Genomic DNA, 138,366 nt, shown 5'->3' with positions numbered 1-138,366 from the left:
AAGAGGCTGCACAGCCTGAAAGACTCACAAGCCACCCTCAAGTCCTTGGGTCTGCACACTCCCGTCACGCAGTGGAGACACTTCAGGCCGCAATCTCCTCCGAGATTCCATCAACAGAACCGACAGGATGGTTCTTGGAGGAGGAACAGGAATGGCAGGAGAAGACAACACCCGTCTTCAGGCCAGGGCTCTGGGCAACCCAAACTGCTGTCTGGCCCCAAAGTGGCCTAGATTCATAGATATTTAGGTCAGAAGGGACCATTATGATCATCTAGTCTGACCTCCTGCACAATGCAGGCCACAGAATTTCACCCACCACTCCTAAAAAAGACCTCACACCTATATCTGTGCTATTGAAGTCCTCAAATTGTAGTTTGAAGACCTCAAGGAGCAGAGAATCCTCCAGCAAGTGACCCGTGCCCCATGCTACAGAGGAAGGCGAAAAACCTCCAGGGCCTTCCAATCTGCCCTGGAGGAAAATTCCTTCCCGACCCCAAATATGGCGATCAGCTAAACCCTGAGCATATGGGCAAGATTCATCAGCCAGATACTACAGAAAATTCTTTCCCGGCCTTTTGAAGGTGCAGTCGAGGACACCGCACCAGATCAGAGACTGGATCTAGCCCCCCCTTACCTTTTCCTCCTGACTGTCCCCTTTCTACCGTGCATGGTCCCATATCACTTCAGACCGCTGGGTGCTCCTCACAGTAGAGGGGATACTCCAACCAATTCTGTGCCCTCCCGCCCTTCTACCACCTTTCCCTGTCACTCTTCAGGGACCCTTCTCTCAAGCATCTACTCATCCAGGAGGTGCAGTTGCTCCTATTGCTAAGGGCAGTGGAGGAGGTTCCTCAAGCACAGGGGTGAGGGCTTCTATGCCTGGCATTTCCTAATAGTGAAAGCCAAAGGCAGCCTCAGGCCTATCCTGGACCTGTGAGAACTCAACAAGTTTGTACCTCCCTGGGGTACAGAACAAGCTGGCGGACCACCTCCGCAGGTCATTTCACAGCCACAAGTGGTCCCTTTGCCTGGTCGTTGCGATTTCAATCTTCCAGAGGTGGGTTTCCCGCAGATAGATCTCTTCGCCATGCGACGCAACAGGAAGTGCCAGCAGTCCTGCTCCTTCCAGAATCACAGACCAGGCTCCAGCCTCCACTGGGGAGGTTCTCTCCTGTACACCTTTCCACCCATACCGCTCGTTCACAAGGTGCTGCTCAAGAGCCACAGAGAACTAGCTCAAGTCATATTGATAGCACCAGCCTTGCCCCATCAGCACTGGTACACATCCCTCCTAGACATGTCCGTGGAAGCCCCGATTACCTGCCGCTCTTCCCGGACCTTCTGATGCAAGATCATGGATGTCTCCAGCACCCGAACCTCGAGTCACTTCATCTCATGGGGTGGAAGCTCCATGGTTAAATCCGTTGGAGCTTTCCTGTTCAGACCCGGTTAGACAGGTCATCCCTCTATGAGAGCCACATACCTTGCCAAGTGGAAGAGATTTGCAATCTGGTCGGCGCCGCGCCATTCGTCCCCGATTCGGCGCCGCGCCATTCGTCCCCGATTCGGCGCCGCGCCATTCGTCCCCGATTCGGCGCTGCTCATTCTGGACTACCTCCTCCATCTAAAGCAGGAGGGACTTTCGTTGTCTTCAATAAGGATGCACTTAGCTGCCATCTCAGCCTTCCACCCTGGGCTGGAGGGCCACTCTGTGTTTGCTATCTCCATGGTTAACTGATTCTTAAAAGGGCTCGACAGGCTGTACCCTAATGTCTGTCAGCCTGTCCCTGCCTGGGACGTCAACTTGGTCCTTTCTAGGCTCATGGGACCCCCCTTTGAACCATTAGCAACATGCTCCCTGCTCTACCTCTCCTACAAGGTGGCATTCCTGGTAGCGACAACCTCAGCCAGGAGGGGGTCTGAGCTCAGGGCCTTGACATCAGACCCTCGCTACACCGTGTTCTGAGCACAAGCTGCAGCTCAGGCCTCCTCCTGCTTTCCTCCAGAAGGTTGTGTCGTAGTTCCACATCAACCAGGACTCATTTCTCCCGGTATTCTACCTAAGCCACATTCCAGCAGCAGGGAGCAGAGACTCCACTCTCCGGATGTCCAAAGGGCGCTGGCCTTATACATCGAGAGAACCAAACCGTTCAGAAAGTTGGTCCCATTGCTCGTGACAGTGGCGGAGAGAATGAAAGGTCAGCTTGTGTCATCCCAACGCATCTCGTCATGGATCGTGTCCTGTATCTGTGAATGCTACGACCTGGCTGGTGTTCCTGCACCTCCAATCACTGCGCACTCCACCAGGGGGCAGGCTTCCCACTCAGGAAATCTGCAGAGCAGTGACATGGTCCTCCATCCACACTTTCACCGCGCACTATGCGACTACCCAGCAGGCCAGAGACGACGTGACCTTCGGATGAGCAGTGCTCCAACTCCGACCCCACCTCCTGAACTTGGGCTTGTGAGTCACCTGATTGGAATGGGCATGAACAAGCACTCGAAGAAGAAAAAATGGTTACTCACATCTCGTAACTGTTGTTCTTCGAGATGTGGTGTTCATGTCCATTCCAATACCCACCCTCCTTCCCCTCTGTCGGAGTAGCGGGCAAGAAGGAACTGAGGGGGTGGCAGGTCAGCAGGGCTCTATATTGGGCGCCATGAAGGCGCAACTCCAGGGGGTGCCCAGGCCCACCCAACGGATGCTGCTATGGGAAAAATCTTCCGGCCACCATGCACATGCGCACGCACACACCTGATTGGAATGGACATGAACAAACATCTCGAAGAACAACAGTTAGAGAAGGTGAGTAACCGTTTTTTCCTTAAGTACCCTAGAATTAATTTCATCAGGCTCTGCTGACTTGAATATATCTAATTTATCTAATTATTCTTTAACCTGTTCTTTCCCTATTTTGGTTTATGTTCCTTTCCCCTTGTTGTTTACATCACATATCTAGTTACAATTAACCTTTTTACAGAAGACAAACAGGCATTCAACACCTCAGTCTCCTGATGTCATCCATTATTCACTCTCCTTCTCCACTAAGTAGAGGACTATGCTTTCCTTCCTCTTTCTCTTCCTCCTAATCGATTTAAAGAACCTCTTCTTATTGCCTTTTATGTCCCTTGCTAGGTGTAACTCATTTTGTTCCTTCGCCTTTCTGATTTTGTCCCTACATCCTTGTTCTATTCTTTTGTACTCCTCCTTAGCAGTTCGTCCATGTTCCCACTTTTCATAGGATTTGTTTTGATTTTCAGGTCATTAAAGAGCTCCTGATGGAGTCATATTGACTTCTTACTATTCTTCCTATAATTCCATTGCATCAGGATAGTTTGCAGTTGTGCTTTTAATATTGTCTCCTTGAGAAACTGCCAGCTCTCCTGAACTCCTTTCGCCCTTAGATTTTCTTCCCATGGGATCTTACCTATCAGTCCTCGGGGTGTGTTAAAGCATGCTTTTTTAGAAGTCCATTCTTCTTATTCCACTGCTTTCACTTCTTTCTTTCCTTAGAAACATGAAATCTGTCCTTTCATGATCACTTTCACCCAAAGAACCTTCCACCTTCAGATTCGCAACCAATTCCTCCCTGTTGGTCAGAATCAAGTCCAAAATGACTGCCCCCCTGGTTCTATCTTCACTTTCTGAAACAAATACTGTCTTTAATATATTCCAAGAACTTACTGGAAATTTTGTGTTTTGCCGTATCACTTTTCCAGCAGATGTCTGGGTAGTGACAGTCCCCCGTTCCTACTAGGTCTTGGCTTTGGATATTTCTCTTATTTGTTCTAGAAATGCCTCATCCACCTCCTGGTTTCCTGGTCTACAGAAGACTCCTACTAGGACATCCCCCCAGTTTTTCCCCACTCATTTATATTTACCCAGAGACTTTCATCTGGTTTGTCTCTTGCCTCCTTCTGGACCTCAGAACAAGTTTATATATTCTTGATGTACAATGCAACATCACCTCCTCTGTTATGCACATGGAATCATGCTGCTGTCGAATAAGTGTGCTTGAGGCCTGGCTTCACCAGGAGTTGTGGGTGTGCACGCTGTTCCAGATGGCAGGGTCCCTTTCACACATGGGTGGGTGGATTCCAATTAAGTGTCTCCATGTATCCACAGGCCTGGACATCTTTGGAGGAGGGTGGATTTTACAGGGATTCTCTTTGAGTCCTTCCTGTAGGGGTCATGGGAGCAAAGGGGGTTAGCTCTAGGCTTGCTCTCCGGAAATCATGCCTGACGGTGAGATATGGGGAAATGAGAAGCGTCCCAATTGTTCAGGATGTCTGCACTAGACTGGAGAAAGCCCTGACTGTCATAAACAATCTTGCCGTGGACGATTGGGATTGATGAACCTACCCTATAGGTCCATTCCATGTACAGTTTCTGTGATTTTCGGAAAGGACAATAATGTTCATAATGAACTAGACTTCGCAATGCACATCTGTGAAATGCTAGAGCCCTTGCTGGGGAGGAGAGCTAGGCTGACAAGCAATTTCTGGACTCGCTCCCTGGGAGGCTGCAGAGATGGGGTGGATGCCAGACAGACGCCGCAGAAGGGGCTGCTGTCTCTGCTGGCTGCTGACCATTGTTCTCTGTAATTTTTTACGTCCATGTGCAGAATGAATTTTGTTATGTGTGTAAGCAGAGTCAGGATGAGCTCCACCCTGACATCTGGTGGTGAGGTGTGGCAAGTTGTGGAAAAGAACTTCAGGGGCTGATCTCATTTGCATAGGCACACCCACCCCGCCTAGAATGAGGCCATAGCTGCCCAAATGGTCACTTTGGCTGCTGTGGGATCCCCAGTGTCTCTGTTATTGGGGCAGGAAGAATAAATTGTTATTACCCTGATTATGGGAATCAAGGACAGTGGAACTGTGCTTGGCCTTTTGTTATGATGGAGGGAATCATAGAATCATAGAATATCAGGGTTGGAAGGGACCCCAGAAGGTCATCTAGTCCAACCCCCTGCTCGAAGCAGGACCAATTCCCAGTTAAATCATCCCAGCCAGGGCTTTGTCAAGCCTGACCTTAAAAACCTCTAAGGAAGGAGATTCTACCACCTCCCTAGGTAATGCATTCCAGTGTTTCACCACCCTCTTAGTGAAAAAGTTTTTCCTAATATCCAATCTAAACCTCCTGCACTGCAACTTGAGACCATTACTCCTCGTTCTGTCATCTGCTACCGTTGAGAACAGTCTAGAGCCATCCTCTTTGGAACCCCCTTTCAGGTAGTTGAAAGCAGCTATCAAATCCCCCCTCATTCTTCTCTTCTGCAGGCTAAACAATCCCAGCTCCCTCAGCCTCTCCTCATAAGTCATGTGTTCCAGACCCCTAATCATTTTTGTTGCCCTTCGCTGGACTCTCTCCAATTTATCCATATCCTTCTTGTAGTGTGGGGCCCAAAACTGGACACAGTACTCCAGATGAGGCCTCACCAATGTCGAATAGAGGGGAACGATCACGTCCCTCGATCTGCTCGCTATGCCCCTACTTATACATCCCAAAATGCCATTGGCCTTCTTGGCAACAAGGGCACACTGCTGACTCATATCCAGCTTCTCGTCCACTGTCACCCCTAGGTCCTTTTCCGCAGAACTGCTGCCTAGCCATTCGGTCCCTAGTCTGTAGCTGTGCATTGGGTTCTTCCGTCCTAAGTGCAGGACCCTGCACTTATCCTTATTGAACCTATTCAGATTTCTTTTGGCCCAATCCTCCAATTTGTCTAGGTCCTTCTGTATCCTATCCCTCCCCTCCAGCGTATCTACCACTCCTCCCAGTTTAGTATCATCCGCAAATTTGCTGAGAGTGCAATCCACACCATCCTCCAGATCATTTATGAAGATATTGAACAAAACCGGCCCCAGGACCGACCCTTGGGGCACTCCACTTGATACCGGCTGCCAACTAGACATGGAGCCATTGATCACTACCCGTTGAGCCCGACAATCTAGCCAGCTTTCTACCCACCTTATAGTGCATTCATCCAGCCCATACTTCCTTAACTTGCTGACAAGAATACCGTGGGAGACCGTGTCAAAAGTTTTGCTAAAGTCAAGAAACAGACTCGCCATCAACTAAGTAAAAAGAAAAGGAGTACTTGTGGCACCTTAGAGACTAACCAATTTATTAGAGCATGAGCTTTCGTGAGCTACAGCTCACTTCCTCAGATGCATATCGTGGAAACTGCAGCAGACTTTATATATACACAGAGAGAATATGAACCAATACCTCCTCCCACCCCACTGTCCTGCTGGTAATAGCTTATCTAAAGTGATCATCAAGTTGGGCCATTTCCAGCACAAATCCAGGTTTTCTCACCCTCCACCCCCCCACACAAATTCACTCTCCTGCTGGTGATAGCCCATCCAAAGTGACAACTCCTGATGATCACTTTAGATAAGCTATTACCAGCAGGACAGTGGGGTGGGAGGAGGTATTGGTTCATATTCTCTCTGTATATATAAAGTCTGCTGCAGTTTCCACGATATGCATCTGATGAAGTGAGCTGTAGCTCACGAAAGCTTAGGCTCTAATAAATTGGTTAGTCTCTAAGGTGCCACGAGTACTCCTTTTCTTTTTGCGAATACAGACTGACACGGCTGTTACTCTGAAACCCATCAACTAAGTAGCACTCACTAGGCAAGGGACATGGGTTCCAAAAGTCCGTGAATGGAGAGAGGTAGGGGATATGTATTAATACTTGGTGACATGGGCCTCTGGTGAGGGCCTTACATGCTAATTGCACTTTCTCCTCTCCACTGTGGAATATCAGAGCTAATTCTGATTCCATTAAGAGTCTAGTTACAGGCTGCTGAACTGAATTCACTCTGGATTAATGGTGCACCAGCACTGAGGCTCCTCTACTACAAGCTGAAACCACAAAAGAGCTAAACGTACTAAGAGCTGAAATCACTGAGTGCTGTGTTATGTATTGGGGGAGCCTGAAGATATATGGTAGAGCAGTCTGCGGGAGGGCGAGCAGAGCGGCTTGTGGAGCAGAGCAGTTTGCGGGAGGGCGAGCAGAGCGGCTTGTGGAGCAGAGCTGTCTGCGGGAGGGCGAGCAGAGCGGCTTGTGGAGCAGAGCTGTCTGCGGGAGGGCGAGCAGAGCGGCTTGTGGAGCAGAGCAGTTTGCGGGAGGGCGAGCAGAGCGGCTTGTGAAGCAGAGGAGTTTGCGGGAGGGCGAGCAGAGCGGCTTGTGAAGCAGAGCAGTTTGCGGGAGGGCGAGCAGAGCGGCTTGTGAAGCAGAGGAGTTTGCGGGAGGGCGAGCAGAGCGGCTTGTGGAGCAGAGCTGTCTGCGGGAGGGCGAGCAGAGCGGCTTGTGGAGCAGAGGAGTTTGCGGGAGAGCGAGCAGAGCGGCTTGTGGAGCAGAGGAGTTTGCGGGAGGGCGAGCAGAGCGGCTTGTGGAGCAGAGCTGTGTGCGGGAGGGCGAGCAGAGCGGCTTGTGGAGCAGAGCTGTTTGCGGGAGGGCGAGCAGAGCGGCTTGTGGAGCAGAGCTGTTTGCGGGAGGGCGAGCAGAGCGGCTTGTGGAGCAGAGCAGTTTGCGGGAGGGCGAGCAGAGCGGCTTGTGGAGCAGAGCAGTTTGCGGGAGGGCGAGCAGAGCGGCTTGTGGAGCAGAGCAGTTTGCGGGAGGGCGAGCAGAGCGGCTTGTGGAGCAGAGCTGTGTGCGGGAGGGCGAGCAGAGCGGCTTGTGGAGCAGAGGAGTTTGCGGGAGGGCGAGCAGAGCGGCTTGTGGAGCAGAGCAGTTTGCGGGAGGGCGAGCAGAGCGGCTTGTGGAGCAGAGCTGTGTGCGGGAGGGCGAGCAGAGCGGCTTGTGGAGCAGAGGAGTTTGCGGGAGGGCGAGCAGAGCGGCTTGTGGAGCAGAGGAGTTTGCGGGAGGGCGAGCAGAGCGGTTTGTGGAGCAGAGCTGTTTGCGGGAGGGCGAGCAGAGCGGCTTGTGGAGCAGAGCAGTTTGCGGGAGGGCGAGCAGAGCGGCTTGTGAAGCAGAGCAGTTTGCGGGAGGGCGAGCAGAGCGGCTTGTGGAGCAGAGGAGTTTGCGGGAGGGCGAGCAGAGCGGTTTGTGGAGCAGAGCAGTTTGCGGGAGGGCGAGCAGAGCGGCTTGTGGAGCAGAGCAGTTTGCGGGAGGGCGAGCAGAGCGGCTTGTGAAGCAGAGCAGTTTGCGGGAGGGCGAGCAGAGCGGCTTGTGCAGCAGAGCAGTTTGCGGGAGGGCGAGCAGAGCGGCTTGTGGAGCAGAGCAGTTTGCGGGAGGGCGAGCAGAGCGGCTTGTGGAGCAGAGTAGTTTGCGGGAGGGCGAGCAGAGCGGTTTGTGAAGCAGAGCAGTTTGCGGGAGGGCGAGCAGAGCGGCTTGTGGAGCAGAGCAGTTTGCGGGAGGGCAAGCAGAGCGGTTTGTGAAGCAGAGCAGTTTGCGGGAGGGCGAGCAGAGCGGCTTGTGGAGCAGAGCAGTTTGCGGGAGGGCGAGCAGAGCGGCTTGTGGAGCAGAGCTGTCTGCGGGAGGGCGAGCAGAGCGGCTTGTGGAGCAGAGCTGTCTGCGGGAGGGCGAGCAGAGCGGCTTGTGGAGCAGAGCAGTTTGCGGGAGGGCGAGCAGAGCGGCTTGTGGAGCAGAGCTGTCTGCGGGAGGGCGAGCAGAGCGGCTTGTGGAGCAGAGCAGTTTGCGGGAGGGCGAGCAGAACGGCTTGTGGAGCAGAGCAGTTTGCGGGAGGGCGAGCAGAGCGGCTTGTGGAGCAGAGTAGTTTGCGGGAGGGCGAGCAGAGCGGTTTGTGAAGCAGAGCAGTTTGCGGGAGGGCGAGCAGAGCGGCTTGTGGAGCAGAGCAGTTTGCGGGAGGGCAAGCAGAGCGGTTTGTGAAGCAGAGCAGTTTGCGGGAGGGCGAGCAGAGCGGCTTGTGGAGCAGAGCAGTTTGCGGGAGGGCGAGCAGAGCGGCTTGTGGAGCAGAGCTGTCTGCGGGAGGGCGAGCAGAGCGGCTTGTGGAGCAGAGCTGTCTGCGGGAGGGCGAGCAGAGCGGCTTGTGGAGCAGAGCAGTTTGCGGGAGGGCGAGCAGAGCGGCTTGTGGAGCAGAGCTGTCTGCGGGAGGGCGAGCAGAGCGGCTTGTGGAGCAGAGCTGTTTGCGGGAGGGCGAGCAGAGCGGCTTGTGGAGCAGAGCTGTTTGCGGGAGGGCGAGCAGAGCGGCTTGTGGAGCAGAGCAGTTTGCGGGAGGGCGAGCAGAGCGGCTTGTGGAGCAGAGCTGTCTGCGGGAGGGCGAGCAGAGCGGCTTGTGGAGCAGAGCAGTTTGCGGGAGGGCGAGCAGAGCGGCTTGTGGAGCAGAGCAGTTTGCGGGAGGGCGAGCAGAGCCGCTTGTGAAGCAGAGCAGTTTGCGGGAGGGCGAGCAGAGCGGCTTGTGGAGCAGAGGAGTCTGCGGGAGGGCGAGCAGAGCGGCTTGTGGAGCAGAGCTGTCTGCGGGAGGGCGAGCAGAGCGGCTTGTGGAGCAGAGCAGTTTGCGGGAGGGCGAGCAGAGCGGCTTGTGGAGCAGAGCAGTTTGCGGGAGGGCGAGCAGAGCGGCTTGTGGAGCAGAGCAGTTTGCGGGAGGGCGAGCAGAGCGGCTTGTGGAGCAGAGCTGTGTGCGGGAGGGCGAGCAGAGCGGCTTGTGGAGCAGAGTAGTTTGCGGGAGGGCGAGCAGAGCGGCTTGTGGAGCAGAGTAGTTTGCGGGAGGGCGAGCAGAGCGGCTTGTGGAGCAGAGTAGTTTGCGGGAGAGCGAGCAGAGCGGCTTGTGGAGCAGAGGAGTTTGCGGGAGGGCGAGCAGAGCGGCTTGTGGAGCAGAGGAGTCTGCGGGAGGGCGAGCAGAGCGGCTTGTGGAGCAGAGTAGTTTGCGGGAGGGCGAGCAGAGCGGCTTGTGGAGCAGAGCTGTTTGCGGGAGGGCGAGCAGAGCGGCTTGTGGAGCAGAGTAGTTTGCGGGAGGGCGAGCAGAACGGCTTGTGAAGCAGAGCAGTTTGCGGGAGGGCGAGCAGAGCGGCTTGTGAAGCAGAGGAGTTTGCGGGAGGGCGAGCAGAACGGCTTGTGGAGCAGAGCAGTTTGCGGGAGGGCGAGCAGAGCGGCTTGTGGAGCAGAGCAGTTTGCGGGAGGGCGAGCAGAGCGGCTTGTGGAGCAGAGCTGTTTGCGGGAGGGCGAGCAGAGCGGCTTGTGGAGCAGAGCAGTTTGCGGGAGGGCGAGCAGAGCGGCTTGTGAAGCAGAGCTGTTTGCGGGAGGGCGAGCAGAGCGGCTTGTGGAGCAGAGCAGTTTGCGGGAGGGCGAGCAGAGCGGCTTGTGGAGCAGAGCAGTTTGCGGGAGGGCGAGCAGAGCGGCTTGTGAAGCAGAGCTGTTTGCGGGAGGGCGAGCAGAGCGGCTTGTGGAGCAGAGCTGTGTGCGGGAGGGCGAGCAGAGCGGCTTGTGGAGCAGAGCAGTTTGCGGGAGGGCGAGCAGAGCCGCTTGTGAAGCAGAGCAGTTTGCGGGAGGGCGAGCAGAGCGGCTTGTGGAGCAGAGGAGTTTGCGGGAGGGCGAGCAGAACGGCTTGTGGAGCAGAGCAGTTTGCGGGAGGGCGAGCAGAGCGGCTTGTGGAGCAGAGCAGTTTGCGGGAGGGCGAGCAGAGCGGCTTGTGAAGCAGAGCTGTTTGCGGGAGGGCGAGCAGAGCGGTTTGTGGAGCAGAGCTGTTTGCGGGAGGGCGAGCAGAGCGGCTTGTGGAGCAGAGCAGTTTGCGGGAGGGCGAGCAGAGCGGCTTGTGGAGCAGAGCAGTTTGCGGGAGGGCGAGCAGAGCGGCTTGTGGAGCAGAGCAGTTTGCGGGAGGGCGAGCAGAGCGGCTTGTGGAGCAGAGCAGTTTGCGGGAGGGCGAGCAGAGCGGCTTGTGAAGCAGAGCTGTTTGCGGGAGGGCGAGCAGAGCGGTTTGTGAAGCAGAGCAGTTTGCGGGAGGGCGAGCAGAGCGGCTTGTGGAGCAGAGCTGTTTGCGGGAGGGCGAGCAGAGCGGCTTGTGAAGCAGAGGAGTTTGCGGGAGGGCGAGCAGAGCGGCTTGTGAAGCAGAGGAGTTTGCGGGAGGGCGAGCAGAGCGGCTTGTGGAGCAGAGTAGTTTGCGGGAGGGCGAGCAGAGCGGCTTGTGAAGCAGAGGAGTTTGCGGGAGGGCGAGCAGAACGGCTTGTGGAGCAGAGCAGTTTGCGGGAGGGCGAGCAGAGCGGCTTGTGGAGCAGAGCAGTTTGCGGGAGGGCGAGCAGAGCGGCTTGTGGAGCAGAGCTGTTTGCGGGAGGGCGAGCAGAGCGGCTTGTGGAGCAGAGTAGTTTGCGGGAGGGCGAGCAGAGCGGCTTGTGGAGCAGAGCTGTTTGCGGGAGGGCGAGCAGAGCGGCTTGTGGAGCAGAGGAGTTTGCGGGAGGGCGAGCAGAACGGCTTGTGGAGCAGAGCAGTTTGCGGGAGGGCGAGCAGAGCGGCTTGTGGAGCAGAGCAGTTTGCGGGAGGGCGAGCAGAGCGGCTTGTGGAGCAGAGCTGTGTGCGGGAGGGCGAGCAGAGCGGCTTGTGGAGCAGAGCAGTTTGCGGGAGGGCGAGCAGAGCGGCTTGTGGAGCAGAGCAGTTTGCGGGAGGGCGAGCAGAGCGGCTTGTGGAGCAGAGCTGTTTGCGGGAGGGCGAGCAGAGTGGCTTGTGGAGCAGAGTAGTTTGCGGGAGGGCGAGCAGAGCGGCTTGTGGAGCAGAGCTGTTTGCGGGAGGGCGAGCAGAGCGGCTTGTGCAGCAGAGCAGTTTGCGGGAGGGCGAGCAGAGCGGCTTGTGGAGCAGAGCAGTTTGTTGGATGTCTAGAGCAGCTCATGGGGCGGCTGGCAGAGCGGAGCCCTATGGAGAGGTGGGGCCATCAGCTTTGGACCATGTAAGGTGCCCCTTAACCCCCACTGCCCCCCCCAATCTCTACTCAGGTTGGGAGGTATAACTCTGCAGATAAACTTTCAAACTCTGGAGCTACCCTGACCAGGGACAGAGACTTTTGGGTCATTGGGACTTTGGGTGATTTTGGGTTGCTGGACTCAAGAACCAAAGGGAAAGGACACGCCCCAATTTGCTTGGGGTGGGTTTTTTTTGCTCATGGGTTGTGTTATGAATCCTGTTGGTGGTGTTTCCCCAGCATAATGCCACATGGTTTCTCTCTGTTATGAAAAGGCTTTTTGCTACACTCAGACTCTGTGCTTGCGAGAGGGAAGTATTGCCTCTTGGAGGCGCCCAGCGGGGGTGGTATATATTTGTCTCAGGTCACTGGGTGGGGGCTCGAGCCGGTTTTGCACTGTGTTATTGGAATGGAACCCCTAGATACTGAACCCGGCCCTTGTTGCTGCCAACTTTGACAGGCAGAAGGGTTACATGTGCACCAATATGGAGGTGATGTGTGGCAGGGGTGGGGCCAAGGGATTTGGAGTGTGTGAGGGGGCTCAGGGCTGGGGCAGAGGATTGGGGTGCAGGGCTTCGGCTGGGGGTACAGGCTCTGGGGTGGGGCCAGGGATGAGAGGTTTGGCGTGCGGGAGGGGGCTCAGGACTGGGGCACAGGATTGGGGTGTGGGGGGTGAGGGCTCTGGTCAGGGGTGCAGGCTCTGGGGTGGGGCTGGGAATGAGGGGTTTGGGGTGGGGGAGTGGGCTCAGAGCTGGGGCACAGGATTGGGGTGCTGGGGTGAGGGATCCGAGTGGGGTTGTAGGCTCTGGGGTGGGGCCGGGGATGAGGGGTTTGGGTGCAGGAGGGGGCGCTGGGCTGGGATAGAGGATTGGGGTGCAGGGCTCCGGCTGGGGGTGCAGGCTCTGGAGTGGGGCCAGAGATGAGGGGTTTGGGGTGCAGGCTGCCCCAGGGAGAGAGGACTCCCCCCAGCCCTCTCTTGCTGCAGCAACTCGGGACCAGGCAGGAGGAAGGGCACCTCTCCCGGCTGTGGCAGCCTGTCCATGTCTGCAGCAGCTCTGGCAGGGCCGGGCCGGGCTGGGGGAGGGGTGCCTCTCCCCACCTGTGCGGCCCTTGATGGCCTGCTGCGCGGCCACGCGGCTTCCAGGGAATTCAGCTGGTCGCCAGTGCAGCGCTGCTGCACAGTCACAGGAGCAGACTATGGCATCACTTGGATCCCGGGGCACCTACTCGCCCACAGACCCCAAAATATGCAACCGGAAACGCCTCTAGGAATGACCTGAAGTCCAGTTTCCACACCTCAGAGCTGAGCTCGCTAACCCATACAGGACACCATTTTTCTGGGCAAAGGTTTCTGCTCCACTTTGGATGGGGCAGGGGAATAAATACTAAGGCTGGACACAGGGCTGGTGTCTGCTGGAGGAAAAGTCACGGGGGCAGCCTGGGTGTGAGCAATTGTCTGGCCTCTGCAGAGCTCAGCAGGAAGCCTGATTGCACTAGACATGCCCTAGACGGTCGGTCCTTCCAAGGTTAGTTTGTCTTGCTTCTGGTGGGGAGCTCAGTGCACAAGACATGGAGGTTGGTAGAGCACTGAGACCTCGCTGGATAGGTCTGTTTTCCTTCTCTCACCCCGGCTAGCTCCTAGCCAACCAGGCATGGGACAGGCACTTGCTTCATTTGCCAAACTGTCCAAACAGAGCGGCTCCATTCTACCTCCCTGGCATTGTGAGGCTCCCTGTTTACACACCAGGATGCTCCAAGCTTTTGAATCATCACAGCCCCAGAGATTTGGCTCTGCCTGGGGTCTCGGGCATGTCATGCACCCTGGGATATGGCCTTAGCAAGGGCAGCGAGAGCGAACATAGCTGCAGCAGCAGGATAACAGGCCCTGCAGCCTTCTTGCAGAAGTGACGACTGTTTCTTTTTCTGGGGAGACTCTGGGCCCTCTGCTATGGAAGGGGGGATTGGGGAGGAGGCATGTTCAAGGAATACCGAAGTAAAGTAGCATCTTATCAAATGGATCACTTGATGATTGCCTGTTCTGTTCATTCCCTCTGGGGCAACTGGCATTGGCCACTGCCCCCTATAAGTAGGGGCATAGCGAGCAGATCGAGGGACGTGATCGTTCCCCTCTATTCGACATTGGTGAGGCCTCATCTGGAGTACTGTGTCCAGTTTTGGGCCCCACACTTCAAGAAGGATGTGGATAAATTGGAGAGAGTCCAGCGAAGGGCAACAAAAATGATTAGGGGAATGGAACACATGAGTTATGAGGAGAGGCTGAGGGAGCTGGGATTGTTTAGTCTGCAGAAGAGAAGAATGAGGGGGGATTTGATAGCTGCTTTCAACTACCTGAAAGGGGGTTCCACAGAGGATGGCTCTAGACTGTTCTCAATGGTAGCAGATGACAGAACGAGGAGTAATGGTCTCAAGTTGCAGTGGGGGAGGTTTAGATTGGATATTAGGAAAAACTTTTTCACTAAGAGGGTGGTGAAACACTGGAATGCGTTACCTAGGGAGGTGGTAGAATCTCCTTCCTTAGAGGTTTTTAAGGTCAGGCTTGACAAAGCCCTGGCTGGGATGATTTAACTGGGAATTGGTCCTGCTTTGAGCAGGGGGTTGGACTAGATGACCTTCTGGGGTCCCTTCCAACCCTGATATTCTATGATTCTATGATTCTAAGACAGGACAGTGGGCTGGATGGACCCTTGGTCTGACCCAGTATGGCCGTTCTTATGTTCTTAAATGTTGACCCTAGATATCACCCATCTCTCTAGCAACCCCCATTTAGTGCAGGACAGACTCATGCAGTCCGGTAACTCACATACTACGCACCTTTTGACTTGTGACTTGATCTTGGTATTTTTGTACCCCAGGGAGAAGTCTTGTAATAGCAGCGGGTTCTGACCCTTGCAGACAAAGACAAAATGGGACCCAAATGCTGGAATTTGAACAGTAACTCACACCCAAGAGTTATACAAGAGTTGTCTCAGGAGCCCGATGGCCCGTCAATGTCAATTTTTTTCAATCAGTCTTGGAACACTGGGGAAGTTTCAGAAGACTGGAAAAAAGCTAATGCTGTGTCAATATTTAAAAAGGGCACATGGGATGACCTGGCTAATTATAGGCCTGTCATTCAGACACTGATCCCAGGCAAGATAATGTAGCAGCTGATACGGAACTTGATTAATAAAGAATTAACAGATGGTAATATAATTATTGCCTATGAACATGGTGTATGGGAAATAGATCCTATCAAACTAACAATTTATTTTTTTATGAGATTACAAGCTTGTTGGATAAATGTCATAGTGTTAATGTAGCAGACTTCTCTAAGGCGTTTAACTTGGTTACCACATGACATTTTGATGAAATAACTAGAATGATATAAAATTAACCTGGCCCACAGTAAGTGGATTAAAGGCTGGCTAAATGATAGGTCTTAAAATGTAATTGTAAACAGGGAATAATCATTGAGTAGGTGGGTTTCTAGTGGGGGGTGCTGTAGGGATTGGTTGTAGGCCCTATGCTAGTTAACCATTTTTTCAATGACCTGGTAGAAAACACAAAATCACAACTGACAAAGTTTGCAGATGACCCACAAATTGGGGGAGTGGCAAATGATTAAGAGGAGCAATCATTGATATAGTGATCTGGATTGTTTTAACATTGCTAAATGTAAATGCACACATCTAGGACCAAAGAATGTAGGCCGTACTTACAGAACAGGCAGGGGCAGCGAGTTGTATGGACCCATGGTGCCCAGGATCCAGCAAATTTTGGGTATCTGGCTGGTGAATCTTGCCCATATGCTCAGGATGCAGCTGATCGCCATATTTGGGGTCGGGAAGGAATTTTCCCGCTCCCAAATATGGAAGAGGCCCTGGGGGGTTTTCGCCTTCCTCTGTAGCATGGGGCACGGGTCACTTGCTGGAGGATTCTCTGCACCTTGAAGTCTTTCAACCATGATTTGAGGACTTCAATAGCTCAGACATAGGTGAGAGGTTTATCGCAGGAGTGGGTGGGTGAGATTCTGTGGCCTGCACTGTGCAGCAGGTCAGACTAGATGATCATAATGGTCCCTTCTGACCTTAATATCTATGAATTCAGGGCCTGGGGCCCCGGTTCCACCAATGTTTGGGGTCGGGTCTCTCCCCCGGCCCCGCCTTCTGTCCTGGGCAGCAGGCGGCTGCTCCCTGCAGCTCCACACTGTGCTCCCTCACCAGCTGCTGCCAGCTACAAGGGATCGGCGCCGGGGGCAGGCTGAGTCGGCTGCTGTGCCTGCAGAGGAAGGAGGGGAGGAGGTGCATGGCAGCCCCCCCGCCCCTCGGCAGGTGACTCTGAGTCAACTCGGGTGTGGGGGGAGCTTATCCTGGCTGGACCTCCTGAGCAGCAGCCGGGGGGCTTGGGTGAGTGTCGTACCAGGGAGGGCCTCCCCTTCCACTCCCCCCGGAGCTCGCTGCTGCCAGCAGGGAGAGGCCTGGGGGGAGTCCTCCTCTCTGGTCCCCCACCCTAGCCCCAGGGTAGCCTTCCTGCTCACCCCAAACTCCTCATCCCTGCCCCAGCCCCATGTCCCCTGCCACACCCCAACCCCCTGACCCAGCCCAGAGCCTGCACCCAGTACCCAAACTCCCTCCCAGAGCCTGCACCCCTCCTGCACCCAAGCTTCCTCCCAGAGCCTGCACCCCAAACTCTCTCCCGCACCCAAACTCCCTCCCGCACCCAAACTCCCTCCCAGAGACGTAGGCAGGTGAGGGGAGGGGTGGGACTTGGACCCATTCTGGGCACCAACAAAAATTATACAAACCTGCTGTGACGAAGTGGGACTGTTCTTAATGTCCTCTCTGAATACTGTGTGGGTGCCTCAGTTTTCCCTATGCAGTTCTTAAGTATCTAGGTGGGGGGATAAGGGGGTGTGATTGTTGCAGAGCCCTAGAGGGCCAGTGTGATGGTGTCTGCACAGAGAATGGCAACTCACCCTGTCTCCTGGCAACTGATGGCCTGGGGCCCTCCTCTGCAAGGTGTCAACTGAAGGGGTTGGAGAACAAAGAGATCAGGTGGCCTCCTGGCCCGGGAAAGAGACAAAGGCCAGAGGAGGGGCAGGAGAGTTGAAGTTTGGAGCTGGCTGGGGAAATGGTGGGAGGCCCGGATGGGGGTCTGGGCTTCCTGGCCCCCAAGATGGACCTGACTGAAGGGTCCTGTTCTCTGCACCTACAAGCTCTGTGTTAGACCATGTTCCTGTCATCTAATAAATCTTTTGTTTTACTCGCTGGCTGAGAGTCACGTCTGACTGCAGAATTCGGGTGCAGGACCCCCTGGCTTCCCCAGGAGCCCACCTGTGCAGACTCGCTGTGGGAAGCGCATGGAGGGGCAGAGGATGCTGAATGCTCCAAGGTCAGACCTAGGAAGGTTGAAGCCGTGTGAGCTTCTTGCCCTGGAGACAGTCTGCTCCCAGAGAGGAGGCTCCCCCAGAGTCCTGACTGGCTTCATATGAGTAGTTCCAGAGCATCGCCCCTCAGGACAGGGGACTATATCCTGGGCATCTTGAGACTGAAAAGGATTTGAGGTTTGTGGTGGATAATCAGCTGAAGATGAGCTCCCAGGGCAACGCTGTGGCCAAAAGGGCTAATGTAATCCTGGGATGCATAAAACAGGGCAATCTTGAGCAGAAGTGGAGTGGTTATTTTACCTCCGGATTTAGTTCTGGTGCAACCACTGCTGGAATTCTGTGTCAAGGTTTAGTGTCCACAATTCAAGATGGATGTTGATAAATTGGAGGGAATTCAGAGAAGAGCCAAGAGAATGGTTAAAGGATTAGAAAACCTGCCTTATAATGATAGATTTAGGGAGGCACTCAATCTATGTAGTTTAACAAAGAGAAGGTTGATCAGTAATATCTAGATGGGAAGAAATATTTGATAATGGGCTTTTCAATCTAGCCGAGAAAGGTCTAACAAGATCCAAGGGCTGGAAGGTGAAGCTAGACAAATTCAGACCAGACATAGGGTGAAAATGTTTAGCAGGGAGGATAATTAGCCATGGGAACAATTTCCCAAGGGTCATGGTAGATCCTCCGTCACTGACGATGTTTCAATCAGGATTGGCTGTTTTTCAGACAGATCTGCTCTAGGAATTATTGGGGGGGCAGCTCTCTGGCTGGTGCTCGGCAGGAGGTCAGACTACGATCACAGTGGTCCCTTCTGGCCTTGCAATCTCTGAACCTGAACACATTCGTACTTGGAAACAAGGTGCAGATTTTTAACAGCACGGGGAATTAATCATTGGAAAAACGTACCTAGGAAGGGCGGTGGATTCTCCATCTCCTGAAGTCTTTAAATCAAGACTGGATCTAGATGCCAGCTCTCAGAGAGGTGATGGACTGGATGCAGGAGGTCAGACTACAGGATTAACAGTCCCTTCTGGTCTTGAAATGTCTGACTCGTGGGAAGATGCTGCAAACCATGGGGGCAGTCAGCGAGAGCAGTAGATAACCTTGTTCCATCCTGGAGGGTTCAGCAGCACGTTACAGTCTGCGTGTACCAGACAGCTCCTGCCAGAACAGAAATGCAGCCACCTCTGGGGTGGAATGTAGCAGCCGTATAACTGTGCACAGCAGAGCTGCATGGCCATGCTGGAGAGGGAGTGCAAACAAAGCTGGTATTAAATGGAAGCTGTGAGGGAGATTCAGAAAGACTGGCCAGACTCTGGCCGGCTCCTTGCTCTTGTGCCAAATACCACAGGCTAGTTGGTGAGCGTAGGCATTCAGGCTCTCACTTCCCCCAGCAGGGGCGCAGCCCCTCCTGAGCCAGCAGTGCCCCCATGGGCAAGGGGAGAGGTGAGGTGGGGAAGGGCCACGGGGGGTGGAAGGGGAGGAGATGAGGGGTGTCCATGCAGAAGGATTAGAGCTGGGTGGTCAATGAGGGGGAGCAGGTGGGGGATGGGACACAGGGGATCATTGAGGGGGAGGGTCAGGGTTGAAACTTGAGGGGGGAAAGGGTGGGTATGTGAGGGGTACTGGGGGGAGAAGCAAGATGAAGGAGAGGGCGGGTTGCTGGGTGTGTGTGGGTAGGGGGGTCAATGGGGGGTGGGGGGAAGTGAGGGGAGCTAGGTGGCGGGACTGGTAGCGTGAGGGTGGGTTGGCGGTAAGGGGGTCAGTGCGCGAGAGTGGCTCTGAAGGGAGGGGGGACTGGGAATGTGGGGGTGGCCTAGAGTGAGGGGAAGGGGCTCTGGGGTGGGTGGGAGTGAGGGGGAGTTCCTGGGGGAGGGGCTCTGAGCTGTTGGAGGTGGGGGGAGGGGGCTCTGGGGGAGGAGCTCTGAGCTGCCTGGAGTGGGGGAGGGTCTCTGAGCTGTCTGAGGGGGGGGAGTGGGGGCTCTGGGGAGGGGCTCTGAGGTGGGGGGAGGGGCTTTGAACTGTCTGAGGTGGGGGAGTGAGGGGAAGGGGCTCTGGGGTGGGTGGGAGTGAGGGGGAGTTCCTGGGGGAGGGGCTCTGAGCTGTTGGAGGTGGGGGGAGGGGGCTCTGGGGGAGGAGCTCTGAGCTGCCTGGAGTGGGGGAGGGTCTCTGAGCTGTCTGAGGGGGGGGAGTGGGGGCTCTGGGGAGGGGCTCTGAGGTGGGGGGAGGGGCTTTGAACTGTCTGAGGTGGGGGAGTGAGGGGAAGGGGCTCTGGGGTGGGTGGGAGTGAGGGGGAGTTCCTGGGGGAGGGGCTCTGAGCTGTTGGAGGTGGGGGGAGGGGGCTCTGGGGGAGGAGCTCTGAGCTGCCTGGAGTGGGGGAGGGTCTCTGAGCTGTCTGAGGGGGGGGAGTGGGGGCTCTGGGGAGGGGCTCTGAGGTGGGGGGAGGGGCTCTGAACTGTCTGAGGTGGGGGAGTGGGGGGAAGGGGCTCTGGGGGAGAGGCTCTGAGCTGTCTGTAGTGGGGGGAAGGGGCTCTGGGGGCGGGGCTCTGGGGTGGGGGGGAGAATGGCCCCTCCCAAGCGGAGACAGCCACTGCTCGGCCCCGATTGGTCCACGTGAGCGAGGCCGGGGGGGCGGGGCAGAGACGTGGCAGGGCGAGCGCGGGGCCCGGGGGCGCGTCCCCGCGCCGGCGGCCAATCAGCTCGGGCCGTGGCGCGCGCCCCCACCCCTCCCCTAGCTGCCGCGGGGCGCGCGCCCCCACCCCTCCCCTAGCTGCCGCGGGCGCGCGCCCTGGCTGCGCGCTGACTCGGCGGGCGCGGCGCGCGGTGACGGGCGGCCCCATGGCCTCGGCGGGCCCGGCCGGCGCGGGGCGCTGGGAGCTGGTGCGCAGGGGCCGGGGTCGGCGGCCCGCGGGGGGCGCTGGCGGGCGCAGGGCGCTGCAGGAGGCCAACAGCGGCCGCCTGCTGCCTTCGGCCTGTGAGTGGGGGCGGGGCGGAGACCCCCGGGGGGGGAGCGGGGCTCAGCCCCCTCCAGGGGGGGTGCGGGCGGGGCGGAGACCCCCGGGGGGGGGGAGCGGGGCTCAGCCCCCTCCAGGGGGGGTGCGGGCGGGGCGGGGCGGAGACCCCCGGGGGGGGGAGCGGGGCTCAGCCCCCTCCAGGGGGGGGTGCGGGCGGGGCGGAGACCCCCGGGGGGGGGAGCGGGGCTCAGCCCCCTCCAGGGGGGGTGCGGGCGGGGCGGAGACCCCCGGGGGGGAGCGGGGCTCAGCCCCCTCCAGGGGGGGAGCGGGCGGGGCGGGGCGGAGACCCCCGGGGGGGGGAGCGGGGCTCAGCCCCCTCCAGGGGGGGTGCGGGCGGGGCGGGGCGGAGACCCCCGGGGGGGGGGAGCGGGGCTCAGCCCCCTCCAGGGGGGGGAGCGGGCGGGGCGGGGCGGAGACCCCCGGGGGGGGGAGCGGGGCTCAGCCCCCTCCAGGGGGGGTGCGGGCGGGGCGGAGACCCCCGGGGGGGAGCGGGGCTCAGCCCCCTCCAGGGGGGGAGCGGGCGGGGCGGGGCGGAGACCCCCGGGGGGGGGGAGCGGGGCTCAGCCCCCTCCAGGGGGGGTGCGGGCGGGGCGGGGCGGAGACCCCCGGGGGGGGGAGCGGGGCTCAGCCCCCTCCAGGGGGGGTGCGGGCGGGGCGGGGCGGAGACCCCCGGGGGGGGGGAGCGGGGCTCAGCCCCCTCCAGGGGGGGCGCGGGCGGGGCGGAGACCCCCGGGGGGGAGCGGGGCTCAGCCCCCTCCAGGGGGGGTGCGGGCGGGGCGGAGACCCCCGGGGGGGGGGAGCGGGGCTCAGCCCCCTCCAGGGGGGGGTGCGGGGCTCAGGCCCCTCTCGGGGGGGTAGAGCGGGAGCGGGTCTCAGCCCCCTCCAGGGGGGGGTGCGGGCGGGGCGGAGACCCCCGGGGGGAGGAGCGGGTCTCAGCCCCCTCCGGGGGGGGGTGTGTGGGCGCGGGCGGGCTGGGGGGAGGAGGGGGGCTCAGGTCCCCCTGGGGGGCAGAGCCAAATTTGTGCTGGAAATGGCCCACCTTGATTATCATACACATTGTAAGGAGAGTGATCACTTTAGATAAGCCATTACCAGCAGGACAGTGGGGTGGGAGGAGGTATTGGTTCATGGTCTCTGTGTGTATATAATGTCTTCCGCAGTTTCCACGGTATGCATCTGATGAAGTGAGCTGTAGCTCACGAAAGCTTATGCTCTAATAAATTGGTTAGTCTCTAAGGTGCCACGAGTACTCCTTTTCTTTTTCCATATTAAATGGTGACTTGCCGTGCAGCCTCTCCCACTGCCCAGAGCTCAGCCCGGGGGGAAGGAGATGGACTGCAGGGCCAAGACTCTGTACAAGGGAGATAGTGGTTTGTTAAGGAGCTGTAGTCCCTGGCTTGTAAAAGTTTTATTCACTTAATACTGGATTTGCTTTTTTACGGGGTCTTTTTTAGCTGATGTGCTTCATCCCAATACATCCGCTTGTACTTGAGCGGCCTCTACGGTCTCAGCCGAATGGATCACTTCCCTCTGTTTTTCTTATTTCTAGTGCCCATCACTACATCAGACACCATCTTTGAGCTGGGGTTTGAGAAAACCGTGAAGAAGCAGAACAAAGAGCAAGTGCCTCCAGCCCCTGCCCCTGAGCAGCATCACAAAAAACAGAACATGGGGAAAAATGCTAAAAAGTCAACTGCAGTTGATGCAGGACTCAAGCAAGGCAAATTCCGAACACTGGAGGATGCACTGAAAGCTGTGAGTTTTATCTCCTACTATTGAAGCAGAAGGGTGTAAAGAGCAGTGCATCAGCAGTCAGGAGTTTATAGATGGGCCTGCTCATTTTAACTCATCCTGGTGATGTCACAAGAAGCCAGGTCCAGAGCTGCCGCAGAGCTTAGGGCGCCCGTAGTCTCCAACCTCAATGTTTGTTTCAGAATCTGAAGAACGGCATTTCATTTGTGTAAATTAGAGCTGTCAGAGATGTATGCATTAATGTAATTAAATGCCAGCTATTTGCTCAGTGCTGTCTGACACACAAATATAGTCCTTTGCTTGGGCTTCTTAGCTTCCAAAATTCAAACCCTGATGAGGAAAGATGTACTGGACAATCCGTAGGAAAGTGTTCTCTTCGTTTCCCCCCCTTTCCATCTTACTTCTACTACCCACTGTTAAGGTTGGGGTGGGGAAGGCATTTGACTAATGTGTGCCACAGGGGCAGGTTGCATGGAAGAAGTGAGCCCTGAAGCGGTTTTTGAGGGGTATGTGTTGGGTATGGGGGCAAGATGGCGTATTGGGACTGAGGTTTTGTTCCGTGTATAGGAGAAAATAGGGTGGTGGCACTGACCGTTCTCAGCAAGCAGTTCACCACCCTGGAATACTGTGTGCTGGGACCTGTTATCTCCAGGGTTTGCACCTTCATGTTAAAGACCAGGGTGGGCATGGGCCATGTTGTAGAAATCTGTGAAGCTCATGTTAAGAAAAGCAAGAAGGTGAAATGTGGGAGTGGGCTGAAAAGGGGTCCGGAAGAATGCAGGGGGGCCAAAAGCATCATGTAAGGGAAAACGACAAGTGGCGAAACGTGTCTCTAAAGAGAAGTTCTGTGATCTCACAGTAATAAGAAAGGTCAGAGGATGTAAAGGGAAAACAGCTTTTGGGAAAAGCTTGCGGGTAATTTAACTGGATGGGAGAAGCAGAATGTAAAAACCGAGTACACAAGAATGTGAAGGTTTCTGAGCTCCCGCCTCCTGTGCTGTTCTCTCTGTTGCTCTTTTATCGTGGGGATTCGGATGCTGCCCCTGGTGCTTTCAGAGCTGTAAGAGATTGCTTGTCCAGACTAGTGGGGCAAATTGTGATGCCCAGACTACCCGTGTGCCTTGAGGAGCAGCATTCCGTTCTGTGCCAGTTCTGGAAAGTGCCCATCTTACCGCTTCCTAGAATTCAGATTTCAGAGGCTGCTGCCTTTGATGTGTCCTAGTCCTCACTGAGCCAAACTAGTATTTTGCTATTCACCGTTGCACTGTCTGAATAAACGTCTCTGCAGAGCAGTAGGGACTCTTTGGAGTTTTAATATACTATATGTATTGTATGACTTTTAGATCAACCTTTGGACTTTTGGATAATTTAAGCACTATGCCCGGATGTACAGACACTCTTAACCTGTGTATTATATAATTTTAACATTAGCTTTAATAACCTTTTTAAATCTTGATAGGAAAATGGTATAGGGAGTGTACTGCCTCTGTCCCAGTATCATCATTCTAGTGCCCCCAGTGCAGATGAGGTGAGATGGGGGCACTCCCGGCTACTGTCTTGGTGTGTCTAGTGCCATTCTTGGAGGTCACGTTGATTATTTGAAGTGAACATTGACTTCCTTTTTAAAAAAACCAAACATCTTGTTGCTATGCCTGGCCAAAGCCCAAGCTGGGACTTTCTTTTTGTTCTGTGTTCGTACAGCACCTAGCCCAATGGGGCCTGGCCCATGACTGGGGCTTCTGGGTGCTACTATAATCCCAAAAAGAATGAGGAGGACTTGTGGCACCTTAGAGACTAACAAATTTATTTGAGCATAAGCTTTCGTGGTCTAATGCCCACTTCATCAGATGCATGCAGTGGAAAATACAGTAGGAAGCTAGATATATACATAGAACATGAAAAAATGGGGGTTGTCATAACTCTAACAAGACGAATCGATTAAGGTGGGCTATTATCAGCAGGAGAAAAAAATGTTTGTAGTGATAATCAGGATGGCTCATTCGAACAGTTGACAAGAAGGTGTGAGTAAGAGTAGGGGGAAATTACTGCTAGAATGTTTGTCTGCCTAGGTGCTTATACAGCGCCCATTGGCGTGGTACCTGAGTGTAGACTGACTCTTAGAAAAGCCAGACAAGGATTACATTGAAGCTTGTCATGGGATAATGAAGACTTGGTGCACCAGCTGTCTGCTGGGCTCCTGTATTCAGTTCCTTCTCTTTAATCTAGGTTCTTATTCCATGCTCATCATAGGGGTGTCTGTTACATTTCTGTTGGAGAAGGACGTTACCATTTACATTCGATTTCTGGTTTAAGCCAAATTCACGTTGTGCGTCAGTGTTAATTGTTGGTTTCAGAGTAACAGCCGTGTTAGTCTGTATTCGCAAAAAGAAAAGGAGGACTTGTGGCACCTTCGAGACTAACCAATTTATTTGAGCATAAGCTTTCGTGAGCTATAGTGAGCTGTAGCTCACGAAAGCTTATGCTCAGATAAATTGGTTAGTCTCTAAGGTGCCACAAGTACTCCTTTTCTTTTAGTGTTAGTTGTGTTTGTGTTTTACAAGAAGGATAGACGTTAGGCGTTAAAAAGAGCAATCCAAACCAAATGAGTGTGTAACGGGATAAATAGCCTGGCTTTTAGAATGGAATTCCTAATAGAAGTTAGGAAGCTTACATGACTGGTCCCTGGGGGTGGAGTGAACTAGTGCACAATGATCCAGTAATGTTTCCGGGCAAACAGGCCCTCTTGGCTTTGGGTGTGTTTACAAATGTAGCAAGAGATGGTCCCTGCCTTGAAGAGCTTCAAATCTAATTTTAAAACAAGATGTGCCAAATAGGTAGAGGGTGACAATGATAAGAACGTATCTTGAAGTAGACTAGTTATTGGCCCAGTGTGCTGGTTCTGGGTCGTTCAGACAAGCAAGGAATCTTGCTATCCAGTCACTTCCTACCTCCAGGTCTCTGTGCAGGTTGATGCCCCAAAGTGCACTGATTCTGATACAAATGCAGTTGTGCGTAGTGGTAAGTGTGGACAACTCAACATGGTTGACTCTCAGACTGCTTGGAAAAATGCAGCTACGTACTATCTCGTTATCTTCGGATTATGCCTTTGGTAACACCTGGTTTTCCCTTTGCCAGTTGGTGGGGATGCACACAGTGAACCAACTGGCTTTGTAATTGAAACTTAGCACATAGTTCTGTTGCTGCAAAAAATAGTTGAGTCCAGCTGTGACTCCCTTTCAGCTGTTGGCTTGCCAGTGCTAACAGGTGCATACGGTGGAGAAAACACATTTTAGTCACCAGCTCTGACTTTCATATTCATGGGGAGCAAGAAGGGGCAAGTTCTGCACAGTCTCTTTTCGGTTTAGAGCAGCGTTCTATTTTTATTTGCTTTACTGAATTTCAGTCTTGCTATAAAAATCTGTTCAGTTCTGGACAAGTGTTCAGGTCCCTGCATATTTTTTTATTCTTCTCTTTGGGCTCAGCATCGGCCTTTACCGGTTTTAATAGTTTCTATGTAAAGAAACAAAACCAGATCTTGTGGATCAGTATCACTGCTGCTGTTCCTGTAAGGATGCAAAGGGTCGGTGAGTGGGGGAGCAGTGAAGGTCGCGGCCCTAGGAAGCCTGTATGTCCTATATTGGAAATGCAGGGCTCTTCTTGAACCAGTACAGATGGAAATGTAGTTCAACTGTCTTTTTACACAATCTTCCTGAACTAACTTATATTTCAGATCTCACTCTTCCATACTGAGGGTACTTAGGATTCAGATCCATTCTCTGAATCTCAGATTGAGATTTTATACCATGTTCTTTGTGTGTCTTTTACAGCTTGATTTGACAGAACTTCAGAAGGAGCTGGATAAAAGTCAGAACGTGTTTCCTGAGAACCCATCTGTGTGGGTTAAAGACCTGGCTGGATATCTAAACTACAAGCTGCAGACCCCTCGGAGCGACCCCACTCTCAGCCAGCATACTCCTGGTCAGTGACTCTTTAAAGAACAAACTGTCCAGTGTGAAATGCTTGAGCGGCACGAGGGCAGTAAAACCTCATTCTGGTCGCCGTGCTCTGCTCTTGCATGTTGCTTTACAAACACTGATGCCAGCCTGATAATACAGACATCTTGGTCAGTTCTGATGTGCCCTTGAGCTAGGTGCTTTGAAGACACACACACTGAATCTATGCTGGCAAAAATGGGCCCATAACTCAACACCCATGGGTGCACTCAGAAGAGGAGTTGGAGTGGTGGCACCTGCGGTGTAAACAGAACTTAGGCATTTTTACCGCTCTGCTGTCTAACCCTGCTCCGAGCAGGTCTGCGTGACATGGTGCTTGAAATTAGCCCACCTACTTAATAGCTAGTGGTCTAATCATCACCATAAGGAAACTTGCTAACTGTAACGTTAAGATACAGGTCTCGTTTTAAACCCAAATTGATCCCTTCCTTATAAACCTGCTCCCATTTTTATCCCTGCATATTTATGTCTCAGAGGAAAAATTTTGAACCTGAGGTTGAGTTAATGCACAATATGCTAAAGAAAACCAGTGCTCATCAGGGCTGTAGTTCTGTTGTCCCTCACAGGCACAGATCGTGGTCCTGGCGGGTGAGAGCACAAGATGGTGTATTAGTTGGTGTCTGCAACAGACCATCAAATCACAGCAGGGAACCAGATGACCACTTCCTTATGCACCTGTATATAATGTGTAGGGGGAAAAGGTGCATAATCACTTGGGACTTTAGTTTGAGTGACACCTGCGGGAGGCCTCAAGCTACCAGTAGCCTAACATCCTTGGAATGTCTCAACAGTACAGATGACAATTTCCTAACCCAGAAAGTGTTGCAGCCAACCTGGGGAAAGAAATTCTGTATTAGACCATGTCCTAACAGATAGAGAGGAACTGATCACCGAACTAAAAATTAATGGTAGCTTAGGTACAAGTGGTCATAACTTGATCACATTTAGAATGCACAACCAGCATAAAGTCCAGACCAGTAATATACATACTTGGTGCTTTAATAGGGCCAGTTTCGCAAAGCTGAAAGCAATTACGAGCCAGATCAGTTGGGAGGAAGAGTTTAATCAGAAAAATGTGAACGATAATTGGGAATCATTTAAGGACACTTTACTAGATGCCTCCAAAGGCACAATCTCACAATCGAGGAAGAAGGCTGTGCTGTTTCAAAAATTGATCTGGTTTAGAGGGGAAGTGAAGGCAGCTATAAAAAAAACAAATAGAAGAAAGGGGAAGTTGACAGTAATGAATATAAATCAGAAGTTAAAAATCGTAGAAAATTGATCAGGGAAGCCAAGGGACACAAGGAGAAATCTATGGCTGCAAAGTTCAGGACAATAAGGCGCTTTTTAAATATATTAGGAACAAAAAGAATCCTGACAATGGTATTGGTCCACTACTAAATGGAAATAGTAGAATTATCAATAATCATGCAGAAGAGACAAAACTGTTCAATATATATTTCTGTTCTGTATTTGGGGGAAAGACACATGATATAGTCTCATCATATGGTGATGATAGCACTCTTTCCACTCCACTGGTATCTCTGGAGGATGTTAAACAGAAGCTACTAAAGTCAGACTTTTTAAAATCAGTGGGTCTCGATGATTTGCGTCCAAGAGTTTTGAAAGAACTGGCAACTAATGTTGATTTTTCAGTAAGTCTTGGAGAACTGGGGAAGTTCCAGAAGATTGAAGAAAGGCTGATGATGTGCCAGTTTTTAAAAGGGTAAATGGATGACCCAGGTAACTATGGGCCTGTCAGGCTGACATTGATCCCTGGCAACATAATGGAGCAGCTGATATAAGACTATTAATAATAGGGTAATATAATTAATGCAAAACAACAAGGGTGTATGGAGATCAACCCTGTCAAACTAACTTAACATCTTTTTTTGATGAGATTACAAGTTTATTTGATCAATATAATAGTGTTGAGATAATATACTTAGACTTCTCTCTAGGCATTTGACGGCACCCCATAACATTTTGATTAAAAAACTAGATTGATATAAAATTAACACTGCACACATTAAATGGATTCAAAACTGGCTCACAGATAGGTCTCAAACTGTAATTGTAAATGAGGTGTGTGTAGTGGGGTCCTGCCGGGATCAGTTCTAGGCCATACGCTCTTCATCCTTTGAGTGACCAAGAAGAAAAGCATAAAATCATCACAGACAAAGACTGCAGATGACCCAAAACCTGTGGGTGTGTGGTAAATATTTAAGGAAACAGGTCCCTGGTTCAGAGCTATCTGGGTCTCTGCTTCCTCCCAGTTTACGAAAACAACGTGTGTTTTAATATGGCTAAAAGCATATATCTAGTAACAAGAAATGCAGGCCATTTTTACATATTACATATAATCAGCTGAACATGATCTCCCAGTGTGAAGCTGTGGCCAAAAGAGCTAATGTGATCCTGCATAAACGTAAATCTCCAGTAGGAGCAGAGAGGTTATTTGATCTCTGTATTTATCATTAGCGTGACTGCTGCTGGAATACTGTGCCCAGTTTTGGTGCCCACAGTTCAAGAAGGATGCTGATAATTTGGAGAGTGGTCAGAGAAGAGCCATGAATATGATTAAAGGACTAGAAAACCTGCCTTATAATGATAGACTCAAGGAGCTCAATCTATTTAGCTTAGCAAAGAGAAGGATAAGGGGTGACTTGATCACAGTCTAAGTATTTACATGGGGAACAAATAGTTGATGGGCTCTTCAGTCTAGCAGAGAAAGATCCAGTGGATAGAAGTAGAAGCTAGACAAGTTCAGACTGGCAATAAGGTAAATATTTAACAGGGAGAGTAATTAACCAGTGGAACAATTTCCCAAGGGCTGTGGTTGATTTTCCATCACTGACCATTTTTAAATTAAGATAAGCTGTTTTACTAAAAGATTGGCTTTAGGAATTATTTTTGAAGTTCTCAGGAGGTCAGACTAGATCAATGGTCCCCAAACTATGGGGCACGCCCCACTAGGGGGGCGTGGAGGAATGTTTAAGGGGGCGCGGGGGAACGTTGGGGGGGGTGGCGGAGTCCAGGCCAACTCTCATGCGGGGAGGGAGCGCCCCTGGCCCCCTCGTCCCCCTCTGGCCATCGGCCCCAGCCGTGGTCCTAGCCCTGGCTCCCAACCAAGGCTCCTGGGGTGTGTGTGGAGCATGGACATGGACAGGAGGGGCACAACGTAAAAAGTGTGGGGACCACTGGACAAGATGGTCCCAGTGGTCCCTTCTGGCCTTGGATGTAGGAATCTGAGGACTAAAGGAGCGGAGGGCTGAGTATGTTGACTTTGGCCTTATCTATGCTAGGCTTGCATGACATTTTTGGTAGTGGCTACTGCTAGCTCAGCAGCACCAGAGGAAACCTAGAGACTTGGTTCCAAGCAGCCACTGGATTTTAATCTTTAGATTTTAAAGCTCACTCTGCATATGAGCCGTGTGCTGGTGCCCATCTGTTTCAGATCCTTTGCATGTGCGCACATTATACAAAGCGAAATGTTTTTCATTTAAAAAGTAGCTTTTCCTCAGTCAGCAGGCTTTTGTGTACCTTGAGGGTGGAACAGAATCATAACCCTTATCTGTGACTGTGCAGATAAAGCATGGGCCACTGCTTAATTTTGTGTACTTCTGTAATCTGACATCTGCATACGCCAGTTAAAAAGTCACAGTTTTCACACATGGCAGAGAACTGACAAATTAGTGACTTTCCTTAATCCTACCTGCTCCCCAAGAGCCTACATTTTCTCACCTGGTCTTCTAAAATTGGGCAACAAAGTTCCTGTGTGGCCGTGGCTCTCAAACGTTTTGTTTTGGCAGCCCCTCTCAAACAGCAAGCCTCTGAGCGCGACTCCTCTTATAAATTAAAAACACCTTTTTCTGTTGAACACTATTTTAAATGCTAAATTTATAATCCTGTTCAAAATGAATTTACGTTTTCTCACCGCTTTTAAATTGAGACTAAAACACATTTTTATTGAATGATTGTTATAAGCATAAAACTTACCTTGTTAACTAGTTACTTTTTAATACTGGGGAGGGCTCAAAGAAACTTGGTCGATATCACTTTTCGCAGCAGACTTAGCACCCTGTTACTATCTTTACCTCTGCGCGGCTGCTGACGGAGGCTCATCCTACAGAACTGGGCAGCCCGGAAAGCAGCAGCCGCGCAGAAGGAAGGGTGGGAATGGGGCACTAAGTCTGCTGTGAAAAGTGATATTTGTATGTTTGTTAGTCACTTTTCACAGCCTCCCAGCTGCCTTCGGAGATAGATGGCTGGAGAGCGGGGGCTGCTGGCTGGGTGCAGGAGTGCAGAAGTAAGACTGGCAATGCCACACCATGCCACCCTTACTTCTGTGCAACATTTGATATTTGTGCTGTGGAGTTTGGCTCGGGGGGGTGGGGGGGAAGGCAAATTTGGAGTGGCTATTGCCCCTGCAAGGGCTGCCCCCCAGCACCGCCCCTGCCTGTGTGGCTGACCGTTAAATTATAAATTACTTTTTTTTGCTGATCTCAGTGTTCTGATTGCTCTGCGTTTAATGCAGCTCGTCAGCTGCTGAACAGTCAAGCCCTCTCATGTTGTCTCAGTCCCACTTCTTTAGTCTCAAAACAACAAACCTGCGCGCACGATGCTCCAATCCCCAGAGTCCAGTTTCCTTAAGGTGGTGATATTACAAACGTATATTTTGTTCAGGAACAATGATCGCTGCATCTTATGGTTGCAATACTTTCTGAAGTAAATGCGCTACATGGCGATGGAAAGGTGTGTGTAACTTTCTAAAACGCTAGATTTAAATGATATATTTTATAGCAGTTGCTCTCTTTTGTGCATATACTTGTGACCCCCTTCTTAATAATCGAGCGACTCCCACCTGCAGTTTGAGATCCCCTACGGTCCTTGCTAACTCACTTCTGGAGCACTGCTGATGCCTGGGAAACTGCGATTTAATCATAGGACAGCATGACTTGCTCCGGTGGTGGTTCACTGTCTACCTGGAAGCAAGAATCTGAATACAAAGGTCTCTGTTCATCCATCGTGAAAGGGACAATTGTAAAGACAGATTATTTGCAGGAATCTCTTCTGCTTTATGCATTGCCAAACCACCGAGTTTCGTTCCTGTAGATTAGAAGACAGAGACAGCACCGTGATGTTTTGTCCCCCAAATCCCACGTGACTCCGGTGAAACCAGCAGTTAAAAAATAATCTTTTTATTCCTAAACTCTGCACGCTTCCTCTGGCGTAACTGAGAATAGGAGTCGCTTATTGACCCTGCATTGCACATGTTCCCTTGAAGCCACTTGCAAGCTTTTATAGTAGCATTTATTAATGTGGGCCCATGAAATTCCCTCACACTTGTGTGATCTTCTGACTCCAGATTACCCCTACAGTCTTGTGAACAAGGAGCTGAGAAGCATCATCAAGTCCCTGCTAGTGAAAGCCTCCAGCGTGCTGGAGCTCTTCTTCGATCACTGTATTTATACGATGTTGCAAGAGCTGGACAAAACTCCTGGTAAGAGCCACCTGGACCAGGGCCCGGTCAGTTCAGTATCTCTAGGCTATGGGTACTGCCTATGTTCAGTCGTTCCAAGAACGACTAGAACAGGAGGCTCATTCTCAGGCCCAGCCTAGAGGTAGTAGGTTTGAGACATTCTGGGGCTGAGGAAGGTTTTGAAGCGGCAGGAATCTCTCGCTGTGTATTTCTGTTTATCACTAGCCACTACCCTAACAGCTTGTAGGCACTTGTATGGTAAAGCATGCAGACTGCTGGGGGGAAACCCATTCTGATTGATTTGCATTTCTGATAGTTGCAGCTCAGATTTGGGCTCGGTAGGACCGTAGCAGGGAGGGAATTCCTGAGCTGAGAATGCCTCATGGAAAATACCCTCCTCCCAGCCCCTTTTTTCCCTTGTATTTTTGGCACACGCTTTCAACAGCAAGCCTAGAGTGATCATTATACGATGCTTGCTTGTTTAAGTAAGAAAACCACGAACACGTGACCAGTGTGTGAACTGATGCTGTCCATTTGTGACTCTGTGGGCTGCCTAAAACAACAGCTCTGAGAGGTGTGAATTGCCCCATTTGTCTCAATGAGTGTTAACTCTGAAACCTAAAGATACCATAAATACCAACATTAACTATTTCACTGCTGATCATTTTAGCAGAGCCATTCCGCTAATGTGCTGACCTCATAATCGGAAAGAGCTTCCTGTGCTTCTTCCACCTTCACTTTTTAATTCACAGGGAGTTGCCACTGGTTCAGTGCTGCAGCGTGGCTGCAGTGTGCACAACTTGTGATCATAGTGAAGCACTAAGGAATGAATGAGCTGCTTCTCATAACCATCACCAGCCACTGTCTTCCTGCCTCCCCCACCCCCCGTGTCCCTTTTTAATTTAAACCAGGATGGGGTTAGCCCCAGGCTGCTCCACTGAGTTACCCCGTGGCAGTATCTGTCTGGGAGCCAGCAGAAGCCACCTCTGCATTCCTTGGAAGCCTGGGCTAGGCAGGAGGTTTTTCTGCCTGGAGAAGCCTGTTTTCTTGGAAACTTGGGTGACTCAGTTGTGGAGTGGTTGGGGCAGGGGCTGCTGGGGATCACCACAGTGGGGGTGATTATCTCTCAGGGGTGGGACTGTGCTTCCGTTCTAACAGAGGCAGTTGTGTGCTACCAGCACAGCTGAGAGAGGAGGGAGGGACCCAGAGTGGGAATGGAAAGCAAGGAGGGTGGATAAGAAAGAAGTGGACCCGAAAGCATCATGCTGGGCCCCACCTCTGTTATGAAAGGGTTAGTGAGCAAAAGGGAGTGCCGCTGGATGCGGGAACGGGTTGTGTGAACCCAGCTGGGTGTGCCGTTTGGGGGTGTGTGTGGGGGTAACCCTTCAGTTTTTGGACATTGTAGGGAGAAGAGAGATGTGTTTAAAAGCAACATAACCTTCAAATGCTGGGACTCCAGCTTAGTCTGAGCCTGGTGTGGCGTGTTTTGCAGGGGAGTCGCTGCATGGATACCGGATCTGCATACAGGCAGTGGTGCTGGACAAGCCTAAAATTGCAACCGTGAATCTGGGCAAGGTGAGCTGAATGTGTGTCTCCAGCTACTAGGCTGGCCTGTTCGTAAAACCAAACAGCGGTTCCCCTCCTAACAAGTGGGTCCTGCTGGTCCTTCAGAAAGATCTCTTGCTTCATGAGCCACAAGGGATCTGCTTAGCTTAGTGGAGAAAGCCATGAGCCTTCTGAGCACCCCCATATGCTGACCAGCATGCATAGAACATACTGATGGATCATTCAGATAGAGCAGTGGGTCTCAACCAGGGGTATGCAGAGGTCTTCCAGGGGATAGATCAACTCATCTAGATATTTGCCTAGTTTTTCAACAGGCTACATAAAAAGCACTAGCGAAGTCAGTACAAACTACAATTTCCTACAGACACTGACTTGTTTCTACTGCTCTATATACACTATATGCTGAAATGTAAGAACAATATTTATATTTCAGTTGATTTATTTTATAGTTATATGGTAACAACAAGAAAGTAAGGTTTCAGAGTAGCAGCCGTGTTAGTCTGTATCCGCAAAAAAGAATAGGAGGACTTGTGGCACCTTAGAGACTAACCAATTTATTTGAGAATAAGCTTTCGTGAGCTACAGCTCACTTCATCGGATGCATCCAGTGAAGTGAGCTGTAGCTCACAAAAGCTTATGCTCAAATAAATTTGTTAGTCTCTAAGGTGCCACAGATACTCCTTTTCAGTACTGGTGGGCTGTGATACTTTTTTATTTTTATGTCTGATTTTGTAAGCAAGTAGTTTTTAAGTGAGGTGAAACTTGGGGGTACGAAAGACAAACCCTGAAAAGGGTACAGTTGTCTGGAAAGGTTGAGAGCCACTGAGTTAGAGTATTCCTGACAGCTGCCTTCCCAAGAGGGATATGGTCGGAAAATTTCCTGAGGGTGGAAATAGCCCACAATAAACAGGTGGATGTTAGTGCCTCCTGCCCAGATGCTAGAGTCACAGTAAATAACAGGTACCACGTTTTGCCACTCCCTTGAAGAATCTCATTCCTGTCTAGTAACCTGTTTCCCTGTTAGAGGTCACTGCACTCTTTTATCATAGAATCATAGACAATCAGGGTAGGAAGGGACCTCAAGAGGTCATCTAGTCCCACCCCCTGCTCAAAGCAGGACCAATCCCCAATTTTTGCCCCAGAGCCCTAAATGGCCCCCTCAAGGACTGAACTCACAACGCTGGGTTTAGCAGGCCAATACTCAAACCACTGAGCTTTTCTCTGGGCTGGAGAGAGTGGAGAAGGAAGTTTACCTGTTAGCTTTGCTTATTGGTATTAATTAGTGATGAGATCCACTTTTTTAATATCACACTTGTTCAAAGCAAACGAACGCCACTGACTTTGGCATGTGGGCCATGCAGTCACTACGGTTGTGCCCTGGGCTGTGGCTCTGCCTTGTGCCATCCCATTGTGCTGCTGACTCTGCTTTTCTGGCCCATTATAGTTTGAACCCTGTGTTCCTGTGGCCCAGAACAAACCACAATTTCACTTTTATGTGACCTCTTGTGGTTTGTTTTAATTAATTTCTGGCCAGAAGAAGAGAAGGCAGGAGTGGATGGGGCCCCACCTGTGAGAATTGGATGGCATGGCTGAGTTCTGGAAGGCCACACTCTGGAAAACCTGGAGTTAGCTGGATGCTGTGAGCTTTCCCTCTTTTTGTCCCCCCATAAAACTGCTCTTTGGCCCGGCTCTGAAGGTTTCTGTGAGCCGCTATGGAACAGGCAGTTTCTTTAATGAATGTTAAAAAATCCAACCCCCAGGCCTCCACACTGACTCGCTCGGTTTCACTTTGGGACACAGCTGCCTGAGCTGTCTGCCCCAGCTCCCCATGCTGCGCAGCGGCCGGGGGAGGTCACTAAGGCTCCGTATCGGCAACAACCGGGCTGACAGGTGTTTGAGACGGACCTTTTTTCTGACTGTAAGTGTGCTCAGAAAAGTGAGGGGCCAATGGCACTAACCGCGGAATCAGGCGTATTGCATCCTGGGGCTGTGTGAGCTTCTCTCATACGCTGTGCACCTGCTTGCAAGAACTAGGATACTGGGAAGAAACAGTGGCCTCTTGCCGCTGCTCCTGGAAGGGTAGGATTGCTCTGCACCCATCTTTGCCTGCTCTGTTCTCTTTGTCTCTGTCCCAGCAGACCCCCTTAAGAGATGTCTGTCCACACCTGACTCCCTCTTTGGTTTCCAGCTTAGGTCTTTTCTTCTCTGCTGCTCTTCTCTCTTGGCTGCTGGTTGCAAGGTGTTAACGTCCCTTGGGGTTTCCATTGAGTCTTCCAGATTCTCCATTCACATGAGTGTATTGGAGCGAGTCCTTGTGAAAAGTCTGCTTCCAGCTAGGTGATGCCTACGCTACGGGCGTGACGGTGGCACGGCTGCAGCACTGTAGCCATGCTGCTGTGGCTGCAGAACGGGTTATTCAGTTGATGTGTCTGTCTCCCCGCGCAGCAGTAGCTCAGTTGACGGACGCATCCTTCTGTCGCCCTAGTCACGTCTATACCAAGGGTTAGGTCAGCTTATCTGACGTCGCCCTGACACCCCTGAGCAGCATCGTTTTGTTGAGGAAGCGTAGACCAGGCCTCAGTGTATATCACTACCAAGTGCACAGGGCTTCCGAAGCTGGCATATGGATCATAAAAACATTACAGAAAATTCCCACATTCGTTGCATAGGCATCACCCAAGAAGCATCAGTTATTCTGCCTGTAGTAAGATGAGGCCCTGAAACATAAACCCTTGGTATTAGAGACCTGGTATGAGGCCTGAACTAAAGTAATGGTCAAGACTTTGCTAACATAAAGCAAAGTTAAGTTGTGAGCCAGAGGCAGGCCCTGCTCATAAAAGCTGGCAAGAAGGCGGCTGCTAATTGCACATATACACATCTTATCTTCAGGGATGCATCTTATATACAAGTACAGACCAGTTACACATCACTCCTGAGGCATCGAGGTACAACCCCTCTGCGTGTTGGGGTGCTGCCTCTCTCCTGGTACGTGTTGGTTTGAACAAACAAGTCTGTCCATCATATTATCCTTTTGACCCTGTCTTTAGGATGGGTCAGCCTGTTCCTCATTATCTCTGTGGAATGTGTTCGTACCGGACCGTTCTGGTGCCATCCTGGCCCATGTTTATCCTATTAGTGCTTGATCCCCTATAGATATGTGTATACATCCAATTAGCAGCCTTCTTCTTGCCAACTTTTGTGAGCAGGGCCTACCTCTGGCTCACAACTTAACTTTGCTTTGTTAGCAAAGTCTTGACCATTACTTTAGTTCAGGCCTCAGATCTCATACCAGGCCTCTGATACCAAAGGTTTATGGTTCAGGGCCTCCACTTACTACACTGTCTTTCTGGGGCCGTAAGTATTGTTCAGCTGATGAAACTGAGAGTCAGGAAATGAAGAACGAGGCTGCTTTCCAAGCCTCTGAGTCAGGGTTCATTAATGTGATTTGTTCAGCCTGCCTCCTGTCCTGCACAGAGCTCACAGCTAGAATAAATCATCTGGCTGGTGACAGCTGTACTGGGGATGGGGGCAGCTTCTCATTTGTTTGTTTAAAAAAACCCCAAATCCTTCTAAACGACCAAGCAGGATCCTGCTGTGGTCCTAGCCAGCCTGTCCCTGCTTGAGCTTACGGCAGTACCCTGGGTCTCTCCAGTCCTTCCTCTTGACTTTTGCATCCATTTGTTATAGCTTATCTTGAAGCATAATCTGGTCAGGGCAGGGACTGCATCTCCCTGTGTGTGTGGGCAGGGCCTAGCATGATGGGCCCACACAGTAAGTGTAGGTATGGGGAGAATGCTGACCTGTCTCTCAGTATGTCTGAGTATTTGTGGGCAGTTGAAGTCCAGAGTCTGTGGGGACCAGTAACAGATGTGAAGAGAACAGAAAAGACAGCAGTGGCATCTCACCCGGTTTTTACTTTTTCCCCACCGCCTGTCTCCGCTTCTGGGGCTAATAGTATTAGTGGCAGTTCACTTATATCTTAAATGCACTGGCAGGTAGAATGGATTTATTCAGTGTGTGTGTATCTTGTGGCCTTTAACCCTGTGCAGAGGTCATTTGCAGCCTAATTTTGATAGATCTTTTGCTGCTGGACCACATATTTGTTCCCCTCCTGTGCTTTGAAGCAATATATCTGCTTTGATACAGCTGCGTTTAGTTGCATCTGGGGGAATGTCTGACACTAAATATAAAATACACCGTCTGTTTTAGTCTCGTGTTATCACGCTTTTGCTCTGAATCTTGTATAGTTCTCTCTCTTCCTGCAAACACTTCAGTTTCAGATTTGTTTCAGCTATTCTTGTCGTATTGTTTCCTGTCCTCAAATTCCATGTCAAAGTCATGGCACAAAGTGGCTTAGCTGGGGATCAGATTCACAGACTGTTGCTCTGAGCCTTTCACTGCCTTTTCTTGGTAGAATGTTATGGGGGGAGGGAGGCTGTGGAATTTGTTTTAAAATTAATTTGTGTTTGATTTTCCCTTCAGTATTTAGAGCTGTTACGGTCCCATCAGAACAAGCCAATGAAATGCCTCTCAATCATGTGGGCTCTGGGACAAGCTGGATTCACAGACCTCACTGAAGGACTGAAAGGTAAGAGCTGCCTGAATCCAGAAGGTGCAGTCTGGGGAGATCCAGGGAGTGAACTTAATTTCCACTCATGCACTTGCTCCGCTCTACTTGAAAACAGGACACGTACCTGAGATAGCAAAGGCATGCCGCTGTGGGGCACAGTGGGTGAAGGACCCCAAATAATTCATGCAAGACTTGTAAATGTGTGGTGAGGCTCCTCTCTCTAATGGGATTTAGCTTTCTCTTACCTCACTTTCATGACTTCATTGCTGGGGTAAATCATTTTCAACAGTAAAAGCAGGGGGTCACCTAATTTATTTGGAAACTTGTTTGCAAATGAAATAACTGATGTCCCTCTGGGAGGTATCCATCAGTGCAGCAGAGATGTAACAGGTGTTACATTCACTGCTTCTCCTTAGGAACTAGTGCTTGTTGGCTTTGCAAGTTCCTTTGTTCCTTAACTTTGATGCAAACAAAGATTGGGTTTAACCAGGGAATGACGGCTGGAAATGACGCGCATGCTCTGGACCTCCGTGTGTTTTCTGATCCATAAAGTGCAACATTTAATACTACAAAATGTGCAGCTCTAGGAAGTGCTAGATTATTTTCAAACTACTGTTGGCATGGAGAGAGAGAAGCTAATTTTCAGAACTAATAGTCGTGCTGGGCAGTGCTCTAAGCAACTATTTCACTTCCCCTTTGGAGAGCGGCCATGATTGTGGTGTCTAGACTCTGGAAAGTACCTCTATAGTACTGAAAGTTAAACAGTCTCGCTACAGGATGGGTGTTTTCCAGCCTGATCAGACACTAGCCTCCACTGCAACATTGCTATAAAGCACCTAAGACTGCTCAGTCAGTCACAGGGCTCAGCTGGGTAGTCTGACCTATTTGAGAGAGCTCTTGTGGACTGGAACCAGGCTGCTCCATGGTCTGCTGGGCGTTTTAGGGGAGAAGGGAGAGAGGAAGGCGAGACGTATTGAGTAAAAGGTGTAGCCAATTGTTCGACTGCGCTCGCAGAGCTTTCTTCAACACGTTCCAGAGACCAAAGACCAAACTTAGGCCACGTCGATAGGGACAGCGCTGCGGCAATGCGGCTGCACCCGTACGGCTCTGCCGCTGCAGCGTGTGTGGTGAAGATGCTCTACGCCTATGGGAGAGAGCTCTCCTATCAGCATAGAAATCCCCCCTCTGCGAGCGGCAGAAGCTCTTCTGCCGGCATAGCGCTGTGCACACGAGCGTTTTTGCCGGCGTGACTTGTGTCGTTGAGGGGTTGGTTTATTCACACCCCGAGTGACAAGTTATGCCGGCATGCGCTGTAGTGTAGACATAGCCTTAGCCAAATTGATTGTCAAAGTGGCACAGTACAAAAAAGGAGACATACATACCCTCCTTCTGGAAAGCAGTTCTTTTCTCCCAGTATATGCACCTTACGCAGAAGGGGAGCTTCAAAGATACACATTTTACCTGGTAGTATTTGTAGTCTGATGGGTACAAAGCTCTCTGCCATTATCAAGCCCACCAGTCTGTAACAGTTCCTTAACCTGTTGTTTTATTTGGTACTTTTCTTATCTCTTTTTGGATACTGCGTTCCCAACCAGCTGGTGCAGAGCTCCATCCCAGCCTGTGCTAGGACACCCCATTCCTGTATCCTGGCTTTGACAGGCTGCCAATTTCCTAATGCCAAAGCTGACTTCAGCTTTGCAGCGTGTTGTGGGATACTGGACGTGAGTAAACAGAATAATGGAGAGAGCACAATACCTTCAGCGCACACACACACTGTATACATCCTCCTAGTACCGTGTGCCTAATGCCCATTAACAAGGTGTGTACTACACCTGACAGACAGGAGTTTTGGTTTAGGGTTACATATAAAAACATTTAAAACATTAATCTCCCTGCCTGTCTCTTTCAAGAGCTGTTTGGGTAGAACCAAGAGCTGCTCACACTTTTGGACCCAGATAGCTTCAGGCAGGGGAGTGGCTCCTATAAATACCTACCTTTTACACTGATCGTGTTGCCGGACAGTCGTTAGGAAACACTTCAGAGACTCCTCCCTGTACTGTTCTAATAGCTTTCTCCTTTTATGCAGTGTGGCTTGGCATTATGCTTCCAGTGCTGGGGATCAAGTCCCTCTCCCCCTATGCGATTGCCTACCTGGACCGGCTACTGATGTGAGTTATAGCTGAATTTGATCAGTCTCTCTCCGTTAAGGATAAAGCCTGCCCCAGTTGTCATGTACAGCGCTTCCTGGGCCACGGGTAGCCCCGGCCTACTGACATTAAGAGCCTGGAGTGTGCGTATTCAAGTCTGACCAGCCGGATGGGAACTCCTGCCCTCAGCAGGGGTTGACGGTGTGTCACGCTGGCATAGCGTTGCAAATGTGATGCTGCCTGACTTGCAGTGAGGTTTGACCCATGACCTCAGCCTCAGTGGGGCGACAGTGTCTAAACGAAGTATCAGTAATAACTGTATCTTGTTATCTTGGCCTTTAGAGTGTCCGTTTTCTGTAACTCAGTGCTGCCTGCTCTCTGCCTAACGCCAGAATCCTGACAGCACTGGTTAGCTGAGGAGCAGGATTGCGTCTAAGTCTCCCATGGTCTCCTGGAGAATCAAGGGCTGTGTAAACTGGGTTTCTGGCCTGGCTGTGTTCTGCTCCTCCTTCAGTAGCCAGGCGTGCAAGAAGGGAACGCTGTCATTCAGCATCAAGCAACCATGGCTGTGCCCTGTGTCAAAGATCGGGACAGCTGCGTTGTTGTATGCTGATTAGGTCCAGCCCTCACGTTCCTGGCCAGCTGCTAATGCAGCAACCCAGATCTAAAGCAAATGACACAAGTGAGAACCCAGCTTTGGCCAGTTTTCATAGTGAGTCAGTAAGCTCACTGGTCTGTGTCTATTGTGGACTGCTCACGGGTTGGGGGAGGTGCTGGAAGCCGACAGATTGACTTGTGCAGATGGAGTGCTGTGAAGGAAGCCGGTGTCCATCCCACTGCTGCTGCTGGCAGTGCCTAGTTACGGCATTCTGTCTCTCCAGAACGACTGAAAATTCCCCAACCGCAGTGTGAGAGAGGAGTGACACTTCTGTTATGCAGCTCTGCTACTTTGTGTTTGACAAGCCTGGGGAGAGAATGGAGCAGGCTCCCCCCAGCTGCGCTTGGGCTGGGTGTTGGATGGACATTCCTGTGCAGGAGAGAATATTGAATGGTGCTAACAATACTGAGTGTTGCATGAATCCATAAACTAGGATTACAGGTTTATGACCTCATTTTGGTGTAATAGGTCCTGTAATTAACAGCCCAACAAAACTGTCACTGACATCTTGAACACTGGCACCAGAAACAGAGAGCCCGGGACTAGACATCTCCGCAGTAGAAGATGAATGCTATATACCAGTGCTAGAAGTCTAAATAATAAGATGGGTGAACTAGAGTGCCTAGTATTCAATGAGGATATTGATATAATAGGCATCACAGAAACCTGGTGGAATGAGGATAATCAATGGGACACTGTAATACCAGGGTACAAAATATATCGGAAGGACAGAACAGATCGTGCCGGTGGGGGAGTGGCACTATATGTGAAAGAAAGTATAGAATCAAATGAAGTAAAAATCTTAAATGAACTAAATTGTACTACAGAATCTCTATTGATGGTAACTCCATGCTTGAAAAATAAGAATATAGCAGTAGGGCTATATTACAGACCACCAGACCAGGATGGTGTTAGTGACTCTGAAATGCTCAGGGAGATTAGAGAGGCTATTAAAATAAAAAACTCTAATAGTAGTAATAATAATAATAATGGGGGATTTCAGTTATCCCCATATTGACTGGGTCCATGTCACCTCAGGACGGGATGCTGAGATAAAGTTTCATGACACCTTAAATGACCGCTTCTTGGAGCAGCTAGTCCTGGAACCCACCAGAGGATTTAGTCCTAAGTGGAGCACAGGATCAGGTCCAAGAGGTGACTATAGCTGGACCGCTTGGTAATAGTGACCATAATATAATTAAATTTAACATCCCTGTGGCGGGGAAAACTCCACAGCAGCCCAACACTGTGGCATTTAATTTCAGAAAGGGGAACTACACAGAAATGAGGTGGTTAGTTAAACAGAAATTAAAAGGTACAGCACCAAAAGTAAAATCCCTGCAATCTACATGGAAACTTTCTAAAGACACCATAAGAGAGGCTCAACTTAAATGTATACCCCAATTTAAAAAACATAGTAAAAGAACCAAAAAAGAGCCACCGTGGTTAAACAACAAAGGAAAAGAAGCAATGAGAGGCAAAAAGGCATCCTTCAAAAAGTGGAAGATAAATCATAATGAGGAAAATAGAAAAGAGCGTAAACTCTGACAAATGAAGTGTAAAAATATAATTAGAAAGGCCTAAAAAGAATGTGAAGACCAGCTGGCCAACGACTCCAAAAGTAATAGCAACATGTTTTTAAATACACCAGAAGCAGGAAGCCTGGTAAGCCACCCTTGGGGCCACTGGACAATCGAGAGGCTAAGGGAGCACTCAAAGACAATAAGGCCATTGCGGAGAAGCTACATGAGTTCTTTGCATCAGTCATCACGGCTGAGGATGTGAGGGAGATTCTCAAACCGGAGCCATTCTTTTTAGGTGACAGATCTGAGGAACTGTCCCAAATTGAGGTGTCCTTAGAGTAGGTTTTGGAACAAATGGATAAACTAAACAGTAATAAGTCTCCAGGACCTGATGGGATTCACCCAAGAGTTCTGAAGGAACTCAAATGTGAAATTGCAGGACTACTAACTGTCAGCTGTGACCTATCATTTAAATCAGCTTCTGTACCAAATGACTGGAGGATAGCTAACGTGATGCCAATTTTTAAAAAGGGCTCCAGAGGTGACCCTGGCAACTACAGGCCAGTAAGCCTCACTTCAGTACCAGGCAAATTTGTTGAAACTATCGTAAAGAACAAAATTGTCAGACACATAGATGAACATAATTTGTTGGGAAATAATCAACATGGTTTTTGTAAAGGGAAATCATGCCTCACCAATCTACTAGAATTCTTTGAGGGGGTCAACAAGCATGCGGACAAAGGAGATCCAGTGGATATAGCGTATTTAGATTTTCAGAAAGCCTTTGACAAGGTCCCTCAACAAAGGCTCTTAAGCAAAGTAAGCAGTCATGGGATAAGAGGGAAGGTCTTCTCATGGATTGGAAAGTGGTTAAAAGATAGAAAACAAAGGGTAGGAATAAATGGTCAGTTTTCAGACTGGAGAGAGGTAAATAGTGGGGTCCCCCAGGGGTCTGTACTGAGCCCAGTCCTATTCAACATTTTCATAAATGATCTGGAAAAAGGGGTAAACAGTGAGGTGGCAAAATTTGCAGATGATACAAAACTACTCAAGATAGTTAAGTCCAAAGCAGACTGCGAAGAGCTACAAAAGGATCTCACAAAAGTGGGTGACTGGGCAGCAAAATAGCAGATGAAATTCAGTATTTTTAAATGCAAAGTAACGCACATTGAAAAACATAATCCCAACTCTACATATAAAATGATGGGGTCTAAATTAGCTGTTACCACTCAAGAAAGAGATCTTGGAGTCATTGTGGATAGTTCTCTGAAAACATTCACTCAATGTGCAGCGGCAGCCAAAAAAGCGAACAGAATGCTGGGAATAATTAAGAAAGGGATATATAATAAGTCAGAAAATATCATGTTGCCTCTATATAAATCCATGGTACGTCCACATCTTGAATACTGCACGCAGATGTGGTCGCCCCATCTCAAAAAAGAGATATTGGAATTGGAAAAGGTTCAGAAAAGGGCAACAAAAATCATTAAGGGTCTGGAACAGCTTCCGTATGAGGAGAGATTAATAAGACTGGGACTTTTCAGCGTGGAAAAGAGGCGACTAAGGGGACAGATGATAGAGGTCTATAAAATCATGAGTGGTGTGGAGAAAGTAAATAAGGAAGTGTGATTTACTCCTCATAATACAAGAACAAGGATCCACCAAATGAAATAAATAGGTAGCAGGTTTAAAGCAAACACAAGAAAGTATTTTTTCACATAAAGCGCTGTCAGCCTCTGGAACTCCTTGCCAGAGGGTGTTGTGAAGGCCAGTACTATAATGGGGTTCAAAAGGGAGCTAGATAGATTCATGGAGGATAGGTCCATCAATGGCTATTAGCCAGGATGGGCAGGGATGGTGTCCCTAGCCTCTGTTTGCCAGGAGCTGGGAATGAGCGACAGGGGATGGATCACTTGGTGATTCCCTGTTCTGTTCATTCCCTCAGGGGCACCTGGCACTGGCCACCGTCAGAGGACAGGATACTGGGCTAGATGGGCCTTTGGTCTGACCCAGTGTGGCCGTTCTTATGAATTGGGTTCAAATTTGTCTAATTTTCCTTGCCAGAAAGGTGCAGGGCATGTCCGGCTGAAGGGCCTGGGAAGAGAGGCTGCAGCGTGGCCTGGGGTGGCAGGCTGTGCCGGGACAGACCTCAGATCCTCTCCGAGATAGCCAGGCTGTGCAGCTGCGCATTCGTGGAACGTGGCGGGGTCATTAGTCAGAGACCATGCACTGTCCATTCCTGAGAGAAGGTGGGGGTCTAACTGGTGGGCACAGGAGGAGAAGAGGGAAGTGCACTCAGCAGGCTGGAAAGCTCCTTTGCTTTATGAAGGGGGCAAACAGACTTTCTCCCCGGGGTGGGCTCCACAATGAATAGGCTGAATCTAGACTGCAGCTGGGGGAGGGCTGCTCTCGCTCACTAATGCCTCTGGCTGCCTACAGCCTCTAGCTCTTCAATTATCCTTTCCCCTCCTTCAGACACTGGTTTTCTGGTCTCTTCTCCTGTCTCTTTTCCCGCAGACTGGTGGAAATGAGGGTTGTGAGCATGGGCTCATTGCTGCACAGACAGCCACACAAGAGACGTTTTCAGTAGCAGTTTGGAGGGCAGGCAGCATGCGGTCCCCAAGATGTCCTTTCTCCATTCCCTGCATTAGGGCATGGGCTCTAGAGAAGCCATTTGAAGGTGATCTGTGAAGGATAAAGGGGACTGGTTCTTTAGCCACCATAAAGCAACAGAAGAGAATTCCTGAAAAGTTTTTACTTTAAATAAGGGTTTTTTCCCCCTTTGTCTTTTCTCTCGGGAATGTCACATCTGTCATGTGTGAGCCAGATCTTGGGCAGTGTTCCTCCAAACTCTTCAGCCTTCGGTAGCCTGAGTAAATGGTCTGGCTCTTCGGTCAGGGTTTACTGTATGCTATTTCCATTGCCACTCTCCTGCCAGGTATCTAGTTGTCCATAGTCTCCCAGAAAGAGTAGATAAGGCCTATGTCCCTAATGTTAGAAACAAGCACAAACACCTTTCTTGCCTCCCCAATCCAGCCCTACATTATAAAGGAGCAAACAAGTGCGCAAGCCCCTTGTTTCCTTTGCGTGTTGTCTGAAAAGAAGAAAGGGGGTAAGTGAGTGTGTGTGTGTGTGTGAGAGAGAGAGAGAGCCTTTCGTCAGAGGCTGTTCTGGTATACTGCTGAGTGTGCAGAAACAAAAGGCGGTGTGTACTGCACAAGAAAACAAGCTGGGCAGTGCTGGGAGAGTGGGAGTGAAAAGTACAGAATCAGCGCAACCCTGACAGAATTCCTGGGGGCTGATTACTACCGGCTCTGTTCTCCGTGGCTCATGGCCTCAGGGTTGTAGTCTCCAGATGCACAGGGCGCTGTAAGGTGCAGCCTTGAATGCTGCTTCCGAGTTGGGCCTGTAGAGTAGCTGGAGAGGAGCTTGGCTCTTTGCTTAGGACAAAGTGCTGCAGAATACGCAGGGCCACTCACCACCGGTTCCGCAGCCAGTGATGTGTCACGGCAAAACTGGGCCTGAAATAGACGCAGCGGGATTGTGAAACCCACCTGCTGCACTCCCACCACAGCTGTGTTCTCATAATGAACTGGCATCTTCCCTGCGTTTGAGGCCTGAAACGTGGTGAATGTTCAGGCCAGCTGCTGCTGTTTTGGAAGCAATCCCTTGTAAGAGTATTAGCAAGCAGGGAAAATTCTGCTAACAGCAAAGCAGCCTCCTACTGCCAAGGGTCCAGAAGGAGATTCTTTATGGGCTGATTTGTTTGATGTTCCCACTTTGAAATTAGGCAGCTTGGATTTAATCTAGGGTATAATCCTGGAGCTTTAGGGCTAGTGATGGGAGGGTGGGGGGATCAGCATGCACAGGCCTTGGAAACAGCTCACCAAGGGATTCCCATCTGTCTGCCTGCCTGCAGTGACATGTCAGGACAGAAGTTACAGGAGTCATTCTTTCGTTGCAGGACGCACGCAAACCTGACCAAAGGGTTTGGCATGATTGGACCGAAGGACTTTTTCCCACTCTTGGACTTTGCCTTTATGCCCAACAACTCCTTATCACCCAGGTATGGCTGACTTGCCCATGGTCTTGATACAGGAAAGGTGACTTGCAATCCTTGGGGCTTTATTTCAAGCAAGTGAAGAAATGGGTAGTGAGAAAAGCAGCTTGGCTGGGCAGGTGCCCGCAGCGTGAGAGATGTCATACCAGGCGGGAGGCGCTAGCTGGGGACCTGGCGTGGGCTTAGGAGAGTGACTGCTGGTATCTTCGTTTTCTTGACTTTTGTTGGTTCAATTGAAACTAGACTGAGTTATTTTCTGTAACTAATGAGGCTCGCATGTATGTATCGTAGACACGCTCTGAATGAATGAAAGGGAGCTTCACTGTTGGTTTGAAGACCAGATCATTCCTCAGACAGTGAGCTGGGGAGCGTGTGTTGTTCTGGAAGCAGTTGTTCATAGCTCCCATTGCACCTGTCGTCGGGAAAGCTGCGTCACAGTGGCTGGTTGCACAATTGCCATTCCTCAGTCTCTGGGGCGGGGCGGGAGTGTCTGAGGGCCTGAGTCTAGCGAGCCTTGGGAGGAAGGGCATGGCCAGGACCATGAGGGCTGAGCCGATTGAGGAGGCTGGAACTGAAAAACAAGAGAATGACGGGGGAAGGGCAGATACACTGGCAAAGGGGAGCCCATCCTAATGATATGTTCCTGAAACTGCAGCTGCTCGCCACCCCTCCATTCCCGCCCCATGGTGCTGAGCAGGGCATGCGCTCCCACATTCACACCAACTGGGATCGCCCAGTGCAACACTCGGTGCATCCTGGGTGCTGTCTGAATGGGAGGAGAGAACAATCGTGCTTCGCCAGCAGCCCCACTGGAGAGCCGTCTCCTAGCACCTACTCTGGCTCTCAGGAGTGCATGCTGCCTTGCCACCCGTTCAGTGTTCCCCGAAGCAGCTGTCCCCGCCTCAGTGAAGCCGAGTGCATAGGGCTGGAACGAATGCAGAGTGTTCATGTGATCTGTTCTTCAGCCTGCAGGAGCAGTTACGCCAGTCGTACCCCAGACTGAAAGTGCTGGCGTTTGGCGCTAAACCTGAGACCACGCTGCACACCTACTTCCCCTCCTTCCTGTCCAGAGCCACTCCAAACTGTCCTGCCGACATGAGGAACGAGGTGAGCGCCTGGAGAGTCGGCAGGGCGGTGGGGTTCGTCTCTGTTCTTGGCACAGTGAGCTGGGCCAGCGAGGGGGGCCTTGACTGAGCGTGAGGTTTCTGTGCGGAGTTAGCACTGTTCCACCATCCCCAGGGAGGGGCGGATGGGAACCAAGTGAGGCAAGGTCAGCACACCTCGGGCCGGGATGACCCGTGGGTGAGTTGTTCAAGCCCAGTTCCAGCCAATCCAGAGAGCTGCCTTAACAAAGAGTGGGGGGCTGGGACTTGTGCGCCTCTTGCTGCCTTAGGGTGGATAAAGAAAGTCTGACAGCTGGCCTTCTGCTTAGCTCTTATGTTAAACGTTCAAGTCTTGTCCACTGTGTCGCTCCTGGAAGACTTGTCGGGATGACTGGAGAACCGCTAGGACTGACAGCAGAGACCTAGCAAAGGAAACCTGATTGAGATGGGAATTCTCCAGGTGCTCTAAGCTGGTTTTTAACACCTGTTAATTCCCAGCAGCTGGGTGAAAAGCTCTTGGTGCAGAGACCCATCACCCTCACCCATCAGATAAGGGCTGAGAAAGCTCCCGCTCACACTGCAGGCCCCCAGTGAAGTGAGGAGGACTTGTTTGTGCAGATATCTCTAAGGAAAGACTGGGCAGAAAAAGGGATTTTTTAATAAAACACCTTTCAGGGTTTCTTTATCCATTACAACAAAGCAAAAAAAGGCCGAGCCCCAGATTTTGTGCGTTGAGGGAAGTGCAGGTGTGAGGGGTCCAGTGCCTGGATACCATGGTGATTAGTACGCTGTAAGTAGGTAGCTAGAGAGATGGGAGAACTAGACTAGAGAAAAGAGTTGAGAAATAACCTGAACTGCATAGTGGTGCTGGGTGGTCCAAGATGGCGTGCTGAACCAGGGCTGGTTCTATCAAATGGGGAAGCCAAATACTGCCACAGGATCAGAAACGCTGTCTCGTTCGCAGGGGGCGAGTGGGCCTGGTTTTCGGAGCTGCTGTGAGCTTCAGGGAGAGCTGGGGCTGCTCAGCCCTTCTGGAAATCAGGTCCCTTGCATGTAGGTCCCAAACTCTGTCAACAAGCTTTTGGCCTGGCAAGCTGCGGGTGTAGTGTGGTGGTAGCAGAACTTATAGCCTCCCCGAGGGAGGACTGGAGACACGCTGAAGTTGTAGCAAGCAGCCATCCAGCCCTTCTGCTTTCCTCCTGCATAGCTCCTGATCTGCCTGAATGAGTGCCTGAGCATGGATGCCCTGAGCTTCAGCGTCTGGCGACAGCTGTACACTAAACACCTCTCCCAGTCCAGGTAGGTGTGTGCACATGGCCGGCTGGGCTTTGGGCCGATGCACATGAGCAGAAACAGTCAGCAGGAGGCAGATGATCCACTTCCTCTTGCCTGGGCTTGGCTCAGGGTCTGTTCTGGAGGACTCGGGCTACACAGGGGGCACAGCTGATGTTCTAACGGGGGGAGAGGAAGGTACCCACCCTGTGATGGCAGCGAGCCCAGGAGGAGCTGACAACAAGCCTGATGAGTTTAACAAGAAATGATTCCTCCGGAGAGCGGCAGTTCAACTGATAGCCCAGCATGTCTGCTTGCGTACAAGCCTAGGGCTGGAGCGTTGGGGTAACTGTCGGATTCCCCCAGAACCACACTGGGCTGACTGTTGGGAAGTTGAGCCATTCTGATGAAATTCCGGAAATCGAGAGCAACTGTCTGAGCAGAGCTATGGGCTTGGTGCACAGCCAGCCTGGCTAACGTGCTTTCCCTGCATGGCTGCGTCCTGCACAGCTGCAGCAAAGGCCAGAGCTGTGCTTCACAGAGTTATCTGGGGAGATTCCCTTATCTCCAGGCAGGGGCCCCTGGTGTTAGTGGGGCCAGTTGTTAATGTTCCTTTGAGTCCCAGGAACGTGCCCCTCACTCCTTACTGCAGCGTGAACTCTGTGAGGCTGGGGCAGTGGCTCGGAGCTGACTATTGCTGCCTTCAGGGTGGTCCAGGCCTTCTCTTCCCCGTGACTGGTGACCCTTTGCAGTATTGGGCCTCCATAAGCACATCCAGGCAGCATGGAAACTCCATGGAGCCCTCTAGGACATACTCTCTGGCCTGCCTGGCAGGCTGGGATATACAGCACAGCCCTGACATCTTCTGCGTGAGGGCTGGGGAGGGACCATGCGAGGAAGAACAGCTGGAGCAAAAGCAGCCTGTGGGAAGAGAGGGGCGAGATGTCCATAATCACTAAATTCTGTGGTTGGACATCTTCCTGCTCCAGCCAGCTTTCAAAACACTAGTCTGCTGGCAACACCCTTCCACAGAGAGACTGAGACGTGTTTCCTTTGGCTCCACAGCTTGCTCCTGAACCATCTGTTGGAGTCTTGGGACAGCACCACCAAAAAGGTAGGTGATCTGCGGGGGGTGGGCTGGAGGGCAGGGACAGTGGGGCAGCAGTCCCTTTCCATGGGGCGGTATGTGCTGGAGGGAGGAAGGCGGCACTGAACTGGCACTTAGGAGATCAGGGTTCAAACCCAGCTCTGCCGTCCACTCCCTGTGTGATCTGGCCAGTTGCTTAATCTTGCCTGTGTTTCAGTTCTGCCTTGCAGCGAGCTGGGCAGAATTGCTGCGGTTTTATCATTTTGACACAGTAGCGATATTTGTTTTAAGCATTGTTTTTATTGTTAAATGCTCACAGGTGTGGGAGATGCTGGGGGTCAGACAATAATTCTTTAATGGTAGTTAATGTCGAGATTCAAAGAGTTAAATCTTAATAACCATTAAAACCCATTGTCAGCATTGCATGTCAAAATATACCTAGAAATACCTTTAAATGAAACTCTGAGATCTCAGCCCCTGTTTTTCTTACTTTGCTTATCTATAAATGTCACTTGTCGATGGAAATGTGTTCCTGGCAGTTTGTGTACGTTGAAATCAATGGTTACTGGTAAAAATTGAATCCTGCCATGCCTACTTCGAGGGCACTTTCCAAGTGGGGCTAACGCAATCTCACTGCCTCTCGGGGGCTGTTGTGCTTGGTCACTGTTGGGAGGGAGCCTTCTAACATACTGGTATAGACTGAGATGGTTCATATCTTCTCCTCTCCTTCAAAGTGCTGTATAACTCTGCGTTCCCTGCCTACGTCTCTGACCTTGTCTCGTACTGTGTCCTTCGCAGTGCCGATGCTGCGGGTCTCAGTGCCTGGTTTCCTTTCCCTCCCTCCGCTGTCCCATGCTGCTCTCCAGTGCGTGGAGCCCAGCCCAGGCCAATGTGCATCTGTAGTCAAGTCCCATGTTCTTTCCAAGGCCTCCCAGAAGGGAGTTTATAATTATGTGGCCAGAGTGAATGCCTTTGTGGGCTTTCCAGTGCATCCCATCTTCCATGTCTGCCATTTGGATTGCAGCTCTTGGACTTTAAACTAGATTGAATTTCTACATGTACCACTAGACTGGAGAACAGACGAGAGACTGCTCCCCCCGGTTTCCTGGGAGGAAGGGAATGGACTACATGGGATCTAGCTGGCCTCCCCCCTTGCTGGTATCCGTGGGGTTTGTGCAAGTTGGGCTGCCCGAACTTTGCCCAGTATGGGTGCTGCACTGGCAGCAGTGAGTCTGTCTGCACTGACTGTGGGACAGAACCTAGAGCAGCTGCGGTCACCACCCCCGGCTGACAGAACACAACCAGTGTACGGACCCCCTCGCACAGTGTCAGGCCTTGCGGGGTGGAAGTGTGATAGAGAGTGAGGCTTGAGTAACTGGACTGGGGGCAGCATGGGAGCAGGCTCTGGGTGGGCTGCCACTCTGCACCGGACAGGGCAGTGTGGCTGCCCGGTAGGCCATGCTTTGGGCCCTCAGAGGTTCTGCCCGAGCGGGGTGTTCTGTTGCATCTCTGTGTTGTGGAACTCAGTGTCTTTCTTTCTTCAAGGTGCGAAAATCTCTCCAGGAAACTGTTTGTTCGTTCAAAGTGACTAACGAAGAACTTGCTGTGAAAGGACCAAACAGCCTCCAGGATCTAGCAGCCTGCCATGCCGCCTGCAAGGTGCCTGGCTTTCACATGCAGGGCGGTTTGGGCCAGGGAGGCCAGAAGAGGCTTGCGAACTAACCCCACACACCTAGCGCCTGTTTGGCATTGATAGGAGTGGGACTTCCGCACGCTGCCCTGGGAGTCCTCAGGCTGTTTGTTTTCCTGCTTTTCTCTTCTGGCGTCTGTAGGAGTTGCTCGGTTTCAGATGCAGCTTGGGAGTGGTGCTCAGAGGGACTGGCAGGGCACTGCTGGCTCTTTCTCCTTGCTTCCAGCTGCAAAGAAGAGCTTGGCAGCTTGTGTAAAACAACTGGAAACACAGCAGCCGCATGCTGAGAAGAGGACTGTATGGCTAACCGCAAGCTCGGCGAGTGGGGAACCATCTGCACAGGGCGCAGAGAAGTCCAGGCACTGTGCGCAGGGCAGCAGGAAAAGTGAAAGGAACACAACGGATGGGAGGGGGAAGTAAAAAAGAACAACAAAATTGGGGACCCAAAGTTTCAGTTGTAGGAGCCTATGGTTAAGCAGTTCGGACATGGCTGCATTTAGCATCATCAGGTACTTTTTGTTCTCTTTCCAAGAACCTGCTGCATAAGATGAAAGGCCGTGGCTTCCCCTGGGTTCGACTGCTGCTTGTGGTTCTGGTGTTCGCTGCTGGCTTCCTGGTGCATGACATCAGGACACAGGGGTCTTTTCAAGGTAAGCCCTTCCCCCACTGAAACCGTATCAGCTCCACGGAGGAGAGTGTGATTTGTAAATGTCCATTGTTTGTGATTCCCCAGCAGGTTCTCCTTCTTGTGCATCCCAGAGTCCATGCTAGTGGCTACCTTTTTTCCTCCAGGGCCGTGTGGCTCCCTGCTGGGAATCGGTGGGCTTTGTTACCTGTGTTGCGTGGATGCTTTCATCCCTTCTGCAGCCAGCAACGGGAGCATGTCCCACGCAGGCCACACTGCCCCTCACGAGGGGCATGTCTCTGTTCACCCTTCACGCATCAATAAGGCCACGCTTTAGTCACGGGGATTTTTAGTAAAAGTCATGGACAGGTCATGGGCAATAAATAAAAATTCAGGGCCTGTGACCTGTCCATGATTTTTACTATAAATCCCCCTGACTGAATCTCTGCTCCTGGGCTCCGCTACTCTAGGGGGGCCCTGCCCCAGTGGTGGGGGCTGAATGCCCCCAGTGGCTCATTGCTCCGAGGCCCCAGGAGACGGCTCTCCCGACAGCCTCCAGGGCCGTTGTTCCGGCCACCCCTGGGATCGCTGCAGCTCAGGCAGTCCCCAGGGCTGTCCCCGGGACCGATGCTCAGTTGCTCCAGGCTGCTGCTCCGGCCACTGCAGCTGCGGAAGTCAGGGAGGTTGCGGGAAGTCATGGAATCCGTGACCTCTGTGACACAGTCACAGCCTTACTCGTCAGACAGCAGCGTTCCCCGTCCACCTCCCAACCTGAGCAGCAAGATCTTCGTGTTGCCTCCGCGCAGTCCCATGGCTGTGGCTTTGTGAGCCTTCTGCAGAATAATGCCTGCTCAGAGCCCAGGTCATCGAGCAACGCCAGCAGCCTCCGTTCCTTCCCCTGTGTGGCTGGGTCCACGCGGCCCTTGTGGAACCGTGCTAACCACGGGGGCTGTCGTCTCTCCCAGGACCACCTCTACCCGCTCAGTAGCTATTTCTCTCTGCGGCTGCTCTCCACGCTGGGTTCCCTGTGTGTCTAGGACTTCCTGCCGATGACAGTTGCCCCTGCCCTGCCCCTAACCCTACTGTAACAAACTTTCTCTGAAAGCCTTTGCTTCCCGCTAGCTGCACAAACTGCAGCCACAGGAGGGAGAGCTTGCAGAGCATGCTGTGTTTGAGCGCTGCCAGGTGCTGTGGCTTAGGAAATCAGGCCAACCCTTGTCTAAATTCCTCTCCCAAAGTCCTCTGTTCTTTTCCAGCTTCTTCTGCTCACATCCTTCGCTCCTCAGGCATCTTGTCGGTCTCCCAGCAAGCCTGGAATAAAGTGTCTCATTACTCCCTGGAAGGATACAGGTCAGTGACAGTTTTTAATTAAGCAAAGGGGCCAAATGAGCATGAATGCATGTGGGGTTACTAATGCACTGAAGACCACAGACATTAGGAAATCCCCTTGTCTTGGAAAGCCACTCGCGAATGGTCCCCAAGGTTCCTAATACAACCTTACAGCCCCCCCTCCGTTTGCCTGGTCTCGAAAGGCAGGTTTCACTGTGGTTCCGTTTCCCCAATTGCCTTTGCTGTTCAGATACTGATGCTAGCTGCCTTCTGTCTTCCAGCTGGTTGGAGAGGAACGTCCCTGTTTATTATTCCCAAGTGCTGACGGTGTTGGGACCAAACCTGAAACTGGTTTGGACAAAGACCAACGAGACTGCAGTTTATGTCTCTGGGAAATGTTCCTCTCAGATCTCATGGGTCAAAGACAACCTGCCCTGGTTCATTGAGTGGGTAAGGAAGAACTTGCATTAGCTGCCTGCTCACCAGCTCGGGAGGCAGAAACCTGCTGCAGAGAACTGCCTGTTCTGGTTAGTGACACCAGGTCACACGCATCTCAGAGCACGTGTGACAGGAGCATACGACAGTTAAGGCTGTTGAACAAGCTGTCTCTGGCAATAGTGCTGAGGGTAGGCACCTGTCTTTCGGGGGTGTGTGAAGGATACCCTGTTGTGCTAGGATATGGGGATCTGAACTAGCCCCAGGAGGCTGGGCCTGTCACAGTGTGAGTACCAGTGCGGGCGGGGCTCTGCCTACTGCAGCTAGGCCTCCGGCTGGGAAGATTTAGCGGGGTGGGGTTTAGTGAAGAGCTTTGTCTTCCCAGACAAGAGAGAGCCCTGCAGCCCACGGTTTGTTCTAACTGACCGGGTGTTAATGGCTGCAGCCCTCCTGGAATTGGTCTGACGCGAGCCAGGTGGATAGATTGACGGAGCACGTTGCTAAGCAAACCGCTTTTTGCCCCTTCGCTCTCAGCTCCAGGCCTGGCTTCCGGACTTCGTGCTGCACTTTGCTGAATGCATCAAGGAGCTGTTACTCTTCCTCCTGCAGAGCTGCCTGCTGCCAGCGCTGGAATCCATAGGGGCAGCCCTCGAGCGGGGATGGGAGCTCTGTGTGGACGCTTGCAAGTGAGCAGCGCTGGCCGCTTGATTGGCTTTTGTTCTTGTTCCTTTCGTCTTGTTTGTGAGCTTTGGGGTCAAAAAGTGGGGAGGCTCCACTGTCCCAGGGGTCAGGCCCATCTGCCCTTGGTTAGAAGGAACAGAAGCAGTTTGTGAGTAATTCCCTGGGTCCACGTACGAGTCTGTAAAAGGGGAATGTTTGAACTAGAGCCAGGGGAGTGATAAGTGGGCACTGAGGTAGTGCCTGGAGCCCCCTTGTGCGGGGGGCACGTGGTAAGACATGGTCCTGGCCCCAACGAGTCAGAACAGAGCAGAGGAAGGGGCAGTGTTAGTGATCGCTGTTCCCAGGGGTGGAGCCAGACTTGGATTAAGGCACATGCCTGAGCTCACACGTGGAGTCAGTGACAGAACTGAGGCTTGATCCAAGATCTCCCAGTCCAGGGCCTTGGCCACAAGCCTGTCCGTCCTTCCTCCAGAATCCCCTGGCTTTTTGCCCTCTGGCTAAAATACTGCCCAGCCCAGAAACTTCTCTTTGTCATGGACTCTGCTGCTGGGCACTGGGAGTGCACACCCTCAGGTACATGAACTCAGGTGTGATGTGAAATGCCCCAGAAGTTGCAGCTGTCCAGAGCAAGGCAGGTGATTCTGTGTGTTTGATTCTTTAGGGCTTTGTGCTGGAGCTCATCTCCACAGGAGCCGAGCTATTTATTTTCTTATTGCCCTTGGTTAGTGGCAGGCACAGACTAGCAAGCAGAGGTGTTGGCGTTTGCCTGGTGGGGTCAAGGGAATGCCGGAGAAGTCCTGTTTACTTTGTGCATGGGCGTCTGTACATGAACTGGGGAGTGGACTTTCCCTGCAGTAGATTTCGGTTGTCCCCTTTAGTGGCTTGCGTGGGTGTGAGACAGCTGCATTTGCTGCGGCTGGTCTGCTTAGCAGCTGTCTGTAAGCTGTTAGCCTATAACCTGGTATCCTTACTCTTCTAGTGGAGAAGTATCATGGGATTGCATGAGAAAACATCTGACAAGCTTTACCTATTCCTCCTGGATATACCTGCAAAACACAACGCTAGCCGTCAAGAACTGGGCCTTGGCCATGATTTCTGGACACTAGAGCCTGGCTCTCTGGAGCAGTGGGGACGACGTTCGCGTCACTAATCTCCTCTTGTATAGTGACAAAGGACAGTGTGTTTTCAGTGTAGCCTGCATTGAGGGGTTGGAGCAGGTGTCTGCGCTGGCTGAGAGGTGGGGGTAGCTGGGGTGGTTTTCCCTGGGGTGACATGTCCAAGCTTTATGCACCCTGTGATTTAGTTTTGGTTATTCATGTCCAGCTCTCCCACCCCTGGCCCATAACTCTGGCAAGTGAGCGGCTGACTGTGCCTCTCCACCTGGGCCCGGCCCTGTAACAGGCCCTGTGCTTTGCTGTCTTAGCAGTGACGTTATCGGGAAGAGCAGCCCCTCACAGGGTGGGGGCTCAGGTGTGCACCTGGCAGCACATAGACATCTCTGCCTGCCTGCCCAGGCTAGCCTCGCGCCTCTCCCCTCCCATGTGGACTCAGCCCTCCCCGCTCAGCTCATGTGGCTTTGGACCAGCCACTGGGATGTTACTGTCCCAGATGAGTTGTCAGACAGATGCATTCCGTTTAATTTAGTGCATGGACCGTCTGTTCCTCTTCGAAGGCGTTGGTGTCTGGCGTGGAGGTGCAGTGGTAGCAGCCCACGAGCTCGCTTCCCGATTGACTCCCCCGGCCCCAACCGCTGTCACTTAGTTTGCTGAATCTCGCCATGCAGCCTTAGGTCACCTACTTTGCTCTGATCCATTGCCCTGCCCAGGGGGCAGCCGCTCAGAGCCCATCTCGGGCAGGGCAAACCTGCATTGACAACGTGTCGGTTGTTCCTAGCAGCCCCCCAGATTCTAACAGCTATCGGGATGTGCTGGCAGCTTTCCAAGGAGCTGCAATGTGGAACAGAGCAACTCTACCCTCCGCTGAAGGTGGCAGCGTGGGCCTTGGGGACTCCAGTCCCCAGCAGGCATCGCTCTGCTTTGGCCATTGGGATCAGGAGGGAGTGCTACGTGCTGGGCCCTGACTCCCCAAGCCACACCCACTGCCAGAGGACCTCTCCAGTGCCCCAAAGGGGGAGAGGAGAGAAGGGCCAAACCCAGCTCCCGTGGGATGCCTTACCGAGGGTGCTCCAGTCCTCGGCTGGCGGCTGAGCCCGTGCTGGAGCTGGCTGCGGGGCAGGCTGAGTAACATCTGGCTTTGGCAGCCAGGCCCTGAAGCCCTGGGGAAGGTATTTTCCATGGGAGCAGAACAGATTCAGGCTCCAGTTCAGGAGGGAGGCGAGAGGGGGTGTTTCGTTCATTTCACGTATTCCTTGCCCCTGTGCCTGTAGGGCAGCCTGTCTCTCCGTATCAGACTGGACCTTCCCCTCTTGGCGGCGTCTTAACCCCCCCCCAGGAGGGGCCGGAGGCGTGGCGGTCGCTGGCGCAGCTGTCCTGGCACTGGAGGGGGAGAGGAGGCCCAGAGCCTGTGGCAGGAGGAGGAGCTGTTCTCTCCCCAGCCAGCTGGACAGGCCTCTGCGGGAAGGCTGCTCTCCTGCCCAGGATAAGATCTAACCAGAGCCAGACTCTACCCCAGCTTGCACAGGCAGGAGCCGAGTGTGAATAGTGTCACCTGGCCACTGGGTGGAGAGGTCTGGAGCGGGTCTCATTCCGCTGGCAGAGCGAGGTGCTTCCGCGCTCCCCACACCCATCTCCTGCCCCCAGCCCTGCGTGGGGCTGGGGGATTCTCAGTCCTAGACTGCAGCAGTGACCATCCTCCTCTCGACTAGTTCCAGCTTCAAGGGAACAGCCTGCTCTTTAGCCTCCTGTTCTCTGTGCCCAGCGACGGGCCCTCTGTGAAATGAGCTGCTTGGGTCTCAGCCAGCCTGTCCTCCGGGGCCAGTCTCTGTCACCACCCTTCCCCCCCCCCCACCAGAAGCAGCAGCTAGCCCCCTGGCTGGCAGTCTCAGCAGCCGAGGCCCTGGCTGCTCCCTTAGACACTGGGAATGGGGCGAGGCTGTTGCTGCAGGGTAGATAGCTGCGAGGCTCTTGGCGATCAGCCTAGATGAGAGAAGAGTCAGAGCAGGGTGACTAATGGGCGGGGAGATGTTCAGGCACATCTGTAAAAGCCATATTAACCGAGCTGAGCCCTGGTGGGGAGCAGTGGAGGCTGCTTGGTGAACCCACTGCCTCATCTGAGCCATATTGTCCCCCAAAGGATCAGCTAGCTCAGTGCAGTCCTGCTGCTCTGGTAGTCTAGGAAAGCCTGTCTCCTTCCCTGCCTCCTTGCCCTCTGCAGCCTGCTAGGGAGTTTTCCCAACACCCCAAACCCTCCATCGCTGGAGACACAGGGTGTGCTGGGTGCCAGTGTGAGGACTCGGGGGGGGAGACGGGCGTGGCAGGGGCCTCACTTCTCCATGCTTGTATGTCTTGTTGAGGTGTGCTCTCCTTGGGAGCACTGGGCATCGTCGTCTGCCCACGGCTGGGGTGTGCCTTGCCATGCATGAGTCTCCCCTGTGTCCAAGATCCCCTCTTGCCACCTGTGACGGGACCAGAAGGAGAATCACACAGCTGCCTGTGTTCCTGTCTGTTAACAGAATTCCAAAGGTTGCAGGACCCAAATAATTTAAATTGTATATGACTCTTCTCAAATGAAATAAAGGAAACTCTATTTGATCTATGCCCCTGCACTGTCCTTCATTTAGAAAACTGCCCTTGGCAGTGGTGGAGGGGGAACAGCTCTGGGACCTGGTCAGTGGGGACTGTAATCACTGGGGCAGGCCTATCCCTCCCCTGGCCATACAGGAGTGTTTGTAAAGAGGGCTCCTTCCCATTGTCCTGTGGATCAAAGACCTGTGGCCAGAGCTCCCTGTGGTGCCAAGTGGGGAGAAGCCAAAGCTCAAAGGAAGAGTTTAATTGGCCTCAGCTTTCTTGCTGCTCTTGACTCATGGTTTCCCTCTGGCAACCCCAGCTTTACTCTCCTCTGCATTTGCCACCCACCCTGCTCAGCAGAGCCCCTCAGAGACAGTCAGCACTATGCTGCTTTGCTCCACTCAGCACTCACTTCTCCAGTGAACCGCTTTACTTCTCTCTCAGCCCCATCCCTCCTCCAGCCTTCCAGGGCTAGGATCTTGCAAACAAAAGCAGTTGGCCTTGTCCTGGGACCAGTTCTGCACTTTTACCCTTTGCACAGCCTGACCCTGAGCCCGTCTGCCCACCTGCTTCCAATCTAGGGCCAAAAGCAATAATCAGATCTCCTTCTTCAGCTGGTCTGTGCAGGGGTTGGGCTGGATCCACTCCCCCAAATGTCCAATTAGCCAGATGGATTGTTTTTTCACTTTCCTTGGAAGCATCAGGGATTGGCCACAGTGGGAGCTGGGACACCTGGCAGGATGGTACAAAGAACCCTCTGAGGTGCTGGGCTGGTGTGTTTTGCTCACATGCTCAGGGTCTGAGGGCCAGATTTGGGGTTGGGAAGGAATTCCCCTTCAAGGCAGGTTGGCAGGGACCTGGGTGGGGGATTGTCTGCCTTGGCAGTGGGGGGCACAGGTTACCTGCTGGGATCATTGGGGTACATCCCACCTAATCAAGACCCTGCCACTGCAGGGGCCCGGGTACTGATGGCCCCTTGGTCTCTCCTGGACTCTGCCTGTGGCTCACGGTGCTGAGGACTTTAGTCTAGCCCAAGTTCTCGGCTCCACATGGTCACTGGGTGGGGTTTAATGGCCTCTGATCTACAGGAGGTCAGGGGAGATGATCAGACGGTCCCTTCTGGCTGTAACTGATACAAAATCTGTGGAACCTCTTGGCCTCTGTCCCCTTGGCCCTCCCCTGGCATACATGGCCCTGTGCTCAGAGGACGACTGAGCTGTTACCAACCCTGACTCAGCAGCCCTGACTGTCCATGGCTCTTGACCATCTCCTGGCCCTGAAGCTACACTCCTGCATCCCCCACCCCACCCTGGAAAAGCCATCCCTTGATTTCCTTCCACCCACCCACCCCATCTCTACTATCCCCCTTTCTCTCCAGCACCCTCATTGGCCATCTTAACACTGCACAGAGTCGCCTGCTGCCCCCTCTAGACCAGAAGCCCTGTCCACCCATTACAGGCAGGGTGGCCTCCTGCTGTGAGCGCTGCTTTCCTGGTTCCCTCCCACCTTGCAGACCCCTGCTTCAGTGTCTCCCTGATGGCCCCCCTCACTCTCCCTTCCCCATTCCCTGCCTGAGCTTGTCCTCTCCCAAGGTTCCCACTGCCCCTGGGCATGAGGAGTTTTAACCTGTCCAGTCTCACTGTCCTACTGCTGTACTGCCAAGGGGGCTGGTCTTCAACTCCATTGGCACCCCCCATGACTACTTGTCCCATGGCAGTGCCCAGAGGTGCCATTCATGGTCTGTTGGGCTGGGTGCTGCATGGCCCCATGGGGTGATGCCACCCTAACCTCACAGAGCTTGCAGCCTCCTTGTGGGAAGGGCACCGGTGAGTGAGTAAAACCAGAGGGAAGGGAAGGCAGAAGTCAGTGCTCTCTGTGTCTTGCTTTTGTCATACCCTGGGTTAAAATGCCACAGTGGCCACTGGCCTCATTAGGACTCTAGGGGGAAGAGGCTGTGCCCCCATAGCCCCTGCTGGGTCATACCTGGCCAGAGCCATTTCCCTGTCCTGAGGAGCATATCCACAGGGAGCAGGGCTGGTTTCTAGGAGCGAGGACAGGCTCATGTTCTCCTGCCTAGGCTGTGAGCCGCTGGCCCAGCACTGGTGAGTCCCAGGGCCTGGCTGGCAGCCCGTGGGCTGGGGATGAAGCCAAGGGAGAGCAAAGGCCTAGGACAGCATAGAAATGTGCAGCAGGTTCCATGCAGCCCTCGGCACAGCCTCTGGTGGGGCCCACGCTGAGCTCTCCACACATGATCCCTGCATGGCGGTGTCAGGGATCTCCTGTATAGGCCCTGTTTGGACAGAAGGCCGGTTGAACCACCGAGGCCAGGCCAGGGGCGCGGTGCTGGCCATCACAAACAGGACCTGGCCCCTGCCTCGAGGGAAAGGACGGCTTGGAAGCGCAGCTGATGGGAGCCAATGCTGGAGCAGGGCAGGAAGAGAATCGATGACTCCTGCCTTGGTGGGTTTGTGGGGAAAGGGAAGAGGTAATAGGGGGGATACAGAAAGGGGCAGGTTATTCACATGCCTCTGGGGCTGCCAGCCCCTGGGCTAGCTGGCTGGAGACAGGAGAGAAGAAAACGAAGGGCCAAGGGCGCATAGGTCAGAGCTGCCAGGAGAGCACCGAGGGGTTGGGTGGCCGCAGCTCACCAGTTGGAGCCAGCGTCTCCCCTGCTGGGGCAAGCCCTACACACTGCACCGCTGCCAGTAGCCAGAGGGGTAGGGGCTAAGGGCAGCAGCACTGGCAGGAAGGTCATGGGGGTGGTTTGCAAGGGTGCATTTCAGGAGGGCTCTGGCCAGGGTGCTGGGGGGCTTGGAGTGGTTCCATCAGACATGGGGTGCACAGTCTGGTTCAGAGTAGCAGCTGTGTTAGTCTGTATTCGCAAAAAGAAAAGGAGGACTTGTGGCACCTTAGAGACTAACCAATTTATCTGGGCATGAGCTTTCGTGAGCTACAGCTCACTTCATCGGATGCATTCAGTGGAAAATATGAGGAGATTTATAGACATAGAGAACATGAAACAATGGGTGTTACCATACACACTGTAAGGAGAGTGATCAGGTAAGGTGAGCTATTGCCAGCAGGAGAGTGGGGGGGGGGGGGGGAGGGAAAACCTTTTGTAGTGATAATCAAGGTGGGCCATTTCCAGTGTTGGGGGCTTATTTCTTTACCAGCTTACTTCCCTGGTCCTTCTCGCATGAACAGAGAGCAACAATACCCAAAGTCCAAAGGTGCAAACAATTCAATGTTGTTTGGAGTGAACTTCCAGCAAGCATGATTCCAGTTTTCTTCCTTAGTGTCCCCCTTCCCAGCTCTGACACCACAGAGCCTTACACCTGTGTCCCTGTTCCCATTCCCCCCTTAGCAAAACAGGATTCCAATTCCCCACCCCTCATTGACTGCAGACTATATCGTAAAACTTGAATTCTGCTTACCTATACCTTAGCCAATCATTTTCCTGAAATTTAACTAACCAGTCCTAACATATTGTAACATGATTAGCTAACCCATTATATCCCACCACCTTAATTAGTTTACACCCAGCAAAATTAATTATACAGCAGACAGAAACAATCACAGAACCAGACAGAGATTATACAGACAAACAACAGCAAAGTGGGAACTACAATGACAAAACAATACAGAAGTGAGGATTTCACATCCCAGCTATTGATAAGTGATACAATATTGATATATTGATACATCTTCTAGGCACTTCCCTTTCTCTGGAGGCGATAGGACACAATCCTGTCCTGATAGTGCCTAACAGCCCCATAGCACTTTCTGTCAGTGTGACTAGGGTGGAATGTGAGGATGTGACCCGTCGCTTCCCAGCTTATGGCTGCCTCTGCTGCTTAGCCTAAGGCCTGAGCCTAAGCACAGGGCCCCAGACTGTCACGGGGAGAGAAGGCCCTTACACTGGCAGACAGTGGTTTTGATTCTTTCTTTTATACCTCTATCACTAGCCAAGTGATAAGAATACACCTACATTCTTAGAGTCTAGGCCTAACATCCAGCAGTTGATAAGAACGTGTGAAGAACAGTTGGGGGCGGGGGGGGGAGGAGGATAAACATGGGGAAACAGTTTTACTTTGTGTAATGATCCACCTGCGGAAGTGAAGAAACAGACTGACAGAGCCAGGAGAGTCCCCAGAAGTCACCTACTACAGGACAGGCCCAACAAAGAAAATAACAGAACGCCACTAGCCGTCACCTTCAGCCCCAACTAAAACCCCTCCAGCGCATCGTCAAGGATCTACAACCTATCCTGAAGGACGACCCATCACTCTCACGGATCCTGGGAGACAGGCCAGTCCTCACATGCAGGCAGCCCCCCAGCCTGAAGCGAATACTCACCAGCAACCACATACCACACAACAGACCCACTAACCCAGGAACCAAACCCTGCAACAAAGCCCGTTGCCAGCTGTGCCCACAGATCTATTCAGGGGACACCCTCCCAGGGCCCAGTGACATCAGCCGCACGATCAGAGGCTCCTTCCCCTGCACATCCACCAATGTGATCGATGCCATCACGGCCCGCAATGCCCCTCTGCCATGCCCCCCGCTGGACATGCCCCCCCGGCCCAGCTGCCCCCGGGCCCCCCCGACCGCTGGGGCTGCCGCGGGGGGGGGCGGCGGGGGAGTCGCGGGGGGGCCCCGGTCTCGGGCACAGAGGCCCCCGCGCTGCACTCGCCCCCGGGCGCACCCGAGGCGGGGGCTCTACGGCGCCACAAGCCTCCGGCGCCCCCGGGCTCCGCCCCCGGCGGCCCCACCTGAGCGAGACCCGCCTCCAATCGATCCCGCACCTCCTCCCGCGTGGACGAGCGGGGGCACCCGAGACTGGCGGGGGCGGGAGCCGGGTCCCGGTCCCGGTCCGGCTCCTCCGGCGCTGCGGGGCTCGAACCTGCGGACCCCTCCTTCCCCTCGCAGCCGAACCTTAAACCAGCGCCCCCCGGAGCCCCGCCCCTTTGCGGCTCGCTCCTCCCCTTCGTGCAGCCAGCCCGTGGGCGGGCGCGTTGCGCTAAGGGGAAGGGCCGGCCAATGGGCGGGCGCGTTGCTCTGACGTGCAGGGGACCGGCCAATGGGCGGGCGTGTTGTTCCGCGGGGCGGGGCCGACCAATGGGCGGGCGCGTTGTTGTTGTCGGGCCGGCCGTTGTTTGGGTCCCGAGCGGGGCCGGGCTCCGGGGAGCAGAGAGGGGCGGACGGCGGGGCCCGGCAGGTGGAGGTGAGAGACTCCGCCGGTGGCTCCTCTGCCGGGGCCTGGTAGCGCGCTCGGCGCCTCTGCCCCGCGGGCCCCGCCCCCCCCGCTCGGCGCCTCCGCCCCGCGCGCCCCCGCGCCCCCGCCCCCCCGCCGCGCGCTCGGCGCCTCTGCCCCGCGGGCCCCGCCCCCCCCCCGCTCGGCGCCTCCGCCCCGCGCGCCCCCGCGCCCCCGCCCCCCCGCCGCGCGCCCGGCACCCCCGCCCCCCCCCCGCCGCGCGCTCGGCGCCTCTGCCCCGCGGGCCCCGGGCCCCGCCCCCCCCGCCGCGCGCTCGGCGCCTCTGCCCCGCGGGCCCCGCCCCCCCCGCCGCGCGCTCGGCGCCTCTGCCCCGCGGGCCCCGCCCCCCCGGCACGTCTGTGACAATGGGACTCGCGCTCTGGGCTCCTCCCAGCCGCTGCCTCCCCCCCCCCCCGACTCCGGTCCCCGCGGCTCCGGCGCTGCGCGCGTGTGACAGGCCGCGGGACCCCGGCGCCAGGCCCGCGCCCTGCTGTGTCCGGCCCGGAGCAGGGCCATGGAGCCCCCGGGCCCGAGGGTCTCGGGATCAATCCCGCCCCGGAGAGGGGGCTCCCCTGCAGCGCCCCCGCCGTGTCCTTCGCCTGGCTGCGCTGCTGAACCCCGGCCCCTGGGAGCGGCGCCGGAGCTGGGCTGGGCTTGGAGTCAGCGCGGCGTCCTCGGGAGATCTGTACGGCATCGATCTCCAGCTCTCCCCAGGTGTGAGGGAGTGGCCTGCACGTCGTCTGGCAAACGGGGGTGGGGTGTCTTCCCCGTGCGGGCTGCAGGGACGCTTCGGTGGACCAGGACGCCTTCCACCTACTGTTCTGCACCGCAGGGAGACGTCTGTGTCCCCTGCTGTCAGTAGGTATCCCCCTTCCCAAAGAGCCAGTGTGAAGAGTGCTCCCTTTTCCATCGGTATCGGGTTGCTGCCTTTTGATCTCGGTTATTAGGTAAGATCGAGCACCATAATATCTAAGTGCCTTTGAATCGTGTTGTGTTTCACCCTGTAGGTTGGCCAGCTTCAACAATGATTTGTACTTAGAAGCGTAAAAAGCAGGAGGGAGGAGGATCCACTGGCAAAACATCTGTATTTGGAAGCCTGTTTCATCCAGCAGGTAACAAATGGGATACCTTGAGCTGACCTCTAACTGGCCTGGCCCATTTGCTGCAGCACAGCTGATTGGTTCATAGGGAGGTAAACCATGTAGCTTCAACTTTGATTTCATCCTGAAGTTTTTGAGCTTAGTGCTGTCTCTTGCAAATGTGTGAATGATCTGCTCATTTGTGGAAATACGATGGCCAGAAACCTTCTTAGATTCTTACTCTCCTCCCCTGTCCCACCTCTGCACACACAAAAAAAGGTCATTTTTATATACGATGTCTTCAGCGTATAAAGCCTTTAGACTAAATCCATTCCTGGTGATTTCAGCGGTGGATTGATTTCTTGTGTTCATTTCAGAAGTCTGTCAATGGTTTCCTCTCAGATTGCTGTCAGGAGAAAAGAGAGGACCTCTCTATCTTTGAGGGTGTCCCTCTCTGTAAGAGCTGTAATTAAGCTCTTTGTCTTTCCTAGGCTTGGAAACCTTGTTAACTGTTTTCTTTCTTTCTACCTTCTCTTCACACCCTCTCAAGGGGGGTTATTGTTATTCTTTGGTTAAGATTTTCAAAAGTAGGTGCCTAAAGTTCAGCTCCTAAATCCATATTTAAGCACCTAAATAAGTGGACTGAGATTCCAAAGCAGTGAGTTCTCAGCAGCTCCTGCTGCTATGTGTCAATTTAAGTTTGCTAAATGCTGTGGGACCCTTCAGGATAAAAGGTGCTGTGGAAGCGTACCGACTGCTTTTACAGTGCTGAATAGTGGGCTGCATGTGTATAGGACAAATAGAAAAACAGTCCTTGCTCCAGACAGCCTCCAGTCTCACGTCAGGCCCCATGTGGAGCCTGAGCTGAACAAACTGGAGGCAAGCGAAGGTGTGTGGGTGGCCACATATTCTGACAAGAAGTGGTGTGCTACGCAATTTGTGTAGGGGTATAACTTGATAGTTCAATTCATGTTTTTGTAGCAAATCCTTGTGGGTCTCCGTGAGGGCATAGAACGAGGCCCTGGAACCCGGAAGGTACGATACAATGATCACAAGTTAGCGGTGGCGAGAGAGGGGCTTCTAATTGTTGGGTTGTTTTCTGCACTCCTCAGCTCAGGGACAGCCCCGCAGCAGCCTTGGTGCAGACAAGAGGATGAAATCGCACTCTCAGGGGCGGGCTAAACATGGAGATACGCTGTGGCGGCCTCTTGTTCAGTTCCAAGTTTGACTCAGGGAACCTGGCTCACGTGGAGAAGGTGGAACACCAGGAAGGAGAAGGGGACATAGCTGGGAACAGCAGCAGCAGCAGCAGCACCACGGTGTCGGCTGTGTTTGGCAGCTCCCTGCCCACGGCTGACTATGAATTCAATGTGTGGACCAAGCCCGACTGTGCCGAAACGGAGTATGAAAACGGGAACAGGTAAAGGGGCTTGGGAGGATGGTGGAGCATCTCCTGATGAGCCTTCCTTTCATTGTCCCTGTGCCAGGAGACAAGGCCAACATGAGCTAACAGCTGGAGCCATGCCAATCCTGGCAGGTTTTTAGCATGTGGCTCTGTTCCTTGGCCATTCCTTGCCTTCTACCCATGTGCGGTGCTGGGGACAGCATGAACCTTTCTACTGCAAAGTGCATAAAGAGCACGGAGAAACCAAAGAGAGCCTCCTGTTCTGGCACTCTGAGAATCCCTCTGGGGCCTCACTGCCTCTTGCATCCAGGTTAATAGTAAAGCTTCTCGCAGGAGGATGCTTAGCAGGCAATTCTGGGGATGATACCTATGGCAGGCTAGTATTCGGGTTCTCCTGTAGCACAGTCAGCTTCTGCAGGGCTAATGGGGAAAGAATCTGTCCCTCAAGTCCCTAGAGACCCATGTGGTTGAGCTGCTATGGGTAGCTTTGTAGAAAAGGGAGACACTTTTACATGCCCACTTCTCTGATTATGCTGCACTCTTACTCCAGGAGGCCTGAGGTTGCTGAGGTGACTTAATGCTGGAGACCCATTCGGATTCTGACCTTACTGCCAGTGCTCGTGCCCCAGCACCAGAGTTGTTGTGGGGTGGCAGACAGAGTCTGTCTGTGGGAGAGAATGTCAGCTCAGTTACTCAGCTGACAGACTGACCTGGTCCCTCTGTGTGTCCTTTTCAGATCCTGGTTTTATTTCAGTGTGAAGGGAGGAGCTCCAGGCAAGCTGATCAAAATCAACATTGTGAACATGAACAAGCAGAGCAAACTCTATTCCCAAGGCATGTCTCCTTTCGTTAGGACCCTGCCTGTCAGGCCCCGCTGGGAGCGGATCCGGGAGCGGCCCACCTTCGAGGTATCCGTGCAGTGAGCGCGTCGGGGGATGATGCTGCTTGGAGTTGACGGTGGATTGGTGCGTTGGGGTCAGGTCCTGTCTGCAGCTTTGTGACTCTTTAGCATTCTCTTTGGCTCAGTGAGCAGCATGTAAGAGAGGGTGTAACTTCATAAAGGTAAATGTGAACTCCTGGGTCTCTGTAACAGTCTCACCATGGAGTCACAGACAGTCCCCGTGGGCACTCCAGTCTATCTTGCTACCCACCTAAGATGGATTTAGTGATAAATGATCACTTATACCAAAAATCACAAAATAGTCAGGTTGCTTACCCCAGATCAATTTGTATTTCAGATCTCACACCAAAGAAAACACTGGTAGCCAATCCTATAGTAAACTAACTAAGGATTTATTAACTAGGAAAAAAGTTATTTACAGATTAAAGCAGGCAACATAGATACACAAATGAGTTCATTCTGTGGTTCCACAAGGTGACAGAGATGTAGTAATCTGTCAGAACTGAAATGTCTTTTTAAGGCTAACCCAGGGCAACCCTGGGGATCTCTGCTTTTTGTTTCTTAGCTTCAGCCCTTGTAAGAGTTCAAATAGCAAAGAGATGAAAAATTTTCTTGTCAGCTATCTCTAGTTCCCTCTTCCAGAACTCAAGCTGATGGGACGCATGTAGACCCTCATGGTTGCAAGAAAGCCATTACATGAGTCTTTGTGTTGTGATGTTCCACAGTGGCCCATTTAGTCTTGATAGTTCTGGATGGTGTGGGGGTCACTTTTCCTGTCTAGGTTCACTAGTTCAGAGCAGGCATTTTTATACCTGTAAAGCAAAACTTACTTATTCCCTTATAGCAGAGGAGACAGGCGAATGCAGGCAGCAACTCACAAGCATTTCATAGAGACTAAACACATTCTTACATGTTCAGCACCCATCTTGAACAATATTAATATACAGGTGAGCTGGTCTGGTTTCCAGCTATGAATTTTGTCAGTGCTCAGCCGATGCCTACAGTCTTGGCAAGAGCTGGCACCTGGTTTACCAGTGTCACGCCCAGGAAACTCCTTCTGCAACTGAAGATATTTTTTCTCTCAATTCTTCAGTTGTAACAATAGCTGGGAAACAGCCTTCCGAACTGAAATGCGATTAAGATAGTTCCATATTTAAGAAAAAAACATGAATTGAAAACTGCTAGATTGAGAGTCCCTGGAGGATTGGTGGAGATACAGCCTGGGTAGCAGCAGGACAGCAGTCACACTGACATACGCACTGCTTCATTAGCATGCCGTGCCCCTGCCGTGAAATGCACCCCTTTGCAGGGAGTTTGGTCTTTTGGCTCATCCAGCGCTTGGCCTTTGGAGAGGCTTGTCTTTGTTATGTGTACAGTTGTTGCTGGAGATGGATTGAAAACCAGTAACCCTTGGATTGTGACTCTTGGTGACTGTTACTCTGGGCTTGGTTTGTTTTAGCAACCAACCAAGAGTTGAAAGGCTATTAATTCCATTGCAGATTTCCCGAGGTGGCCTGTCCCATTTCTATGCCTTTCCTTCCACCCAAAAACCAACCCCAAATGCTTGGGCATTTAACCTTGTCAGAAAATATTTGATGGAAGGGGTGGGATGTTGCAGCTGAATTAAGACTGGAACTGGATAATTAGAGGACATCAACATTTGCAGCTGAACAGGTTCAGATGGCGTCATGGGGTCTGAGTCTCGGTGCTCTGAATGCAGAATGTCTCCTCTCTAGGCACGTTCTCATTAGGGCAAACCGCCTTGGCTTTAGTGCCTCCTGGGTCTGACCTTGGAGCGTTCAGCCCCCTGTTCACACTGTGAGCTCCCTGCAGTGAGTCCACCTGGATGGGACACCTGGGGAAGCCTTACACACCCCCAAAGGGGCCCTGCACCCCAACTCTGCAGCCAGCAGTGACTCTCAGCCAGTGTGGAAAACAGAAGGATTATTAGTTGTTGGGAACACAGCGTAGAACAGAACTTGTTAGCACAGAAATTAGAAACATTCATCAAAGTCCATCCTGGGAGGGCGCAACCCTGAACTCTGGTCTGTCCCCTCTTCAGTCCCTCAACTGCCGACTGACCAGCCTCTGTCATGCCCAGTTTGCCCATCCTCTGGCCTTTGTCTCTTTCCCGGGCAAACAGGGCACCTGGCCTCCAGCTCTCACTTTGTTCTCCAGCTGGCTCTTGCAGAGGATGGGCCCTGGCTATCAGTTGCCAGGATTCAGATTGTTGGCCTTTGTCTGTGCCCAGGCAGTCACACCTGCCCTCTAAGGGTCTCTGCAATGATCTCACACACTTGTCCCACCATCTAGATGTTTGAGTAACATATGGGGGAAACTGAGGCACATATGCAGTATTCAGACAAAACATTAAGAATACTCAGTATTTCAGACTTCGGGTCTCAGCAGATCACCAAGGGGACAGGAAGGAGTCCCCTGTACTTTCCTGGACAGTTTTGCACAAATGGCCTGGTGCGTTTTGGGGCTTTTCACTTTCCTTTGAAGTCTCAGGTCTTGGCCGTTGCTGTCGGGAGGCAGCAAAGTTAGATGGACCAAATGTCTGATCCGGTAAGGCAGAGCCTGTTTTCCTAGGTGGTGGTGTCTGGGCTCCTCAGGGATTCAGAGCAGACATAGACTGGAAGCTGCTTTGATTGTGGGTTTGACTGCAAAGCTGCAGCCACTGTTTAGTGGTGCTTATAGTACTAGTTATAATGGTAGAGCCGGGGGTAAAATGGGCATGTTTTTAGGTGCAATGAGATGACTTGTAGGATGCCAGCCAGTAGCCATATATTCCATGCCGTGTGCCCCCAGGGGGATGACTGTGCAGACTCGTGGTTCTCTGCTCCTGGGAGCTATGCTAGCCGCTCAGCATCTGCTTTGTGTGTGTCTGTCCCAGATGATGGAGACCCAGTTTGTGCTGTCCTTTGTGCATCGCTTCCTGGAGTACCGTGGCACCACCACCTACTTTGCCTTCTGTTACCCCTTCTCATACACGGAGTGCCAGGAGATGCTGGCACAGCTGGACAGCCGCTTTGAGGAGTGTAAATACATGTCACCCAGCAGGTGCGGACCCCCCTTGTTACCCCCTCTTTCTCTGCCTGTCTTCCCCCAGCCTTGATATTTTGTCTCTGTTCAAATGTACGGTGTCCTCCACCCCTTTTGCAGTGGTTCTTGCCTGGGTGGGGAGTTGGGGTAATTGTGCCAGCTGCCCTCTTGTTAGCTGCCGTGGGCTCATGTCTCTCCTCTCCAGCTCAGAAATGAGCAGCCACAAGCGTTTTCTCTGCACCGCTTGGTTCCCAAATGAGTGGTTCTTGGTGAGGGGGCAAGTGAGCAGAGGGTGCCCTTTTGGCTTTATTTTGGGTCTCCTCCTGGAACAGCATTCTCTATTATCCCAAGATCAGACCAGCTTCCATGCATTCCTGTGGGTGGGTCCTAAGTGGATCACTAATTTCCATAGCTCTCAGCCGTCTGGGACCCAAGTGTAGGGGACAGGCGGGGGGGGGTTCTGTAGCATCCCTGGTTTCGTAGCCACGGTGTCGTTTCAGACTGAGGAGAAGAGGTGACTGATGCTGCCTTTTGAGAGGTGCTCTAGGAGACCTGGCTAGGCAAAGGCTTCATTCCTTTTTAGCTTCCTGGCTGCAGAACATCATCTCACACGGACCTTTTCCCTTCCCTCAGCAGCCCGATCACAGGGGAGGTCCGTACCTCCTGGGTCTGATCGTCAGCCCCAGGTATTCTGGCTGCATGGTGCTCGCACCAAAGACTCTCCCCTGTTTCTGGGAATTGCTTTGCTCCCTTTCTCAGAAGCTAATTCTGATCTCTGCTGAGCTGTTCTGTGTTGCAGTCCCTCCCACCACCATTGCTTCCTGGCCCGGAGGCTCTTCCATACTCTGCTGTTACAATCCTAAATCATTTTCCTTAGGCAAGCAGAAAGTAATTCTTTATCTCAAGGCAAATCAAAGGCATTCACTCTGTGTACTTGTGGATTTCATTCCTCTGCTGATGGCTTCCCAGGGAGGTTTCAGGGAATAGAAGAGATCAGCTGGCTATGAAAAGGCAGTTGATGTTGGCACATGAAGCCTTTGGTCTCTGAGCACAAAGAGCTGCAGTTCCATGACAGCCCCTGGCCTGCCTTAGGCCCTGGTTTGACAGAGTGTGCAGGAGCTGGATCAGCAGGCGCAGAGAGCTCTCTTGTCGCTTTAGGAAGAGAGAGGAAACTGGACTGTGAATCCAGCCACTTGCTCCATGTTTACATACCCAGCCTGAGAGTTACGCTCACTGGGGCAAATTCATTCCATGCTGCTGAAGTCCATGGCGTTGCACTAGGGATGAATTTGGCCTCATAACACCAGTGTTCCCCGCTCTGCCAGGCCGATGAGTGGGAAATCCCGGTGTGATACTTGGTTGTGCTTCCTGCTGTTTCTTTTTCCCTCCCTGGGGCTGTGGGGGGTCTCCTTGGGAATCTGGAGCAGCCTTTTCCTTTTGGCTGAGCAAGTTTTCTCTCTCCTGATCCCAGACCAGACTTCTCTGCTGCTTTGGAAGAGTGACTGTCCTCTTGAAAGCTCAGGTCTTGGGGCGGTGCCCATGGCAGGACACCTGACTAGAAGGGCCAACAGCAACCTGTCTGCTCCTATCGCACTGGAGGGAACCAGTCTCAGCCTGCCCTGGGTGCTTTCAGAGAATGGTGAGCATTCCCTGAAGAGCCAGTGGTGGGCAGGCTTGTCGAATTCAGACATTCTGCGTATTTTCCTTGGATTCCTGACTTCATCTGTGTGTTGGGAATCTCTTGAATGGATGTGCTGGGGGTTGGGGGGGAGAACTCTGCACTCTCGGAGCAGTGTTTGTTGACCCTCTCTCCCTGTGCTCATGTCATATCTCCAGCCTCTGAAGCTGACATCCAGCCCTCCTGAGAGAGCCTGTCTGCAACTTTCAACACGTCTCCTCTTGGAGCGCGGCTTGCAAAGGGCCCTTTCAGGCAGTGTCAGCCAGCATCCACAGGGCAGAATGCTCCTGTGTCCTATGCTGATCCTTTGGCCTGGATTCCTTGAAGAACCTTGGGCTGAATTTAAGCCCTCTGATTGGACCCTTTTGCTGTTAAGGATTTGTTTTCTTCCATATGTGATCTATTGTCCTTGGCAACACGTGATCTGTCAGGCTGTTCACGGCATTGTCACGGTGACTGCCTTCATTTCTTTCCTGTCCTCACCCCCCTTCTGTTTTGAAGCAAGTGGGCTGGGTATCAGATGCCTGATGCCCCCTGCCTGAAGGATCCTGGGGACATTAGATCACCATTCACATACATCTCCTCCCCCCCCCGGTCTTATTATACAATGGATAGTGGCAAACCAGTAGCAGGGGGAAAACACCACTTTGATGCTTAGGTACCAGCTCTCCCTCCACATCCCTTGTGTTCTATTGCCTGGGATTTTTCATGTCATGGCTCTGTTTCAGATTGAGTCCTGCTGGAGGCCAGCAGTCAGAGCTGGCCCTAGGCATGTACACTGCTTGTATGCATGACTGCATGGTGGGCTTCCTGCCTTCTGCATGTGTTCTGGACTGATGGCTCCCTCCCCAGGGCTCTGCACTGCCCATCCGGATTTCCCTCTCCACACCTTCCTTTGAATTCAGTAGCTCAGTCTGTTTTGAATCATGCTTCCAGTTGTGTTCCACACTCACCTAGATCATCTAGACATCCAAACGAGAGGCACCAGAGGATTGGCCCGGGGCAGCTTGATCCAGCTGCTGCCCTTCCCTTTGACTTGGTCTTTGGCCTCTCGGTGCATCCCTGCATTGGGGCAACAGCCAAGCAGAGACTTCACCTGACCTTTCCACTTCACTGCTCTCAGGCATTAGCAGAAGTTACAGCCTCCCCAGCAGAGGCCTCAAAATGAGCGCGACCGATGGAGGAGCACTGGGGCTAGGCCATCCATAGGGGCTGGCTAGGTGATGGGAGGGTCTCTGGGCTGCTCTCTCTAGAGTTCGGAGGGAAGAATCATAGAATATCAGGGTTGGAAGGGACCTCAGGAGGTCATCTAGTCCAACCCCCTGCTCAAAAGCAGGACCAAACCCCAATTAAATCATCCCAGCCAGGGCTTTGTCAAGCCTGACCTTAAAAACTTCTAAGGAAGGAGATTCCACCACCTCCCTAGGCAACGCATTCCAGTGTTTCACCAGCCTCCTAGTGAAAAAGTTTTTCCTAATATCCAACCTAAACCTCCCCCACTGCAGCTTGAGACCATTACTCCTTGTCCTGTCCTCTTCTACCACTGAGAATAGTCTAGAACCATCCTCTCTGGAACCACCTCTCAGGTAGTTGAAAGCAGCTATCAAATCCCCCCTCATTCTTCTCTTCTGCATACTAAACAATCCCAGTTCCCTCAGCCTCTTCTCATAAGTCATGTGTTCCAGACCCCTAATCATTTTTGTTGCCCTTCGCTGGACTCTTTCCAATTTATCCACATCCTTCTTGTAGTGTGGGGCCCAAAACTGGACACAGTACTCCAGATGAGGCCTCACCAATGTCGAATAGAGGGGAACGATCACGTCCCTCGATCTGCTCGCTATGCCCTTACTTATACATCCCAAAATGCCATTGGCCTTCTTGGCAACAAGGGCACACTGCTGACTCATATCCAGCTTCTCGTCCACTGTCACCCCTAGGTCCTTTTCCGCAGAACTGCTGCCTAGCCATTCGGTCCCTAGTCTGTAGCTGTGCATTGGGTTCTTCCGTCCTAAGTGCAGGACCCTGCACTTATCCTTATTGAACCTCATCAGATTTCTTTTGGCCCAATCCTCCAATTTGTCTAGGTCCCTCTGTATCCTATCCCTGCCCTCCAGCATATCTACCACTCCTCCCAGTTTAGTATCATCCGCAAATTTGCTGAGAGTGCAATCCACACCATCCTCCAGATCATTTATGAAGATATTAAACAAAACCGGCCCCAGGACCGACCCCTGGGGCACTCCACTTGACACCGGCTGCCAACTAGACATGGAGTCATTGATCACTACCCGTTGAGCCCGACAATCTAGCCAACTTTCTACCCACCTTATAGTGCATTCATCCAGCCCATACTTCTTTAACTTGCTGACAAGAATACTGTGGAAGACGGTGTCAAAAGCTTTGCTAAAGTCAAGAAAGAATACATCCACTGCTTTCCCTTCATCCACAGTAATCTCATCATAGAAGGCGATTAGATTAGTCAGGCATGACCTTCCCTTGGTGAATCCATGCTGACTGTTCCTGATCACTTTCCTCTCATGTAAGTGCTTCAGGATTGATTCTTTGAGGACCTGCTCCATGATTTTTCCGGGGACTGAGGTGAGGCTGACTGGCCTGTAGTTCCCAGGATCCTCCTCCTTCCCTTTTTTAAAGATTGGCACTACATTAGCCTTTTTCTTAGAATCCTTCAGGTCAGCTGGTGCCTCGATACTCCTTGGGGGAGGAGAGGGTCACGGAGGATGGGAGTATTGCTGAGATCAAAAAGCTCAGGGAAAGAATAAGTCTATGCTGTGAAATGGAATTGGGGGTGGGGAAGGACAGGGGGATGATAGACCAGATGAGGAAGAGAGTGTTGGGGAGACGGAAGGCTAAACCAGAGACATAAACTGATGTTTACAGAAGTGTTAAACATTCTAGAGCAGTTAGCGGGCAGGGGCTGAGGGAGAGATATGGCCAGGCACACAGAGTGAGAAAGGGCTCAACAGAAAGAGCCTGAAGCCAGGGAGATGTCGTAACATTGTCAGTGATGGAGAACCTAACATGACCCTTGGAAAGACGTTCCAGTGGTGAATGACTCTCCCTGTTAATAATTTACACATTATTTCCAGTCTGAGTTTGTCTAGAGTTTCCAGTCTGAGTTTGTTTTAATGTCCAGCCCTTGGATGGTGTTAGACCTTTCTCTGGTAAATTTCAGAGCCCTCATTCTCAAAGATTTGTACCCCCTGTAGGTACTTACAGACTGGGATCAAGTCACCCCTTCACCTTCTCTATGTTAGACTCAATAAACTCAGTCTATTGAGTCTATGGCTATAAGGCGGGTTTTCTAATGATAGAATCATTCTTGTGGCTCTTCTCTGCACACTCCACAATTCAAGAAGGATGTCGTTAAATTGGAGACACCGGAATTGGACACAGGCTTCCAGCAGAGGTTGCACCAGAGCCAAGTACTGAGGTAAAATAACCTCTCGACTCCTACTCAAGTCCCTTCTTTATGTATCTCAGGATGGCATTCGCTCTTTTAGCGACAGCTTTGCACTGAGAGCTCGTCTTCAGCTGATTATCCATCACAACCCCCATAATCCTTTTCAGAGTCTCTGCTGCCAGGATAAAGTCCCCCAGCCTGTAAGAATGCCTGACGTTCCTTGTTTCTAGATGTACACATGCATTTTAATACAGCCAAATGTAAATATTGTTTGCTTGCACACTGCTTCCCACGTGATGCAGATTGCTCTGATTCAGTGACCTCTCCTCTTCACTATTTACCATTCCCCCAATTTTTGTGTCATCGGCAAACTTTATAAATGATTATTTTGTTTTTTTTCTAGGTCATTGATAAAAATGTTAAATAGCATAGGGCCAAGAACTGATCCCTCTGGGAACCCATTGGAAACTCCTGCTCAATGATGATTCTCTGCTTACAGATACATTTTGAGACTTACCAGTTAACCAATTTTTAATCCATTTACTGTGGGCCAGGTTAATTTTATATTGTTCTAGTTTTTTAATGTCACGTGGTACCAAGTCAAACGCCTTAGAGAAGTCTGCGAGTTCATCACTATGACCTTTATCAGCCAAACCTGTGATCTCGTCGGAGAAAGAGAGCAGGTTCTTTGGTAAGGATCTGTTTTTCATAAACCCATGAATTATATTCTCCTCCTTTAATTCTTTATTAATGAGCCCCATACCAGCCGCTCCATGATGTTGCCCAGGATCTATGTCCAATGACAGGCCTATAGTTACCAGGGTCATCCCATTCTCACAAGTTGACTGCTCAGCTCTGCCCGCAGCTCTCACTGTCAGCTGAATTGTAACAGGTTCGTGATCTTCCCTCCGCTCTCCCCACTCTTGTAACTGCATCCTTTACTCTCTCAGGGAAAGAGTTTAAGGTAAGAAGAGACCATTGGATATTTATTCTGACCTGCTGTGTATCACAAGCTGTTAAACATCACCAGTTACCCTTAAAATGAGCCCAACAGCTTGTGTTTGGCTCAGGCATTTTCCAGAAAGCCATCAGGAGACTTCCCTCAGCAGCTTGTTCCCAGGGTTAATCACCAGGGATCAAGGCTTGGCGATCGATGCATTGGCCATTGATTTAGCAGGTCTAGTGCAGACCCGCTAAATTGACCGCAGATCACTTTCCTTTCAACTTCTGTACTCCATCTGAATAAGAAGCGCGGTGAGTCGATCCAAGTACGTCGACTTCAGCTACGTTATTCACAGAGCTGCAGTTATGTAACTTAGATCGATTCTCCCCCGTCCCCAAGTGTAGACAAGGCTTCAGTGTTAAAAATGTGTTTTACTTCTAATTTGAATTTGTCTTCCAGCTGGTGGTTCGTGTTTATGCCTTTCCCCACTAAATTCCAGAGCCCTTTGGTACGTAGGATTTTCTTCCCAGGAAGGTACTTACATGCTGTAATCAAGGCACCTCTCAGTTGTTGTTTTGATAATGTTAGCAGATGGAGCTCGTCAGGTCTCTCACTGTACGGCATTTTCTTTGGCTCTTGAATCATTTTTCTATACCCTCTGCAATTTTTCAATATTTTCTTAAAATGTGGACTCCAGATCTGGACACCATGTTCCACTGTCTGTCTCCCCAGTGCCATATAAGGAGGGAAGATTACCTCCCTGCTCCTACTCACTAATCAGCCAGAACCACCATCCTCTGTGATGTGGGCATCATCTGTGATTCCTCTGTCTCTGAACCTGCACATCCAGGCCAGGTCTTGTTGGTGCTTTCTGTACAGCGTTCCAAGGTGCAGCCTTTCATCACCCCCTGATTCCCTCATACAGGTGTCAGGGAGCTACAGGGTCCGTGCTACACCCCAACTTTGGCATGGTCTCTGGGAGGAATCCCTACAGTATGCCAGACCCCCAGGGGTCCCACTCTTCCTCCAGGGTGAGCCACAAGGCTTCCCCCCATCCTGAGACTGGGTCTCTGAGTCTGCAGACCCCCTGCTTCACATTGTGAGCCCAGTTTAGGGAGTCCCACTGAGCCAGACCCTGGGGGAGACGTGTCCTCTCTTCAGGAATTAACGCCCCTCACCCAGTGTCTGCGGGGACACTCACCCAGCGCTGTGAAACCAGGCGGGTTTATTAGTCACCTGGCACATGGCCCAGGCAGTCCCTTGGATGGTCCAGAGAACTGACGGTTACAGCCCAGCCTGGGCAGTCAGCACCCAGCCCAGCTGTGGCGACCCCCTTGAGTCAAGCTTTGTCTATCTCGGTGTCTGATCTCCTTGGTCAGACTCCAGGTGAGAGCCCTGCCCCAGTCTCCTTCTAGCCCCCAGTTCTTATCCTCACACCTCCTCAGTCCATTGCTCTCGAGCTGGGAACAGTTGCTGAACCTCGCTGCAGAGAGATGAGGAAATCCATTTGCCTCTGGGGCAAGGGTTGCCAGATGTAAATGTCCTGGGGACTGGATCTGCTGTTGTCTTCTCGGATTCTCCGTGGATAGGGGTCTGCCTCAGCCAGTCCTTTTCCAGTGTCCCATCCTGGCTCAGACCACTGGGCGCCATTCACACTTATGTCTCTTAGCCTCCCTGAGAGCAAACAGTCCCTTTCCCCTCACTGGGTAACATTGCTACTTGTAGGGGAAACTGAGGCACTCACAGGCTTCATAAAAATATTTCAAAAATATCCACTTTGTCCCCATAGGCCATTCCTCGTCTGCCCTGTTTGGTTATTGCTGCCTCTTCTCTGGCCTCCTGGGTGCCTCTTGGAACTGTCCATGTTGCTGTGAGCTCATCTTCCTGGCCATCGCTCTGGCCATGTCAGCCCCTGGGGAGCCCTGCACTGCCGCCTCTGAATCTGGTGCAAACTGCTTGTTGCTCCTTGCACAACTCTGCTCCTTCCTTGTGCCTGCTCTTGTCTCACTAGGGCACCCCTCCTCCTGCAAGCAGCGCCAGCCATTATTACCCATCCACCTGCCCCTCCCATAGGCAATGCCCTCCTTGAACTGATCTGTAAAGAGGCAACTGGGTCCTGCCTTAATACCCTCCCCAAGATGCACCTGTGGCAATCTGTGAGCTGAACTGGTAGGGGGCTGGCAGGGACCAGTGAGTCCAGTGCTTCCTGTTGACACAACCCACTACTCTCAAACCTGCAACACATGCCCATGGCCCCATCATCCTGAGTGCCTGCCTCCCTCGCCCACTCCCTCCACCTGCAAGTTACACCAGCTGGGGTGTCTGCTCTGCCGTGGGGTGAGGGCAGTGTCTCCGTACCTGTTTGTGCTTCACCCATGGTGGTCTTGAGTGGGCCTGTGAGTGTTGCTGGAGTGGAAATAATAAAGAAGTGGTACATAGGACTAGGCTCCAGATTCCAGGCAAGACTTGGAACTAGATGAGAGCAGGGTGGCTTAGGGCTTCCTGCACTTAGACTGGATAGCCAAGCCAGCTGGAGACCTCACCCAAAGGCCCCAGAACCGTTCTGGGGGATGGGAGCAGAGCAGGCACTGAGGGAAGCCAGGAGAAGGTAACTGTTGTGTGGGACTTCCTCCTAATGCAGAATGGAGCCTGCAGAGGGGAGGCTATTGGCAGGAGACCCGCTGCTTGGATTGGTGGCCACCTTCCAAACTCAGGTGGGACTCTGATAGTCCTCGTTGGTGGGGCCTGTCCCCTGGCTGGAAAGGTGGGCACCCCTCCCTAGTGCTGAGGCCTGGGATTCGCTTTTCCAGGAGTGCCCAGCTGGTATGTGGGGGGAGCTGCCTTTCCTTCCTCAACTGTCACAACTGCTCTTCAGGGCCTTTCTGCATCTCCCCCCCCGCAGTCCCCTCGACGCCATCTATTACCATCGAGAGCTGCTGTGCCGCTCCCTGGACAATCTGCGGGTGGACTTGATTACTGTCACCTCGTGCCACGGTATGAGGGAGGAACACGAGCCTAGGCTGGACAACCTGTTCCCTGACGAAGCCACTCCTCGGCCGCATTGCTTTGCAGGGAAGAGGGTGAGTCACTGGCTGCCTCTGGGTGGGGATGGGGACTGGACTGCCTGGGACCAACAGCCTGCCAGCAGACTGGCTGTTCTGCTTGCTGGCATGTCTGCCCCTGGCAGTTCCTTGAATCCAAGCACAGAGGATGCAGGGGACAGCCTTGTCCTCATGGTGGGAGGCATCCCTGAGGGGAGGACCTATTAATGGGGATACCCTATAACCCAGTAAAGAGGAGAAGATAGAAGTTGATAAAGTACAGGTAGGATCTGAAGAGAAACCATCAAATGAAAGAGAGTCCCATTAATGACATCAAATGAGGGCAGACAACTAAATAGTGACAAATGTTGTAAGTGCTTGTATACAAATGCTAGAAGTCTAAATACCAAGATGCGTGACCTCGAGTGCCAGATATTCAATGCTGATAGGCATCTCAGAAATGTGGTGGAACGCTAATCAACGAGACACAGTAATACCAGGGTACGAACTGTACAGGAATGGCAGAGTAGGTCGCGCTGGTACGGGAGTGGCACTATATGGGAAAGAAAGCGTAGAGTCACATATAGTGAAAATTTTAAATGAATCTCCATGAATAGAAATTCCAAGTTTAAATAACAGGAATATAGCAGTAGGGGTTTATTACCGACCACCTGACCAGGATGGTGATAGTGACTGTGAAAGTCTCAGGGAGACTAGAGAGGCTATAAAATTGGAAAACTCCATAATAAAGGGGGATTTCAACTATCCCCATACTGATTCACCTCAGGATGGGATGCAGAGAGAACCTTTCTAGACACCATTAATAGCTGCTTCATGGTGCAGCTAGTCCGGGAACCCACAAGGGGAGAGGAAATTCTTGATTTAGTCCTAAGTGGCTCACAGGGTCTGGTCCAAGAGGTGAATACAGCTGAATCGCTCAGTAATAGTGACCATAATGTAATTAAATTTAATACTCTTGCAGGGGAGGGGTAATACTAAGCAATCCATCACAGTCACATTTAACTTCAAAAAGAGGAACTACACAGAAAGGAGGACATGAGTTAAACGGAAATTGAAAGGAATAGTCACAAGAGTGAAATGCCTGCAAGCTGCATGGAAATGCTTTAAAAAGACCGTAAGAAAGTACACACTTAATTTGAGCCTCCAAATAAAAAAAACTGAGAACCAAAAAAACAATGAGGTGGCAAAATTTGCAGATGATACAAAACTACTCAAGATAGTTAAGTCCAAAGCAGACTGCGAAGAGCTACAAAAGGATCTCACAAAAGTGGGTGACTGGGCAACAAAATGGTTGATGAAATTCAATGTTGATCAATGCAAAGTAATGCACATTGGAAAACATAATCCCAACTATACATATAGAACGATGGGGTCTAAATTTGCTGTTACCACTCAAGAAAGAGATCTTGGAGTCACTGCGGATAGTTCTCTGAAAACATCCACTCAATGTGCAGCGGCAGTCAAAAAGCAAACAGAATGCTGGGAATAATTAAGAAAGGGATAGATAATAGGACAGAAAAGATCATGTTGCCCCTATATAAATCCCTGATATGCCCACATCTTGAATACTGCTTGCAGATGTCGTTGCCCCGTCTCAAAAAAAGATATATTGGACTTGGAAAAGGTTCAGAAAAGGGCAACAAAAATGATTAGGGGTATGGAATGGCTGCTGTATGAGGAGAGATTAATAAGACTGGGACTTTTCAGCTTGGAAAAGAGATGAGTAAGGGGGGATATGATAAAGGTCTATAAAATCATGTCTGGTGTACAGAAAGTAAACAAGAACTAGGGGTCACCAAATGAAATTAATAGGCAGCAGGTTTAAAACAAGTATTTTTTCATACAGTGCGCAGTCAGTCTGCGGAACTCTTTGCTAGGGGACGTTGTGAAGGCCAAGACTATAACAGGGTTCAAAAAAAGAACTAGATAAGTTCATGGAGGATAGGTCGATCAATGGCTATTAGCTAGGATGGGCAGGGATGGTGTCCCTAGCCTCTGTTTGCCAGAAGCTGGGAATGGGCGATGGGATGAATCACTTGATGATTCCCTGTTCTGTTCATTCCCTCTGGGGCACCTGGCACTGGGTACTGTTGTGCTAGATGGATCTTTGGTCTGACCCAGCATGGTCTTGTATGTTAAAATGCCACTATGTCTAAACAACAGAGTAAGAGAGGTGGTTAGAAACAAAAAGGCATCCGTTAAGAACTGGAAGTCAGATCATACTGAGAAAATAGAAAGGAGCATAAACTCTGAGTCAAGTGTAAAAGAATAATCAGGCAGGCCCAAAAAGAATTTGAAGAGTAACTAGCAAAAGACACACAAACTAACAGCAAAACCAGTCAGTCAGTGCGGCCAGTGGACGATCATAGAATCATAGAAGATATGGGTTGGAAGGGACCTCAGGAGGTCATCTTGTCCAACCCCCTGCTCACAGCAGGACCAACCCCAACTAAATCATCCCAGCCAGGGCTTTGTCAAGCCAGGCCTTAAAAACTGCTAAGGAAGGAGATTCCACCACCTCCCTAGGGAACCCAGGAGCACTCAAGGAAGACAAGGCCGTTGCAGAGAAGCTAAACAAATTCTTTGCATTGACCTTCACTGCAGAGGGAGATTGCCCCACCTGAGCCATTTTCTTTTTAGGTGACAAATCTGAGGAATTGAGGAGTCCCAGACTGAGGTGGTGGAGGAGGTGGTTTTGGATTTAGGTAGTGGCTGGATGATATTTCCTAGTCGTTCCTGACACTCTGTTAGCTTTTCTGACTGCTAACATCCGTTGAAATGGAACCTGCTTGGAGTGTTCAGAGGCGGTGAGCTTGGGCTCGCACCCTGCACTGGTGGGCCAGGTTCCTGGGGTGGGATGTGGGGCGGAGCCCTGGGAAATGTGCAGTCCCTGGAGCTCCAGAGGGGCTAGGAGGTGTCACGCAAGGCTGGGAAGGAACAGTCGGTAGCTCTGAGTATCTCTCCCCTAGGTCTTCTTCCTGAGCAGCAGAGTTCACCCAGGGGAAACCCCCTCCAGCTTTGTCTTCAATGGCTTCCTGGAGTTCATCCTGCGGGAGGACGATCCCCGAGCCCAGATGCTGCGGCGCATGTTCGTCTTCAAGCTCATCCCCATGCTGAACCCAGATGGCGTGGTGCGAGGCCATTACCGGTGAGAGCTGCGCTGGCTGCAGATGCTGCCCCGGCCCTGCTGGGGTGGGTTTCTCTCTTGAATACCTCCCTGGAGGCAGAGGCTAGGCTCGCGTGGTGGCAGGAGCGTTGGCGGGCTGGCGGTAACGAACAGAGCTAGACGCCAGCTCTGGGGCAGCTGCTAACCAGCCTGGGTTGAGCTGTTGACAGGTTCTGTTTGCATCAGAACCTCCCAGTCAGGCAGAAGTTGAGTTGGGCTCTAAACTCTGCCAGTGACCTGCAGGTCAGGGCCAGCTCTAGTTTGGAGCCTGCTACGAATCTCCAGAGGGACAAAAATAGGTTTAAAGTCCATGATCCCACCCAGGTGTTTGGGAGCCTCGGTCACTTGCCAAACCATGTGCAGAGTTTAGAGTGAAGGGGCAAGAATCACGGGCCCGGTGTGGAGCTCTGGGTTTTCCTGCGCGAGTGGCTGACCTCCCTAGTGCCTGCCACTGCGTTAGGGGCAGACGTGGTGCTTGTGAACAGGGCTCCAGTCGGCGCCAGACGCTGCTGTTTGACCCCAAGGTGCAGGCTGTTCAGACCCTGTCGGTGGGAGGGCTGCAGCTCGCCGCCTTGTTGGCCTTGCAAGAGAGCAGGGCTGTGTCCGATGCACACATGGCGCTTGAGTTAGTTGGTAGCTGGGCTCTGAGCTGTGGTGTCACAACAGCAGCTCCTGCTGGCCACTGAAGGAGTTGCAGCCCCACTGTCTGTGAGCACAACCAGCCACTCATGAAGGGGAGACGCTCCAGAGTCTGGTAGCAGTGGGTTGTCTCTTGGCCAGGGGCCCCCTCGAGCCGGTACAGGTGAGTGGGGACGGGTGAATAGGCCAGGGTGTCTGTATCTGAGTATTGGGCCCCGCAGCATGGTCTGAACCCCTGCAGCTTCTCCTTGCAGTGACTTAAGCTGAAGGAGTGAGTCCTGCGGGGGGAGGGCCCGAAGGCCTTCTCCTTCAGTAACTCCCCCATCTCCCTGGATGGGGCAGCGCTGTCCCCTCTGCGTTGCCTCCGTGCCTGTGAAGGCCTGATGATGGCTCCGTCTGCCTCAGTGGAGCCTCCAGCGGCTTGCTGCATGCTGTGTCGGGGGGCAGAGGGTAGCCTTTGCTGGCCAACAGCAGGGTGGGGAGGGGGATCCATGGGAAGGCCGCTGGGCCCAGCCCCTGCCTTCGGCAGCATGCCCTGAGGCCAGCAGTGGCCAGCAGAGAGCATCCAGCTGGGGACAGGCAGGTTTCATGTCTCCCCTTTCCCTTCTGCAGAACCGACGCCCGGGGGGTGAACCTGAACCGCCAGTACCTGAGCCCTGATGCAGAGCTGCACCCTGCTGTGTACGGAGCCAAAGCTGTGCTCCTTTACCATCACGCCCACAGCCGGGGCGCACCCGGTGCTCCCGACTGGAGGGCACACGCCTCCCCACTCACCTCCAGCTCGCTAAACACAAAATCTTCCTACCATTCCATCCGCAACTGCACCCTGGCCCCGGAGGCTCCTCTGTCGGAGCTGGAGAAAGCCAACAACCTCCTCAACCACCCCAGCAGCCAGGACGCCAGCACCCATCTCACGCTTTCTCAGGACCCCCAGCCGCTGGAAGCACCCGCCGCCGAGCTGGGGAACAAGGACCAAGATATGTGGATCCTGCCTTCGGAGCCCACCGGGGAGCACTGTGAGAGGGAAGCCGAGAGACCCCCGTCAGTGGCCCCCCTGGAAGCCGTCCTGCCCCAGGAGAGCGGGTTGGCATACTACGTGGATCTGCATGGGCACGCCTCCAAGCGCGGCTGCTTCATGTATGGCAACAGCTTCAACGAGGAGAACGCCCAGGTGAGGGCACGAGAAGTTCAGCAGAGCAGTGGGGGGATTCTGCCACCCTGGCGCCTGTTGCCTCCCCCTGGGCTGGAAAAAGGGGGAGTCCTAGTCTTTAAACCCAGACACAAACTGAGTTCAGCATGGGGGTGAGGCAGGAGGGGGAGGATTTTGGGGCTTGGCACAAAGCTGGCATAGATGCATGGGGGTTCCTGGGCTGCAGCAGGTTCAGGCTCAGGGGGCGGCCTGGCATGTGGGAGGCGTGTGTGCAGGCTGGGAGGGGGGGCTTGGTGTGTGGTGGCGTGTGCATGCTGGAGGGGGGCAGCTGCATGTGTGCAGGCTGGGCGGAAGCAGGAGAAGTGCATTCTGGCTGGGGTGGGGGGCTGGGCTGGCTGATGGAGAGGAGAAACGGGCAGTACAACTCAGGGCCTGAGAGCCTTGTAGTGAGCTGGAGTTCGTGGTGCTCCGGTCACTTGTCGCTTGCCTCAGGAGCCAGCAGTGTGCCCGCACTGCGTGGCACTGCCTGACCTCTGTCAACTGCCTCTCTCAACCCGTAGGTGGAAAATATGCTGTTCCCCAAACTCATCTCCTTGAACTCAGCTCACTTTGACTTCATGGGATGTAACTTCTCGGAGAAGAACATGTATGCCAGAGACAAGCGGGACGGGCAGTCGAAAGAGGGCAGTGGGCGAGTGGCTATCTACAAGGCCTCAGGCATCATTCACAGGTCTGCGGGCCCCTCGCAGGAGCCCCTTCAGCTTGCTTGTGTAGTGTCAACACTCCTGGTTTAGTGCAGCGGCTCCCCCCCACACCCATCACCACGCGGCAGCTGCATGGACACTGGGCAGGAAGCCGAGTTGAAGCCAGTGCTGTGGCTGTAGAGGAAATGCTCCGTGGCCAACATATGGGGCCAGCCTGGGATCTGTACAGGCTCCGCCAGAAAGGCATAAACTCCGTTGGATGCCCGGCGTAGGCGAGAGCAAGGATTGGTGCCCTGCCATGGCCCCGCCCCTTGCCTGCCTGTGCATGCTGAGAGACCCACTTGGCCTCTGCAGCGACTCCGTGTGGGCTGGCCAGCAGTGGGGCCCAGCACAGAGGCTCAGTGTTAGTAGGAGCCAGCCAGGGGAATCCCAGCACTAGGGCTCCCCACCATATGGCTTCAGTGGCCATAGTGATGGCCAGGAGCTGAGATCTGGCTACTTGCTGTGATGAGCTCAGTCACCCCCACTGTAAGCCCAGGTGGGAGCGGGTGCTGTGTTGGGTGCTCTGCCCCCACCCTGTGGGCTGGCTGAGCTTCCCCTCTCCCTGTGGGTTGCTGGCATTGAAGTTCGCCTGTCTGTTTAGTTTGCTTCTGCAGGCCCTGAGCATTCGGAGCCGTTTGCTGCTAGACCTGCTGCTTTCGGGGAGGCTCGGGAGCCCCAAAAAAGGCTCTGGCTTTTCCTGCTGCAACTAGAGTGCAGTGATGGAGCGTGCAGTGAGTTTCCCCCATCCTGGCTCCCTGTGTGCGCTTCCTGCGGGGAGCGTTCAGCAGAGCTGGAATGCTTGGAAACCAGTCCTGGTCTCGGCTTGGCTCCTCCTAGCGGGAACCACCTCCATTCTTTAGAGGAGGCTGTCTGGTTGCAGGAGGGAGTAGAGAGCTGGTCTGCACTGGGAAGCTGTGTGGACAGGATATCTGCTTTGTCACTGCCCAGCTGTGAACTTGGGCAAGTCCCGTTGCCTCCCTGAGCGTCTCTGTCTTGTGTAATTAGTCCAGAGGGGCTGTGTGTTTGTGCAGCAGCCAGGGCAATGGGGCTCTCGGAACGTCTGCTGCCTTCTCCTCACCCCCTCCCCACTCCTCCCCGAGAGAAGGCCCCAGCCCCAGCGGTGCTGATGCAGGGGGTGGTGGCTCCCTCTCCGAAGATTGATGAGCTCAGTGCAGGGATTTGTAGCAAGAAGTGTTGGGAAAGGACTGCTCACCTCTGCAATGAGGATGGGGGTCCTGGCTGTCCTGCTGCCAGCTCAAGGGGATGCAGATGTGGGGTGCCCCTGCCTGGAGATGCTGAGAGGGGTGTCGTGTCGTTTGCTCTGGGGGCATGTTTCTGGAGCCTGGGAATAGGCATGGGGACAGTGCTGGTCCTCGTGGTGTGGATGAAGTGACATGGGCTTCCCTTGTGTTTCCTAGCTACACACTGGAGTGCAACTACAACACCGGGCGCTCGGTGAACAGCATCCCTCTGGCCTGCCATGACAATGGGCGGGCAAGCCCTCCGCCCCCTCAGACCTTCCCCACAAAGTACACCGTGGAGCTGTATGAGCAGGTAACACCACGGGCGTGGTCGCTCGCGGAGCTGTGCGAGCGGGAACCCGGCGGGCGCGGTGCTGAGCACCAAGTCTGTGAGCTGTAAACTCGTCCCAGGCTTGGGAGCAGCCCTGTGGAATCGCCATTGGGGGCCCAACTAGGCCAGTGTTTCTGCACCCTTCACCTTACTGTGAGTCAGAGTTTCGCAATTTCCTGCTGTTTGCTGTAAAGTCTTTGTAAAAGGCGTCGGCGCTGACAGTGCAGAGCCAGTAAAGGGGTGGGGGTGCCAGGGAGCTGCCAGGGTGCTTGACCTGGAAGGGTTAGTACGCGGGCCTGGCCTCGCTGCGGGCGCATTCTTGGCTGCCTTTGGGATGGCTGAGATTCAATCAGCAGCACTGTGAGCTGTGGACCAGGAGCCCCTGGGTGTGATTAGCCTGTCTGCCCTGTCTGCATGCTGCCCACTGAGAATGCAGGCCCGCGGGATTGGGACTCTGACCTCTCCCATGTGCTGCGTCGTGCCGTTGCCCAGCTGGGCTCTCCCTGCTGAGCGGCTCTTGCCTCCGCAGGTTGGGAGGGCGGTGGCCATCGCAGCGCTGGACATGGCGGAGTGTAACCCCTGGTCCCGGCTCGTCCTGTCTGAGCACAGCAGCCTCAGCAACCTGCGAGCCTGGATGCTGAAGCACGTGCGCAACCTGAAGGGCATAGCTGCGTTCTCCCGCAAGAAAGTCTCCAAGTAAGGCCCTGCCTGCCTCGCCCCTGGGCAGAGCGGGGAGGGGACCCGGGATCGGGCTTGCGGTTCTGCTGAGCGTATCTGCACAGCTCTCCAGGGCCTGTGGAAGGCAGGTTCGTGATGCCGCATGGTTGGGACCCTGCTCCTCCTTTGTGCTAATTCCAGCCTTGTGTCCATGGGGCAGCCAGACATGGCCAGCGCTAGAGACTGCTCAGGACTGGGCACCCCTCTGAGTTAGTGCTGACCTGGCAGAGAGAGGTGGGGCAACTCGAAGGAGTTAGTGCTGCCCCCGAGCAGTGTGGAGAGGGGCTGTGCTACTGGAGGTCCCATCTTTCAGACCCGAGCAGCCTTCTCCTGGGGCCTGAAGGTCCCAGGACCCTTCCCTCAGCATCCGAGCCAGGCTCTGGGGGAGTGACGACATTCGTTCCCTGCACCTTTCTTCACTGCCTTCCCAAACCGTGGTGGCCAGATCCCAGCAGCACTACACCTCTGGATTCCACCCCTGTAAAACTCAGGCAGCAGCTGGGCTGGGATGTAGCACGCTGCCCCAGAGGGAGAGCGGCTTCCTGGCGGTCATGCAACCCTACCCGCCCAGATCACGGGGTGCCCTGCCCAGCTCATAGCACTAGAAATGTGCAGTGTTTCAGAAACAGGAAAGAAGAAGGGGCCACTGCCCCGAGGAGCTGGCAGGACCCTCAGATGTGCACAGCACCAATGGGATGGGTACTTGGAGCTCTGCGCTGCAGTAGGCTCGGGGCTTCAGAGGGGCCAGTGCTTGCTGTCCCTCCTGAAAACCCCTTTTTTAAAGAACCTCTGGAAAGGGAGCTGGCGTTTGCCGAGAAGTACTCACAGGCCATATGGAGAAGAGGCCTGAAATCAGGCCGCCAGGAGACCATAGCGTTTCAGCAGGCAGCAGCCAGGCCGCGTGGCCCTTCTCATGCTGCCAGTCGTGGGAGACCATATTGAGCGTATGCTGCACCAAGCTAGTGCAACCTAGGGGATGTGGGTGAGGGCTCAGGAGCCAACTAGGAGGAAATGCTGGTCAGAGCCAAACTCTCACTGCTGTTTTTCCCCGTCCCTTCCAGCGGGCTGCCCGCCTTGAGCTCCGAGAACGCTCTCTCCCGGGCCAGGAGCTACAGCCATGGCACAAGTGGGAGCAGCGGCAGCCAGCAGAACTCGCCCCAGATCAAAGCCGCACCCAGCTTCACCTTCAGCTGTAACAGGGCTGGTGGCCCCGCAGGCGGGAGTCAGAGCCCTCAGAAAGGCAGCCCGAGGGTCCTGGCACCAGTGAGAGGTAAGCTGGGCGGGGAGCCCCTCCTAGCTTTCATTCAGTACCTGTGGAGCTGCTGTGTCAGGCGGCGCCCCTGAAGGAAGGCCCTGCGCCCGCCTGTGCTTTGCGCGAAGTTAATAGAAGTGGTTTGCCGTGGAGCAGTAACTTCTCGTGAGGTGCTGCCTGCTGTGTCTTCAGCAGTGCTCTGGGCAGCCAAGCGCGGTACGGAGCCACGAGACTACGGAGTCCAGCTGCAATGCTCCCCGCCGGTTGAGCCCTGCAGCTTCCCCAGGCCACACCTCCACCTTCCATCAGCTCCCGTTCGTTCGGGAGCGTGGGCTGCCCTCTGGCTCCTGCCCTCCTCCCCTGCAGCTGGTGGCTGGACACAGCTAGGTCAGCAGCTGCTCCTGAAGACCTAGGGATCTGTGGCTGCTGCAGTGGTGGGCTAGCTACCCAGCTACGTGGAGCTTTTCTGGGGCAGTTTGATATTGTCCAAATCCCACAGCCTGGCAAATCCTAGATCAGGACCCAAAGCCACGCAAAGGAGGCCACATTTTCACTGAATTGCTGTGATGGGAAACAGCTCGAGACTGCAGCTTCTGGAGAAGCTGGCAGGGGGAGTTCCAGCTCCGTTCCCTAGCCATTGGTGCGCTCACAAGCATTCCCAGGCCCAGGGGGTGCTCGGGCCATAACACAAGTGCCTTCTTCGCTCCCAGGCTAAGTGCTGAGAAGCAGTAGGAGTTGCAGTGTTCCCAGTGGTGCAGGCTGGATGGCAGAGTCCCGATATGTAACCAGCGCCTGAGCCCCAGCGATAGCCCACGCAGCTGCTCAGACTGGTTTACTGACCCCACGCTAACCTCAGACCTGCCTGGCTTGGGGGATTCTGGCCACCGAGTACCTCGCTGGACCACATCTCGGTCCTATGGTGCCCTGACATGGAAACAAAGCACTCCCGGTGGTGACTACCCCCCTAGCCAAAGCCCTAGCCGTGCACAGCACTTACTTCTCTGTCTTTGTCTCACCTGCTACACACACTTGAGATGGGTTTAGAGTCTCTGGCAGGCTGCTTGCCTGGCTACGGACTGGAGACCACTAGGAAACCCCAGTGGGGTGCAGCTGGCTGGCCGAGGACATTCAGGACACGATCAGCCCATATGCTGTAATTCCCCAGCCAGCTCCACTAGGCAGGCCTGCTGCTCTGGGCTGGTCCCAGTGGCTAGCAGCCAAGTGTGGAATCTCTGCCCTGAAGCGTGTCCCAAAGCCTCAGGGTGTCTATGCTTGCCATGTACTGCTGGGGCTGCAGTGCTCTCAGGGGCCAGGCACTGTCTGTGGGATTCTACGGCTCGGGTAAAGGCTCGTGGTACCAGATGCTGTTCTCCCGGAAGAGATTGTTGAATTCCCGACTGGCTTGGCTTCCTGCACACTGCCTTCGTTTCTCATGTAGCTTCGCCTTGTGCATCTGCTTTCCAGCTTTCCTTGGCAGCCTCCATGGGAACCAATAAAAGGCTTGTGTCTCCATGGGCATGTTGTAAGGTCTGTTTCTTCTGCTTTGCTGGTTTTGTCTGCCTCTGTTGGCAAAGCAGCCTGCTGGCCTGAGGTCGCATGGCTAGAGTGAAACCAGGTCTGGTGAGGGCTGGGAGCTGTCCTGGGACATCCCCGAGGCCAGATGAGAGAGAGAGGCTGGGGTTCGGGGGAGCCCGCTTTAGCGGTGAAGCTTAGGTAATATCCCAAGAATCCTTTCCCTGCTTATGCTGTGTGCACACCCTGGGCTTCAGCGTAGTGTGGGGCGGCTGGGTCGCTTCCTGAGTGGCTCTCTCTGGCCATGGCAGTGCTGGCAGCTCACGGGAAGTGTGCTGGGAATGGGAGAGCAGACAGGGCTTGGTGCAGGTGTCGTCCCCCCAGGAGTGTGGACGCTGGAGGCTGTCCTCAGAGGGCTGGAGCAAGAGTGTGCGCTTCCCCGGAGCTTGCTGTGGAGATGAGTGGGGCGATGAGACTCCTGACTTGCTAGTCTCTGCTCTAGAGCTGGGGCCTGAAGGGTCGACACGTCCCAGCCTGCAACCGTGGGGATGAGCGGAGCACCCAGTCTCCTTTGCAGGTTGGGACCTGAAAAATATAGGCCCCGTCTTTCCTACTCACCTTTCAAGTAAACCAGTCGTCCTCTCACTTCCGTAGTGCTCGTCCCCGCCTGGCGTCCGGAAGCAGGGTCAGTTTTGTGGTGGGCTGGTGAGAAGGGAAACGCTCCAGGAGAAACTGGGAAAGGAGGGTGCTCCTGCTGGCTCGGTAACAATCGCCCCCCCCCATGCTGTCGTGTTTCCGGGGCTCTGTGACCCTAGGCTCCCCTGGCTGTGCCCTGGAGACAGCAAACCCTGTCTGAAGGCTGGCTGCACTGAGCATACTGCTCTGAGCCCAGGAATTGGGGCGTCCTGTGCTGGCTTGCGACTCTCCGCCTGCGTGTATTGGCCTCTTGGGGAGGTAACGTTCTGCTTTTGTGTTTGCCTGGCAGTAACATCTCTGCCTCCGGCGCTTACAGAGCCACCTGCAATGAGTGAGACGGGCAGGGGAGGGGGCCAGAGCAAGTAAAATGTGAGCGCTGCTTGGCGCAGGAGTTGGCCCGAGGCTTGATCCTCGAGTGCAGAGGAGCAGACTACGCTGACTGCAGTTCCGGCTCTCGACTTGACTTCAGCACCTTCTGCTCCTCGTGCTTCCCAGCCGTTGATGTGAAGGGAGGGAGGCTTAGCCCGGGGTAGAGACTGGGGAGCCGTGCCTAGCAGTGCTGGCTGCTCTGGTTCCTCAGGGTGTAGTGTTAGACAAGGCAGTGCTGGCAATGCCAGGGCCCGCCTCTGCTGCCTCACTGGCACTGAGCCACAGGGACTTGCCCCTACCAAGGCTGCCAGAGCCAAGGAGGGACTTGCTCTGGGGACTTGGGCTAGTGGTTAGTGAGGAAGAGCCTGTTCCATGCTGTGAGCACACAGCTATTCCTCCCCTCCCTGTCCCTGATAGTGCTGGGCATGCTGGCAACGGGGCAGCTCTGCTGTACGGCCCTGCATGGGTAACAGCCAGGGGAGGCCGAGCTAGCCTGGGCAAGGGCTGTCCCCCCTTCTCCCTGGCTTGGTGCAGGCCTCCAGTGAGTCCCACACCAGTCAGGAGTGTCTGTCACTCCCTCACCTGATTTCTCAGCCTGTGTGAAATTGGGGGGAGGGGTGTTAATTTTTAAACAACGTCCCAGAAGCCACATCATCCCCATGATTAGCACCCCCCACAGGCAGAGTCTGAGCTGCTCCCGCCACTAGACCTGGCTTTGGCAGGGCAGCATTGAGACACCGGGGATATGGATGCTTACCTTGCTGCTGTCCAGGCACTTGGGGCCAGGAGTCCAGCCCCAGGTTCTGTCTAGCACCTTTCAAGCTCCTGTGTCATGCAGTGCCATGCTGCACCATGCCACTGCCCTCCCTTGCTCTGCTGTGGGCTCCTTCCTTCCTTTCACATCTGCGATGCCCTGTTGGTCTCCTCCTACAGGTGTCCCCACAGCCTATCACCTGCCGCCCTTTGCCTGGAACACCTTCTAAGGTGAATTGCTGAGCTACCACCTTTGCCTCCTGTAGATGGCTCCAAAGAGGCCCCCCCCTCGCCCTGCAGCATTGCCAACAGAAAGGATGTGTACGCTTACAATCAAAGCCAGCCCCATCTCAGAGGCCACAGAGTGGAACCACCTGATCCTGGCCGGACCCCCGGCCTTTCTCCATTCAGATGGCTCCTGTCCGCAGGATCCTGTGTTCTACAGAGCGTCTAGCACAACGAGAAAGTACCAAACAATTCACTGAGCTCAGAGGCCGTTCCCTCTGCCTGGAGACATCCCAGCATGTGGGCACCAATGCGTGGCAAACCCAGAAGTGATGGGCTCAGCCGGCTCACTGAGTTGCATCCATGGCAGCAACAGCTTTATACGCCACCCGAGAGCAGGCTGGGTGCTGCGTGGATGCGCTCACATGTGGTCCCTGCCCCGAAGGGCTGGTAACTTCACTGGGCAGCATACAAAAGCCTCGGATGGGGGATTGGGCACAAGAGCCCCTGGTTTCCAATGTGAATCTCTTTCCTTAGCTGCTTTGCCCGTGTATCTGTGTTTACACCATGCAACGACTGTTCTTTGAGTAATGTCCCGAGGGTGCTCCGCATCAGGTGTGTGGGTGCCCCCGGGCGCCTTTGACCAGAGACTTTTGGCAGCAGTGCCCTTTCGGTCCACACCCGCACCGCAGCTAGCCTCATGCCTCATAGGATGGATGGGGCAGTGACAGAGGAACCGCCCTCAGCCGGAGACACAGCAGTTTAGGGGGCCCACTTTGTAGCTAGTTTTCCTTTTGGGAACAGCTCCTCATTTAGCTTTTCTTGTTTCAGGTTGTAGTTAGCACTTTTAAGTTTTACTAGTTAGAGCAGTTTTTAGTAACTTTTGCCGGGGGGGGAGGAGGCGGGAGGCTTCTTTTCCCCCCCCTATCCCATCAGGGGCCTTTCCTGCCTTTGAAGTAGTCTGTCTCCTCATGGTTAAATGCCCTGGATTTAAACTTTGCCTTACATGGTGGGATTCACTCTCTGTATCTGCTGCTTAAGAGACACTTGTGTCCCAGCTAAGTGTGAGATTTTTTTTTTTTTTTGAGAATTTTAGAGTAGGATTAGAAAAAACAGGAAGATTAAGTTTAGTCTTCTCATGATTGAGTACTGCCTTCTGCCTGCCTCATGCCTGGGCCCTGATCCCCTCCCTTCCTGCCCATATACAGTGGTCTTGCAAGGACAGCGCCTGTTGACCTCTGCAGCCCACTCACCCACCAGACCTTTGTGGGGGTTAGCACCATGACTTCCAGGAAGAGGAGCTCCAGATCCTGTCACAGAGAACTCGATGCCAAGAAGCCTAGGTTACCACAGAGACCTGCATTTCCAGAGACCTCACATCCCAAAAAGGGTACCACTGAGGTTCCAAGTTCTCCAGGTACAGAGATTTCAGGTACTTTTAAGTCCCATGGTACCCAGCATCATGCCCAGGCATGATCGTGGTGCAAGGGTTTCTAAGGACTCTGCATCCAAGAAATTGGTATTGAAGGCGGGTCCTGCTTCCACATTATCTGCAGTACCCAGGTTGACATGTCAAACTGATCAACTGGTGCCGTCAATGCCACCACTTCCCATTGCAGAGCTTCACCAGGTTTCTGTGTAGATTCACTGGTACCGCATGCAAGTCAAGTTCTCCAGGGACTTGTTTGTCTCACATGAACCCACCTCCTTCCTACTAACGGGTACACAGAGACTCTGTACCAGAACATTGTCTGTCACTGCTACTGCATCATTCTCTGGCACCACCTTGTTCCCAGGTACCCACTAGAAAGGACAAGCAACCTGCCTCAACACCAGCGCTTCTGCTCCTCCCATGGACTATGAGCAGGATTGCTCCTCGGACTCTGGTTTCCATGTGAGGTTCACTTAGTTCCCAGCCCAGAGCTACTTCTCCTGACATCTTTTCTGAGAGAGAAACTCCAAGACACTGGCAGCCTGCTGTCACTCCACATTCCTCGTGGTATGTTCAATCCTGGATGCCACTCTTTTTCCTTTTGGCCCCCCTCAGTTGCTATTTTGGGACTCAGGGGGGTGCTTATTGGCAAGAATTCTCCAGAGTGGCCAGCTACCCTGGTGGTGACCACCAGAGGAGCAATCACCCACTCCTCCTGTCCCTCCACACCAGTCTCTCCACCTTCAGAGGAAGCTACACCAAAAACTAACCTCTCCTGCTTGCCCCTCATACACAGATTATTTTAAGCAGTTCCAGAAGCTTCTGAAAAGGATCTGTCTCCCTCCAAATGCCCTTGGAGGAGGTCCATGAGACCCACCATGAACTTTGAGACGTTCTCTGTACTGCCACTTTGAGTCCAATAGCTTTGCCTGTAAACAAGACTTCACTTGAACCTCCCAAAACAATCTGGCAGACCCTGGCCACCATACCTCCAACTCGTAAAAGAGCAGATTATGTTCCTCATAAAGGTTCTGAATTTTTGCCAACCATTCCCCAGCACCTCATTCTTTGGTCGTTGATGCTGTGAATGAGCATAGCAGGCAACCTCACAAGGCTACACAGCATAATAAAGACCAAAACTGCCTAGTTATTGTGTTTTTAGGCTAGTTTAGATTAGGATTTTTGCTTTGAGTACAGTGCTGACGTGGTGGGTCCCAGCATGAAGAAGCATGGGTTTAAGAGAGATGCGTCATGCCTGAAATGCCGAGATGAGAATCATTCTCTGGCAGCCCGTGCCATCTGCGGCACACTTACTCCCTAAGCCCAGAAGGACAGACAGAACAGACTTGTGACCCTTCTGTTACAAGAGGCCTCGTCAGTCAAGCCTCTGGGATCTGATAATTCCAAAGGGTGGAAAGGAAGGCTAGGAGACCTGAACCTGCTCCAAGCATTTCCAGATCTAAGAAAGTGTCAGTCATGACAGCTTCGACCATGGCACCAAGCTCCAGTTCCAAGTCAACAGAGCTTCTGGTAGCCAAGGCCTCAGTCCAGCTCCAGAACTGTTTTATGGTCTCCATCAGAACTGGATAGAGACCCTAAGGATTGGGGCAATTTATTGGGCCCAACTCCATTATCTCTGAAGAAAAGAGGCTAAATTTAGAACATCTCAGATGGTTCTTTGGCCAATTCGCAGCATGCAGATACAAGACCTAAGGACTTAAGACCTCGATCTTTCAGAGGATACTGATCCAAAAAAGAGGCCATTGGATCGAATCATAGCAGCTCAGCCTCATAGTATCATAGCGCATGTTGATCCGGACCTGCATCATATACCGGGTCCGGCCGCATCACATTGTTCTCCTGATAAGAGACCGAGACAATACTGAGCAGGAGATCTCTCCGGGGTCCCCTGCTACCTCCGCCTTACCCTCCAACTGGCTCATCAAGAAACACCATATCACCACTCTCTGTATTTCAGATCCCTACTTCAGTTATCTTCCCTGTTGTTTCAGTATCGGATCCAGGATTGGATCTGCAGACATTGTGCTCACCCCGACACATCTAAGACTCAACCTTTTAGTGTGAAACAGTCTCCCTCCTCAAATGAACACTCTTGGACATCCTATGTGCAAACCAGTAATGTAATGCCAGATTTGGGTAATTGGCAAGACTGGCCCATGCCACCATGGATGTCTTGGAGATCTTGGCCAACCTGTTTTCTTAATAGCAGTCGAGAGAACCTGATTCTTTGGTTCCAGAACAACTTCCACCTGAACCTACAGATCTGAGGTGTCCAGATCCAAGACACCCAGATCCAACAGCCAGGGAACATTGCCTTACCTTAATGCAAGACACTGTCTCTGATGCAGGGTACCAGGAAAGGTCTCCTTGGGATGACTTCCAACAAGAAGTCATGGAACTAGAAAATGGTTTGTTTCCAAATGAAAATGCTGGTGTAGCTACAGCATCATCTCCTTCTGAGGACGCAATTCAGTTCCATGAGCCTGTGGACAGGATAGCATCAACTTGAAAATCCCCATCAGTAGCTTTGGAAGAAACCACCTATCCAGTGTTTGATGTTTTGGATTCTACTACAAAGAGAAAAGTCTCCTTGCCTATGTTAAAAGGTCTTTGGCAACCAGCAAAATCTCTCTTGTCCAGTCTGTCTTCATGTCAATCAGTTTCAAAACAGGCTGACAGATTGTATTAGGTCACATATGAAGGATTCTCCTGCTTTCACCTGTCACCTCCCTCTCATTTCTTGCTGTAACAGCAGCAGTTCAAATGTTTAGGTCAGGTCTTCAACATTCTACCCCTTATGACAAAGAGGGGGAAAAGTTGGATTTTCTATAGAGAGAATTGTTTTCTTTGGCTTCCTTAAACATGCATGTGGTCAATTATCAAGCAGTTGTGGCCACAGGTATTTCGCCCTTGTGGGAGATATCCGTCTTCACCAAGATTCTTCCAGGGGATTAGAAAAAGTTAACAGCAGCTCTCAACTAAAGGGCCAAGGCTAAAGTATGCCGTCAAGCATTTGATGTCTCCCATACCACCTCAAGATCTGTAGCATCAGCAGTAGCTCTCCATAGGCATGCATGACTATGGTCATCCTCTCTTCCAATGGAAACAAAATCTAAATAGAGGATCTGCCCTTTGAAAGGGATGGATATTTTAGTGTGAAAACTGATGAGCTATTGGAAAAGACCCGTTCCACTGCGAGATCTCTGGGATTACTGCCTCATTATAGAAGGAAAGCACCTACGCCTGTGTTCAGGTGTCACAGGAAATACCTTGCACCCTCTTCCTCTTTGGCTTCTAATCAACAGAGACGGTCACACTATCGGCAGCACCTCCACGGCCAAAGGTCCTCTCCACCACAGAAGAGGAAGAAAGCCTATAAGCCTTGGATGAGGATAAAACGCCTCGGCTGTCCTCTCTGCCTAATGTCAGGCCACAGTTTGACGTGAAGATTGAGAGCTTCCCTTTCAGACCATCCTACCACCATTATTGGAGACTTGTCCCATTTCTGCACTGCATGGACAACTGTCACCTCCAACAGATGGATCTTAGACACAGTAAAGGAAGGTGATACTATCCCGTTCAAATGCCCCCTCCCCACCCTTTTCAGGGACCCTTCCCGGAGAGGTTATTGAGGACAGAAATACAAGCTCTGTTGCAAGCAGGAGCTATAGAAAAAGTATGATTAACTTCCAGAAACAAAGGGTCGTACTCCCAATACTTTCTAATCGCCAAAAAGAAGGGAGGGCTCAGAACAACTCTTGATTTCAGAGCTTTAAACAGGCACATTAGGAAGATTCAGTTCCAAATGCTAACCCTGGCTGTGATTATTCCTTCCCTGTCTACTCTGGTTTGGTTCACTGCTCTCGATCTCAGATGCGTATTTCCATAAGACTTCCCATTGCAAATACCCACCTTTTACTCTTGGTCCAGAGCACCACACCCAGAGTTCATAGCCAGTGTCTGGCTCCAGCAGGAGTAGATCTGAGCCGACAAGGGATTTTCATTTCCCCTGACTTAAACAATTGGCCCCTGAGGTTTCCGTCTGAGGAAGAATTAGGGAAATCCATTCTGTCCGGTTCCCCACATGCTGTGTTCACCATATTGATTGCAGCTGGCAAAATCAATGCAGCCACTCACCTCAAATGATGCTTTTTGAGCTTGGTCAGAGCCAGACTTGGCTCTCTTGAATTGCACTTGTTGATACAAAAGTTCTTCTTTCCAGCACTGGAAAGATGACCTTGGTTTTCTTGCGTTCCTTGTCAGAGGTCTCCAAGTGTCATTTAAGTTTGTTAGGTGTCATGGTGTCTTTAGATAGCACTGTGGGATGTAGCAGGCATTTCTGGCCTTTCTTCGTTCTTGACCAAAACACTGGTGTAGTCTGTCTCCATTATCAAAGAAAGCCCGTCAAATTTGTGCGCACATTTCTTGGACTCTTGTCTTTTGTTCCTAATTGCATCACTAGACTCTCCGCTGGAGATGCAGATGCTTTGCATAAAAATGAGCTCACTAGGTCTCTTACCATAACAGTTCACCGTTAAGCGAGTGAGGCCAGGATGTAGAAAGACCCTGTGTGGTGATACTAGGGCAGTATGGAGACAGTGACTCACAATGGTTCTCTTTCCGTGCGTGCCAACAGGGGTGCGAGAAGATACAGGCCCTGCCTTAAGAAGCTAACGAACCACTGCAGATTCCCATCCCAGGAGAGGCCAGCACAAGCTCCTCCCAGCTCAAGCAGAGAGGATGCCCATAGCTAAGGATCTTCTCCATTCAAAGTCCTTCAGCTGGATGCTTGCACAGTTGGAATGGTGCAAATGGCCAAACTGGAATCTGCACAGCCAGTGTGTCTGGAACTGCTCCACAAACGCTGCGCCAGGAGGCTGCCGTTTTGATCTACAAACTGGTGGCCTCCACACAGCGCAGCCTCACCTGTACAGCATGTGCAAGATCACACTGGGCAGAGGCTGCTAGTTTGTAGACCAACATTGCTGCCACCTGGCATGGCGTTTGTGGACCTGGTTCAGACACATTCAGGGGCTGCCAGTATCATCTCTCAGGCCCGTTGGACCTGCTGCCCCATCTGCTTATGGCACAACCCCATTTGGGGCCACAACCCCCAGTTTGGGAGCTCATGTCCTACAAAAGAATGTCCACACTGGGTCAGACCAACGGTCCATCTAGCCCAGTATTCTGTCTTTTGACTGTGACCAGTGCCAGGTGCTTCACAGGGAATGAACAGAACAGGGCAATTATCTAGTGATCCACCCCATCGCCCATTCCCAGCTTCTAACCGTCAGAGTGTCACCAGTTTGTGTATGCCTTACATCACGCCTTTCGGATACAGATGGACAACAGTGTGCAAGGTGTAGTGAGTGTGCCAGGCCTGACAAGCTGGTGACACAGTAGTGAACTGCCAGTGGGACTCTGGCAAGCCCCTGCATGTTCACTAGGCGGCTGCCTGCTGCTCCTTCTCCAGGGGCTGTAGGAACTGAGCAGGAGAGAGGCCTGTAAGTCTCGTCGCGTGACCTCGCTCTGCTATGCATCTCCGTGCTCTTGACTTCAGAGCCAAGGCTCCTTGGGGGAGGGCCAAGGGCTTCCTTTATCTCCCCGTAAGACGTTGCTGCAGAAATAACACCAGCCAGCTTCCCCCCAGAGCACCCACGCAGGAGGGCTCCCCCAGGCAGGAGCCTCCTGCCGGGCCAGCTGTTCCCCTATTACACCCTTCAGCCCAGAGGGTGAGTCCCTGGGAGGCCTCCCCCTGCTGTGTGCTGAGCCCTGCTGCCCCTGTGGAGCCAAGTCGGGGCTGCTGCCAGCTCCATTTCATTCCCAGTGGGCCCCAGGGCCCCCCAGCTGTGGCACTGGAATGGGGCAGCAAAAACATGTGCCCAAAGGCGCCAAATGGGATTGGGGCCCGTTTGTGTGACCTACCCGAAGAGCTCACCAGCGCGAGAGACCGCGCCTGCAGGGTCAGGGCCAGGGTGTGGCCTACCAGCAAGTGAGCCAGTCAGTGTGAGGCGCTGTGCTCGTGGTCACAGCAGATCTCAAAGGGGTGCCTGATGCCATGGCGTTTGGGAAGAGTTTAACCCCAATACCTTGGCCTGGTTCCTACTTGATCCTTAAACTGTCACCCTAAAATTCCCTCGCCGCTTGTTGTTCACTTCCTGGCCTAAATTGCTGTGGGGGGTTGCCATGTGCTGCTTAGCAGCTGCTGTGTTCCTCCCCAGAGGTGGCTGCTTCTCAGTGGCTGGTGAAGCAATCCCTCTCCTCCCTTCCGGTGGTGTGTAAGGGTGACCTGTGTGCTCAATGCTGCTCTCCCCCAAGGGCCTCGCTGCAGAGTGTGGAAAGAGCTGGAGGGGGAGGGAGGCTTGTCGCTCCTGTTCTCTGCCATGCTAGGTGGCTGAAGGCGCCGTACACGAGTGGCTGCCTTGAGCTGACTTAATGGCCCAGCCTGGTGCTCTAGTCAGGCTCCGAGCTAGGCGTGCCCTGACTGGTGCCTGCGGCTCTGGCTCCAGCGGCAGCTGGGGCTGCAGATCCAGCCACTCCTGTTCCAGAGCCTGGCTCTAGCACCCAGATGTGGCGGCCTGGCTGTGCTTTGAGCGCCTCGTGGGAGTGGTGTCTCTGCCAGGGCCATCTGGAGTCAGGGGCCAGCCTGACCAGCAGGCTGATGGACCCGGCTGCAGACTGTCCTGTCCCTGGGGGTCCCCAAGGGGGCTGCTCACGCCTTCTGCTCTTGAATGGGCCGAGCCCCTGCTCGTGTGGCATGGTGTAGCCTGCGCCGGGCCCCCACGGTTTGGAGGGGCTGGCATCAGGCAGAGCCTGCAGCAGGGAGATGAGTCGCTCTGCCTGGCAGGAGGCTGTGGGACCCGGGAGTACTGGTGTGGAGAGCGCTCTGAGGGGGGGGCCTGGGGTGCTGTGTGAGGGGAGGGGTTGGGCATAGGGAGCCGTGAGGGGGCAATACCACCAGCCCCTTCCTGAACTTCCTTTTCCAACTCCCTCCTTCCCAGAGCCCTGCGTGCAGGACAAGCGGCGCCACCAGCAGCTGACTCTGCTGCGAGCAGCAGCCAACAGCATCCAGCCGCCAGCGCCTCTCCCTCCCTGTGCCAGGCGCCTGTCCCAGCCTGCGCCACCCGCCAGCCTGCGCCCCTGCTCCCTGCCAGCCTCCTTCCTCACGTCAGGTTTGTGTCTGCCTGCTCCACGCTCAGCCCGTCTCTCCAGGCCCAGGCCAAGGCCTTAGGCGAGAGGCTCTCCCCGCCCGAGGAGGACCAAGGTCGCCTGGCAGTCGTGCTGGCAGAGGGAGGCCTGGGCATGGAGCTCACACAGTGCGCGCTGCACCCTGCTGTGTGGGACACCATGGAAATATGGGCCGGTCCCCGAGCTCTGCTGGGAGGCCGGTTCTGGTGACCAAGGGGTCCTTCCTGTTCCATGCACCCCCCATGCATGCCAGCATCTCTGCGCCCAGACTGTTCTCGCCAGCCCAGGCCTGTCTCCAGGCCTCTGTCCTAGTGACCGTGCTCCCCGGCGAGGCCTGCGTGGGCTGGTACTGTCCCCAGGCCCTGTGCTGCAGGCTCCTCCCGGCTCCCTCAGGCAGCTGGATATGCCACCTACGCTAGCAGGGCCAGGCCCGGCCAGAACCAGCCCAGCAAGGCAGCGCCGGGCTCAGGACGGGCCCAACCCTCTCAAGGCAGTGGCCTGCGTGGCAGGAGTGGTGGGGCCCCCGACTGAAACAGCCTCCTTGTGACGCGCACCAGTGGCCCTTCCACTGGCCTGGGGCGTGCAGCGTGTTGTGAGCCTGTGCTACGCCCCAGAGCAGCCTGCGGGCTAGAGCCGGGGCCGTGCAGGCAGATGCTGCTCTGGGGCCGAGGCGGGGCGGGAAGCGGGGATGCTCTGGCGCTGCAGGAAGTGAAGTGCCCAAGGAGACGCCAGACCTGGCTTTGCCCCCACAGGCCATGGAGGGAGCTTGGGAGGCTGGAGCTCCTGCATCTGAGCCCAGCTGTGCCTTGGCTGCCTGTTCTTCCCTCCCACACTCTACCCTGCCCTGCCTCCCGGGGCCATGGGAGGGTCTGTGTGGCTGCCCTGGGGCGCGGTTGTACTTTGCTGCTGCCGGAGCCTGGGGCGGCGCTTCCCGGCCTTCCTGTGTTAGCCACACTGGTGGGAGGAATAAAGTTTTTCCAAAGATGGTGGGTCTGGGCTCTCCTCTCAGAGGTCCCCATGCAGCTCCGTGCCAGGGCCACTCCCAGGGTGCTCTAAGCACCCTGGCATCTGGGCAGCCCTGCTGCTGGCCCCCTGCGGCTAGACTCTTGGCCGAGCACACTGGCCCAGCACTGCTGGGAAACCAGCGGGCGAGGCTGCCGATCAGGGTACGGCCCCTGCCTCCCGCTCAAGACAGTGCAGGCACTTGCATTCTGCCCAGAGGTGGGCTTGGGGCCTTTGGCTCCTGGTGGGCAGTGGGGTGAGGTGAGTGATCAGGGGCCCTCCAGCTGGCAGTGGGGTGAGGTGAGTGATCAGGGGCCCTCCAGCCAGCAATGGCCAAACAGTGAAATCTCCCAGCACCCCAGCGTTGCTCCATGCTGCCAGTAGGGAAACTGAGGCACTCAGCCAGGGGGTGACTTCCCCGTGGGGGAGACAGGGCAGAGGCAGGGATCGAGCCCAGCTCCCCAGCAGTGCTCTCTAGCCATTAGCCTTTGCTGCTTCTGACTGTCAGTGCAGTGACTGCACCACTCTGGCCCTGGCAGGGTGGGGTGGGGCCCCGGGAAATGCCCACAGATCAGAACCAGGATGTCCTGCTCCCGTCCCAGGGAAGTGACCGTGTGCTCTGTGCTCATGGCTCCGTGGCGTGAGCAACCCAAGCCAAGAGCCCAGCTGGTGAACAAGGGCTTGGAACTGCTCTATGGCTGAGGGGGGGCACCGGACTTTCCTAGTGACTAGATCCTTGGAGTCCAGCCGGTTTGGTGTTCCCTGGGGACGCTCGGGCCTGGACTCTGCGGGCTTTCTGCTTCCCTTTCAACTCCCAAGAACTGGTCACCCGTCACACAGTGTCACACCGCTTTCCCTGTGCACACGTACCACCTCTGCCCGCATGGCAGCCCATCGGTAACATGGAGGTACAGCCAGCAAAGCCCGTAAGCACTGCTCCCACAGCGTGTCCTTCCTGGTGCATGGGGCTGATGGAGTTCAGCTCTCTTTTGTTTGTCACCCAGGGACCTCGCCCACGGACACTAAGGCCGGGGCTCTGGTGGTTACCAGCCGTGGACTTCAGGCTGCAGATCACGGCCGGGAAGAGCCGAAGCCCCCCTATGGCATGGCGCTGGTGCAGGTAATGCCCAGAGCTGGGAAGAAGGTGGAAACCAACCTGGCTGCTACCCCCTGAAGCCTCTAAGCCAGCCCCTCCCTGTGCCTTGTGGCGATGGTTTTGTTCATTATCTTCATTAATGATCTGGAGGATGGTGTGGATTGCACCCTCAGCAAATTTGCAGATGACACTAAACTGGGAGGAGAGGTAGATACGCTGGAGGGTAGGGATAGGATACAGAGGGCCCTAGACAAATTAGAGGATTGGGCCAAGAGAAATCTGATGAGGTTCAACAAGGACAAGTGCAGAGTCCTGCACTTAGGACGGAAGAATCCCATGCACTGCTACAGACTAGGGACCGAATGGCTCGGCAGCAGTTCTGCAGAAAAGGACCTAGGGGTGACAGTGGACGAGACGCTGGATATGAGTCAGCAGTGTGCCCTTGTTGCCAAGAAGGCCAATGGCATTTTGGGATGTATAAGTAGGCCATTGCCAGCAGATCGAGGGACGTGATCGTTCCCCTCTATTCGACACTGGTGAGGCCTCTCTGGTGTACTGTGTCCAGTTTTGGGCCCCACACTATAAGAAGGATGTGGAAAAATTGGAAAGAGTCCAGCGGAGGGCAACAAAAATTATTAGGGGGCTGGAGCACATGACTTACGAGGAGAGGCTGAGATAACTGGGATTGTTTAGTCTGCAGAAGAGAAGAATGAGGGGGGACTTGATAGCTGCTTTCAACTACCTGAAAGGGGGCTCCAAAGAGGATGGATCTAGACTATTCTCAGTGGTGACAGATGACAGAACAAGGAGCAATGGTCTCAAGTTGCAGTGGGGGAGGTTTAGGTTGGATATTAGGAAACACTGTTTCACTAGGAGGGTGGTGAAACACTGGAATGGGTTCCCTACAGAGGTGGTGGAATCTCCATCCTTAGAGGTTTTTAAGGTCAGACTTGACCAAGCCCTGGCTGGGATGATTTAATTGGGGATTGGTCCTGCTTTGAGCAGGTGGTTGGACTAGATGACCTCCTGAGGTCCCTTCCAACCCTGATATTCTATGATTCTATGACATGCCTGCTCTCTGGGATCCCCCCACAGCCCCTTTCGAGGTGGGTCTCCTGCCATTGGGGTTGGGAGCCAGGCCCCTCATGGCCCCATTCTCTGGGCTGGGCGACGGGCCCATTAGTTTACCCGGTCTCAGCCTGTCTGCTCCTCACCATGGCCGTCTGAACCCCTTTCATGCTGAGACAGAAACTCGGCCCCCCAGAGCCTCTCTGGCAGCGGCAGGCAGAGACCAGGAGAGTCTAAGGCGCCACCAGTGCCCGGGACCCCTGCAGCACCCGGGAACTGATGGGGTGGGCTGCACAGACTACAGCTCCGATGATGGGCCAGGGACTCTGCACGAGGGGAGATGTCGGGCGCCTGCCTGTAACAGAGAGGGGTACATGGGGCACCGGGGCAGCGTTTCCAAAGGGAAATGTTTTGGAATTGACATTTTCCTCTGTAACCCTGCTCCTCTCCTCCTTCCAGCCAGCCCCCACGCCGGCTGGGGCTGGGCCTGAGCCGGTGAGGAAGCTGCCGGCCTCTGGCTGGCAGTCATGTGAGTTGCTGTATGGCTCTGCTGGCCCCAGGCTCCCCTGGGAGAGGCTGAGGGGTCGCCCACTCCCCGAGCTCTGGGTTCCAGCTCTGCCCAGTGAATGGATTCCTCCCTGGGGTGAGTGCAACTCCCGCTGGCTCCAGGGCTGGCTGGGTCCATGGATTCCCATCAGCCCCTGTGGGCTCCCCTCAGCACTCGCTGTGTGTGGGTCCCGGGCTTGGAGCTGCCCTGGAAGCCAATGGACAGGGGGTGGCCCCCTCATGCTGCAGGTGGCCAGAGCCCCAGGGGATGGGCAGGGAGCCCAGCATGGTACTTGGCTGCTATCACCCCATCTCCAAGCTGGCTGGGCTGGAACTCGCCCCCCCCCCCCCCGCCCTCTCCAATTGTCTCCTGTCTTTCTGCTTAGAACCTTCCGAAGAGGCTGAGCACCAGGAAAGTCCTAGAACCACCCAGGTACCGTGTGTCCTGCGCTGGGGGAGGGCACTGGAAGGGCATGCCGCAGGGCAGGGGCTCCGGCGCTCTGGGCAGCTCCCTGACCGCAACGCCCTGGAGCCGAGTCCCACCAAGCACTGGCCAGGCAGAATGTTCCCAGCTCTGGCTCCCTGGTGTCTCATTCCACCCCTCTGGGCACATGGGAGCCCATCAGACTACATGAGGCTATTAGCCAGGATGGGCAGGGATGGTGTCCGTAGCCTCTGCCAGGAGCTGGGAATGAGCGACGGGATGGATCACTTGGTGATTCCCTGTTCTGTTCATTCCCTCTGGGGCACCTGGCATTGGCCACTGGCGGAAGACTGGATACTGGGCTAGATGGGCCTTTGGTCTGCCCCAGTGTGGCCGTTCTTATGGTCTGTCCTGCCCTGGGGGCTGAGCAAGAGGGGGCTTTTGGGAATGCTGGGCTGCTCCTGTGCTGAGGATCCAGCTGCGCCCATGGCTGGGTCCTTCCACTGCAGGTACTTTCTATGATTTGAGAGCAAGTCCTGGAGCCCCTGGAGCTGGAGAGACCATCCCCAGGGCCCAGCTGGCTCCCGCTGGCAGCATCTGCCCTGCCTCAGACCCTGCAGCGCTCTGTGGGCAGACCCATGGTGTGCCCTTTCCCCTGGGGGATTCAGCTACTCCCGTAACGCACCCCGGGGAACTGAGTGACGCAGCAGGGCTTGGCCCTTGCTCCCTCCTGCTGTGTGGATGCGGGTGCCAGGCTAGGGCATGTTGCTGCAGGAGGAGACCTAGCCCTTCCCCTGCTGCCCTACCTTGGCTAATAGAGCTGGCCACCTGCTCAGGCTCCTCCTTTCTGCTCCGGCAGATACTGCCCTGCGGCCTCAGCCCAAGGGGACTAGCTGCAGCCAGGAGCACTGCGCACTGCTGCCCCCGTGCTCCCAGGCAGGGCCTGGCCAGCGGCTGGTACCAGCCTTGGGGTGGGAACCTGTTGGAGCCTGCGGTGCATCCGCCCCCGGCACTTTCTGTGGGGCCCAGCGGGAGCAGCTGCAGAATCAGGTGTGTGGCTCCCAGGGGCTCCTGCAAGACACCGCCCCTTCCCAGCTTGCCGAGCGTGCCCCCCTGGGGAGGGACTGACTGGCACAGGCAGACTCAGACATCTCCCCCTCACCCAGCAATAGGTCACAGCTGGCTAGCCCTGGCTGGGGGCAGGGCTGGGGGTGCAGCTGAGTGCTGCGCTGCCCGGAGGGAGGGGACGTGGCTCCAGGGGGTGGGTTTCAGATCAGGTCCATTAGCCCCTCCTTGGCAAGATGCCAGGAGTGTTTAAACAGCAGCTGCCCCAACCGCTGTCCATTTTGGGGCCCCAGGGAGCCCCGCCAGCTAGCTCCTGTCATGGCATGTGCCTTTGCTTTCATCCTGTGGCCAGGCCCAGCTCTGGGGGTCGCAGTGGGGTTTCCTTGTCCCATGGCTGGAGTGAGCCTGGACTGAACCCCTCCCTGGAGTATCTGCTGGTCCCAGCGCTGGGAAAGCGGAATAGAGCAGCAGCTTTGCAGGCACCCTCTGCTCCAGCCGGGCCAGGCGTGAGGGGCACAGAACCGAGGAGAGATGGGCCCGACAGCACCCTGGGGCCCGTTCTCCTGGCCCTGGCTCTCCTGCTGTAAGCACTGCCTCTGGTTCTCTGCAGCCTGCGGCCCAGCAGAATCCCCGTCCGCAAGAAGGCAGCAGCATGCACCCCGAGTTTGCTGGGGCTCAGCAGCGAGAGCACCTCAGCCCTCAAGGTCTGGAAATACACCCACGCTGGAGCCCTGGCCCAAAGGTCTCTGCCAGGTAGGGCGTTGCGGGCACCTGGGCTGGCAGCAAGCATACACCGGGTTAGGTAGGGGGCAAGTTCAGCTGTGTGCCCTGCCACAGGTGGGACCCCCAGACTAGCTGCCAGGCATCAGGCCCCAGCAGCATGCTGGGCTGCCTCTGAGGTTGGAAGCCAGGTGGCTGCAATCTTTAGTGCAGGTGCTCAGCTGGGCCCCGCTTTCAGCACTGTACCTGGGGGTGGGAGCCATTGCATGGCAATTGCTTGATGCTACTCTCAGGCCTGGGCACCAAAGCAGGAGCAGCTCCTGCCTAGGTGCCTCATCTGAGCCCATGCCACCCCTCCGGGGGCATTCAGCCTGCCTGGGAGCACAGCCCCTGTGCCCAGACCCACAGTTCACTCAGGCCTTGGGCCAGCCAGTGGGTGGCACTTTCCCCACTCCCTGGCTGGCACTGGGGGGCTGGGCTGGGCTGCTGACACTGGCTCTGTTCCTCTGCAGCATTCCCAGAGGACACTGCATCACTCGGCATGGGGATGCAGACAACAGAGCCGCTCTTCATCTGCGACGAGCCCGAGGGCCTGCTCAGCGAGGTACCAGGCCCATAGATGTTGGGAGGGGGCTGGGGAACCCACCCCAAGCAGGGCCCATGTCTCCGATGCTGCCCCCCTGCTCCTGGGGCAGGCAGCCCTGGCACCAGAGCTGCAGTGTGGCCTTTCCCTCGCCAGCTGGGGGAGATCACTGGTGGGTGGCCATGCACCGCCGTTGCCCCCGCTCTGAGCTGTGCTGGCTTCTCAGACTGGCGCCGCTAAGGGCGAGCACACGGCCCGCCGCAGAGCCCGTCCCAGCCCCCTGAGCCTGCTCTTCTCTGTCGCAGCATCTGCCAAGCCGGGCCCCGGACTCGCCCCAGCTCAGCTCGTACCACAAGATCCTGTCCTTCTGCACTGAAGCCTGAGCGCAGCCACCAGCTCCAGCTGCCACCTCTGCCCTCGCATCCGGCTCGAGCTGGTTGCAGCACCTGCTGCCGGGGAAGTGGGGCAGAGTCCAGCCGCCCCTTGCAAAGCTGGGTGATAGAGGGCGAATCTCCACCCAGCCCTGTTCACCCTGCAGGCTCCCTGTGCCCAGCACCTCCCTGCCTGGCCTCTAGCTGAGCTCTGGCCTGTAAGCACAGAGCTGCCCTGCTGAGCAGCCAGGGCTCTGCACAGCCCATGGCCTAAGCAGAGCAGGACCCTGCCGGGCTCTCCAGCTAGTCCCAGAGCCCTGTGCAGTTCCCTCCACTTCCCTGCTAACCTCCAGCCATGGCCATGTGGAGGGCACTGGGTGCAGCCAGCTGACTGGTTTAGGTCACAAGCTTGGGGGCACCAACAGCAGCCACAGTGCCAGGGGCTGGAGGTGATGCCCGGGGAGCAGCTGCAGACATCATCACTCTGTGTCTCTCCCTGGGCCGTGGAGGGGGTTGGGCAGGGCGAGGCCCTGGGTCAGGCTGCTGCACTAGCCCCTGTGCTGAGGTGCAGGAGAATCAACCCGGGGCAAAGGGCTTTCTAGCAGGGGGCCAGCTGGTGCCAGGGAGGCCCAGTGGGCATGGCCCCTACTCCCCTTCCACAAAGCCAAAGCTCCCATGGTGTGTCTCAGAACCCGGCCCATGGGCAGCTCCCTGTGCCACAGTGAGGCCTAGGGGGAGCTGGCCTGCTGGGGTGAAGCACAGTTAGTTGGGGTGTTGTCTCCCCACAGTAGCTGTCCTGCTTCAGGGATTGGCCCCTGCCCCACACCCAGCAGGGCTGTGGAGGCAACTTGAGGGAGGGTCTGTGGGCATCTCCTTGGACAAAGCACGGTGCCAGCAGAACCTCAGTGGGCTCCAGGGTCCCAGGCCGGGTATCTCCAGTCAGGGCTCTCCCCGGTGCACCCCACGGGAACAGCTTGTAAGCTGGGCAGACTCTTGCAAAGGCTGCTTCATGAGCAGAACCAAATCAGGCCCTGGAGCTGCAGGTCAGCTCCCATCCCTGGGTGCCTGGGCCCCAGGCTAGCGGCTTTGGCCAGCCCCCTCCATGTTAACCACAACTCTGTGTGGGCAGGGTCAGGGCTGGGGAGCCCTGCAGCCACCCACCAAGGCAGAGCCATTCTGCGGCTGCAGCCGTTCGCCACCTCCCACTCAGCTGAGCGGCTACAGAGTTGTTCATGGGTTTGAAGCTATTTTTATGAGATAGGGTTTGTCTTGTAACGTGTTTCTATTAAAGTTTGTTTGGAAGAAATGTCCCCTGAGCTCTGTAGTCTGGGCTGGGCACTGCCCCCAGCTATGGTGCAGGCCTCTGAACTGTGCTAGGAGTCTGCCACACCCAGAGCAGCAGCAGGAGGGCAGGGGAAGGCAGGAGTAGAACCCCCTGTGTTCACCAGCAGGAGCTGGCAGGCTGCTCAGGAGCAACGGGGGAGGCCTAAAGCAAAGGCTGGACTGATAGAGGAAGGGCAAGAGAGCCATGGGCCAGCTTTGCCCCCTTGGAGGAGAAGGGGTTAATGCAGCCTGCATGCTGTGCCCACAATACAACCATCAGCACCGCCAGGCTGGCAGGAGCCACCACTCGTGTGGAGAACCCTAGTTTTCAGCTGGCAAAGCCTGCAGCAAGCTCTGCGTGAGCCCCCCCCTCGCCCATGGGACCAGAAAGGAATCACATAAGCACAGCTCTGAGGCTTAACACCTGCTCAGCCCCAGCCTTCAGTCAGTGAGCGAGAGTCTGTGGGAGACTGAACATGAGCTGCCAGTGTGGCCCTGGGGGCCATGAACCGGGGCAGCTTGAGTAGGAAGCCAGCGGTTATTTTCCTTCTGTATTTGGCACTGGCGTGACCTCTGCTGGAGCCATGAGAATGGTTAACAGGTTAGAAAACAAGCCCCACAGTAAGAGATTGAGCTCCTGGGGTCTAATTAGCTTCACAAGGAGATTTAAGGGCTCCCAGGCTGTGTGTGTGTGTGGGAGGGGGAGAGAACCGGCTCCTCAGTCTAGCAGAGGAAGGGCTAACCCAAGCCAAGGGCTAGAAGTTGAAGCTAGGCAGCATCAGACTGGAAATAAGGTGTTAATTATTAGCAGGGAGGGTAATTACCACTTGAAGAATTCCCTGAGGGCTGTGGGAGATTCTCTGTCACTGGAAATTTCACATCCAGATTGGATATTTGTCTGCCAGCTCTGCTCTGGGTCATTACTGTGGGGCCCATGCTAGGCAGGGGTCAGACCAGATGATCACTATGGTCCCTTCTGGCCTTGGGATCTACCTGGCACTGGCCGTACCAAGGGTGGCTCTGACACAAGTCACCAGGGGACCTGCCTCTCCCCCTGGGGGGCTGCCAAGCCCAGATTTCTCTGCAAGAGAACATGGGGAGCTGGGGGTGGGGCCAATGGCTTCCCTGTCCCACCCCTTGTTGTGATTGGCGCAGGAGTCTAACCTGGGCCCCCAGCTGAAGGGCTCCCCCTCTCCTATCAGCCGGAGCAGCATGCTCTCTGCCCACAGGTCGGGCTCTGCTGGCACCAGAGTGACACCGAGGCGCCCGCACGGGGGAGGTTCCAGCCATTTATTTGTGTCCAGTGGGTTTGCTCTGTACAAAGCTAGGGCAGGGTGCGGGGCCGGGGCAGGCTGCGGGGCCCAGCGCGGCTGTCAGCTCTGCTCCTGGCCATGGCAGGTGGCGCTCAGGGCTCGGCTCTGTTGGGGCAAACAAGAACAAACAGCTCAGGCTACAAGGGCGAGTCAGGAGGAGAGCCAGTCCCCCCCTACGCTGCGTGCCCCCAGGCAGGCCCTGCAGCCAGGGAAGCCAGCTGCAGCCAGACTCGCTGGCCAGCTAGGGGAAGGGGCATCTTGGTCCTTCGCTCCCGGGAGACTTCACCAGCTGCACGGTTCTAATGACCGAGTGCCCAGCGGTGTCTGTGCCACGGGGGGCCGAGACCCCCCCCAGCCAGAGCCCAGCCAGTGCCCATCAGTGTCTGTGCCAACCCCCCCAGCCAGTGCCCAGCCAGTGTCTGTGCCACGGGGGGCCGAGACCCCCCCCCAGCCAGAGCCCAGCGGTGTCTGTGCCACGGGGGGCCGAGACCCCCCCCCCCCAGCCAGAGCCCAGCGGTGTCTGTGCCACGGGGGGCCGAGACCCCCCCCCCAGCCAGAGCCCAGCGGTGTCTGTGCCACGGGGGGCCGAGACCCCCCCCCAGCCAGAGCCCAGCCGTGTCTGTGCCACGGGGGGCCGAGACCCCCCCCCGCGCCAGTGCCCAGCCGTGTCTGTGCCACGGGGGGCCGAGACCCCCCCCCCAGCCAGAGCCCAGCCGTGTCTGTGCCACGGGGGGCCGAGACCCCCCCCCGCCAGTGCCCAGCCGTGTCTGTGCCACGGGGGGCCGAGACCCCCCCCCCGCCAGTGCCCAGCCGTGTCTGTGCCACGGGGGGCCGAGACACCACCCCAGCCAGAGCCCAGCCGTGTCTGTGCCACGGGGGGCCGAGACCCCCCCCCCAGCCAGAGCCCAGCCGTGTCTGTGCCACGGGGGGCCGAGACCCCCCCCCCAGCCAGAGCCCAGCCGTGTCTGTGCCACGGGGGGCCGAGACCCCCCCCCAGCCAGAGCCCAGCCGTGTCTGTGCCACGGGGGGCCGAGACCCCCCCCCCAGCCAGAGCCCAGCCGTGTCTGTGCCACGGGGGGCCGAGACCCCCCCCCCAGCCAGAGCCCAGCCGTGTCTGTGCCACGGGGGGCCGAGACCCCCCCCCCAGCCAGAGCCCAGCCGTGTCTGTGCCACGGGGGGCCGAGACCCCCCCCCCAGCCAGAGCCCAGCCGTGTCTGTGCCACGGGGGGCCGAGACCCCCCCCCCAGCCAGAGCCCAGCCGTGTCTGTGCCACGGGGGGCCGAGACCCCCCCCCCAGCCAGAGCCCAGCCGTGTCTGTGCCACGGGGGGCCGAGACCCCCCCCCCCAGCCAGAGCCCAGCCGTGTCTGTGCCACGGGGGGCCGAGACCCCCCCCCCAGCCAGTGCCCAGCCGTGTCTGTGCCACGGGGGGCCGAGACCCCCCCCCCCCAGCCAGTGCCCAGCCGTGTCTGTGCCACGGGGGGCCGAGACCCCCCCCCCCCAGCCAGTGCCCAGCGGTGTCTGTGCCACGGGGGGCCGAGACCCCCCCCCAGCCAGTGCCCAGCGGTGTCTGTGCCACGGGGGGCCGAGACCCCCCCCCAGCCAGAGCCCAGCGGTGTCTGTGCCACGGGGGGCCGAGACCCCCCCCAGCCAGTGCCCAGCGGTGTCTGTGCCACGGGGGGCCGAGACCCCCCCCCCAGCCAGAGCCCAGCCGTGTCTGTGCCACGGGGGGCCGAGACCCCCCCCCCAGCCAGTGCCCAGCCGTGTCTGCCAAGGGCGGCGGGGCGGGGCCGGGCCGGGGGGCTGCGGGCCGGGCCCGGGCGGGGCGGGAGGAGGGGGGCACTGCGGGCCGGGCGTTACCTGCGGGCGGCCCCTCACTCCTGCTTCTTGGGGTTGTTGACGGCCACGTAGTGGTAGAGCACCACGAGGAGGAAGAGCGACACGCCCAGCATGTTGGCGAAGATGGCGAGCTGCACGTCGGTGATCATCCTGCGGGAGCGGGACGGGTCAGCGCGGAGGGGCGGGGCGGGGGTCCCGGGAAGGGGGCGGGGTCCCCGGGGGGAGGGGCCGGGTTGGGGGGGTCCCCGGGGGCGGGGCTGGAGGTCCCCGGGGGGGAGGGGCCGCGTCGGGGGGTCCCCTGGGGGGGCTGGGGGTCCCGGGGGGGAGGGGCCGCGTCGGGGGGTCCCCGGGGGGGGGCTGGAGGTCCCCGGGGGGGAGGGGCCGCGTCGGGGGGTCCCCGGGGGGGGGGCTGGAGGTCCCCGGGGGGGAGGGGCCGCGTCGGGGGGTCCCGGGAAGGGGTCGGGGTCCCCGGGGGGGAGGGGCCGCGTCGGGGGTCCCGGGAAGGGGTCGGGGTCCCCGGGGGGGAGGGGCCGCGTCGGGGGTCCCGGGAAGGGGTCGGGGTCCCCGGGGGGGAGGGGCCGGGTTGGGGGGTCCCGGGAAGGGGTCGGGGTCCCCGGGGGGGAGGGGCCGCGTCGGGGGGTCCCCTGGGGGGGCTGGGGGTCCCGGGGGGGAGGGGCCGCGTCGGGGGGTCCCCTGGGGGGGCTGGAGGTCCCCGGGGGGGAGGGGCCGGGTTGGGGGGGTCCCGGGAAGGGGTCGGGGTCCCCGGGGGGGAGGGGCCGCGTTGAGGGGTCCTCGGGGGCGGGGCTGGGAGTCCCGGGGGGGAGGGGCCGCGTCGGGGGTCCCGGGAAGGGGTCGGGGTCCCCGGGGGGGGAGGGGCCGCGTTGGGGGTCCCGGGAAGGGGTCGGGGTCCCCGGGGGGGAGGGGCCGCGTTGGGGGTCCCGGGAAGGGGTCGGGGTCCCCGGGGGGGAGGGGCCGCGTTGGGGGTCCCGGGAAGGGGTCGGGGTCCCCGGGGGGGAGGGGGCCGCGTTGGGGGTCCCGGGAAGGGGTCGGGGTCCCCGGGGGGGGAGGGGCCGCGTTGGGGGTCCCGGGAAGGGGTCGGGGTCCCCGGGGGGGAGGGGCCGCGTTGGGGGTCCCGGGAAGGGGTCGGGGTCCCCGGGGGGGGAGGGGCCGCGTTGGGGGTCCCGGGAAGGGGTCGGGGTCCCCGGGGGGGAGGGGCCGCGTTGGGGGTCCCGGGAAGGGGTCGGGGTCCCCGGGGGGGAGGGGCCGCGTTGGGGGTCCCGGGAAGGGGTCGGGGTCCCCGGGGGGGAGGGGCCGCGTTGGGGGTCCCGGGAAGGGGTCGGGGTCCCCGGGGGGGAGGGGCCGCGTTGGGGGTCCCGGGAAGGGGTCGGGGTCCCCGGGGGGGAGGGGCCGCGTTGGGGGGTCCTCGGGGGCGGGGCTGGGAGTCCCGGGGGGGGGGCCGCGTCGGGGGGTCCCGGGGTGGCCCCCGCCCCACTCACGCGGAGGCTGCGGCTCCTCCGGACACGTCTCGCCGGCGGCTGCCCGACTTCCGGCCGCGGCGCGGTGCCTTGTGGGGCGGGCGGGGGCCGCTCTGTCGGCGGGAGGCTCCCGAGGCGCAGCGCCCCCTAGCGCGGGGGCGGGGCCTGGACCGCGACACGCCCCCCCGGCCGGTCTGTGTCATTGTCCCCCCCCCCCCCCCCCCGCCATGAAATAATGTCACAATGGAGCCGGGAACGGTCACGCGCCGCCTGCGCCGCCCCGGGGGCGGTCGGGGGGTTGGGGGCTCGTGGGGGGGTGAGGGGCTCGCGGAGGGGGTTGGGGGGCTTGCAGGGGGGGGCTCGCGGAAGGGGGTTGGGGGGCTTGCAGGGGGGGGGCTCGCTGAGGGGGTTGGGGGGCTTGCAGGGGGGTGAGGGGCTCGCGGAGGGGGTTGGGGGCTCGTTGGGGGGTGATGGGCTCGCGGAGGGGGTTGGGGGGGCTTGCAGGGGGGGGCTCGCGGAGGGGGTTGGGGGGCTTGCAGGGGGGTGAGGGGCTCGCGGAGGGGGTTGGGGGGCTTGCAGGGGGGTGAGGGGCTCGCGGAGGGGGTTGGGGGGCTTGCAGGGGGGGGTGGTGGGCTCGCGGAGGGGGTTGGGGGGGCTTGCAGGGGGGGGTGGGCTCGCGGAGGGGGTTGGGGGGCTTGCAGGGGGGGGCTCGCGGAGGGGGTTGGGGGGCTTGCAGGGGGGGGGGTGGGCTCGCGGAGGGGGGTTGGGGGCTCGTTGGGGGGTGGTGGGCTCGCGGAGGGGGTTGGGGGGGCTTGCATGGGGGGTGAGGGGCTCGCGGAGGGGGTTGGGGGGCTTGCAGGGGGGTGAGGGGCTCGTCGAGGGGTTGGGGGGCTTGCAGGGGGGTGAGGGGCTCGCGGAGGGGGTTGGGGGGCTTGCAGGGGGGGTGAGGGGCTCGCAGAGGGGGTTGGGGGGCTTGCAGGGGGGTGAGGGGCTCGTCGAGGGGTTGGGGGGCTTGCAGGGGGGGTGAGGGGCTCGCGGAGGGGGGTTGGGGGGGCTTGCAGGGGGGGTGAGGGGCTCACGGAGGGGGGGTTGGGGGGCTTGCAGGGGGGGTGAGGGGCTCGCGGAGGGGGTTGGGGGGCTTGCAGGGGGGATGATGGGCTCGGGGAGGGGGTTGGGGGCTCGTTGGGGGGGGGGTGATGGGCTCGCAGAGGGGTTTGGGGGGGCTTGCAGGGGGGTGATGGGCTCGCGGAGGGGGTTGGGGGCTTGTTGGGGGGTGAGGGGGCTCGCGGGGCGGTCAGGGGGGGTGAGGGGCTCATGGAGGAGAATTGGGGGGGCTCGCAGGGGGGCTCTGACCATAAGAGCGGCCAGACAGGGTCAGACCAAGCGTCCGTCCAGCCCCGTGTCCTGTCGGCCGACAGCGGCCAGGGGCCCCAGAGGGAGTGACCAGAGCAGGGAGTCGCCCAGTGATCCAGCCCCCGTCGCCCGTCCCCGGCTCCTGGCAAACAGAGACCAGGGACACCCTCCCTGCCCAGCCTGGCTAATAGCCATCGATGGACCTGTCCGCCATGAACTTGTCCAGTTCTCTTTTAAGCCTGGTATAGTCTTGGCCTTCGCAACGTCCTCAGGCAAGGAGCTCCACAGATTGACTGCACTGTGTGAAGAAGAACTTCCTATGATTTGTTTTAAACCTGCTGCCCATTCATTTCATTTGGTGGCCCCTCATTCTTATATTATGGAACAAGTAAATAACTTTTCCTTATTCACTTTCTCCACACCACTCATGACTTTACAGACCTCGATCCTATCCCCCCTTCATCTCCTCTTTTCCACGCTGAAAAGTCCTGGCCTCTTTAATCTCTCCTCATATGGGACCCCGTTCCAAACCCCTAATCATTTTAGTTGCCCTTCTCAGAACCTTTTCTGACACCAGTACTCTGAGATAGCGCGTCATCTGTACGCAGTATTCAAGGATGTGGGCGTACATGGATTTATATAAGGACAATAAGATATTCTCCGTCTTATTCTCTGATGATTCCTAACATCCCGTTTGCTTTTTTGACTGCCGCTGCACACTGCGTGGACGTCTTCAGAGAACTATCCACGATGACTCCAAGATTTGTGAGATCTTTTTGAAGTGCTTCACAGTCTGCTTTGGTCTTAACTGTCCTGAGCAGTTTAGTATCATCTGCAAACTTTGCCACCTCACTGTTTACCCCTTTCTCCAGATCATCTACGAATAAGTTGAATAGGATTGGTCCTAGGACTGACTCTTGGGGGATACCACTAGTTACCCCTCTCCATTCTGAAAAATTTACCATTTATGCCTACCCTTTGTTCCCTGTCTTTTAACCAGTTCTCAGTCCATGAAAGGATCTTCCCTCTTATCCCATGACAACTTAATTTACGTAAGAGCCTTTGGTGAGGGACCTTGTCAAAGGCTTTCTGGAATCTAAGACCACTTTGTCCACTGGATCCCCCTTGGCCACATGTTTGTTGACCCCCTCAAAGAGCTTGAATAGATCAGTAAGACACGATCTCCCTTTACAGAAACAATGTTGACTTTTGCACAGCAATTTATGTTCTTCTGTGTCTCTTGACAATTTTGTTCTTTACTATTGTCTCAGCTGATTTGCCCGGTACTGACGTTAGACTTACTGGTCTGTAATTGCCATGATCACCTGTCGAGCCCTTCTTAAGTATTGGCCTCACATTCGCTATCTCCCAGTCACTGGGTGCAGAAGCTGATGTAAAGGACAGGTTACAAACCATCGTTAATAGTTCCGCAATTTCACGTTCGAGTTCTTTCAGAGCTCTTGGGTGATGCCGTCTGGGCCTGGTGACTTGTTACTGTTCAGTTTCTCAATTCATTCCAAAACCTCCTCCAGTGACACGTCAGTCTGTGACAATTCCTCCGATTTGTCACCTACAAAAGACGGCTCAGGTTTGGGAATCTCCCTCGCATCCTCAGCCGTGAAGACTGAAGCAAAGAATTCATTTAGTTTCTCTGCAATGACTTTATCTTCTTTAAGTGCTCCTTTTGTATCTCGATCGTACAGGGGCCCCCCTGGTTGTTTAGCAGGCTTCCTGCTTCTGATGTACTTGAAAAACATTTTGTTATTACCTGTTGAGTTTTGGCTAGCTGTTCTTCAAACTCCTTTTTGGCTTTTCTTATTATGTTTTTACACTTAATTGTCAGTGTTTATGCTCCCTTCTATTTACCTCACTAGGATTTGACTTCCACTTTTTAAAAGATGCCTTTTTATCTCTCACTGCTTCTTTTACAAAAAGAAAAGGAGTACTTGTGGCACCTTAGAGACTAACCAATTTATTTGAGCATAAGCTTTCGTGAGCTACAGCTCACTTCATCGGATGCTCACGAAAAGCATCCTCACGAAAGCTCATGCTCAAATAAATTGGTTAGTCTCTAAGGTGCCACAAGTACTCCTTTTCTTTTTCCGAATACAGACTAACACGGCTGCTACTCTGAAACCTGCTTCTTTTACATGGTTGTTAAGCCACGGTGGCTCTTTTTTAGTTCTTTTACTGTGTTTTTTAATTTGGGGTATACATTTAAGTTGAGGCCTCTATTATGGTGTCCTTGAAAAGTGTCCATGCAGCTTGCAGGGATTTCACTCTAGTCACTGAACCTTTTAATTTCTGTGTAACTAACCTCCTCGTTTTTGCATAGTTCCCCTTTCTGAAATTAAAGGCCACAGTGTTGGGCTGTTGCGGTGTTCTTCCCACCACAGGAATGTTAAATGTTATTATATTATGGTCACTATTTCCAAGCGGTCCTGTTATAGTTACCTCTTGGACCAGATCCTGCGCTCCAGGTGTGGGGGGTGAGGGCTCCAGCTGGAGGGTGAGCTCTGGGGTGGGGCGGGGGCCAGGGATGAGGGGTTTGGGGTGGTGTGGGGCTGGGGCAGAGGGTTGAGGTGCGGGGGGGTGAGCTCTGGGGTGGGGCAGGCTGGGGATGAGGGTTTTGGGGTGGGGGCAGGGGCTGGGGGGGGCGGGCTTCAGCTGGGAGGGGGGGCTCAGGTGTGGGGGGAGGGTTGGGATGGGGGGGGAGGGTTCCAGCTGAGAGGGAGGGAGGGCTCTGGGGTGGGGCGGGGCTGGGGATGAGGGGTTTGGGGTGGGGGTTAGGGTGTGAGGGCTCCGGCTGGGAGGAGGGGCTCAGGTGTGGGGGGGGGGGGTTCTGGCTGAGAGGGTGGGCTCTGGGGTGGGACGGGGCCGGGGATGAGGGGGTTTGGGGTGGGGGTTTGGGGTGGGGGTTAGGGTGTGAGGGCTCCGGCTGGGAGGGTGGGCTCTGGGGTGGGGCAGGGCTGGAGATGAGGGGTGGGAGGTGGGGGGGTGAGGGCTCCGGCTGGGTGGGTGGGCTCCTGGGGGTGGGGCGGGGCTGGGGATGAGGGGTTTGGGGTGGGGGTTAGGGTGTGAGGGCTCCGGCTGGGAGGGTGGGCTCTGGGGTGGGGCAGGGCTGGGGATGAGGGGTGGGGGTGGGGGGGATGAGGGCTCCGGCTGGTGGGTGGGCTCTGGGGTGGGGCGGGGCCGGGGATGAGGGGTTTGGGGTGGGGGTTTGGGGTGGGGGGTTAGGGTGTGAGGGCTCCGGCTGGGAGGGGGGGCTCTGGTGTGGGGCGGGGCCGGGGATGAGGGGGTGGGGGTGGGGGGGTGAGGGCTCCAGCTGGGTGGGTGGGCTCTGGGGTGGGGCAGGGCTGGGGATGAGGGGTGGGGGTGGGGGGATGAGGGCTCCGGCTGGGAGGGTGGGCTCTGGGGTGGGGCAGGGCTGGGGATGAGGGGTGGGGGTGAGGGCTCCGGCTGGGAGGGTGGGCTCTGGTGTGGGGTGGGGGTGGGGATGAGGGGTGGGGGTGGGGGGGATGAGGGCTCCGGCTGGGAGGGTGGGCTCTGGGGTGGGGCGGGGCCGGGGATGAGGGGGTGGGGGTGGGGGGATGAGGGCTCCGGCTGGGAGGGGGGGCTCTGGTGTGGGGTGGGGATGAGGGGTGGGGGTGGGGGGTGAGGGCTCCGGCTGGGAGGGTGGGCTCTGGGGTGGGGCGGGGCCGGGGATGAGGGGGTGGGGGTGGGGGTGAGGGCTCCGGCTGGGTGGGTGGGCTCTGGGGTGGGGCGGGGCCGGGGATGAGGGGTGGGGGTGGGGGGATGAGGGCTCCGGCTGGGAGGGTGGGCTCTGGGGTGGGGCAGGGCTGGGGATGAGGGGTGGGGGTGGGGGGATGAGGGCTCCGGCTGGGAGGGTGGGCTCTGGGGTGGGGCAGGGCTGGGGATGAGGGGTGGGGGTGGGGGGTGAGGGCTCCGGCTGGGAGGGTGGGCTCTGGGGTGGGGCGGGGCCGGGGATGAGGGGTTTGGGGTGCAGGCTACCCTGGGGCTGGGCCAGAGATGGGGACTCCCCCCAGCCCCACTGTCACTGCACGTGCTCCTAGGGCGTCCCCCGGGGGGGGCTCCATCACGTGTGCACCTCGTCCCCCCGCACCACTCCCTCTTGTAGCCGGCCGCGGCGTGGAGCAGCTCAGGGCCCAGGCAGCGTCGCTCTGGGGGAGGCGTGTGGGGCCGGCAGGTGGGGCTGGGGCAGAGACCTGGCCCCAACCATTGGTGGAGCCGGGCCCCTGTGCTCTGAATATTGCTGGAGCCCGGGCACCACGGGCCCATATAACTCGCTGCCCCTGCTCCTGGCAGCCACCCCTGAGCCTGGCCCCCCCACGAGCTGCCCTCCCCCTCTCCCTCCGCACACAAGGAGACTCTGCGGGGACCCGGGGCATGGGGTGGGCTGCTGGGCCAGGCGCCCCAACCCCAAGAGCCAGGGGAGCCGCTGGGTGCCCTGCCCCGGGCCACGCGGCTCCGGCGGACACAAGGCAGCGGCGCGGGACAGGGACGCCCCAGCGTCGCCAAGCGTGGGGCTGCCCGGGCTGGTCTCGCCCTGGCCCTGCGCCGCGGGCTCCGGGCGGGCTCCGGGCGGGCCCTGGCGAGTGGCGCTCAGGCTGGAACCCAGCTGGAGCAGCTCTGAAAGCCCAGCACCCCCGTCCTGCCAGCCTGGCACTGCCCAGCCGGGGGGCGAGCTCCCCTTTCCCGGGGGACCCAGTTGTGTGGAGCCCTGGCCAGCCTGGCTCTGCCCCCTATTGTGAGGTCTCGGCGGCATCACCTGGTCTTTGCTGAGCCCCAGAGCCGTGCCGGGGCCTGGCACAGCTCCATTGTGATGCGGGGATCACACGTGTGGCACTGATCGCCCAGCCCAGCGGGGCTCAGGCAGCTGCTGTTCTCAGGGCTGCCCCAGGCCATGAGCGAGCTGCTCCCGTGTCTGAGCTCGGGGGCCCCCCTGGCCGTGCTGAGGGCTGGGCTGCTGCTCGCCGGGCTCTGGGCTCTCAGGAGCCTGGCAGCACGGGGGGTGAGTGAGAGGCCGGGGAAGGCGGGGCAGCCCATGGGAGCCCGGCGTGCTCTGGGCACCGGATCGCGTTACCGCTGGGGTGGGCTGCGTGGGCCGGTGCCTGGCTCTGCTCCGCCAGGGTGGCTAGAACGGCCCTGGCAGGCAGGAAGTGCCCCCATTGCTCAGGCCGGGTTTCAGGAGACATGGCCCAGGGGTGGCCCAGGGCCAGCCTGACCCGACCCAGGGCCTTCGTTTGGATTCCCCAACTGGAGCTGACTCTGGGCCGAGGAGAGGCCCAGCACTGCGGCAGGACGCGGCCCCTAGCGTGGCCAGGGCAGTTCGGCTCTTTCTGCCTCCGGATCATAGAATCATAGAATCATAGAATATCAGGGTGGGAAGGGACCCCAGAAGGTCATCTAGTCCAACCCCCTGCTCAAAGCAGGACCAATTCCCAGTTAAATCATCATGCCTGGGAAGAGCTGGGACCCCGGGGACAGGCGCGGCGCTCAGAGCCTCGGGCGGAGCACGGCCCAGGGCTGGACTCGGGACAGTCACAGCGGGGTGTGAGGGACTGTTAGGAGGGAGAAGGACACCGGCACTGCCCAGAGAGAGAGGCCAGAGGCCTGAGCAGACCCTGGGGGGGAGAGGGGTGTGGACTCTGGGGCAGTGTCTCCCCCTCAGGGCACCTGTGACCAGGGCCAGGAGCCTGCTCGGCTTCGGCACCTCCTGGGTCTGACCTCGGAGCACTCAGCCCCCTGCTCGCCCCGGGAGCGCCCCACAGTGAGCCCCCCTGGACGGGACTCCTTGCACCCCCAAAGGGCCCTGCCCCCTCTCTGCAGCCAGCAGTGACCCTGCAGCCAGCGTGTGACACAGATGGGTTATTAGTCATCGGGAACCCAGCGCAGATCAGCGCTTGTGAGCACAGGGAGTGGGGACCTTCAGCAAAGTCCATCTGGGGGGACCCAGAGCCCTGGGCTCCCCCCCGAATCCCAAACCAAGAGGCTGACTCGCTTCCAGCAGCCCAGCAGCCCAGACTTAGTCTCCCCTGTTCTCCCCCCGGCCTGGGTCTCCCGGAGGTCACAGGCTCTGAATCAAACCCAGGCAGGACCCTCTAGTGTGACAGTGGCTCCCCTCAGGGCACGCTCTGCTAGGGGAACCCTCCTTGGCTTTGAGGCATTCAGCCCCCTGTTCTCGCTGGGAGCTCCCGACAGGCCCTGCACCCCAAACCCGCAGTCAGGCGTGACCCTCAGCCAGCGGTGGAAACCAGAAGGGTTATCAGTCGACAGGAGCACAGCGTAGGACAGTTTTTGTTAGGACAGGAATCAGGAACTTTCAGCCAACCATCTTGGGGGAAGAGGAGCCCAGGACCCCAGAGCCCTTTCCCCCAGCCAAACCTCCGTCACCCCCAGCCCCTCCTCTGGCCTTTGTCTCTCTCCCAGGCCAGGAGGCCACCTGATCTCTTAGTTCTCCAACCCCTTCAGTTGGCACCTTGCAGGGGAGGGCCCCAGGCCATCAGGGGCCAGGAGACAGGGTGTCGGCCAGTCTCTGTGCAGACACCATCACGCTGGCCCCCTAGGGCTCTGCCACAATCTCACCCCCTTATCCCACCACCTGGATACTTAAGAACTGCATAGGGGAAACTGAGGCACACCTACAGTATTCAGAGAGAACATTAAGAACAATCCCACTTAGTCCCACTGGGCAAACAGGTCACCTGGTCTCTCTTCTCCAACACCACTGGCTGCCGGGCTCTGGCCGTCAGTTGCCAGGCCACAGAGTGTCGGTCAGTCTCTGTGCCCAGGCAGCCCATCACAGTCACACCTGCCCTCTTGGGGTCTCTGCACAGATCATCTCCCCCCGCCACCCTGATCCCTCCACCTAGATACTCGAGTAACACATAGGGGAAACTGAGGCACACACAGCTGGGGCGGGGCGGGGCTGGCCCCATTAAGAACATTCCCACTTCGTCACAGGGGGATCAAAGGTGCAAATACCCCAAGCCGTGCTGGGGGATTAGAGCAGCGTGTGGCTCACACCCACTGTGCGGCCGGGGCACTGCCTTGCATCGGCTCCTGGCGCCTGGCTTAGGGAGACGCCAAATAGTGCCATGGAGGCAGGGCCCGGGCTGCGTCTGCAGAGCCTGCCTTGGGCCTCGTGTTGTTCTCACACCCCGAGACGGGCTGCAGGGCAGGGGAGAGACAGGAGACGGGGGGACCTGTGTGACAAAGTGGGACTGTTCTTAATGTTCCCTCTGAATACTGTGGGGGTGCCTCAGTTTCCCCTATGCAGTTGTTAAGTATCTAGGTGGTGGGGTAAGGGTGTATGATCCTTGCAGAGCCCTAGAGGGCAGGTGTGTGCAGGGGTCTGGACACAGAGAATGGCCAACACCCTGTTTCCTGGCAACTGATGGCCTGGGCCCTTCCCCCCCTGCGAGGTGAGAGCTAAAGGGCTGGAGAACAAAGGAATCAGGTGACCACCTGGCCCAGGAAAGGGACAAAGCCCAGGGGAGGAGGGGCTGGAGAGAGTTTCAGTTTGGGGCTGGCTGGGACATGGAGTGAAGTGCGGACGTGGTTGTCTGGCTCCCTGCCCCCCAAAATGGACCCAGCTGAGGGGTCCCGTTCTCTGCACCTGCAAGCTCTGTTTTAGACCATGTTCCTGTCGTCTAATAAACCTTCTGTTTTACTGGCTGGCTGAGAGTCCCGTCTGACTGCGAAGTTGGGGGGCAGGACCCTCGGGCTTCCCAGGAGCCCCCGCCTGGGTGCACGGAGGGGCAGAGGAGGCTGACTGCTCCGAGGTCAGACCCAGGAAGGTGGAAGCTGTGTGAGCTGTGTGTCCTGCAGACAGGCTGCTCCCAGAAAGGAGACTTCCCCAGAGTCCTGCCTGGCTTCATGGGGAGCAGCTCCAGAGCATCGCCCGGGGACTCCGTGACAACCTGCCCTTGCTCACCCTGGGACTCAATGGGGATTCGAAGCCACGTCACTTGTGTCCTGGGTGGGTGCCCGAATTCGCTCTCAGGGCGATGGCCAGGCCATGATTTTGGGGTGGGCAGCGTAGCCCGGCTATGGCTTCACCCTGTAGGTCCCGTCCCGCCTCCCCTGGGGTCCCTAGAGAAATCAGTGACTTGTCCATGCACAGGCCTGCGTGTGGGGCAGTCTGGGGGGGGAGCTGCCTCTGGCAGCGCCCAGCAGCCCCCAGCTCCGGGCCAGCTGGCCAGCGAAGGCCCCAGTGCTGCAGGGGGCCGGCAGCCCCAGGACAGAGCTGCCCATGGGCAGGTGTCCTGCCCGTCCTAGCCGAGCCGTGATGGCCACTCGTGTCGTGTGTGCCCAGCAGGCCCAGCGCAGGAGGATGAGGCAGAGGGGCCGCCGGAGAGCACGGCAAGGTGAGCAGCCCCCTTCTCCCCGCACGGCTGCCGAGCTCGGGGCACGGTCCGGCAGGCCCCCAGCAGCTCACGGTCTGCTCTGTGTCTCCTCCAGCCCCCTCTGCACTGCAGGAGCAGGGACCCCGGGGGCGAGCGCCGTCCCGAGGGCCCAGGTACGCACGAGGGCTGGGGGGCAGAGGGGCGGGAGAGGCCCGTCTCGGGGAGCTGACCTGAGCTCGCTCCTTTCCTGCAGCTGCCCGGCCCTGCCCCAGGAGCTGCCCTGGGGCCACGCGCTGCGCACGGTGGAATGCCACCTGCTGCACCTTGCCCGGCACCTGGGCGAAGTCGCCAGCCCGTAAGGGGGAGCCTCGGGGGGGTGGGGGCCGGGCCCCAGAGGGGGGTGGGGGTGGGGCCCTCTGCCTGCGATGCGGACACAGGCAAGTGGGGCCCATCCTCCGTGGGGCGGGGCCTGGGTCCCCTCGGGGTCCCGTCAGGGTCCCCTCAGCCGCCCACTTCACCCCACTTGGCAAACAGCCTCCTGCTCTGGGAGCTGAGCCCCCCCATGCCACCCCCCACGGCCGGCACATGCCCTTCTCGCACCCAGGGAGGGCAGCACTTGGGTCTGGCCAGACGCCGATTCAGCACTTCACGGAGCCCCCCCAGCCCACGGATCTGCCCCCCTCCCTGCCCCCCATGGAGCTTGTGCCCCAGCCCAGCCGCAGACGGCACCTTGGGACTACGGACGGGCCCAATCCCTCTCCACCCCAGATCCCCCTCCCCGCGGGCAGCCCCGTCCTGCCCCACCCTCGGCCCCGTCCCGCCATCGGCCCTGCCCCACCCAGATCCCCCTCCCCGCGGGCAGCCCCGTCCTGCCCCACCCTCGGCCCCGTCCCGCCATCGGCCCTGCCCCACCCAGATCCCCCTCCCCGCTGCCAGCCCCGTCCTGCCCCACCCTCGGCCCCGTCCCGCCATCGGCCCTGCCCCACCCAGATCCCCCTCCCCGCGGCCAGCCCCGTCCTGCCCCACCCTCGGCCCCGTCCCGCCATCGGCCCTGCCCCACCCAGATCCCCCTCCCCGCGGGCAGCCCCGTCCTGCCCCACCCTCGACCCCGTCCCGCCATCGGCCCTGCCCCACCCAGATCCCCCTCCCCGCGGGCAGCCCCATCCTGCCCCACCCTCGACCCCGTCCCGCCATCGGCCCTGCCCCACCCAGATCCCCCTCCCCGCGGCCAGCCCCGTCCTGCCCCGCCATCGACCCCGTCCCGCCATCGGCCCTGCCCCACCCAGATCCCCCTCCCTGCGGCCAGCCCCGTCCTGCCCCGCCCTCGGCCCCGTCCCGCCATCGGCCCTGCCCCACCCAGATCCCCCTCCCCGCGGCCAGCCCCGACTCGCCCCAGCTGCCCCGCGCCATGCCCAGCCTGTGCCATGCACTCCCTCGCTCGCTGTCCGTGTCTCTCTCTCCCACAGGGCGGCCTGGCGGGCTGAGTTCCCCAGTGGTGCTTCCAGCTCTGTGGACTCCTGCCCCTCCTCGCTGGGCAGCTGCCCCTGCTGCTCGGGAAGAGACGCTGCCTGGCACCCACGGGAGTCCTGGGAGACCCTGCCCCTGGCACCCCTGCTGCCTCGCCCGTGGCACCCGGTCCATTGCCCAGGAGCGGCTGGAAACACAACGCCTGCTAGCAACTCTCAGCCCCTCCCCAAGCGCCCGGCTGCGGGGGCCCGGGGCCGTCGGGCGCGGAGCCCGAGGCTGCCCATCCTGGGCCAGGTCACGCCGCGCAGCCTGGAGTTCAGCATGCAGTGTAACCACCTGTCGGGGGCCCCGACGCTCCACACCGAGTCCCCGGCCCCGCTGGTCCCCAGCGCGCCCACCCTGTGCCCGGGGGCTGGGGGCACCAGGGCAGGCGTCACCTTCAGCACAAGCAGGGTCTCTTTCCGCAGCTCCGAGGGGCACGAGGAGCTGGAGTGGCATGTTTTGAGCCAGCAGCTCCGCCAGGAGCAGAGCTGCCTCTGCCCAGCGTCCTACGGCACCCTGCCGCCCCTGACCCCGCGCAGCCCCAATGCCGGGCCGACGGGCACGGAACAGGGCTTAGAACCGCACCACGGACTCCATGGACTTTCCAAGACCCAGAGAGCTGGTGCCAGCCCCCTGCGTCCCCAGCAGAGCCAGGAGTCCCGTGCGTGCATCCCAGCAGGCTCCCACTCCCGGGCCGTGCTGGGCCACCTCACCTTGGCCAAGGTGGCCAGGCTGCAGCGCCATCTGGCCAGGAAGAGCTTGGAGTGCCGGCTGGAGGCGCTGCCGTGGCTGGTGAGATGGTCCCAGAGCAGCGCTGACCCTGGCCGAAAAGCTGCACCGCCCAGGTCCGTCCGCCCCGGGGCCCAGGCCGGGAAGCCCCGGGGTCCGGCGTTCCCAGCCGTGCCAAAGGAGTCCATCCGCAGCCTGGAGTGCAAGACCCTGGCCTCCCTCTGGGGCCTCCCCACACGGCTCACGGAGGCCCTGGCCAAAGGGCCAAGGAAGGAGGAGGCTGCTGTGGTGGGCAGCCGGAGGCAGGCAGATGGGGACGGGCAGAGCCAGCAAGAGACACCTTGGCACATCTGGGCCTTCCCCAGCGCCCTCCTGCAGTTGCTGAAAGCCCTCCTGCTGCCAGCGCCGGGCGAGAGGAAGCCCCAGCCCCGTAAGCCTGGGGGGGGGGGGTGTTTGCTGCTCTGGGCCCTGGCGATGGGTACGGTGCCCGTGCCCCAGGGCCTTGGCTCCCAGTCACCAGCAGCGCCCTTCGCCCATCTCAGGCCTTCCTCCTGCGCCTGGGTGTAGCCCCCTCGGGCTCCCTGCCTGACCCCCAGGGTACCAGGCTGGGGGCACAGGGCACATTTGGGGCCCGTTCAAAGGGCCAGCAGCCCCTTCGGCGGGCAGCAGGGCAGGACTTAGAGCCCTGACGCTGCGGGGCTGGTGAGCCCCTGGCACCGGGTCAGCGCCAGGCCTTGGTGCAGGGCTTCGTCCCCCCTCCCTCAAGGCCTGGGACGCGGGGGGGCCAATGAGCCTCTGCGGGGATGAGCCTGGGCAGGGAGAGCCCCTGCGCTGCCCCCTCTGCCCGCCAGCGGGCTGTCACTGGTCCTGCCCCGGGGCGATGCAGAGAGACGAGCTGCAGGCTGCCCGGGGCGTGGGGCGGGAGCAGGGGCCGCACTGCAGCAGCTCTGCCCCAGGCCCACCCTGGACACTGGGAGCCAGGGGGAGCCCCACTGGCGGGTGCGTTAGCCGGGTTCCTGGCATTGCCAGGCCAGCAGACGGCAGCGGCGAGCCACAAGTGCTGCGGGAGGCCGGAGCTCTAATGGGGCTGGGGGGCTCCTGGACCTTTATGGGGCTACCCGGAGCTCTAAGGGGGGATGGGGGGGCTCCTGGACCTTTATGGGGGTACCCGGAGCTCTAAGGGAGGATGGGGGGCTCCTAGACCTTTATGGGGGTACCCGGAGCTCTAATGGGGCTGGGGGGCTCCTGGGCTTTTATGGGGGTACCCGGAGCTCTAAGGGGGGATGGGGGGCTCCTAGACCTTTATGGGGGTACCCGGAGCTCTAATGGGGCTGGGGGGCTCCTGGACTTCTATGGGGGTACCCAGAGCTCTAAGGGGGGGATGGGGGGGGCTCCTGGACCTCTATGGGGGTACCCGGAGCTCTAAGGGGGGATGGGGGGGCTCCTTCAGCTCTAAGGGGGGGTACCCGGAGCTTTAAGGGGGCTGGGGGTCTCCTCAAAAGGGGTCGAAGGACAGGGCTTGGGCCCCATGGCCGCTCACCTTCCTGTCCTGTCCCCTCAGGCGCTGACGCCGTCCGGCACAGCCAGGAGCCCTGCGTGTGTGACGTGGCACTGCCCCATGGAGACGCCGGACGCCCCGTGCCCCACGCCTGCGCTGCCCTGGACAGGCTGAGCCCGCAGGCAGCTGCCAGGCTGCAGGCCCACGGGGCGCGGAAGTGTCTGGAGATCAAGGCGGGGGCTTTGCCCAGCCTGGTGAGTGCCTCGCAGGAAGCCGCCCCCGTGGGGAAGCCGCCGGCCCTGCCCAAGCTGCTGCACCCGGGCCAGAGACACCGGCAGCCCCGCCCCAGCACGTGCCCGGCCCTGGAGCCGGAGGCCGCGCGGCGCGTCGAGCTCAACCTCCGGCAGAAGGGGCTGCTCTTGCTGTGGGGGGCTGCCTGGCCTGTACACGCAGTCCCTGGCCCGGCTGGTCCCCAGCGCCCCCCGCCTGCCCGGCCCCAGCGCTGTGCGGCGACCAGGGCTGGAGCTCGCCGAGCAGGGCACCCCCTTCCTGAGCACCGCCTCCCGCCACAGCTTGGAGTGGCACATCCGCAGCAAGAAGCTGCAGCACCAGTGGGGCCTGCCCCCCGTCCTGCAGCGCTCCCTGGCAGCCTTCCTGGCCCCGGCACCCCCCCCCAGCGCCCGGCCAGCCAGGCGCCCCAGGGAGGTGGCCATCGGCCCCCAGGAGCTGCCCTTCCTTTGCAGCAGTGCCCGGAGGGAACTGGAGTCTCATCTCATCACCGTGCAGGCTCAGCATCGCTGGGGGCTGCCCGGCAGGGTCCAGGCCCTCACTGCATCGGTTCATGCCACCTGCCCCGGGCCACGTGCCAGCCAGCCGCCCGCCCACCCCGGGCCACGTAGCATCCGGCCACCCGCCCACCTCGGGCCACGCACCAGCCAGCCGCCCACCCACCCCGGGCCACACAGCATCCGGCCACCCGCCCACCTCGGGCCACGCACCAGCCAGCCGCCCATCCACCCCGGGCCACACAGCATCCAGCCGCCCGCCCACCCCGGGCCACACAGCATCCGGCCACCCGCCCACCCCGGGCCACGCACTAGCCAGTCGCCCGCCCACCCCGGGCCATGCGCCAGCCAGCCGCCTGCCCACCCCAGGCCACACAGCATCCCGCCGCTCGCCCACCCTGGGACAAGTGCCAGCCAGCCGCCCACCCACCCCGGGGCCACGCACCAGCCAGCCGCCCGCCCATCCCGGGCCACACAGCATCCCACCGCCCGCCCACCCCGGGCCACGCGCTAGCCAGCCGCCCACCCACCCCGGGCCATGCGCCAGCCAGCCGCCCACCCACCCCGGGCCACGCACCAGCCAGCTGCCCGCCCACCCCGGGCCACACAGCATCCAGCCGCCCGCCCAGCCTGGGCCATGCACCAGCCAGCCGCCCGCCCAGCCTGGGCCATGCACCAGCCAGCCGCCCACCCACCCGAGGTCACGCACCAGCCAGCCAACCCCCATTCCAGCTCTACTTCAAGAAGGGTGAATGTGCCCACTCCCTGCCGAGGGTGCCCAGCCCGGGGAAGCCAGAGGCCACACACCCCACCTCCAAGCCTCTCCCCAGGGCAGTGGGCCTGTCGGGACCCAGGGCTGCCGGAGAGGAAGATGGCAGTGTAGTGCAGCCCAGAGGGCAGAGTGGCTCATGGCGCTCCCCATGGCCTGTGCAGCCTGGAATCACCTGGGGAGACACCACCCGACCCCACAGCCATGGGGCTGCCCGCAGCCCCCCCCAGGCTGGCCCTGCAGCCGGAGCTCTCCGCCATCCCATCCCAGTGCCGGGTCCCGGGCAGGACGCAGCGCCACCCGAAGAAGCGCGTTGTCCTGAGGACGGACAGTCACCCCAAGTTAGGGGCACGGGGCAGCGAGGGTCCCTCCTGCCCCCCGGAAGCCGGACACCCCCAGGGTGCCCCTGCCAGCCCCGAGTGGCTGATCCGCTCCATTGTGAAGTCGCTGGGCACCGAGCGGGCAGCGCGGGACCTGCAGCTGCGGCTGCTGGGCTGGGGCCCGTGGAGCGTGGAGTACCCCGTCTGCCTGCAATGCTGCTGCTGCCTGGAGGGCACCTGCCCCCACCACCCGACGCCCCAGGGCCCGCGCGGCCCCCCGCCTCGTCGTGTACCCCCAGCTGCGCCTGGGGCGGGGCCGCAGCCGTCTCCACATGAGCCTGGGCTTTCTGCTGAGGATCAAGAGGAAACAAGCCTGTAAGTGGCAGCTGATCTTGGAGCCCCCTGGCAAGGTGGGGCCGGGCAGGGCCTGGGAGGGGGCACCCTGTGGGCAGCCCAGGAGCCAGCGGGGCCCGGGCGGAGCCCTGGGTGTCCAGCACCCCAGGGAGCCGCCTCCCTGCAGGGCGTGCAGCCAGGCCGCCCGGCCAAGCACCCCACCACGCCCCACCACGCCTCACTCCGGCCTGGGGGCCCAGCGCAGGGCTCCCTCCTGCCAGCTCCACGAGGGGTCTGCCTCTGGCAGCACCACGGAGCCGCCCGGAGCCACGGCCGCCAGGACCCGGGAGCCCCCCCGGGACCCGAGGCCACCAAGAGACCAGAGCTGTGTCCGTGCCCCCCTCAGGGCAGTCCCAGGGGCACCAGCGCCTCAGAGCCAGTCCCGGCCAGCAGCACACAGCGGGGAGCCAGCCCCGCGCCCCCCCTGGCCCAGGTGCCAAGAGACACTGGCCTTAAGAGACTGTTCCCGTCTGTCCAGCAGGCCTGGGCCAAGCTGTGGGGCAGAGCCAAGCCCAGAACCTCCCCCCCGGAGATCAGGGGGCCCCGTGGTGCAGCCAGCCCCCAGCGGGCGCCCCCAGAGCGCTCAGGTCTCCAGCTGATCCAAGCCCTCCCTGGGGAGCAGGGCTGAAATGGGCAGGCGCAGGGAGGGGCTACCAGCTGCCAGGGCACAGGGGGCCAGGCACCCCGCATCCCTCCCATCAACCTGCTCTTCTGTTCTTGAGGCCAATAAACCCAGCTGGACCCGGGCCTGCCTGGCATGACTTGTGCAGGGCTGCCCCGTCCGCACCATGTGTGCCCATCCCCCAGCTCTGCCTGGGGGAGACTCAGGCCCCTGTGCCAGGCAGCTTCTGCCCCAGAGCCCCCGTTCCTCGGTTCACACCCCCCTGCCACCGCCCGCAGCTCCCTGCTCCCGGCAGCCAGGGGAGGAGGGGAAACCAGCAGTGCCCTTGGGCTGGGGTCTCTGCTGCATGTATGTCCCAGGGACCGCCGGGTGCAGTGTCCTGATAGCAACCAGGGCTCGTAAGCTCCCAAGAGAGCCCGCAAAGCATCACGCCCACCGCGGGCAGGGCCAGGCGCCCCACCCACCTGGTGCGGGTTCTGCCCAGGGCTGTCTCCCCACCGGCCACCAGGTGGCAGTGCTCCCCTGGCCCGTCCACACCTTGATGGCACCGGGGCATCTGCTCCATTGCCAAGCCTGGCCCCAGTTCGTACCGTCCGGTCGCTGGGGGGCTGGGAGCCAGCTGCCCTGCCCCGCCCCAGAGGGGGCTGCATCCCCACAGTGGGGAGGGGCCCTGTACAGCTGCCTGGGGGGTGGGGTGCACCCCGCTGATAGGTGTTGTGCCCCATGCCGTGAGGGCACCTGCGGGACGAAAGGGGCTGGGGGCCCAGGGGTCAGCAGGGAGCTTGCCTGTCTGGCAGAAGGGGGTGACCCGCCGTCCCCAGGGGCAGCAGTCGGGGGGGGGTGTGCGAGACCTCAGGGGGGGGCCTGGCCCCCACCCTGTGCTGAGTCAGCTGCTCATTGCTGCTGCTCCAGCTGGTTCCTCTCATCTTTGCCCTGCCTGGAGCTTGGCCAGGGTGGGGCGTGCGGCTGAGGGCCTGGCGCCGGGAGGTGAGAGGGCAGCCGGGTGGGGGGGGCTGGAGAGCTCTGGATGGGCCCGACCCGGGGGGCAGAAGCCATGGGGGGTTCAGGGCACCCTGCTGACTCCTGCCAGGGAGATGGGTCCAGCTGGGGGTATGGGGTGTCGCCGGGAGGCCCCATTCTAGGGACATTTCACCTGAGCTCTGGGGTCAGAGGCAGGGTAGGTGTGGGGCTGGGGGCCCAGGCAACTCTGGCCCCTGGCAGTGGCTTTAGGAGGGAACAAGGGTTACGGGTGGGAACTATGGGGAGGGGGCTGGGGCCAGCCTTGCCTGCTCCCCCATGGGGTCAGTGCCTGGGGGCTAGTCTCGGGAATGAGCTGGGCTCTGCCTGTGCCAGGCTCGTGCCCCTGAGTGCAGCCTAGTGATGCCCCCAACTCGGGCTGGCTCCTGCAAAGCCACAAGGCCCTGGGGGTCAGCCCCGGGCAGGCTGCAGGCGGGTGCCCCGTGGCACCTGGCAGGTGAGTGCAGGGCTGTCGCCTGGCCTGGCATCCTGGCCAAAGGGCTGCGACGACACCTGGAGGGAGCCTGGCACTGCTGGGTGCCCGGGGTGGTGCAGCTGGCAGGACACGGGGGTAAGCGAGATGTGGCTGGACCCGTTCACTGCCAAGCCCCACCATCACGTTCCTGCCCCCCAGCCCTTCCCCCCTCCCCCACTGCTCTGGGGCAGGTGATTTCTGCGGTGCTGGGTCCGAGGGGCCTGGTGCTTCCTGCCAGGCCCATGTCCCCTGCCGAGTGCCAATCCCGTCCGCCCTGGCATGGGCTGGGGGGCTCAGCAGGGTGGGTGCCAGGCCACTCTGCAGCCAGGTGTTTCCTCTGCTCAGCATCCAGCCTGCAGCAGGCAGCCGAGGCCAGCGCACCCTGAAGCCCCGGGCACCCGGAGCATGGACGTGGCAGGGCTGGAGGGAGGTTAAACGGAACGACTGCCGCCCTCGGCTCGGGGGGGCTGGGTGGGGGGAGATGTGCCTGAGTGGGGAAGGGGAGCGTGGGAGCCAGCTCCCTCCCCCCCCCCCAGGATGGGGGATGGGTCCTGGGGCTTCTCCAGCCCTGACCCATCCAGCAGGGCCCATGGCCAGGCATAGTCAGGATCCTGCTGCAAAGTAATGGGGGGCGGGGGCAGGGAGAGGAACTGGTGGGGCTCCGAGGGGGGGGGGTTAGCTCTGGGCTCCAATGTGCCCCCACGCCAGCCTGTGAGCCCAGCCCCCGTCCCTGCCGCCCCAGGGCTCCTCCCCTCCCACCAGGCCCTGGCAGTACTCAGCCTGCACCCCCACGAGCCTGGGACTGGGCAGCAGCGACCCAGCCAGGAGCGAGGCCCCACACCCTGCACCCCCCACACTGCTCCTTGCACACCTGCCCCCTCATCACGACCTGCCCCTGGCTGCTCCTTGCACCCTCCCCTTATTGCACACCTGCTGTAAGGATGCCGGTTCTGGCGGGACCCAACGGAGAGTGCCGATTCAGGACAAATTGCTTCAAGCAGGGCAGTCACAGCCCAAGGCTGGGGTTTCTGTGCACCCCAAGGCAAACCCAATCAGCCAGACAGAGAGGACTTCGGTCTCACCCCACTGGCTAACCACAAGTCACACAAGCAATTCCCTCAGACACTCCAGTTGCCCAGTATCCCCACCAGTGCCCCTCGTTATGGGAAGAATGGTTATGAAAACCAATACCCCAGTGAAAGAAAAAAGGTTCTCCCGACCCCAAAGGACCAAGCCCCAGACCCAGGTCAATATACAAGTCAGATCTTACCCACAAATCACACTGTTGCCAATCCTTTAGAATCTAAAATCTAAAGGTTTATTCATAAAAGGGAAAAGATAGAGACGAAGAGCTAGAATTGGTGAAATGGAATCACTGACATACAGTCATTGCAAAGTGCTTGGCTGAGGCTTGCAGCAGTGATGGAATAAACGGCAGGTTCAGATCAAGTCTCTGGAGAACATCCCCAGCTGGGAGGGGTCCTTCGGTCCTTGGTTCAAAGCTTCAGTGTAGCCCAGTCCTTCCAGAGTACGAAGCAGGATTAAAGACCGGATGGAGACGAGGCATCAGCCTTTTATAGTCTCCTCCAGGTGTAAGAACCCCTCTTTGTTCTTACTGTGGAAAATTACAGCAAAATGGAGTTTGGAGTCACAGGGGCAAGTCCCGGCACACTTTGCTGAGTCCCCAGGCACGTCTGCCTTCTCTCAGAGGGTCAGTTGTGTCCCTGATGGTCCTTACTGGGCCGTCCAGCCGGCTGGGCAGAGCTGAGGCCAACGTGTCTGGGGTGTCCCCTGAAAGCGGAGCACAAGCACAATCCTAACCAGCCAAGCATCACCTCGTCTGAGACACCTTATTTGACCCCCTTTATACAAGATTTGGTGCCACGACAGGACTTTGGTTGCAACAATGATCTATACGGTCCCAGTTCATGTCAGTAACGTCACACCTGCCTCTTCTCACCCAGGCCCTGGCTGCTCCTCACACCCCCCCCGCACAGCCGACCCCTGGCCCGGCCACACTGTCATGCTCCTGTCATATTTAGCAGGGGGAATGTCCCCCCACACCCAACAATGCAGCCACTGCCGGATCCCCCTCCCCCTCAGCTCTGCCGGTGCCCCTCACTCCCAACCTGCAGCCCCCCCCGGCTATGCCAGCTGTGTCCCCCCCCCCAGCACACAGCCCTGCCGGTGCCCCTCACTCCCGACCTACAGCCCCCCCCGCTATGCCAGCTGTGTCCCCCCCCAGCACACAGCCCTGCCGGTGCCCCTCACTCCTGACCTACAGCCCCCCCCCGCTATGCCAGCTGTGTCCCCCCCCAGCACACAGCCCTGCCGGTGCCCCTCACTCCTGACCTACAGCCCCCCCCGCTATGCCAGCTGTGTCCCCCCCCAGCACACAGCCCTGCCGGTGCCCCTCACTCCTGACCTACAGCCCCCCCCCTGCTATGCCAGCTGTGTCCCCCCCCAGCACACAGCCCTGCCGGTGCCCCTCACTCCCGACCTACAGCCCCCCCCCTAATCCAGCTGTGTCCCCCCCCCACAGCACACAGCCCTGCCGGTGCCCCTCACTCCCGACCTACAGCCCCCCCCCCCGCTATGCCAGCTGTGTCCCCCCCAGCACACAGCCCTGCCGGTGCCCCTCACTCCTGACCTACAGCCCCCCCCCCGCTATGCCAGCTGTGTCCCCCCCCAGCACACAGCCCTGCCGGTGCCCCTCACTCCTGACCTACAGCCCCCCCCCCGCTATGCCAGCTGTGTCCCCCCCCAGCACACAGCCCTGCCGGTGCCCCTCACTCCCGACCTACAGACCCCCCCCTAATCCAGCTGTGTCCCCCCCCACAGCACACAGCCCTGCCCGGTGCCCCTCACTCCCGACCTACAGCTCCCCCCCACTATGCCAGCTGTATCCCCCCCCAGCACACAGCCCTGCCGGTGCCCCTCACTCCCGACCTACAGCCCCCCCCGCTATGCCAGCTGTGTCCCCCCCCCACAGCACACAGCCCTGCCGGTGCCCCTCACTCCCGACCTACAGCCCCCCCCGCTATGCAGCTGTGTCCCCCCCCAGCACACAGCCCTGCCGGTGCCCCTCACTCCCGACCTGCAGCACCCCCGCTATGCCAGCTGTGTCCCCCCCCAGCACACAGCTCTGCCGGTGCCCCTCACTCCCGACCTGCAGCACCCCCGCTATGCCAGCTGTGTCCCCCCCCAGCACACAGCCCTGCCGGTGCCCCTCACTCCCGACCTACAGCCCCCCCCGCTATGCCAGCTGTGTCCCCCCCCAGCACACAGCCCTGCCGGTGCCCCTCACTCCTGACCTACAGCCCCCCCCCGCTATGCCAGCTGTGTCCCCCCCCAGCACACAGCCCTGCCGGTGCCCCTCACTCCTGACCTACAGCCCCCCCCCCGCTATGCCAGCTGTGTCCCCCCCCAGCACACAGCCCTGCCGGTGCCCCTCACTCCCGACCTACAGACCCCCCCCTAATCCAGCTGTGTCCCCCCCCACAGCACACAGCCCTGCCGGTGCCCCTCACTCCCGACCTACAGCCCCCCCCCGCTATGCCAGCTGTGTCCCCCCCAGCACACAGCCCTGCCGGTGCCCCTCACTCCTGACCTACAGCCCCCCCCCCCGCTATGCCAGCTGTGTCCCCCCCAGCACACAGCCCTGCCGGTGCCCCCTCACTCCTGACCTACAGCCCCCCCCCGCTATGCCAGCTGTGTCCCCCCCCAGCACACAGCCCTGCCGGTGCCCCTCACTCCTGACCTACAGCCCCCCCCCCGCTATGCCAGCTGTGTCCCCCCCCAGCACACAGCCCTGCCGGTGCCCCTCACTCCCGACCTACAGACCCCCCCCTAATCCAGCTGTGTCCCCCCCCACAGCACACAGCCCTGCCGGTGCCCCTCACTCCCGACCTACAGCTCCCCCCCACTATGCCAGCTGTATCCCCCCCCCAGCACACAGCCCTGCCGGTGCCCCCTCACTCCCGACCTACAGCCCCCCCCGCTATGCCAGCTGTGTCCCCCCCCCACAGCACACAGCCCTGCCGGTGCCCCTCACTCCCGACCTACAGCCCCCCCCGCTATGCCAGCTGTGTCCCCCCCCAGCACACAGCCCTGCCGGTGCCCCTCACTCCCGACCTGCAGCACCCCCACTATGCCAGCTGTGTCCCCCCCCAGCACACAGCTCTGCCGGTGCCCCTCACTCCCGACCTGCAGCACCCCCCGCTATGCCAGCTGTGTCCCCCCCCAGCACACAGCCCTGCCGGTGCCCCTCACTCCCGACCTACAGCCCCCCCCGCTATGCCAGCTGTGTCCCCCCCCCAGCACACAGCCCTGCCGGTGACTCTGAGATAGCGCGTCCCCCCCCCGCTATGCCAGCTGTGTCCCCCCCCAGCACACAGCCCTGCCGGTGCCCCTCACTCCTGACCTACAGCCCCCCCCCCCGCTATGCCAGCTGTGTCCCCCCCCAGCACACAGCCCTGCCGGTGCCCCTCACTCCCGACCTACAGACCCCCCCCTAATCCAGCTGTGTCCCCCCCCACAGCACACAGCCCTGCCGGTGCCCCTCACTCCCGACCTACAGCCCCCCCCCCGCTATGCCAGCTGTGTCCCCCCCAGCACACAGCCCTGCCGGTGCCCCTCACTCCTGACCTACAGCCCCCCCCCGCTATGCCAGCTGTGTCCCCCCCCAGCACACAGCCCTGCCGGTGCCCCTCACTCCTGACCTACAGCCCCCCCCCCCCGCTATGCCAGCTGTGTCCCCCCCCAGCACACAGCCCTGCCGGTGCCCCTCACTCCCGACCTACAGACCCCCCCCCTAATCCAGCTGTGTCCCCCCCCCACAGCACACAGCCCTGCCGGTGCCCCCTCACTCCCGACCTACAGCTCCCCCCCGCTATGCCAGCTGTATCCCCCCCCAGCACACAGCCCTGCCGGTGCCCCTCACTCCCGACCTACAGCCTCCCCCGCTATGCCAGCTGTGTCCCCCCCCACAGCACACAGCCCTGCCGGTGCCCCTCACTCCCGACCTACAGCCCCCCCCGCTATGCCAGCTGTGTCCCCCCCCCACAGCACACAGCCCTGCTGGTGCCCCTCACTCCCGACCTACAGCTCCCCCCCGCTATGCCAGCTGTGTCCCCCCCCCAGCACACAGCTCTGCTGGTGCCCCTCACTCCCGACCTGCAGCCCCCCCCGCTATGCCAGCTGTGTCCCCCCCCCAGCACACAGCTCTGCCGGTGCCCCTCACTCCCGACCTGCAGCACCCCCCGCTATGCCAGCTGTGTCCCCCCCCAGCACACAGCTGTGCCAGAGCCCCTCACTCCCGACCTGCAGCCCCCCCCCACTATGCCAGCTGTGTCCCCCCCCAGCACACAGCTCTGCCGGTGCCCCTCACTCCCGACCTACAGCCCCCCCCCGCTATGCCAGCTGTGTCCCCCCCCCAGCACACAGCTCTGCCGGTGCCCCTCACTCCCGACCTACAGCCCCCCCCCGCTATGCCAGCTGTGTCCCCCCCCCCAGCACACAGCTCTGCCGGTGCCCCTCACTCCCGACCTACAGCCCCCCCCGCTATGCCAGCTGTGTCCCCCCCCAGCACACAGCTCTGCCGGTGCCCCTCACTCCCGACCTACAGCCCCCCCCCCCGCTATGCCAGCTGTGTCCCCCCCCAGCACACAGCTCTGGCCGGTGCCCCTCACTCCCGACCTACAGCCCCCCCCCGCTATGCCAGCTGTGTCCCCCCCAGCACACAGCTGTGCCAGAGCCCCTCACTCCCGACCTGCAGCCCCCCCCCGCTATGCCAGCTGTGTCCCCCCCCAGCACACAGCTCTGCCGGTGCCCCTCACTCCCGACCTACAGCCCCCCCCACTATGCCAGCTGTGTCCCCCCCCAGCACACACCTCTGCCGGTGCCCCTCACTCCCGACCTACAGCCCCCCCCCCCCCGCTATGCCAGCTGTGTCGTCCCCCCCAGCACACAGCTCTGCCGGTGCCCCTCACTCCCGACCTGCAGCCCCCCCGCTATGCCAGCTGTGTCCCCCCCCAGCACACAGCTCTGCCAGAGCCCCTCACTCCCGACCTGCAGCCCCCCCCCACTATGCCAGCTGTGTCCCCCCCCCAGCACACAGCTCTGCCGGTGCCCCTCACTCCCGACCTGCAGCCCCCCCCCACTATGCCAGCTGTGTCACCCCCCAGCACACAGCTGTGCCAGAGCCCCTCACTCCCGACCTGCAGCCCCCCCCCACTATGCCAGCTGTGTCCCCCCCCCAGCACACAGCTCTGCCAGAGCCCCTCACTCCCGACCTGCAGCCCCCCCCCCCCACTATGCCAGCTGTGTCCCCCCCCCAGCACACAGCTCTGCCGGTGCCCCTCACTCCCGACCTGCAGCCCCCCCCCCCCCACTATGCCAGCTGTGTGTCCCCCGGCTCGGGGGAGAGGGGGGCTGGCGAGCTGCTCTGCCCAAGCCGGTCTTAGAAACGCCAGCAGAGGGCAGCGGTGTCCCCCCCAACTGCACGTGGGCGCGGTCCCTGCTGCAGGGAGCCCGGTGACTCTGAGGCCTATGGGGGAGGGGGTTGTTGGGGGTCAGGGTCCAGGCCATGGAGGGGGCGGGGGTGGCAGGGACTGGGCTGGCTGGGAGACCTCCAGGAATGTTCCTGAGCACACCCCCACCCCCACCCCAGGATATGAGCCAACAACACTGCATGGCCCCTGGGGGGGGCACCCCAGGATGGGGGTCACTGTCCCAGGGAGGGGAGGGCTGTGCCCAGGGTCAGAGCATGGACAAAAGAACCCAGGAGTCCGAGCCCCACTGATTCTCCCCCCAGTCAGGTCACAAACTGGCCTAGTTGGAGGTGATGATGCTGATTCTGTTGCATCAAGTTGGGGCTGCCCCCACCAAAAATCTCCCCCCTTCTCACCCAGACCCCCCCCCATATGTGCCCATCCCCCACACCCCAGCCCAGACCTGGGCACCCCATGCAGCCGCCTCCAGCCACTAGTTCCCAGTGCTGATACGGCCCCCCCGGCCCCCCCCCGTGACAGGCACTGCTGTGGGGGGTGGGGTGGGAATGTTTGGGGGGATCCCAGCTGCAGGGAGAGGGTGCGAACCCAGCTACCCCCGCCCAAGTACCTGACCCCCCCAACCTGGCTTCGGGGGCACCCAGCACCCACAGGGTTAATGAGAAAAGTACCAGGTCACCCCTCAGGAGCAGCTCGCCTCCCCCACAGCCCCCCCTGCTGTGAACTCCCCCCCCCAGCCAGCCTCCCCCTGCTCCCCACAGTGCCCCCAGCTTGGAGTTCCCCCCACAGCCAGTGCTCCCACCCCACTCCCCACAGCACCCACTGCTACGCGCCGTGGGGCTGGAGCCGTGGGGCTGGAGCCGTGGGGTGCTCCCTGCCGATCTGCCTTCGTGGCTGTGGCCCAAAGGGCCGACTGTACAAAGAAAACCGAAGGAACCTGGCCCTTAGCCCAGCTCAGCCCTGGGGGAGGGGAAGGGGCTGCCCTGGGGAGGGGCCCACGGTGGGACGGGGCAGGGCCCAGGCCT

The 138,366-nt window shown here is 56.9% G+C and overlaps 3 protein-coding genes across 9 annotated transcripts; 2 read left to right on the top strand and 1 right to left on the bottom strand.

The window, feature by feature from the left end:
• The first annotated feature begins 20,026 nt into the window (after positions 1-20,026).
• On the top strand, positions 20,027-57,965 carry TMEM214 (transmembrane protein 214). Of its 3 annotated transcripts, XM_073335446.1 has the most exons (17): positions 20,028-20,222; positions 21,812-22,017; positions 25,842-25,992; positions 31,396-31,530; positions 33,002-33,084; positions 37,558-37,663; positions 39,732-39,813; positions 45,938-46,039; positions 46,999-47,140; positions 48,344-48,435; positions 49,474-49,522; positions 51,041-51,154; positions 51,718-51,835; positions 53,067-53,160; positions 53,421-53,589; positions 54,109-54,260; positions 55,235-57,965. In XM_073335446.1, exons 1-17 carry the CDS (start codon positions 20,087-20,089, stop codon positions 55,359-55,361), a joined length of 2,058 nt encoding a protein of 685 aa, XP_073191547.1. In that variant the 5' UTR covers positions 20,028-20,086; the 3' UTR covers positions 55,362-57,965. The 3 variants fall into 3 exon arrangements, with proteins under 3 accessions (XP_073191548.1, XP_073191550.1, XP_073191547.1); XM_073335447.1 differs by lacking the exon at positions 54,109-54,260 and having other exon boundaries at positions 20,027-20,222; XM_073335449.1 differs by lacking the exon at positions 53,421-53,589 and having other exon boundaries at positions 20,027-20,222; positions 55,235-55,326.
• Positions 57,966-63,052: 5,087 nt separating this feature from the next.
• On the top strand, positions 63,053-108,351 carry AGBL5 (AGBL carboxypeptidase 5). Of its 5 annotated transcripts, none has more exons than XM_073335441.1 (18): positions 63,053-63,168; positions 64,206-64,310; positions 65,390-65,697; positions 66,419-66,590; positions 69,480-69,646; positions 78,546-78,750; positions 81,702-81,880; positions 83,150-83,708; positions 84,248-84,417; positions 85,852-85,987; positions 86,535-86,701; positions 87,784-87,992; positions 99,984-100,154; positions 102,177-102,292; positions 104,269-104,315; positions 105,982-106,113; positions 106,604-106,695; positions 106,980-108,351. In XM_073335441.1, exons 3-18 carry the CDS (start codon positions 65,462-65,464, stop codon positions 107,048-107,050), a joined length of 2,829 nt encoding a protein of 942 aa, XP_073191542.1. In that variant the 5' UTR covers positions 63,053-63,168; positions 64,206-64,310; positions 65,390-65,461; the 3' UTR covers positions 107,051-108,351. The 5 variants fall into 5 exon arrangements, with proteins under 5 accessions (XP_073191542.1, XP_073191541.1, XP_073191544.1 ...); XM_073335440.1 differs by having other exon boundaries at positions 105,982-106,124; XM_073335443.1 differs by lacking the exon at positions 105,982-106,113.
• A 1,286-nt stretch (positions 108,352-109,637) lies between these two features.
• Positions 109,638-113,097, bottom strand: OST4 (oligosaccharyltransferase complex subunit 4, non-catalytic). The gene is made up of 3 exons (XM_073335445.1): positions 113,015-113,097; positions 111,540-111,668; positions 109,638-109,786 (listed from the first exon to the last, which is right to left on the bottom strand). The coding sequence occupies exon 2, from the start codon at positions 111,665-111,667 to the stop codon at positions 111,554-111,556; it is 114 nt and encodes a 37-aa protein (XP_073191546.1). The 5' UTR covers position 111,668; positions 113,015-113,097; the 3' UTR covers positions 109,638-109,786; positions 111,540-111,553.
• Positions 113,098-138,366: the final 25,269 nt, after the last annotated feature.

This window comes from Lepidochelys kempii, chromosome 3 (genome assembly GCF_965140265.1).
Source record: "Lepidochelys kempii isolate rLepKem1 chromosome 3, rLepKem1.hap2, whole genome shotgun sequence".
Classification (NCBI taxonomy): Eukaryota; Metazoa; Chordata; order Testudines; family Cheloniidae; genus Lepidochelys; species Lepidochelys kempii.
The sequence above is the reverse complement of the archived record's forward strand: the minus strand, read 5'-3'. Positions and strand labels throughout refer to the sequence as shown.

Excerpts from the sequence above, each read along its gene's own strand:
- TMEM214 (XM_073335446.1), top strand. The coding sequence starts at position 20,087 with ATGGCCTCGGCGGGCCCGGCCGGCGCGGGGCGCTGGGAGCTGGTGCGC. Across the intron at positions 20,223-21,811 it reads CCGCCTGCTGCCTTCGGCCT|TGCCCATCACTACATCAGAC; the intron begins GTGAGTGGGGGC and ends TCTTATTTCTAG. Across the intron at positions 39,814-45,937 it reads TACCTGGACCGGCTACTGAT|GACGCACGCAAACCTGACCA; the intron begins GTGAGTTATAGC and ends CTTTCGTTGCAG.
- AGBL5 (XM_073335440.1), top strand. The coding sequence starts at position 65,462 with ATGGAGATACGCTGTGGCGGCCTCTTGTTCAGTTCCAAGTTTGACTCA. Across the intron at positions 78,751-81,701 it reads ATTGCTTTGCAGGGAAGAGG|GTCTTCTTCCTGAGCAGCAG; the intron begins GTGAGTCACTGG and ends TCTCTCCCCTAG. Across the intron at positions 85,988-86,534 it reads CCGTGGAGCTGTATGAGCAG|GTTGGGAGGGCGGTGGCCAT; the intron begins GTAACACCACGG and ends TTGCCTCCGCAG.
- OST4 (XM_073335445.1), bottom strand. The coding sequence starts at position 111,667 with ATGATCACCGACGTGCAGCTCGCCATCTTCGCCAACATGCTGGGCGTG.